This window comes from Ovis aries, chromosome 1 (assembly GCF_016772045.2).
Source record: "Ovis aries strain OAR_USU_Benz2616 breed Rambouillet chromosome 1, ARS-UI_Ramb_v3.0, whole genome shotgun sequence".
NCBI lineage: Eukaryota > Metazoa > Chordata > Mammalia > Artiodactyla > Bovidae > Ovis > Ovis aries.
Window position 1 is genome coordinate 12,586,388 of NC_056054.1, and position 123,236 is coordinate 12,709,623.

Sequence of the window (123,236 nt, forward strand, 5' to 3'; positions counted from 1 at the left end):
GTTGAACCAGAGCATCTGCCCATTCTGCTCTCCTATTGGATTTCCTGCATCGTGAGATGGTATATTTCCACACTGGGTAGGTCAGTTTGATTCAGATGTTTGCTATTGGAGCTGAAATTAAAATTCTACTTGATTCACACCGTTTTCTCTCTTTTTTTTAAATTTATTTTTTATTGACGTTTAGTTGAATGATAATGTTGTGTTAATTACTGCTGTACAGCAAAATGACTCATAGGCACATAGTCTGTACAGCAAAGTATACATAGATACACATTCTATTTCATATCCTTTTCCATTATGGTTTACTACTGGATATTGAATACAGCTCCTATGCTACACAATAGGACCTTGTTGCTTATCCATCCTTTATATACCAGTTTGCATCCACTAATCTCAAAGTCCCAGCCCAGCCCTCTCCCACCCTCCTCTCCCTTGGCAACCACCAGTTTACGTCCCTCATTCCGTTTCTGCTTCATAGGTAGGTTCCTTTGTGTCATATTTTAGATTCTGCATGTAAGTTATATCATATGATATTTCTCTTTCTCTTTCTGACTTACCTCACTTAGTATGATCATCTCTGCTGCTAAGCTGCTTCAGTCGTGTCCGACTCTGTGAGAACCCACAGACGGCAGCCCACCAGGCTCCCCCGTCCCTGGGATTCTCCAGGCAAGAACACTGGAGTGGGTTGCCATTTCCTTCTCCAATATGATAATCTCTAGCTGTATCTATTTGTAAGGCTCCCCAGACAGCCATTTTGCTTTTTTGCATTTCTTTTCCATGGGGATGGTCTTGATTCCTGTCTCCTGTACAATGTCATGAACCTCCATCCATAGTTCATCAGGCACTCTGTCTATCAGATCTAGCATGTTAAATCTAATTCTCACTTCCACTGTACGGTCATAAGGGATTTGATTTAGGTCATACCTGAGTGGTTTTCTCCACTTTCTTCAATTTCAGTCTGAATTTGGCAACAAGGAGTTGATGATCCAAGCCACAGTCAGCTCCCAGTCTTGTTTTTGCTGACTGTATAGAGCACTCAGCAGTGGCCACAGGACTGGAAAAGGTCAGTTTTCATTCCAATCCCAAAGAAAGGCAATGCCAAAGAATGCTCAAACTACCGCACAATTACACTCATCTCACACGCTAGTAAAGGAATGCTTAAAATTCTCCAAGCCAGGCTTCAGCAATACGTGAACCATGAACTTCATGTTCAAGCTGGTTTTAGAAAAAGGCAGAGGAACCAGAGATCAAATTGCCAACGTCTGCTGGATCATCGAAAAAACAAGAGAGTTCCAGAAAAACATCTATTTCTGCTTTACTGACTATGCCAAAGCCTTTGACTGTGTGGATCACAATAAACTGTGGAAAATTCTGAAAGAGATGGGAATACCAGACCACCTGACCTGCCGCTTGAGAAACCTGTATGCAGGTCAGGAAGCAACAGTTAGCACTGGACATGGAACAACAGACTGGTTCCAAATAGGAAAAGGAGTCCGTCAAGGCTGTATATTGTCACCCTGCTTATTTAACTTCTATGCAGAGTACATCATGAGAAATGCTGGACTAGAGGAAGCACAAGGAAGCACAAGCTGGAATCAAGATTGCCAGGAGAAATATCAGTGACCTCAGATATGCAGATGACACCACCCTTATGGCAGAAAGTGAAGAAGAACTAAAGAACCTCTTGAAGAAAGTGAAAGAGGAGAGTGAAAAAGTTGGCTTGAAGCTCAACATTCAGAAAACTAAGATCATAGCATCCGGTCCCATCACTTCATGGCAGATAGATGGGGAAACAGTGGAAACAGTGGCTGGCTTGATTTTTCTGGGCTCCAAAATCACTGCAGATGGCGATTGCAGCAATGAAATTAAAAGACAGTTACTCCTTGGAAGGAAAGTTATGACTAACCTAGACAGCATATTAAAAAGCAGAGACATTAGTTTGTCAACAAAGGTCCATCTAGTCAAGGCTATGGTTTTTCCAGTAGTCATGTATGGATGTGAGAGTTGGACTGTGAAGAAAGCTGAGCACGGAAGAATTGATGCTTTTGAACTGTGGTGTTGGAGAAGACTCTTGAGAGTCCCTTGGACTGCAAGGAGATCCAACCAGTCCATCCTAAAGGAGATCAGCCCTGGGATTTCTTTGGAAGGAATGATGCTGAAACTCCAGTACTTTGGCCACCTCGTGCGAAGAGTTGACTCATTGGAAAAGACTCTGATGCTGGAGGGGATTGAGGGCAGGAGGAGAAGGGGATGACAGAGGATGAGATGGCTGGATGGCATCACCAACTCGATGGACATGAGTTTGGGTGAACTCCGGGAGTTGGTGATGGACAGGGAGGCCTGGATTGCTGCAGTTCATGGGGTCGCAAAGAGTCAGACACGACTGAGCGACTGAACTGAACTGAACTGAACTATAGGAGGTTGTCCAAGGACAGAGTGCTTGGGATAGCTGGGTCGGGAGCATGCAGGGTGGACAAGCGTTCTGGCAAGGAGACAGTCCTGATCCTTGGACTAAGGCCCGGGCCGTGTGACCTTGCGCAAGTCACAGTCTCCCTCGTTCTCCCAGGCTCTCGCCAGGGTCTGCAGTGTTTTCCCTAGGGTTTTCCCGACGCTCCTTTAACTCGGGATTCATATTCTGTCTGGGGTGTTTGAGAAGGGGTCCGAAGGACGCGGGACCTGGGGCAAAGAAGGAAGATCTCTGAGGTAGGCAGAGAAGGTGAAGTCAGTAAAGAGGGTACAGCGGGGAAGGAGGTCACTGGACAGAACCATCATAGACACTGCTTTCTTCCCCACCTTGCCCTCTGCTCCCATGCCCTCCAGAGCCGTCGCTCAGACCTTCTCTTGGGCTGCGGAAGGAGAGCGGTCCTTTTCCCGCAGCGGGTTCCTCCACCGCTGCCCCACGCTGAAAGGCGACAAATCCTCCGCGAGCTGTCCGCTTGACTCAGACCCCGGCTCCTTGGCCCGGGATCTCTCAGCTCGGCCACTCTCAGTCTGGGTCCCCGTCCACTCCCCCCGCGGGTCGCGGCCACTTGGTCTACGCCGCCTGCATTCTCTGTGTGCTGGGCCCGCCCGCACTGCGGGGGAGAGGCGGGGAGCCGCCCACGCCGCTCTCGGCGTCGCCGTCTCCCTGGGACGCGCGCCGGCTGCGCGACGCGCGGGAGCCGGGCGGGCAGCCATGGCGCTGCGCGCGCGGAGGTAGCCCGGCGGGACGCAGGGAGCGCGGGGGCCGCCATGGCCCGGCGGCGGCGCCGCGCCTGCATCGCGCTGTTCTTGGTGCTGCTCTTCGCCTTCGGCACGCTCATGGGCCTCCGCACGCTTAAGGCTCCGGACGGACTCCCGGCGCTGGGCCCGGGCCTGGAGCTGGCGCCCTTTGAGCGACACCCGGAGGGGGCCCCCGCGCCGGCCGCCCGGGCCCCGGCCGCCCCCGCCGCGCCGCCGCCGCCGCCGCCCCGCACCGCTGGCCCGGGCAGCTCCCCAGGGCCGGCCCCAGCGGAGGCCGAACCCGCCCCGGGGCAGAGTCTGCGCGTCTACTCGGACCTGCACGCCTTCTACTACTCGTGGTACGGGAGTCCCGGGCGCGAAGGCCACTACATTCACTGGGACCACGTCATGGTGCCGCACTGGGACCCCAAGATCTCAGCCAGCTACCCCCGCGGCCGCCACAGCCCTCCTGATGACTTGGGCTCCAGCTTCTACCCGGAACTGGGGCCCTACAGCTCCCGGGACCCCGACGTGCTACGGGAGCACATGACCCAGCTGAAGGAAGCCGCCATCGGTGAGCTCCCCCCGCCCCCATCGCTCGGGCCCCAGCCTCGCCCTTCTTCGTTCCCATACCCCAACTTCCACTGCTCCTATCACCGGGCCTTTGGTCCCCCTCTCTCAGCCTGGCTTCTTACCCCTTCTCTTCCAGAACTCTAATTCCATGCTCACCAAGAGGCACCGCCCCCATCTCTTGTGTTCCGACCCCTCCACCTCTGACAACCACCCCTCACCTCCACTTCCCAATTCCAGGGTCCTTTCTGAGGGCGGAGCTGCTGGGAGGGTCAGTAGAAGGCGTTTGCACCAGGGCTGTCCCAGGGACAGTGAGGAGAGGAGGGCAGTCTTCATGTCTGTTGGGCTTCTAGGTTTGGGTAAGTGAGCCCTGGGTATTCTGGCCAGGAAGGAGTCTGGAGTTCAAAGCAGTAGCACCTGGGATGGCCTCTGCTTTCACACCAGGGACAGGGTAGAGCCTCAGCCCTTCCTACTTTTTCTGGCAGCAGAAAGGAAAGTTTGCACATGTATGACCTGTCTGTCTGTATGACAGACCCTGTTCTATTTGCATTAAGGGGCCTGGGGGCTTCTTCATCAGATACTCTGCTTGGATAGAAGTCCATCTGTAGGCAGGCTGGGGTGGGGAAGCTGACATTTCAGATTTTGTCACTGAATTCTGCTGGATTTTACAGTACATTTCAATTTCTCTAGAAACGGTTAATGAGTGTGGAGGAGGGGGGAACTGAATGCCAGAGACAACGGTGGGATGTATTCACAAATAGCACAGAGGCCGTCCCTCAGGACAGACAGAGGGTTGACAATTGAGGCAAATGTTATTTTCACAAGAAGGGTAAAATGACCTCTACTCAGGGCTCCTCTCCCTCAGAGATACTCCTCTCCTCCAGAGACAGGGCTGTGGATTCCTATCTTCCAGGTGGATGAGGCATTGTCCACCCATCCCCCTTTGTTTTACTACTTGCTAATGCAGGCCAAAGGCTGGCTGGGCTCTAAGGCTCCTTCCTGGCCTGGAACATTAGGGTTCCTGCAGCCATAGAGCTTCAGCACCTCAGGCGTGGACAGCTCCAGGGCTCCCTGCTCAGGGATCTGATCTGCAAGAAAAGAACCTGGCAGGAGCATCAGTCAATGGTTCATTCAGAAACCATTTGGCAGTTGGAGATGGTTTGTGAGGAAGCAAATCTCTGTTGTGAGGTATTGTGTGTCTCTGAAACATCCTCTGTGTTGTGTCTCAGGCGTCCTTGTTCTGTCCTGGTACCCACCTGGCATGGCTGATGATAACGGGGAACCCTCAGATGACCTGGTGCCTGCCATTCTGGACACCGCCCATCAGTACAACATCCAGGTGAGTCTCCAAGAAGAGGTCAAATGCTCTCTAGCCCATGCTGGAGATGTCCCTTCCTCCACTACAGGGATGGCGCCTCTTGGCATTAGTCCAGGTATGCATATACATAGTAAGTGTGATGCTGGGAGATAGGGATCTAATAAATACTGCCTGTACCACTCTTTATTTTTTGAGTTCTGGAAAAAATACTTTGGGAAAAATAAATAGAGGATAAATGGGAGACTAAATAAATATCACTTGGAAAAGAAGAGAAAGGCAAGGGAGAAACGGAAAGATATACTCAATTGAATGCAGAGTTCCAGAGAATAGCAAGAAGAGATAAGAAAGCCTTCTTAGGTGAACAATGCAAAGAAATAGAGGAAAGTGGTAGAATGGGAAAGACTAGAGATCTCTTCAAGAAAACGAGATATCAAGAGAACATTTCATGCAAGGATGGGCATGATAAAGGACAGAAATGGTAAGGACCTAACAGAAGCAGAGGAGATTTTAAAAGGTGGCAAGAAAACACAGAAAAACTATGAAAAAGTCTTAATGACTCAGATAATCACGATGATGTGGCCTCTCACGGAGAGCCAGACAGCCTGGAAGGTAAAGTCAAGCGGGCCTTGGGAAGCATCACTACGAACAAAGCTAGTGGAGGTGATGGAATTCCAGCTGAGCTATTTCAGATCGTAAAAGACAATAGTGTCAAAGTGCTGCACTCAAAATGCCAGCAAATTTGGAAAACTCAGCAGTGGCCACAAGACTGGAAAAAGTCAGTTTTCATTCCAATCCCAGAGAAGGGCAATACCAAGAAAATGTTCAAACTACCGCACAATTATGCTCATTTCACAACTGAAGTGACTTAGCAGCAGCAGCAGCAGCACATGCTAGCAAGGTACTTCTCAAAATACTTCAAGCCAGGCTTCAGCAGCACATGAACCGAGAACTTCCAGATGTGCAAGCTGGATTTAGAAAAGGCAGAAGAACCAGAGATCAAATTGCCAACATTCATTGGATCACAGAGAAAGCAAGGAATTCCACAAAAACATCTACTTGTGTTTCATTGACTATGCTAAAACCTTTGACTGTGTGGATCACAACAAACTGGAAAATTCTTAAAGAGATGGGAATACCAGACCGCCTTACCTGTCACCTTGAGAAACCTGTATGCAGATCAAGAAGCAACAGTTAGAAGCATACATGGGACAATGGACTGGTTCAAAATTGGGAAAGGAGTACGTCAAGGCTGTATGTTGTCACCCTGCTTATTTAACTTCATGCAGAGTGCTTCCCTGCTGGCTCAGAGGTTAAAGCGTCTGCCTGCAACGTGGGAGACCTGGTTTCGATCCCTGAGTTGGGAAGATCCCCTGGAGAAGGAAATGGCAACCAACTCCAGTATTCTTGCCTGGAGAATCCCATGGACGGAGGAGCTTGGTGGGCTACAGTCCACGGGTCACAAAGAGTCGGACATGACTGAGCGACTTCACCTCACCTCACCTCAGAGTGCATCATGTGACATGCTGGGCTGGGTGAATCACAAGCTGGAATCAAGTTTGCTGGGAGAAATATCAACAACCTCAGATATACAGATGATATCACTCTAATGGCAGAAAGTGAAGAGGAACTAAAGAGCCTCTTGATGAGAGTGAAAGAGAAGAGTGAAAAGCTGACTTAAACCTCAACATCCAAAAACTAAGATCATGGCATCTGATCCCATCACTTCATGACAAATAGAAGGGGAAAAAGTGAAAGCAGTGATAGATTTTATTTTCTAGGGCTCCAAAATCACTGCAGATGGTGACTGCAGCCATGAAATTAAAAGATGCTCGCTCCTTGGAAGGAAAGCCATGACAAACCTAGACAGAATATTAAAAAGCAGAGATATTACTTTGCCGACAAAGTTCTGGCTGGTCAAAGCTGATTTTTCCCATAGTCATGTACAGATGTGAGTGTCGGACCATAAAGAAGGCTAAGTGCCAAAGAATTGATGCTTTCAAACTGTGGTGCTGGAGAAGACTCTTGAGAGACCCTTAGACTGCAAGATCAAACCAGATCAAACTTCTTTCCGTAGTTTCAGGCAGTTAGTGCTGATCACTGGGAGCTGGCACATTAAGTTGAAATCTATTAGCTTGCAATAGCCCATCGGAATGATTCCTAAGGCTCTGCTGTGGGAGGTGGGGAAACTTCTCACTCCTCTTTTTTGGGCCTGAAGGGCAGTGATTGCTTTTATTTCCATTGTGCCCACCACTGCCAGGTCTCCTGAATGCTGCCTCTTCCTCAGGCCATGGCTGGAGCACAGGCTTCATAGGTTTTGCCCCTGGACAGACGCTCACCTGACCAATGTCCCTTGTGTCTGTGGCAGGTGGCCTTCCACATCCAACCCTACAAGGGCCGAGATGACATCACTCTGCATGACAACATCAAGTACATTATTGACACGTAAGGCTCCAGGGCTTGGATTTGGGTGGGGATCAAAATGGGGGCAGGGATAGGTTTGGAGGTGTAGGCCAAGGGACAAAAGGGCAGAATGCCTGTGTCCCCAGCATCTAAAAAGAGTGAAACCGTACTGGGCTTGGGGACAGCAAGCTGGGATTGAATTCTGGTTCTGTGGTCTCCATTTTGTGATCAGAAGCAAGCCTCTTAACCTTTGAGCCTTGTAAGAGCTGTTTAGTCACTAAGTCGTGTCTGACTCTTTTGTAACCCATGGATCACAGCCTGCCGGGCTCCTGTTCATGGGATTCTCCAGGCAGGGATACTGGAGGGTTGCCATTTCCTTTTCCAGGGGATCTTCCTGACCCAGGGATCGAACCTGCATCTCTTGCATTGGCAGGCGAGTTCTTTACCATGGAGCCACCAGGGAAGCCTTTTGTGAGAGTTACATAAGCTAATATATGTGAAAAGTGGCCTGTAAATGGCTTGCGTCTATCATTCATTCATTCATTCAAAAAATATTTATCGAGTGCCCTCCAAGTGTCCAGGCACTGTCCCAAGTCCCAGTTGTTTAGCAATGTGTAGGGCTAGCAGAGTTTACAACCTAGTGTGTGTTTGGGGTACAGTGGACCAGACAGTAGTTATAGACAACAAAACAAATAGTGACCCATACTGTGAAAAAGTAATAACAGGGTAAAGCAGAGTAATGTGTTAAGAATGTGCTCAAGAAATGGCTTTAGAATGAGTGGTCAACTCACATACATGAAAGCCCCAGGGTTTGAGCTGTAATCTGATGGCAGCAGTCAACTTGGGGCATGGAGCCCCCAAGGACAGTCTGAGGATGACCACCCAGGCTCTGGGGTCCCCCCTCCTGCTAAAAGGCCCTCGACAGATGCCGTCAGATAGACCTGAAGTTGCTGAGTGGCAGCTCACAGAAACCTTGATTTGTTCCAGCTGAGGATTTCAGTTCTGAAGTGATCTAGCCATGTTTAGTAAAGATTTTTTTTTTTTTTTGGTGGGAGTTATTACTCTAAGAAAGCATTATGCAGGGTCATTTCAAGGGCATTCTTTGCAAGTGAGCTGAGCCAGCACTTAAATGAGGAGTCAGCTGTGCAGAGATCTGGGACAGACAGAACACCCCACGAAGAGGGCTGTCAGATGCAAAGGCCATTCGATGGGACAACTCTGACAGCAGCCAGTAGAGCTGGGATGTAGAGCTAGATGGGTCACAGCAGGGTGGAGGTGGGCAGGCCAGACCAAGTGGGTGGGGCTTTGGTGGTCTCAGTAAGGAGCAGTGAGATCTGGTTCACACTTTAAAGAGAGACTGGATTAAGCACAGCCAAAAATAAGAGGCTGGATTACAGGGAGATGGAAGTAGGAGCCTGGAGACCAGTTACGTGGCTGTCCGTATAGTCCAGAAGGAAGATGGTGGATGCTTGGCTTGGGGCAGGGATAAATGGTTGTAATTTGTTGCGTTAATCACTCAGACTCTTGGCAACCCCCATGGACTGTAGCCTGCCAGGCTCCTCCGTCCACAGAATTCTCCAGGCAAGAATACTGGAATGGGTTGCCATTCCCTTCTCCAGGGGATCTTCCCGGCCCAGGGATCAAACCTGGGTTTCCCACATTGCAGGCAGATTCTTTACTGTCTGAGCCACCAGGGAAGTCCTGGGACAGGGAAGTGAGACTTCAATAGAGGAATGACAAAGCTGGGGGGAGGGGAGAACTGGGTTCTTGCTTAGAGGCATGATGAGTCCAACTGTGGAGTCCAGCTGGATCCAAAATTGTGCTTGGGCATCAGGAAAGTTCTCATCTGTGGCCAGTCCTCTGGGTGTGAGGGCTCCTTTCCTGTTAGGCTGCTGCCCCAGCCTTTCCTTCTTCCGCTCCTCAGGTATGGCTCCCATGGCGCATTTTACCGCTACAAGAACAGCATGGGTAAGAGCCTCCCGCTCTTTTATATCTACGACTCCTACCTGACGTCCCCTGAGGCTTGGGCCCACCTCCTGACGCCAAGCGGGCCCCACTCAATCCGCAACACCCCCTACGATGGGGTCTTCATAGCACTGCTGGTGGAGGAGGGCCACACCCACGACATCCTGGCCGCTGGATTTGACGGCATGTACACCTACTTCGCCTCCAACGGCTTCTCCTTCGGCTCCTCCCATCAGAACTGGAAAGCCGTGAAGAACTTTTGCGATGCCAACAACCTCATGTTCATTCCCAGCGTGGGGCCTGGCTACATTGACACCAGCATCAGGCCTTGGAACAACCACAATACGCGGAACAGAGTCAATGGCAAGTACTATGAGACGGCCCTGCAGGCAGCCCTGACTGTGAGGCCTGAGATTGTCTCTATCACCTCTTTCAACGAGTGGCATGAGGGCACCCAGATTGAGAAGGCCATTCCCAAGAAGACGCCGACTCGGCTGTATTTGGACTACCTGCCTCATCAGCCCAGCCTGTACCTGGAGCTGACGCGCCGCTGGGCGGAGCACTTCATCAAAGAGAAGGAGCAGTGGCTGATGTGAGGCGCCTTGAAGCCAGGGCGGGAGGAGCTGAATCCCAGCCTCTCTGGAAGATGGCACCACATGGGGCTCGGCTGAGGTTATAGGCACTTGCTCCCGAGTCAGCAGCTAGGTGCTTCTGGGCCCATCAAGTCAGGGCCCATGGGGAACAGAGCTAGGTGGGTGTCCTGCAGGGATGGGAAAAGTGGGGGGTGTTCCAGAGTGGGAACCCCAGGGGCTGGCCGGGGACTGCACTAGCCCCAGGGAGCTCCACGTCGTCAGTCGGAAACTTTAAACAATTCCTTCTAGCTTGGAACTCAGCTGGTTGGTGTTGTGGAGTCACCAAGTCACTGCTTGTAGAAGGGTGTCAGGGCTCTGGGCCAGCAAGCACCTGCTTCTGCCAGCCTGCATCCTCCCCAGGCCTCCCTCCCTCATCGGCTGTCTTCCCCAAGTTAAGAAACCATACTTAAAGACTTTATAAAAGGGAAAATTCTCGGTTTAAGCTCTTCCCAGTAGATTCCCAGACCTGATTATCAGGATATAATCCTGAGCATTCACACATTTATTCAACACACCCTTGGCAAGCACCTTACCACGTGCCAGCTGCTGGGGGAAAACCTGACCAGGAATGGTTCCTGTCTTCCTAAACCTGCAGGAGCCAGCTTTCCTTATTCCTTATTTGGTGTGGCCTTGTAGCTAGTGCCTAAGCACAGCTATGAGTTTTTCCTTTTTTCAGCTCTGCCCACTGCTGGGAGTTCACTTCATTTTCCTCGAAGAAAACACCTCTGTGCTCCAGAGCTTTCACTTTCCTAGATGAGTATTTAGCTCCAGGAGAGGACTAGGACACCCCCCCTCCCCATTAGCTGCCTGAATTGAATGAGGCCCACTCACTAGAGCCGTTTTCAGTGCTACTGTGATTTGTATTAAATATGACGTGTTGTTCCTATCCTCCAGCCAGCTTTCCTTTTGCTCCCTTCAGGTTAACACACTCTGACCCCTCAGTCAGATTCTGTGATGAACTGACAAGTGGGATGGGCTGGCTACCACATTAACACAATGGAAAAGCCGAGTTTGCTTAAGAAATTAGTAGTTTCAACAGGACTTCTAGAGGGAATATTTAGCAGATCAAGGCTTATTTACAAACTAATATGCTAATTGCAGGGATCCTCAAAGCAGGCCCTGGGATACCCTCTTGGCAAGATTCTTAAGATCTACTTGAAAACATGCATTCGAAACCACTGGATTGAGTTTATGGACTTAAGACTGAATCCTAATTCTGAGAACTGGGATATGAGGGGGGAGGGGAGGAAGCGGGCCCTACTGGTCACCACAAGGATTCCCCAGTACCTGTTTAGTAACAGGTACTAAACTCCACCAATGGATGGGCATTGGGGCAGGCCTGGTCACTTTGCTGTGATTCAGTTGGGGAAAGAAACCAAGGCAGGCAGGGACAGGTGAAAAGGGCTGGATGGTGACCTGGAGTAATTTACAAGGGAGTGACAATGAGGCTTCATCTCACACATACACATTTTTAAAAACACTAAAAGTACAGTCAGACTGGGGGGAAGGGGCAGTAATTCTCACACACTGCTGATGGTAATGCAACTTGATTCAGTTCTTTTGAAGGCTAACCTGTATCAAGAGCCATAAAAATGTCCATATACTTGGACCCAGTAATCCTACACCAAGGAAATAATTCAAAAGAAGAAAAATAAAACATTTACAAAGATGTTTAATAGCATTCTTTTCTATTAAAGAAAAAACAAAGTTCAAATGCCCAACAATAATTATGTTTAATACTTTATATATAAAGGCTGCAGAGTAGACACTGGATTTAAATAAAGGTATTACAGGTATAAGAAATTATAATTTGTATTATGAATAAATAAGAAAAAAGTGGCTAACAAGAACAGCAGAGGTTTTCCAACATTCTTCAATAATTTGGACACCCCTTCCCAACCGAGCTTACTTCCCATCATTAGACAAAAATGATGACTCTGCCAGGCAATTATAGCACAGAACCAGCCCTGGTTCAGAGGAAGTAGTATTTGGCCTATGGCTCCACAGGTTTTATCCTAACCTGGATCCAACTTCAGAAGCACAAAGTGCCTTTGGTCACTTGAGACTCTTAAAAAAGCATCAACTGATGCATTAGCTGATTTGGACCTTAAATGCCACTACCCACCAGAGAAGAGGCTCTCATTAGATTGCAAACTGGTTATTTATTTTTCAAAAATCAAAGGAAGAAGAAACCTGGCCCTCCTAGGAATGGACTTATTATAACCTCCCAAACCAGGTGTGAGGCTTAACCAGCAGCTTCTGAGTTCTGGTCTATACAGTTCAGAAAGAAACTCTGCCTTAAAAGGTCAGACTACTAACACTATAGCCCTAGCAGCCTCTGCAAATGAGGCTTTGCCAACTACCAGCAGTTGGACACATAGTGTCCAGCACCAGTCACTGGGCCTTCCCTCCTCCAGAGTGTCACAAGCAGGATCCATGTGAGGGGAGCAGCCCATACTCCTGGAGGATGGCTGAAGTACTTTCAAGGGCACTGAAGAGGAAATGGAGGACAAGTTAGGGTTTGACTTCTTAAAGCCCCAAGCCCACCAGAGTCTGGAGATCAGGGACCTCTAAACTCTTTGTAATATGCTCTGTTCATCAAACCCATGATGGACCCTTTGAATCCTGCAAAAGCCAGCACACAAACACTAGCAAACTTAGTTCCACTCCACCCACCACCTCTCCAAACTTCCCACCCTACTCAGGGCAAGATAGGAGGGACAACCTTTTTTTTTTTTTCTCTCCTGGTCAAGGCACTTTTGTAAATTGCATTTCACAACCCCCGCTCAAATCCTACCCCTGTGCCACAGGAAAAAAAAAAAAAAGAGACTCACCAACCAGGACGAATGATGCCAAACTTTCCAGGCACAGACAAGTCAACCACAGTTGAGCCTAGTCGACACTCTGGGCTCTGGCCGTCCCCAATTGGTCCCCCATCAATGATCAAGGACAAGTGAGGCCACAGGTCCTGGAATTCCTGAGAAGAGGGAGAGGCATCTGCAATGTCACACCACACACAGGGCATATATGCAGAGGCCACACAGCTCTACAGCAGCAGGCCTCCTCCTCTAAGCAGGGGAAGGAAACTCGGGGTCAGCTGTAACAAAGACACTGCATTTGTACCCAGGATACCGCATCCTATGAGCTTTGGAGCTCCCCACGTTAGCACCCCAAGGAACACCGATTGAGAGCTTAAAGACAATCTTACTATGGCAAGAGGAAATTCCACACACTGCTTCAGTTTGGGAGGGAGGAGTAAAATGACTGGAAACCTTGGTGGGAATCCAAAGCTATAGGCTCTACTGTTGACTTTCCACCAAACTCTGTGTGACTGTATGCAAGTTATTTTATCCAGGGCTATAAAAGGGCTGGACTGGATGGTCACTAAGGGTCCCTCCAGCCCTACCACTCTAATGCTGAATCTCAGCAGAACTCTGGATCAGGGTAGCAAAGAGAAAACAGGTAGACTCAGTAAGTGCATGCCATTGGCACTCAATCCCTGGGCTGTGGAAAGGAGTTTCCCAAACCAGGTGTGAGGCTTAACCAGCAGCTTCTGAGTTCTGGTCTATACAGTTCAGAAAGAAACTCTGCCTTAAAAGGTCAAACTACTAACACTATAGCCCTAGTTAAATGACCTAGCTTGTGGCAGAGCTAAGAGAACAGAAAAAGGAGTCCCTGGGATAAATGACTTAACTTTTCAGTCTTCTGCTGGGGGTGGGGTGGGGGGGGGGGGGCGGTGGAGAAAAAAACATGCTATGATGTCTATTACTGTTAAAAAGACACTATGACAAAAAAAAAAATCAATTCTCCCCCTTGATTCTCCAACTTTAAAACTTTTCTGAGGTTATTCTGGATTTCTCCCACCCCTGCCAAATGGGCACACTTCCTACTATTAAACCAAAAGGGTGGCTTTCCTGCCAGGCAATCCCAGTGAACCATCATCATCCACCCCCACCCGCCCTGCTCAAAGGAAATTGTGGCCTGGCTGATGTTTCTGCAGGGAGGACTGGGTTTACTCTCACCTCAACATTCAGAGGGCTGGACTGGGAGCTGAGGTTGGCACTGGTGAGAGCGAGTGGCCCCCCAAACACCTGGGCCAAGTCCTGCATGAAGGTGTGGTCAGGAATCCGGATGCCTACAAGCTATGAGGCAAGAAGAAAGGGGTCATAAAAAGGTTGGAAGGGGTGGGGAATGGGCCTGGCATGGATCCTAGCAAAAGCCAATGGCAGGACACAAGAGAAAATCTGACTCACAGGAGTGAAAGGATTCAGGTCCTTGTTGAGCTCCTCTGAGCGTTCCATCACCAGGGTCACCGGTCCTGGCAACAGGTCCTTCAGGAGCTCCTCAGGTACTCTCACATGGCAGTACCTGGGAAACAAAGGGGGCGCAAATCCAATTAAGTGAAAGGTACTGCTGGTCCTATTCCAGAACCTAGGAAGATCTAGGAAAGGTGACCTGAGGGACTACAATGGGATCCGCCTGTCTTCCCTTTTCACCCTCAAGAGCTTGAGCAGAAGGCAGGGCTTCAGAGGCGCACCCCAGGCTTGGATCCCACAGGTCTCTGGTCTGGGAGACTACAACAGCTGCACTGCTACCGCGCTCCGAGTTTTATTTTCTTCAAAGTACTCCCTCGGTTAATTTAAGCTACCGTGCTCCCCCTCCTTTTTTCTTAAGCCGCAGGAGTACCCCCACCTCAGTATCACAAAAAACGCCAGGAGAATAGGGCCTTCTGCCTCTTTCAGCGCCGAGTCCCCGATCACGTTCAAGGCCTGGCAGACACTAAGTGCTCCATACACATTTCCAGTTCCGGATTCCTGGGTGAGCCTGGACAAGCCCCTCCCGCTCTCTGCGCCTCAGTCTCCCAAGCCTGTCACCGGAAACCCCTCCCGCGGTGCCGCCCTCAGCGGGGCCGGGTCGGGGCGGCCTCACCTGTAGACGTCGGCCACGCGGCCCAGGCATACGGCCAGCGGCTTGGTCTCGCTGCGGCCCTTGATACGGTACACGGCGCCCAGTGCTTCCGAGCAGCTCGCCGAGCAGGCCAGGCCGTACAGCGTATCGGTGGGGACGGCCACCACGGCGCCTGCGCGCAGCTCGGCCACGGCGGCCCGCAGCGCCTCGGTCCAGCCGCCGCGCTCCGGGTTTGCGGCCCGCACGGCCCCGCTCCCCGGGAGCCGCAACAGCCGGGCCCCCGGCGTCGGACTTGGCGGGCGAAGGAGGCGCCCGCTCCGGGCTGAGCCCGCCGGCCCCTCGCTCAACCCCATGCTGGCAGCCACCGCGGCCCTCAGCGCCCTGCACGGGCGTGCCGGAGACATCCGCCCAGGCCCGCTTCCGGGAGGAAGTGACGCGTCCAGTGATCTTCCGGTCCAGGAGGCTCGGCCCCACCCCCGCGCCGGGCAACTTAAAGGGACCGCGACCCCCAAGAGGATTGAAGGAGACCGGTGGGGACGGGGCGGGGCGCTGCTTTGCGGAGTCCTAGCGCAGCGCTGGGGGCCGGGGGGTGGGGGCTGCCGAAAGGGGGGCGGTGGTCGGGCCGCCCAGGCGGAGATGGAATGGGGCCCGGGTTCAGACTGGTCACGGGGGTGAGAGGGGGCCCGTCGGGGCGGGGGGAAGGGGTTCTGACCCGGCGCAAGCGCCGGCCCTGACCGTCTGTCTCGCTCTCTCCCGGACAGGGAGGCTGCCGGCGTGGACCGTGGGAAGGCGGGGCTGGGGCTCGGCGGGAGGCCACTCCCGCAGCCTCCCCGGGATGAGCGCGCCCAGCAGCTGCTGGACGCCGTGGAGCAGCGGCAGCGGCAGCTCCTGGACACCATCGCCGCCTGCGAGGAGATGCTGCGGCAGCTGGGCCGCCGGCGCCCGGAGCCGGCTGGTAGCGGGGTCAGTGCCCACCCCGGGCTGGGCCTGGGAGGTGGGGACTGCCCACTGGCCGTACTTGCTAAGCCCTGCCTTCCCCTGGAGGGTGGACGAGTGTCCCCACCGCTTTACCCCCTACTGCCTCTCATCTGGACGAGAGGCTTTGAAAAAGTTAAGTGCTATCCATGTGCCAAATGGCCATCTCTTTTGGGGCCTGATCCAAGGCCTTTCCTCCCAACCTCACTTTTTCTTTTTTTTTTTCCCTGTTCCAATCAGAATATCTCAGCCAAACCTGGAGCGCCCTCCCAGCCAGCTGTCTCCTCCAGAGGTGGCTTTCCAAAGGATGCTAGCGATGGAGCTGCGGAGCCCTGACCATCCCTGAGCCTGGCGTCGTATCTTCTCTCCCTCCCCGGGGCTGGTGGCTGGACTTTGAACAACTCCCTTTCAATAAAGGGGCCAGTCTTCACTGGCAATGGCTGGTATTTGGCTGTCAGCCTGGGGAGGCAGCTCTGCTAGCAGCTGGGTTCGCTCCCACTTCATCCTGGCTGAAGGCAGTGCTGAGCTCTGAAATGTAGCCGACAAATATACCCAGTCTGATTACCCAGATTTGGGCAGACCAGCAGTGCTCGCCGGAATTATCTGGCCTGCTTTGGGGGATCCAGGTGGTGTTACATGTCCATTTCATGCTTTGGGGGCTCCTAGCCCCACAAAACACTTCTAGCAGAGCCTTTATTAAAAGGAATCCTGCAGACTCTCCTGGTGACCGACCTTTCCTTTCTGTCCCCTCTAAAAACTCTAATGACTGGCGAGTGGGGAAGTGGTTGAAAACTGTCAGCCATGGGTAGGGTTGGGAAGAAATGCCACAGATACTACCAGATTTAAATAAGCATTTAATTAGGATTTCATTAGTATTTAATATTGCTTTTTTCAATTCCAAAAAGTTAAATTTTCACTTCTTAGCAGATATTTTAAAGTACAATATTAAGTTTATACAAAATGAGCAATTAAGCAAACACCATTATTTCACATTCTTCAAAAATACAAATTCATATTTATTCTTTTTTGGGTTTAGAGGTTTCTTCCTTTGGAAGTACTGAACCTGTAACGTTTTCATATCGCTCAGTGGAAGTCCGTTGTTCCCATGTTTCACAAATAAATTTGGTAGGCTTTTACATAATCCAAATAAAACTATTTGGGATTTTAAAAAACTTTCAACCAAGACCTCTGGCCAATGACTAGTGTGTGTCAAAAAAAGAAGGTTGTCGTGGGTCTTGCTTCTCCTGGCCAGAAAATCTGAGCCAGAGATTCAGCAAAACCCTGTTTCCAGCCACCTTCCCCAAACAGGAACTAGGAGTTTACAGGGAAAAAGAACAGCCACCTTGAATTCCGACCTCCCACCCCCATATTCTCCAAAACACAACAAAGGATGTAGACTGTTGAGTCAAACAGCGCCCTGGGGAGGCCTGAGGACACTGGGGAAAAGGGCAAGAGAGGCCTCTTGGACTTGGCACCACTATGAGGATAACAAGGATATTGCAGAAAACACCCCTGGGTTTGGTGAAGAAAAGATTTTATGAAAAATTTCCCCGTAAGAAAAAGAGTAGAAACTGCATTGAGCTGAGAAAGTGACATGACATCACCCAATTTGGGGCCCAGCAAGCACACCACCAAAAGGGCAGTGTGTGGTTTTAAACTTTGCTTCCAGTAAAAAAAGCTTGTACTATGTACACATTGACATAAAGATCCAGTTGAATTTGCATTTTTCAGTGCCGACTGAGAAGCCCTCTCTTGAACAGGAGTAACAGAAATGCCCAAACAGTGATCATCAGCTTCCCCAAAAGGTGTGAGAAGAAACATGGGACCCCTTCTCTTGCCTCCCAACACACGCAAGAGAAAAGAGGCTAAACTGACGACCAATCAGAAATATGCTTAATTCAGTTTTGTTGCCTCTCCCTTCCCCAATATTTAGGAATGGTCAATTTCTGATCTATGTCATAGCAGAACTATTTGCATATGATCTATGGAAATCTTTCTGCTTTGGCTGAAGTATGTTTTAAAACTTCTCTATTCGTTAGCAGCCTGAAAACTGAAGATAAAATGGGAGGGGAGAGGAGTGAGAGGGAAGGAAGAAAGTTCATAAAGCAGGTTATTAACAGCTTTGTTTACTGGATTCAATGAGGGCTGGAGGCTTTTGCTTAAAGAGCAGACAGGATGGCTAGGGTTGTGACCCCCACCACCTTCCCCAAACATATTTCTGATTGGTGGGGTAGAAAAACTGTAAACTCATCAGCAATACTGTTGCAGTTCCACAATCAATGATTTCAGTGACTCTGGAGAAGCCTTTAGGATTAAGGACAATGGACCTGATTACAAATGTAAAAGTCTAGAAAGCGCCAGGTGTCTACCTAGGAACAACCGGTTTCTTCCTTTCAGGCATCACTGTGTAACGGTGAAGGGGGAAAGATGGCAAAGGGCCAAGCAAAAGTGATGAAAAAGGGCCTCAACAGTCAGCAGAAGAAAACAGGACCCGCAGCAGTTCTTCAGAGGGCCTGAGGGGGTGCCCTTGGGCACACAGGGAAGGCTTGCATAGATTGAGCAGTTGCTGAGAATGCATAATAGTGTTTCCCTATGCATAGTCTCATAGCACAGGGCTGACAGAGTGGAAAAGCGCGGCCAGGCCAGGGTCACATGGGACAAGGACCGTCAAGCTACACATATTGCACCAAGGTAAGTGCTTTTCTTGTCACACCTCAATTTAACTTTTTTTCTGAGCAAAAAATAAAACTTTGTGGAAAGTATATATATGTATATATATACACACACAAAAGAAATTGCAGCAATTGAGTTAAAGATAAAATAACCTAAAGTGCTTTTTTAAAAAATTATTTCTTTAATATACCAATATGAGGTTCTGCAAACCCGTCCCTTTGGACACATTCAGCATTATACAAAATCTCTCAGAAAAACCCACCCGCCCATTATCCCCGTCAGTCTGCTGCCTTGACCCTGAAAGTAAAACTCTCCAGTCTATTAACTCTCCAGAGATGGTGAAAAGAAGTCCCTTTCTTCTACCCAAAGCAGTCTTCACACCTTAAGGCCCCTCCTGGGCTTTGTACCATGATCTCCTTCTAAAGAGGGGATGGGGTGGGGTGGGGTGGGATTCAATGAGTGACACCAATTCCTGTCATCAAACTACTGATGCCCCCAAGAGGCTGGCCAAACTGCCGGGAAAGGTAGGGCCACTTTCCCTCGATGCCTCCCTCACCTACCTGGGAAGGGCCAAATTCACTAAGGCAATTTGGTGGTACTGGCCGAAGTTTGCAGCCACCTGCCAAGCCCACAAACCCCCAAATTCCCCAGGCTGACTAGCACCCTATAAAGGGGCAGTCTAACTGGAGATGCCAGTGGGAGCAGAAAGCCTCAGTCTACGGGGGGCTATGATTAAGGTTACCGTGGGAAGAAAAAAGGCGTGATTTTACCTGCTGGAAGTCTGCACACCTTCCCTAACTTCACCCTAGGATCGTTCCTGGGTTTGAAAACCACTCTTCATGAAGGCTCTTTGTGGCTCCATTTTCAGCGGCCCTCTCTTCTCCAAGGCCCTTGGCACTAGAGACCAGGCTGATAGAAGGGGGGAAGGGTAGGGAAGAGTGCTAGAAGAGGAAGGAAATGAGAGGCTGCCTACCCTGTGGAGTAAACCTGCTCTTCACAACCACTCACTAGCATTTTAAGCACATCCCTGATGTTTTCAAAGCCCCCCTGTAATCAGTTGCCCTCAAAAGGCAGATACTGCAATTAGAAAAATCTGTCAGCCTAAAACTCGGCTTCTTCATCACCCTCAACCTTAGGAGAGAGGAAAAGTCACTGACCTGGGCAGACCCAACACAAGCACAGCAGTGGGGAAGCAATATTTCAACCATGGGCACATCCGACGGCCTTCACCGGGCTCCTGTTTTCCACCTCAGCTCCCAGGAGCCACATCTCAGGTGAGCCTAGGGTGCGAGCATGGGGAGGTCTCTTGGGACCCCACCATGCTGCTCTTTCTCAGAAGGTGTAGAGAAAACAGCCAGGGACCTACCACAAAGCTTCCCATGAGCTCAAGGCTGAGTGACAGCCAAGGACAACCCATACTCAGCAGCTGTTTTCCTGGGAGATGAACCCACTGCGGTAACAGAAGGTTCCTCCTGCCTTATCAACTTCTGCTGACGTCAGTGGTCACCCAGAACCCACCAGTTTTTTGGACAGGAGAATGCAAAGGGTCAGAAAAGAAACAGATTCTCCTGACTAGACCCCAGGAGCGAGAAACCACCAGATGCTTGTAGTAAAGCCCACTTTTCTTCACGGCAGTCACATTTACCACCTATGCCCTCTCGTCTGAATCTGTCCCTGAACATCCTGTTAAAAGTGGGGCCCCTGGCTCCCAGGTAAATGATTACTCTAGATACTGTCTCGGCGGGCCCTGAGGAATGGTGCAGGGAACAGGAGGGTGACAGATGCAGATTTCGTCACCTTAGGGAGTGAAACAGGAAGGCAGAATTACGGCTGCTTTCTGCCTGACATCATTGACTCAGCAGGGCAGCCTTGTGTGTGGCACCCTGCTTCTCACTCATGGCAGGGATGAGGCCCTTGGGAGGCAGAGGCCTCGTCAGACCTTGGGCCACACCTAGTTTCTGAGTTCAGTGAATGTGGGGAGCACTCGTGACTACATTAATATAGCCAGTTAAGAGAAACTTTCCATTTTAGTGTGGATTGTATTTTATGTTTTAAGAGGCAATGACTGACTCGGAGCCAAAGGCAGAGAGATGGATATAATTCTATACACAAATAAAAAAATTTTTTTCCCTATAATACAACTTAATGAAACATTCCAAATGAGATAACTTATTGCAACATTTCAGGCTTTTTGGTGGAAGGGGAATTTTTTGTTTTACCCTGAGTAGAAGATCATCGCTTTTTTTTTTTTTCTTTTTTCTTTTTGTTTAGAAATCATATGACTAAGCCGAGCAAGTCACATCCTTCTTTGCATTGTACTAGGCTGTATGCAAAATCCAGAGGGGTGAGAGGCAGAGATGGGGGGGCGGGTCAGGGGGCAACCAAAAGCCTGGCTGGAACCCAGAACCAGGATACCTGGCCTGCCGATGACAGGCCAACCGAACATCACTCCCATCAAGCCGCACCTTCTCCTGATCAGCAAAATGCAGCTCTTCTGCTCCGAGGAAGAAGATACCATTCAAGGAAGGCAGACCACCAGCCAGCAGCTGGCCATAAACCACATGTCCACTCTAGGACAAACAGTGATGTTCCCCAAGAAAAATTCATCACTGTGATCTGCAAGCCCTGGCAACCAGCAGAGAGAGAAGCAAGAACCCAGAGCAAACAGTATGATCACGTTGATAGAGCCTGCTCTGCACAGGTGTCAGGGACAGTCCCCACAGCCTGGGACCAGGATTTTGGACACCCATTTGTGATGCCGCTGGCTGCAGGGTGACATCAGCCATAGTCACCCTCAGCTCCACCATCACCAAGCACAGACCACAAAACCACCTCGCCTGATCCCTGTCCAGCTCACGGCTGTCTGACCTGCCTCTGCCACTTGACTCTTGGATGGAGGGTCTGGCCTTGCAAGCAAGCTTCAGCCTCAAAAGACACACAGGGCAACACAACATCCGACACACTGAACTCCACTGCCCCGACTACAAAGACCCCAGTGCAAGTGATGGGCAGCATCAGATTGATGGAAACCACACCCTTTCATTTAGAATTTTTATGCATACGAGTAACCTTAATTTCCAAGTTCACATGACAATAAGCAAAAGTGACATACAGTGCAGCCAAACAGTTCATTTATAACTTAGCTTTTTTTTGTGTTTTTGTTTTGTTTCTTCCAAAGATCAGTTCATTAAAAATGGATGCTCCTGGGATACGAATAAAGAAAATACGTCTGAAAGGTGAGGATTTCAAACAGTAGATTTCTTCATCCTTCAAATTGCTGACCCCCACGATGTTAGGCATCACACACCTCCTGCTTCCTGCTCGGCCTGTTCCAGGAGGGGAGCACAAGCGGGCCTTTCACTTGGAGAAACTGCTGGTCAGGCCCATCTCTTCCTCTTCCTGCAGTAGTGCTTCAATGGGAATCAGGTTGGAAGTGGTGTCCAGGCTCTGGAGGGACAGAAACTCTGACATATCTATGGCACGGAGCGGCTCTGTCTGCGGGTCTGAAGGAGTCACCGCCTGTCTGCTTTGCTCGCAGGAAGAGGGGGCAGCGGAGGAGGATGACAGGGGGATCGGGGGTGGGGAGAAAGTCTGTGGTGGCAGCTTCAGGCTGGGCCCGTCAGGAGGCTGGGCGCTCAGCGTGGGAGGGGGCGGGGAAGGACAGCCCTTCCTCCTGCTGGCCGCCCGCTCCTTGGCAGAGTCCCGGCACGCGCACTGACACTGACAGGCCTCCTCTTGTTTGATGATGATCACAGGAACACTGAGGCCAATCTGCTGTACAGCACTCCCTGTGAGAGAGGCGAGAGAGACTGCTCTTCAAGTAGCCGCAGGGCAAGGGCAAGGGCAAGAGGACAGGAGGGTGTGAGACTAGCTGAGCACCGCGGAGGCAGAACGATGGGAAGGGTTGGATGCCATGCTCCGGGTTTTGTTCTGCTTTAAACTGGACTGCGTTATTCCTCAAGTAAGAAGCCTCTGACACTCGCCATCCCCTCCAAGACAGAAAAGCCACACACCATCTAAATGCACCTGATTCTCCTAGCTTCATCTCTGGCCACTCTCCCAGGCACCCACCATGCCAGCCACAGTGGACGCCTCTCTCTCTCTCTGCACGTTCTTCAAAGCTCTGGGCTCAAGAGCTCGTCCTTCTGCCTCAGTTCTTCTGGAGAACTCATGTCTGAGTTCATTCCCCTCCTCTCCCAGCGCCTCCAGGCAGTGTTTGCAGCAGGCTTATACCTTAGGGCTGGCCTGAGGGCACTGCCATGTGCAGAGCTCCACACTGCACCAGCCCTGCCTGCCCCAGAGGCTCCGACCTCCTTTAGGACATCCCGCTCAACTCTGCAGCCGTGATCTCTGACACACTTGTGCACACATTCCTCCTCTTTTGCATGTCTGTTGTGCACAAGCACACTCTGAATTCAGACAAGCTTCGTGTGTCTCAAAAGAGCTAGAGACCACAGGGCAAGAGAACAGGTGGGGGGCGAGGCCTGTCTGAGAACTAGTGCTTTGGCGTTGCTACAAACTCACTGATGCCTTTGGGGGACTCGTTTCATCTTTCAGGGCCTAAGTTTTCTAATGTATAAAAGAAAGAGTTTGAGAAAAAGGACCCTCTAGCTTTATAGGAGTTTCTGACCCAGATGCTATTTCTTCATTACTGTAATTAGAAAAGAGTCCAGTGAATTAATAACTTCTCTCTTTAGCATTAACTATGATTCAGACTTTTTTCTGGCTATATTAAAGGCTACATGTAAAAGGGAAAGAACCATTACCAGTTAAAGAATGTTGTGGTATTTATGCTATAAGTGCAGTAACTTTCAGTAGCTGTAAGAATATGAAATACTCTAATAGAAAAATAATACGTAATAAATGTAATTTAAAAGAAATTAAAATCCAGGGCAAAGCAAGATTAACTAACTGTGCCTCAGGGGGCCCAGAGAGTTGACTTCCACTTACAGCTAACACAGAATTACGTACCTGTGCTACTGGCTACTGGTACTGCAGTGGTAAAAAACACCTTCTCAACTTTAGATGCTTGCTGCTGGGGGGAAAAAAAAATCACATTTATGGCTACTCAAATATGATACATCCCCAAGGACATGAAGCCTCCCCAATTGTAACAGTCATCCATGAGGACAGAAAACCCTCAGTGTTCAGGGATTTTTGCACTAAGCAATGTTTTGTTTGTGCTCTGACATGAGGTCACCACACTGCTGGACATTCAGTGCTAACAATGTAGCCGTCTTTGTCCCCTACTCCTTGGCTGTCTCCCAGCTGCTTAATCCAGTAGGTTCTATGTGCACAAAGGCCCCTCCAAGGTTGCTTTTCTCAAGTGGACAGTCTTCTCAGGGGGAGCCTGAGGGCTAGTTTCCCCTCTAAGTTCTCTACTCCCTGCTGACTCCCAAAGTTCTTTTTATACCCCTTGAGGACTAAGCTGCATGCTAAGGACAGGCCAAGACTTCCTCTCATAGGCAGAAGACCTATGAAGGCCCTAGGCAGTATGGTGTAAGCTGCACCGGATGGTGCTCAAGGGTGAGCCCTGGACTTAGCCTCACCAGGATTCAAGTTCAAGCTTGGTCACTTATTAGTTGTTGATGTCATGTAAGTAATTTAACCTCTTAGTCTTGGTTTCCTCACCCGTAAAAACTAGGATGACAACCCAAAGACTCTCCCAAAGGCCCCAAAAGGATGAAATGAGATGATGCATGTGAAGCCTGAGGCACACCATGGGGATTCAGCAAATACTAGCTGTACATATGATTACTAAGTAGGACCATCAAGTTGTGCCCAGAAATCACTCCTCACTTTAGCACACTTCCTATTCAACTGGCTATAGGGTTTTTGCTTTCTCCAATTCATATTAAAAAGGGGTTTATCTTTCGTCCTTTTAAGGAAAATAAAAAGTGCCTCTCGGATGAGTCTAGGAGGAATATGAACACTCTGGCTAAGTTATAGGGGAGACATTACGAAACAATCATGGAGGAATGAGACTCAGTACAAATACATGAAAATGAGCGTGTGCTTGGTCACTTCAGTCGTGTCCGACTCTTTGCGACCCTATGGACTGTAGCCTCTGTCCATGGGGATTCTCCAGGCAAGAATACTGGAGTGGGTTGCCATGCCTGCCTGCAGGGGATTTTCCCAACCTAGGGATCAAACCCAGGTCTCCCACCTTGCAGGCGGATTCTTTACTGTCTGAGCCACCAGGGAAGCCCACAGGAAAATGAACTGGATGGAAAAAGAATAAGCTGTTTCGTGCAGTTCCCTAGGGCAGCACAGATCCAGAAAGTGGAGATAAAGAAACTGCATGGAGGCATGTGGTTGCCAGAGGGGTGGAGAGACAACAGGCGAGGGGAAGTGAGAACTGTGAAAGGCCAGTTGCAGAACACACACGTCATGGGTGTGAAAGGTACAGTGTGGAGAATATAGGCAACAAGCGTGTGAATCTTTGGATGGTGACGTGTGTGGTAGTGTCACATATAGTGACCAGACGTATCGTGGTGATCACTTTGAAATGTACAGAAATATCACTATGTTGTCTAACCGGAACAGAGGCAGGTCCGTGGTACTTCAAAACAAACAAACAGACTCACTGAAAGATCAGTTTTGTGCTTCCAGGAGGCAGGCCGGGTGGGGAGAGGGGGAGCTGGCTGAAAGCAGTGAAGAGCCAGACCTCCAGTTAAGAGATAAAGTACTAGGGCACAGGCACAATGCGATGGGCACGATTAACACTGCTGTATGTTACACATGAAAGCTCTTTAAGCCGTGAATCCTCAAAGTTCTCTCACACACACATTTTCTTCTGTATCCTTAAGTTTTTATCTATCACGTGATGATGGATGCTCACTAAATGTGTGCCAAATTATTATGCTGTACGCCTCAAACTTATACTCTGCTATCTATCAATTATATCTCAATAAAACTGGAAGAAAATAGAAAAAAAAAGATCATAAATGAGATAGTAGGATCATTTTCTGTATACAGCCATCAGCAAATATTAAGAACAGTAAAAATAATGGGAAAAAAAGTGTTTTTTTGGCCATGTTGTGTAGCATGTGGGATCTTAGTTCCCCAACCAGGGATTGCCCTTTGCAGTGAAAGTGCGGAGCCTTCACCACTGGACTGCCTGAGAAGTCCCTGAAAATAATTTTAAATAATGAAAACAATAGTAACAACCAAAAAACCGAACCACCTGGAGGCAGGTTGGATCACAATGCTGAAGAGGCTGTTCCAGGGACTCTGGCCATCTGAAACTGGAACTAGGGTGCCTCCAGAGGTGGTGGCGCCCATCCCATTTATGGAACTTGAGTGCTCTTGCCATTTAGCTCCAACCTGCCTTTCTGGTTGTTTGGCAGCATCATACATCCACCAGACCTACTCCTGCTCAGTGCAGCCTTTCCTCCACCTAATTCCTGCTCACACCTCAAGAAGGCTCACCTGGCCCATATGGCCACCCAATAAGCCTTTAGTCTCTGAACCCCTCATCTGGCAGCACAATCAGCAGCATGGATTCTGGGACTGGTCTGCCTAGGCTTTGCCATTTATAAGCTGTGTGACCTTGGACTAGTCACCACTTAACTTCTCTGGGTCTCAGCTCTCCATTGATAAAATCATATCTACTTCCTAAGATTGCTGTGATTAAAATACTTAACATGGGGTGGGGGTGACATCTAGAGATACAAACATATACAGATGTTAATAATCATTTATCAATATTAATTCACTTATAATAAATGTATCACATTGATACAAGCTGTTAATAATGAGGGAAACTAGGCTGGGGGTGGGCAGGGAGCAGGAAGTGTATGGAAGTTCTTACTATTTGTTTGATAAAAACTAAAAAATATATATAATCTAAAAATAAGGTCCCTAAGGTAATGACTGGCACGTTAGACCCTCAATTTTAATAAGTGCTTAGTCAGCACAGGAAGCCCATACGTACATGAAGGGCTCAAAAAGTCACAACTATTGTTATTTTTTATTACCATTATTTTTATTATTTGACACTTTATCTACTGGTAGCATTAACTTCCTTCTAGGTATTTTAGCCTCTTTAACTAGAATATAAGTTTTTATCAAAAATAAATGTTTTTTTTTTTTTCATTTTTCCAGATTTCCAAGAGTATCCTGTGTGGTATCTGGTATACAGCAGGTTCTCAAAATATACTCAGTTGAACAACCACGTCATTTCCTTAGCCACTGAGACCATACACTTGGGTAGAAAATGGCTCTATGATGGATTCTGGGAGCACAGATTACTTCTGACTTGGCCACTGTGGTCTGTTTCCATCTGATGAGGTCCCATCAGTCCCTCAGCCCAGGATGGACTCTGCCTTGGAGAACGTTCTCGGACTCTCCTGTCAGAATTGACAGAATCAGACCGCAGCTGAAATACCTAGGTAAATCTGAAAATTGTTTCTCTGGCCCTCTATTATAGGTATTGACCGCAACATTCCGGGACTCACACTGCTTGATTATGGGGGAAATGACTGGTAGAGTGATGTGTTTCGGGGTAGAAACAACAGCCATTTTCCTTTTTTGAAGTAAAGGCCTCTGAACATGTCACCCACAGAAATACACTTCACCCACTGGACCCCTTTCCACATCATACTTACAATTTGCTCTTGAGTTTGCGGTGTGCTGGTGGTACCATTTAGTATCCACTGTAAGTTCTGCTCCCCCATGACTAGGCTGGGCTGCAGGATAGCTGCGCTGGGAGTCGGGGTGATGGTTAGAGTGGGATTACTAGTTAGGACAGAGTTGGCATCCAGGGGCAGAGTCTGGACCATGGCTGGCAGGGGCTCAGTAGTACTTTGTGTTTGGGGTGGTGCTGCCATGGCGGATGCCACTGCCGCTGCTGACGCCAAGGCCCCAGCAACAACAGAGAGTCCTGGTACGATGGGCTGCGGTGCCTGGAGGTGCGGAAGAAACTCTTGATGATTAGCAGCAAACTGCGTGCTGTGGGCAACAGGCACTTCTGGAGGTTGTAAGAGAGCAGGGGGGTTGCCAAATGCAGCTTGCTGGGAACCAGTTCCTAGGGAGGGAGCAGGCAGAGGAGCAGATGGTGCTGAGGCTGGTAGTAGAGGCTGGGGTGGCTCGGAGATGCCAGGCTGCAGTATAAGTGGAAGAGATAAAGATGCTGAATGTCTTGTGGATGGCGGAACATCACTGACTGACTCCGCATCACCATTAAAACTTTCAATCAAGGCAGCTGGCAAGAAAAAGAAATAGAAATATAGATACACATTCCAACCCTTATATAAGCCACAAAAACAGTCTCTATGGGCTACACCAAAGACAGCTGAAGTCTGTTAGAGACGATTCCTTCACTGCAGACAGGCTGGCTCTCTGCTTTTCACGTAATGACCCCTCTGGTCAAAGTACCAGGCTTTACCATCAACCTCACTTTCTAAACTCGAAGACCTAGTATGGATCTAACCATAAAAAATGTGTGTCCCGTGGCTTTTGTGGAAAAGAGGTTAGACATTCTTTTCTGGGCACATGACCACTGAACACACTTTTTAACTACTGTGACGCTTCAGGGACATATTTTCATTCAAACACAATTTGATCTACATATCTAAAGTTTGGTTTGTGGATTCTATCCACTCATGAATGGGGTGTCACATCAGAAGAAAGTGCTCACGACTCCTCTCACTTTTTGAAAGCCAACGAAAGATTCTGGAAAAGGGGACCCTCTTCATTTGAGGGTCCAGGAAAAGTAGATCCTCAAGTAAACCCTTGATGAGGGAAGCAGGGGAAAGAAAAAAATGGAATTGAGCTAAAAAGCCCATCCTTCTCTGATCCCTCAATGAAAGTACACTTCATTCAAAGGACCTGAAATATATCACTGTGCTTGACATCTACTGTGTCAGCAAGTGTGAATTCTCCTTCCCAGTGCGGAGATCTGAGCAGGAAGACAGTCTGTGTAACAAACCTGTCTGTTGAGGATCTTCCTGAATTGCCGGATCATCTGACTTCTGGAACATTGGTCCAAAAATGATTGCTGGTGAGAGAGTGCTGAGATTCTGGCCCTGTGGCAGAGACAGAGACAAACGCATGAGGCGCACCATCCAAAAGCAGGTCTGCACCCCAAGACGGCGCAGAGCAGCAGGATGAGAATGATCTTCGGCTATGCTTCTGGTTTCTAACTTTTCTTTTCCTAAGGTGACATTTATTCCCCTAAGCCTCAGACACTGAAGATCTGGGTCTTCAAACACTCTAAAGCAGGAGTTGGCAAACTGACTTGCTGGCTGAATGCCTGTTTCTGCAAATAAAGCTGTACTGGAAGAGGCACTCTGGTTCACTTTTGAATTCTCTCTATAGCTTCTGCACTGCAATGGCAGAGCTGAGCAGTTGTACAGAGAATGTATGGGCCACAAAGCTGAAATTATCTATCTGGCCCTTTACAAAAAGAAGTTTGCTGATCCCTGCTCTGAAAGATAAAATCCTACAAAAAGTGGGGTTGTATACTATCTATTACTTGGAACTTGCTTTTCTCATGTAATAATAATATACTGTGATATCTTTCAAGGTTATTATATAACATCTATAATATTCTAATATGTACACATGGTGGTGAATGAAACAATATAAAGAAACACAATAACAGACAATAATAATGGCCTTATCCTCACCACTATCATTCCAGTTTCTTTCTAACTTACAGTTAAGAAAAGGTCAGAGGCATTTTGTAAAGCTATGAAAAACCAAAACACCTAGTGCCCTGAGGGCTTGACTCCTGCCAGGCACCTAATAAAATGACCGCCTCTAGGCTTCCCTTTAGTTTAGTTTATTTAAGGGAAGGGAAAAAACAGTAATTCTCTTCTCTGTGGTCCACCTCCACTCCGCATTTTGAAGGGCGAGAGTGACAAAAGCAAGATCCCAAGAAGTTCAGTGAAGCTGACGACCAGCGTGATACAGGGTTGGCCAAAAAGTTTGTTCGTATTATTTGTAACACGAAGGCAGAAACCTAGCAAGGCTTCCAGCCTCTAGTCCAGAGGGAGTTAGGAATCACAGGCCAAGAAAATGCCTTGAAACCTTTCATCATGACACAAAGTAGGAAATTATATAATTTATAATAATTTATGAAAGTGAAAGTCACTCAGTCATATCCGACTCTTTGCCACCCCATGGACTGTAGCCTGCCAGGCTCCTCTGTCCATGGAATTCTCCAGGCTGGAATACTGGAGTGGGTTGCCATTCCCTTCTCCAGGGGGTCTTCCCAAGCCAGGGATTCGAATCCAGGTCTCAGGCATTGCAGGAAGATTCTTTACCATCTGAGCCACCAGGGAAGCCTAAGAATACTAAAGTGGGTATATATAATAATTCATATTATATATAATTTATAAGATATATTACATACATATGAATGTATAACTGAAACAAAAGTCTATGAAACAGAGCCTGTCCTTATGACCTGCAGTGTCTTCTATATTCTCTATCCTATTGCTGTTCTCAGAATGTTGATTATAAACCACTATTTTATAACCCAATAAAGATGCACCACCCAGTTTGAAACACAGTGAGCTAACAACTACCACTAAGCCGCAAGCTTTGCAACGTCTTCATGGTTGTTATTTTTTTTTGTTCTACTTGTTTATGAAGCATTACAGGAATAACACTGTTTAAAAGGAACGAATCTGTGACTTCAGAAGATGATGTATAAGAATTTTCACAGCAGTACTGCTGTAACGGCTCCAAACTAGAAACTTTCCAAATGCCCAAGGGCAGAAGACAGAACATACTCTTATATTCACTTAGTGTAATAACTGTTCAGGCGCTTTGCTGGAGCAGCCGTGCAGAGATACCCCACGTCCAAGGTAAGAGAAACCCAAGTAAGACGGTAGGCACTGAGAGAGGGCATCAGAGGGCAGACACACTGAAACCACAATCACAGACAACTAACCAATCTGATCACACAGACCACAGCTTATGTAACTCAGTGAAACTAAGCCATGCTGTGTGGGGCCACCCAAGACGGATGGGTCATGGTGGAGAGGTCTGACAGAATGTGGTCCACTGCAGAAAGGAATGGCAAACCACGTCAGTATTCTACCTTGAGAACCCCATGAACAGTATGAAAAAGCAAAAAGATAGGACACTGAAAGATGAACTCCCCAGGTTAGTAGGTGCTCAATATGCTGCTGCAGATCAGCAGTATGATCTCCAGAAAGAATGAAGGGATGAATGAAGGGAGGCAGTCAAAGCATGATCTGAGCCTATAAGAGCCTGTCTATAATATTCCAGAAAGAATGAAGGGACGCAGCCAAAGCAAAAACAACACCTACTGTGGATGGGACTGGTGATGGAAGCAAGGTCCGATGCTGTAAAGAGCAGTATTGCATAGGAACCTGGAATGTTAGGTCCATGCTGCTGCTGCTAAGTCGCTTCAGTCATGTCCGACTCTGTGCAACCCCATAGACGGCAGCCCACCAGGCTCCCCCGTCCCTGGGATGAATCAAGGGAAACTGCAAGTGGTCAGACAGGAGATGACAAGAGTGAACATCGATATTCTAGGAATCAGCAAACTAAGATGGACTGGAATGGGTGAATTTTAACTCAGATGACCATTATATCTACTACTGTGGGAAGGAATCCCTTAGCAGAAATGGAGTAGCCATCATAGTCAACAAAAGAGTCCGAAATGCAGTACTTGGATGCAATCTCAAAATGACAGAATGACCTCTGTTCGTTTCCAAGGCAAAGCATTCAATATCATGGTAATCCAAGTCTATGCCCCAACCACTAACGCTGGAAGAAGCTGAAATTGAACAGTTCTAAGATGTCCTTTTCATTATAGGGGACTGGAATGCAAAAGTAGGAAGTCAAGAAACACCTGGAGTAATAGGCAAATTTGGCCTTGGAATATGGAATGAAGCAGGGCAAAGGCTAACAGAATTTTGCCAAGAGAATGCACTGGTCATAGCAAACACCCTCTTCCAACAACACAAGAGAAGACTCTACACATGGACATCACCAGATGGTCAACACTGAAATCAGACTGATTATATTCTTTGCAGCCAAAGATGGAGAAGCTATATATAGTCAGCAAAAACAAGACCGGGAGCTGACTGTGGCTCAGATCATGAGCTCCTTATTGCCAAATTCAGACTCAAATTGAAGAAAGTAGGGAAAACCACTAGACCACTCAGATACGACCTAAATCAAATCCCTTATGATTATACAGTGGAAATGAGAAATAGATTTAAGGGACTAGATCTGATAGATAGAGTGCCTGATGAACTATGGACGGAGGTTTGTGACACTGTACAAGAGACAGGGATCAAGACCATCCCCATGGAAAAGAAATGCAAAAAAGCAAAATGGCTGTCTGGGGAGACCTTACAAATAGCTGTGAAAAGAAGAGAAGCGAAAAGCAAAGGAGAAAAGGAAAGCTATAAACATCTGAATGCAGAGTTCCAAAGAATAGCAAGAAGAGATAAGAAAGCCTTCCTCAGCAATCAATGCAAAGAAATAGAGGAAAACAACAGAATGGGAAAGACTAGAGATCTCTTCAAGAAAATTGGAAAAAAAAAAAAAAAGAAAGAAAATTGGAGATATCAAGGGAACATTTCATGCAAAGAGGGACACAATAAAGGACAGAAATGGTATGGACCTAACAGAAGCAGAAGATATTAAGAAGAGGTGGCAAGAATACACAGAAGAACTGTACAAAAAAGATCTTCACGACCCAGGTAATCACGATGCTGTGATCACTCACCTAGAGCCAGACATCCTGGAATCTGAAGTCAAGTGGGCCTTAGAAAGCATCACTACGAACAAAGATAGTGGAGGTGATGGAATTCCAGTTGAGCTCTTTCAAATCCTGGAAGATGATGCTGTGAAAGTGCTGCACTCAATATGCCAGCAAATTTGGAAAACTCAGCAGTGGCCACAGGACTGAAAAAGGTCAGTTTTCATTCCAATCCCAAAGAAAGGCAATGCCAAAGAATGCTCAAACTACCGCACAATTACACTCATCTCACATGCTAGTAAAGGAATGCTCAAAATTCTCAAAGCCAGGCTTCAGCAATACATGAACCGTGAATTTCCAGATGTTCAAGCTGGTTTTAGAAAAGGCAGAGGAACCAGAGATCAAATTGCCAACATCCACTGGATCATGGAAAAAGCAAGAGAGCTCCAGAAAAACATCTATTTCTGCTTTACTGACTATGCCAAAGCCTTTGACTGCATGGATCACAATAAACTGTGGAAAATTCTGAAAGAGATGGGAATACCAGACCACCTGACCTGCCTTTTGAGAAACCTGTATGCAGGTCAGGAAGCAACAGTTAGCACTGGACATGGAACAACAGACTGGTTCCAAATAGGAAAAGGAGGACATCAAGGCTGTATATTGTCATCCTGCTTATTTAACTTCTATGCAGAGTACATCATGAGAAACGCAGGACTGGAAGAAATACAAGCTGGAATCAAGATTGCCGGAAGAAATATCAATAACCTCAGATATGCAGATGACACCACCCTTATGGCAGAAAGTGAAGAGGAACTAAAAGCCTCTTGATGAAAGTGAAAGAGGAGAGTGAAAAAGTTGGCTTGAAGCTCAACATTCAGAAAACAAAGATCATGGCATCCAGTCCCATCACTTCATGGGAAATAGATGGGGAAACAGTGGAAACAGTGTCAGACTTTATCTTTTTGGGCTCCAAAACCACTGCAAATGGTGACTGCAGCCATGAAATTAAAAGATGCTTACTCCTTGGAAGGAAAGTTATAACCATCCTAGATCGCATATTGAAAAGCAGAGACATTACTTTGTCAACAAAGGTCCATCTTGTCAAGGCTATGGTTTTTCCAGTGGTCATGTATGGATGTGAGATGGATGTGAGAGTTGGACTGTGAAGAAAGCTGAGCACCAAAGAACTGATGTTTTTGAATTGTGGTGTTGGAGAAGACTCTTGAGAGTCCCTTGGACTACACAGAGATCCAACCAGTCCATCCTAAAGGAGATCAGTCCTGGGTGTTCATTGGAAGGACTGATGCTGAGGCTGAAACTCCAATAGTTTGGCCACCTGATGCGAAGAGCTGACTCATTTGAAAAGACCCTGATGCTGGGAAAGATTGAGGGCAGGAGGAGAAGGGGACGACAGAATATGAGATGGTTGGATGGCATCACTGACACAATGGACATGGGTTTGGGTGGACTCCGGGAGTTGGTGATGGACAGGGAGGACTGGCATGCTGCGATTCATGGGGTCGCAGAGTCAGACACGACTGAGCGACTGAACTGAAACTGAATAACTGCTCAACAATGAGAACAAATAATCTATATATTATTTTATGCAACAACATGCATTAATTCCTCAAACAAAATGTTGCAAGAAAGAAGCCAGGACAAATGAGTATAGGCCACATTTGAATTATAGAAAGCATAAAAACAGGCAAAATTCACCTTAGGTTGTGAGAAGCCAGGATAGTGGTTATCCTTAGGAAGAGGTAACGGCTGTTAAGGGACCTGATGGGGGATTCTAGGGTGTTGGAATGTTCTGTTTGTTGATTTGCGTGCTGGTTATGACACCGGAAGGGGCAGGGCACAACCTTTAAAAGAATGGCATGGCCTGTTGTTGTTGTTTAGTTGCTCAGTTGTGTCCGACTCTTTTGCCACCCCATGGACTGTAGCCCACCAGGCTCTTCTGTCCATGGGATTTCCCAGGCAAGAATACTGGAGTGGGTTGCCATTTCCTTCTCCAGAGGATCTTCCTGACCCAGGGATGGAACCTGTGTCTCCTGCATTCCCAGGCAGATTCTTCCGTGCTAAGCCACCAGGGAAGCCCAGTGGCATGGCCTGAGGACACGGCATAAAGTGATTAGAAGCAACTAGGTCCAAAATGGACTTCCCTGGTGGCACAGACGGTAAAGCGTCTGTCTACAGTGTGGGAGACCCAGGTTCGATCCCTGGGTCGGGAAGATTCTCTGGAGAAGGAAATGGCAACTCACTCCAGTACTATTGCCTGGAAAATCTCATGGACAGAGGAGCCTGGTAGGCTATAGTCCATGGGGTCGCAAAGAGTTGGACACGACTGAGCAACTTTACTTACTAGGTCCAAAATGGCCATGAGTTGTCTTCCATAAAGGTCAAACAGTGGGCACTGGCCCAATTCCTGGAAATCCCCACCCTTTCCCCAAGATAGCTGGAATACTCTTCCTACTCATTAGCCTATGTAATTACCCACCCCTATCAATTCTGACAGCCGGATACCCTGCTGCCTCCTGGGCCTCTCTTGCCTTTCGAGATGGTCCACAGTCTTGAGTACTCCCTGAAGAGCCCTTCTTTCCCTCCACTATGGCTCATTCTTGAATTCCTTCCTGCACAAAGCCAAGAACCTACACTTGGTGGCCGTCCGTCCCAGGGACTCAGATATGACCATCCTCTTGTCCCCACACTTCCCCTTCTGCGACAGTTACAGGAATATGGTGAACGGCGATGACTCATCAAGTTGTACATTTATGACAGGTGTACTTTTCTGTATGTATATTATACCGTCATAAACAGGTTGGTTTTTTTTTTTAATTAAAAAAGGTAAGTGCTAAAGCAATAAATGCTGGAGAGGGTGTGGAGAAAAGGGAACCCTCCTACACTGTTGGTGGGAATGCAAACTAGTACAGCCACTATGGAGAACAGTGTGGCGATTCCTTAAAAAATTGCAAATAGAACTACCTTATGACCCAGCAATCCCACTGCTGGGCATACACACCGAGGAAACCAGAATTGAAAGAGACACATGTACCCCAATGTTCATCGCAGCACTGTTTATAATAGCCAGGACATGGAAACAACCTAGACGTCCATCAGCAGATGAATGGATAAGAAAGCTGTGGTACATATACACAATGGAGTATTACTCAGCCGTTAAAAAGAATTCATTTGAATCAGTTCTGATGAGATGGATGAAACTGGAGCCGATTATACAGAGTGAAGTAAGCCAGAAAGAAAAACACCAATACAGTATACTAACACATATATACGGAATTTAGGAAGATGGCAATGACGACCCTGTATGCAAGACAGGGAAAGAGACGCAGATGTGTATAACGGACTTTTGGACTCAGAGGGAGAGGGAGAGGGTGGGATGACTTGGGAGAATGACATTCTAACATGTATACTATCATGTGAATTGAATCCCCAGTCTATGTCTGACGCAGGATGCAGCATGCTTGGGGCTGGTGCATGGGGATGACCCAGAAAGATGTTATGGGGAGGGGAGGTGGGAGGGGGGTTCATGTTTGGGAATGCATGTAAGAATTAAAGATTTTAAAATTTAAAAAATAACAAAAATAAAATAAAAATTTAAAAAAAAAAAAAAAAGATAAGTGCTGAAGGGACTGACTCAGCCACTGCCAGGCTTCAGGGCAATAACCCTGGGGGCAGAGCGAGTGGGAACCACCCCCTCAAGTGAGGAGAGACGAACAGGTTGAGCCTCTGGGGCCTGGAGCAGAGAGACTTGAGAACACTGAGCTGTTTGGGAACATGATGGATCTTGAGGCTCAGAGGCCAACAGGCCCAGTGGGCTGTTCCTCAGAGCTTCAGCCCAAATTCATACCTAGGACACAGAGAAACATGTAGGCTGCCCAGGAACCTGGAAAATGATGATCTCATAAAAATATATCATTTAATTTTAACAACTCATTATCATTTCTTTTAAAGCAAGCAAGGCAAAATCCACCCTATTCAAAGCACTTTGATCTTAGTCTGAAAGACTAAACGCTGGAGGACAAGGACACAACATATAATTTGATCCCAGGGAAGGAAAACAGGCCTCTCTCTTGCTGTTGTAAATTATGGATAGAAAAAGCTTTCCTTTTTCACAAGTACTCAATGTCCCCTCATATGGTTCCTCACCTGGTGACCTTAGGGCTCTAGAAAGCTCCTCAGTCATGTGTCAAGTCCCAGTCAGGGAGTGGATACCTCAACCATTTCCCACGATCTCTGATATTAAGGAGACGTTTACCCAGAAATCTTACCCCGTGTGGTTCAGAGGGCAATCTTGGCCCAGTACTCTTACTTAGAGCATCAGCTCTGAAATATGAGTATGCCAAACAATCATACAAAGTGCTTTTTTTGGGGGGGTGGGCCCTTCAGATTGGTTAATTTCTACTGGTCTCTCTTCAATTCAACTGATTCTTTCATCTGTTATTTCCAGTCTGCTGTTAAGCCCATTTGGTGAATTTTTAAATTTTGATATATTTTCAGTTCCAGAATTCCCATTTGGCACATTTTTTTATAGTTTCTATTTCTCTGCTAAGAGTTCCTATTTATTAAATCATTACAAGTAATCCTTAATATGCTTGAGCATTTTAAGAGCTACTTATAAATGTCTGTCCACTAATTCTATCACCTGGCTCATCTTGGGGTCAGTCTCCGTAGTCCATAAATGACCTTTTCTCTTGAGTAGAGGTAATGTTCTCTTATGTCTTATGTTTACTAATTTTGGATAACCCTGGACATTGCAAATGATATGCTGCAGAGACTCAGGATTCTGTTACACTTCTTGGAAGAGTATTTGGTTGTTTGCTATAACATTCCAGTGACTTGGCTATGCTCTAACTCCAAGCTCTGTCTTCCCTGCAGTGGATGGCAGCTGTCCTCTTCATCCAGCTCTTTAGCCTCAGCTGGACTGCTTGGGGTCTGCCCCACACACCCACAATTCAGGGGTCAACTGGAGGTTTGGACACAGCTCCAAACAGAACTTGGGATTCAACCTCTGTGTTCTCTCCTTTGCAGGTCATTAACTCTCCAGGTGCCGCACTGTTGCCCTGAGCTCTGTCCTCCGGGTAGTCACTCCAGTAAGAGCGAGTGTTTACTGAGCCTGAGCCGTCCTGTTTGGTATCAACTAGGCTTGCTCTGAGACAGATAAGCCATAAAGCCTGCAGACCCATCCAGTGCCACTGCTATCTCCCAAGCGGCCCCGTCATTCAAACGTTGCCTCTGCCTGTTTGGGTTGCTCTCTGGTGCCTTCACGTAGTTGTTTTCATATTTTGCCCAGCATACACAGTTGTTTTCTGTGGGAGGGCTGGTCTGATAAGAGAAATTCTGCCATTACCAGGAGAACCCAGGACCTAGTGTGCTAATATAAAATTGTGCAGGGTCAGGCCCCCCTCCCAGAGGATACTGACTCAGTAGAGTTGGGGGAGGCCCAAGAGCCTACACTGTAGAGAACTGTTCAAATACTTCCTATCACATTGATTCCTCCTTATTTATTATGCATATACTCACAGAAAATCTAACCTAAGCTATACTTATTTACCAGAGAAAAACAACCAAAAATGCATACTTAACCACCAGTGTCAGTGACCCAGTAAAGCTCATGGATCCTCCTGAAGGGGCACAAGCTCAGGATTGATTCAGTGGTCTGCAAGACACAGCATGGAGCCGTGGGAATGGCAGAGCCAAAGCAAGCAGGTCAGGAGACACTGGGTTTGTCCCCTAGCAGTGGGCCTGCAGACATGGTCCCCTTCAGAATCGCCATGCTCAAAGAAAGGAAAGGACTGATTCAGGTCAGACTGGCAGGGCTTAAGAAAAGCCTGCAAACTGGAACCCTGGCTCTCCCTTACAGTGGCTGAATTTTAAGCTACTCAAGAACAGACCACACTTACTTCCTCACTACTACCAGCTCAGTACCAGCACTCTGCCCGACTGGAGTAGACACTCAATAAATATTTGCTAAATAAATAAAGTTATTTTCTGGTGCAGGAGGTTATCAAGTGAGTGATCTGGGCCAAAAGGCACTATGCATCGGAGAGAGCAACCTCTCCAATGAGAGCTCTTATCAGGAAACAGAATCAAAACACCCTAAGTGGCTACTCATTGAACACAGCTCAATCTGAAAGCCTTCCAAGACTGGCCTCACTCAATTTTCCCACCAAAGGGAGGCTCAATTCTTGCACTTATTTTAATAACATCTGTATCACAGGTACACTTACTGTATTGGAATTTTCTTGAAATTCAGAATCTGTGGACAGAAGGCTTAAATTCCTCAGACAAAGTGAGTGATTTGTATCCTGTGAAAGAAAAAAAAATTCTAATTGACAAACAATTGGGATTTACTGTATTCTATTATGTAATAAAACACTTGATTACAGTGTCCCTAAGATTCCAAAAGTCTATAGAATAAAAAAACTATTCAAAACAAAGGCTACTGAATTATTTCAATTTTTAAAATCCTGATATTCTTAAGAAGATATTGTTTATGTTCTTAAACATGGTTAGTAGAGTTTAAGAATTATCTCATGACTCAGGCTCCAGAGTAACAAAAGCTATAATAACATGAAATCAATAATATTTGTGAAATTGGTCTATCATCGACAAAGCAATTTTACATGACTTCATTTACTATTAATATAATCCTCTGTAGTATTATTTCACATTCCCATTCTAAGTATGAGAAAATTAATGCTAAGATTAGCAGTGAACGGTCCAAAAATCACCAATTAACATAACACAGACCCATTGCTTCTGACTGAAAGTCCACCTTCCATTACTTCACTATGTCCCCAGCATGGGCATCTCGGGGACTGTCACTTAGAGTGGTGCTGAGGGGTTACTATTCCTATACGGGTGTCTGGGCTAACTCAGAATTCTGGATTCCTAGGATGCCAGTTGTGATTCAAATACTTTATGCGGTCGCCTCACTTTACCTCATGCATCGTAAGTTCTGATACGTGCATGTATTTAACAAACACTCACTGAGCATCTAATACGTATTAAGCCCTGTTACAGGCCCAGGGATACAATAATAAAGTCCCTGCCACCAGAGAGAGGGGGCCAGACAAAAAACAAATAAATACACAGTATATAAGAGAGTAAGGGGAGTGGAGAAGGCCAGGGGAGGAGACGCTCTTTTATCAGATCAGGAAGGGACTCAGATAAGGTGGCCTTAGAGCAGATACTGGAGAAGGCAAGGGCCATGCACACATGTGGGGACAGTGATTCATGCAGAGGGCACAGCACACACAAAGGCCTGGAGGCAAGGTGGGCTTCCTCAGTTCAAGGAACCACAAGGTGGGTGGTGCAGCTCAAATGAATGCCAACCAGTCCATTCTGAAGGAGATCAGCCCTGGGATTTCTTTGGAAGGAATGATGCTAAAGCTGAAACTCCAGTACTTTGGCCACCTCATGAGAAGAGTTGACTCACTGAAAAAGACTCTGATGCTGGGAGGGATTGGGGGCAGGAGGAGAAGGGGATGACCGAGGATGAGATGGCTGGATGGCATGACGGACTCGATGGACGTGAGTCTGAGTGAACTCCGGGAGATGGTGATGGACAGGGAGGCCTGGCGTGCTGCGATTCATGGGGTCGCAAAGAGTCGGACACAACTGAGCAACTGAACTGAACTGAAATGAAGAGAGAAGTGAGCAAGCCACAATGTCCAGGACTTTCTGGACCACTGTAAAGATTCTAACTTTTACCTTAAATGATATAAGAAGCTACTGAAGGGTTATAAGCAGAGAACAGACATGATTTGCCTCATTGTTTAGGAAGATCAGAGTGGAGTATCAGTGGGGAGAAGTGAGGGGAAAGGTGCTAAGAAAACCACTTAGCAGGTCATTGCAAGAATCCAGGTCAAACAACGACAAGGGCTTGAATGAAGTAATCAGATCAGATTCTAGAAAGATGGAACTGATAGATGCTGGTGGGTGTGTGGAATGAGGGGAAAAAAAAAAGAGGAGTCAAGAATGACTCCAGTGTTTTTGGCCTGCACCACTAGAGACACAGAGGTGCCATTTACTAAGATGTGGGAGACTGCAGGAGGAACAGGTTGGACGCGTCAAGACTGGGAAACGTAGGTGACAGCTGGGTGGAGACATTGAGTAGGAGGCTGAATACATGTCTAAAGCTCAGGAAGAAATCTGGGCTAGAGATATTAAGACTCAAAGGCAATCCTGATAGCTTTGAAAGCCTAAGACCAGAGCAGATTCGCTCCAATGGGGAGCTAACAGTCAGCCAAGAGATGTGAAGTCTGGACCCTGTGCACTGAGGCCTCCAATGAGCAGGAGCTACTGGTGAGAAACTGTGATTGTTGCAAAACGAGAAAACGGATCATGCCTTCATAAATGCAGCTTTATGGACAAAGACTCTCACATCTTAGTGTTTTTATCTGGTTTTACAGACAGTGAGACTGAGGCACAAAGAAGCCATTTGCCTAAGGTCATGTGTCTAGTGGTGGCGCTTGGATGTGAATTCAGACTCTTCGCAACCAATGCCGTTTTGCCTACTATGATGTGGGGGCGGGGCGGGTGGTCAAGAACCAGGCTCTGGAATCAGATGGTCTGCCTAAAGGGTGCTAATCACAAGCTCTGGATACTTAGGCAAGTTATTTAATTTCTCCTTACCTCAGGTTTCTCTGTCAGTGGTATGGGAATAAGAATACTGACCTCTTGTAAGCAGGGTAATTCACTTAAGAAAACTTAGCATAGTACTTGGCATACAGTAAACATTCAGTAAATATTAGTTATTATTACCAATAAGACACAGAAGGAAGAGTCCTTTTAAAGGGATCCTTTTCTGTTTAAAAATCAGAAACCACAGAATCATGCTGTCTCTGCCCAAATCAAAACCATATTACATACTTTAAGAACCTTGTTATTCTAAAGGGGGTCAGTGAGCTTCCACTTTATTTATAAAATAGTAAAATAATAACAGTTCTCACTTTTGGGGTGCAAAAGACATAAGGTAAGTGCCCAATACCATATCAGAAGTAGTAACAGTAAATTTATCCCAGGATCTCTCTGGAAAGAAGCCACAGAGGAGAGGGCTTGGTGAAGAAAAACAGACAAAACCACCTAAACCTCTGCAGAGGCTTGTCTGTGGTTCAGTGCCTTAAAGGCAGTGGCTATCTAACCATTAGGTCTGCAGACAATTCTAAAGGGCAGGGGACCGCCCCCCCACCCCACCCCTAGACTCCACCTGGTTCTCCAGTGATGGATTAATGGAAGGGTAAAGCAAATCATTAAATAGCGTCCAAAACTCAAGTTCAAATGTACCATTTTACACGACATGAATGGGAAAATAACACCCTTTGAGAGCACCTGGACGACCCTTTGGTAGCCATTCTGAGACCTCTGGTTCCAAGACACCTCTTCCACCAGAGGCGGAGCCGAATCAGGGGCTGACGCACAGGGAGCCTGGTGAGATTTCTGGCTTCTGCCACCCCCTCACAAAGACATAGATCTTGACACTGATTCCTTTTCTTTCGCTAACAGATTTAGAGAGAAGGCATTTTAACCGGAGGCACAAACAACTGTCGCTGTTCTACGCTGCCCAGATCAAAACGAGAGACAAAACACTCCACACCTCTGATCCGTTGTGATTTAGAAGTGCACTGTATGAGTTTCCTTTGTTATCGTGACCTTTCATGTGACTTTTGAGACTGTACTGAGTGCTGAATGTTTTCTCACAGCCATTACTGGGGCAGAAAAAGGGCCTTTCACCTGCAAGAATGCAAAGAGGTGTTAATTTCACCATAAAACCATTTCACTGGATGGAGACATCTACTTCCCCTAACATAGGGAAGTAAATATGCTAATGAGGGTTCAGGTAATACACTGGATCAATTATCCACAAGTTAATCAACCCAGTCCTAAAATTTAATGCAGAGCAAAGCACTGAGAATGGCCTGCTCCTAGGAAGTTAAAAGAGAAGCTAGTTTCTTCCCCCCCTCTCAGATTCTTTATTGAGTATCTCTGAATTGGCTTTATTTCTTAAGGTTAAGCTCCTGAGTCCAGTCTTTAGATCCTTTTTAACATCTGAGAGGAACTCGAACATTATAGGTGAAGGCCAACTGATTAGACTTGCTCTCTCCACAAAGCTGTACAGGTTTCAATGGAAACACACGTTATTTATTGGCTCAACGAAGGTTAAAAGATAAAAATTAGCCTAAACTCACCAGTATGTGTACGGACGTGAGTTTTAAGGTGGTGGCTTGCTGCAAATGCTTTTCCACAGCCATCATGATCACACCTAAGGAAGTTGTTTAAGCAGAAAGGAAAGCAGTCATTAGCTAATCGACCTTTATCTTCAATATCTCCTGTAAATACAAACTTAAATTAAAGCTGCTCAGAACACTATGATCAGATCGACAAAATGGGTTTTACAGATGGGAATGATGACAGGTCCCTGGAAAATAAGGTGACAAATCTGGGATGAGAGGGAGAGGTTGGCCCAGGAAACGTGTTTCTTGTCCTACAGGTAAGGTACATGCTGACGGCCCTAACAATAAGAGCCTTCTGATGAGTGACGCAACAGAATTCTACTGACAATGAGAACGCATATGGAAAATCTACTGCGGCAAATGAAACACAAGGAGTATCAGTGATGGGTACAGAGGCTTTCACATAGGCACAGGCCCGAAATACAACACTAGCGCAAAATCAGGTAGAATACACTGGCTACAACGTGATTATCTGTCATCTTCAGAGAACTTTTCTCTTTTACTTTCTTGATAACTAAAACCAGAGGTAATATTTCCCTCCTTAGGACTCCAAGGGCATTTATCTACATGCTACTTTTATGGCACCTGTCATTCCCAATCTTATTTTATCTCTGTGTGCATACATTTGTTATCTCTTCTCCTAGATTGCAATTCCTTTGAGGGCAGGGTCCATGTAGTTCTTCACATCTGCTGTAGTTCTTGCACACGGCAGGCATTCAGTCACTATTTACATGAATGAATGCATATACTTATAAGCCAAAATATTTTATTTCTTTAAATAGAAAGCTTCTCTAAATCATTTTACTTTTTAAGTACATAAAATCATTGCATCTAAAGCCCCATCTAACATTCAAGAAAAATTAGCAGTTTTAATCATGACAAAAACACGTATAATTGAATAGAAATTAGAATCCCCTTGATAGCCCTATGGGGAAAAAAGCAACCCAAGCTTCACAGCAGCTGGAGAGTAACCAACTAGGTTCCAAATATTCTTGCCTTTAGAGGGGCCATGACTCAGAAATGTATCTGTAATTCTTAAAAAACACACTTCCATTTAATTGGTGTTTAAGAGTTGACTGTCCCTGAAGACTGTCTGATTTTCAGGTGTCCTAATGAGATGAGTGATTTGAGAATAAAAGGCAGCATATTTAATGCCATGAATGTAACAGCAATCCCTCCTGCCTAAATTCAGAGACATGTTTATAGGCAGTTTTCAGTAATATATCTATGTTATATTTAGGACGGATCCTTACAAACTGATTACCTCATTAAAAATATCATATAGTCACTCCAAAGTTGTTTTTCAATTCCTGCTGAATGCCCAGAACCACACTATATGCTGTGAGCACAGGAGAAATTAGATGGTTCAACTCCTTCCTTCAAGCTTATATTTATACATGTATCAATTCAATATGTAAGTGTGTTCACATATATATATATATATATATATATATATATATATATATATATATATATATATAAATGGAAATCTATAGATAAAAATGGATGCTCCTAGCACTGTTTACAATAGCCAGGACATAGAAGCAACCTAGATGTCCATCAGCAGACAAATGGATAAGAAAGCTGTGGTACATATACACAATGGAATATTAAAAGCTATTAAAAAGAATGCATTTGAATCAGTTCTAATGAGGTGGATGAAACTGGAGCCTATTATACAGAGTGATGTAAGTCAGAAAGAAAAACACCAATACAGTATATTAATGCATATATATGGAATTTAGAAAGATGGTAATGATGACCCTATATGCGAGACAGCAAAAGAGACACAGATGTAAAGAACAGACTTTTGGACTCTGTGGGAGAAGGCGAGGGTGGGGTGATTTGAGAGAATGGCATTGAAACATGTATATTACCATATGTGAAACAGACCATCAGTCCAGGTTTGGTGCATGAGACAGGGCGCTCAGGGCTGGTGCACTGGGATGACCCTGAGGGATGGGATGGGGAGGGAGGTGGGAGGGGGGTTCAGGATGGGGGACACACATACTCCCATGGCTGATTCATGTCAATGCATGGCATAAACCACTACAATGCTGTAAAGTAATTAGCCTCCAATTAACATAAATTAATTTTTTAAAAAAGACGCTCCTGTAATGTTTGTATGTACACATGACATATTACAAAGCAACAGCCAAACAAGTGACTAAAAAAACACAAAACAATACTTGCACCACTAGCTTAAGTATCTTTACCCCTCCTCCCCTCCCCTCCTCCTCCCCTCTTCCTAGGTAGGTATCCTTGCCCCTGTGCTCAGCATCTCATTCTCAGACTGTCTGGTTACTTGTTCGTTTCCACCAGAGCAGACTAAGGTTCTCAGGAGGAGAGCCTGCATCTTAGCATTCCTCTAGTACGGATGAGGGAGTCGCAGTAAACGCTTCGTGAAAGTAAAGGGAAAGAGTAAGGCAGAGAAGCCATCCCCCACAGAGCAGGTGGAGACACTCGTGGGCCCCATCGCCCCTCCTTCAGTCTGCAGTGGTTTACAGCTATCCTGGGGAGAGCAAGCACTGCCCAAAGAGCTAGCACAGGGAATTCCCTCCCCATTTTGAAAAATATTAGAGTACATCAAGACACCCCCCTGAAACCTAGTCAGTGATAAATAGAAAACAGCAAGACCCACCGAAATGGCTTTTCTCCTGTATGGGTTCGAATGTGCTTCCTCAGATCACTGAGTGTGGTGAAGTACTTGCTGCAGCCTTCAGATTCACAGTTAAACGTCTTCCCTGTGTGAAGCCTCTGATGTGCTTTCAGCCTGCAAGATACCCCCAGAGAAGTCCCCTTTGTCATAATGCACGCCAGAGCTTTCCCACATCAGCTTAATGGGCATCAAGGTCAAGTACATGAGAATTCTACAGTCATAATACCCTAATATCAACATTTTGTACTCAAAGAGAAATTCAAAGAATTATACAGCAGAGTGCGGTGAGTGTGACCCTGAAGCCAGGCTGCCTGGAACTCAAATTCTGGTCTCCTCGACCAGAAGGGGATCTCGACCCAGTTACAAAACCTCTCTGCTTCCATTCCCTTCGCAGCGCACAGGACACTGCCTGCCACGCAGTGAGTGCTTTTTAGGTACGTATGCTCAGCTGTGTCCACCTCTTCGCGATCCTATGGACTAGAGCCCACCAGTGTTAGCTATTACTGTGTTTGCTATGTGATAGCCAATGCTGAAGACTAATGTAAGTCTCCTGATATAAACGGTAGAAAAGAGAAATGGCTGATGAGCAGACCACTCCCCACTTCTTGAGGGAAGAAAAAAGTTAATCTTCAAGCTGAGGCTGGGAAGGAAATCAAAGAATCCTTAATACCAAGCTCCTGAGCCAACAGGAGATATTATTCCATACCAACTACTAAAATCCTCAGGCCGGGATGTCATTCTGGGAGATACAGATCCAGACACAAAGCTTTTCTGACTGTAACCGATCCAGGATGTGTCCATGTTTAAGTAACAACTCCTCTGAGGAACTGTCGGCAGCTGAGCGCAGCTGCCCTCTTTCAAGCCCCGCATGTGAGCGTCTGCCCGGTATAGGGGGAGCGCCGTGGGCGCGGCAGAGCCGGGCTCGGGGGCTGGGCGCTGACCTGTAGAGCGTGTTGAACGCCTTCTCACAGCCCTGCACGTCGCACTCGAACGGCTTCTCCTTGGTGTGCACCCGCACGTGGATCCTGAGGCTGTAGGAGGTGAGGAAGGCCTTGCCGCAGCCCTCCTGGTTGCAGACGAAGGTGTACTCCCCTCGGTGGGTCTTCTGGTGGGTGCGCAGGTTGCCCGCCGTGCTGTAGGTGCGGGGACAGCCCTCAAAGGTGCACTGGTACCGCTTTACCTGGCAGATGGAGGACACCTCGTCAGTGGCACAACAGAGCTGCCCAGCGCCTAACTCCCCCAGAGCTTGGCTCTCGGGAGAGACAGGTGAGATACACAGGCTTCTGTCGCCGACACAGAAAGCACCTCTAACACAAGGGGGAAATCTTCCCGCTGAGCAGATTACACCAGGGCAACAAATGATGAGCGCGATGGACGAGAGACAAGGCAGAGGCAGTTCAATACTCTACGTGAATATAAGACTGGTGTCCACTCAACACCCACGCCCTAAAGCGGGCACATACTACTACACTCACCCCTGCTCACATACGACTCTAAGGCTCGACTCAACATCCTGTCCTCTGGGCCTGTAACCTGATGAGAACCAACCAACATAAAACTGAGTTTAAAACATTCTGAAATTTATATACTCAGTCACAGGTGTACTAGTTCAGTTATATACCAGCACAGTCTCTTCTGTAACTTCAGATCTACAAAATGAAAAACGTGTATCACAGATTTCTGGGAATATCTGGTAGTACGGCGCTTCTCAAACTGCTCCTCCTGGTCCCCTTCCCTCACCACTCTTCCTGGAAAGCGTGCCATCTGCAGGAGCCTCCACTTCCTGCAGTGCCTGTTGGAACCACTCAGCAAGCTGCCTTCACCGGACAAAACCATGCCCTTGAGCTTGCTGGTGCTCAAACTCTTTCCTCCTTCCCAATTTTCCTTTAGTATTGGAAAAAAATTTCTCACCGATGCCCTCTCCTTCTGAAAACGTGTCCTACACCACAAAGCAACTCCGTGGGGCTCTTTGTCTTCTTCCCTGAGTCACTCACTCCTTTTCTTTAACTTCCACATACAGGTTCAGCCCAAAGCTTCCCTCTCATCTTCCGAACCTTCCCCATCTCTCTCCTGGGAAAGGGGAAGCAATACAGCCTTGGCTGGAGAAAAATGACCACCGGCGCTTAGGTTCAGGACTTTGGGCAGGTCTTTCCACATCTCGGAACTAAAGGTTCTTTATTTCTACACAGCAGAACTGAAATGTCCTGCTGTCTCATGGTGCTTGTGAGTAGAACAAAATGAGACAAAGCCTCTGTGAAAAGACTCTGTCAATGTCCTGATGCTATACATATCAAGGCCCTGCTGCTGCTGCTGCTGCTGCTAAGTCGCTTCAGTCGTGTCCGACTCTGTGTGACCCCATAGACGGCAGCCCACCAGGCTCCCCCGTCCCTGGGATTCTCCAGGCAAGAACACTGGAGTGGGTTGCCATTTCCTTCCCCAATGGGTGAAAGTGAAAAGAGAAAGAGTTCTGCCTAGTCTTCAGCTTTAGCAGACACCTTCCCCCTTTACTCCTCATTGCTCTCCACGCTTCAGTCTGCTCTCGCCACACTACTGGTATCCATCTGACAGTTACTGAGCTCCTATACCCCAGGCAACAAGCTAGACACCACAGAGAAAAGGTGAACAAGGCAAAAAGCTCTCCTTTTACGGAGCATCATTTTAAGGAGGCACATGTGCACGAATGATTATAGACTGTGCTGAGCCGGGCAATGCACACACCCGCGGTGCCTGGGAAGCATACAAAGAGGGAAACCTAATCCTTCTCGGAAAGACTGGACTCAGTGAAGGCTTGGAGACTGAGCCATTCCGTCTGAACTGAGGATGTGTTTTTGTTTGCCTATTGGTCTATTTTTTAGGGATAAACTGAAAGAGCGTTCCTTAGACAAACTGGAGGAGATGGGCATTCCAGAAAGAGGTAACGCCTTGAGAACTACATGCAGAGATGAATGAGAACACTGGTCCAAGAGACCACAAACACACCTCGGTAGGTGAGAGGCTGGAAACAGAATCTAGAAAAATGAGTGAACCCTCCTCAGTTAAGCTGGGAAGTAGAGGAAGAGGACAACAGGGAGCCAAGATATCTTGGTTTTAGCCAAGATAGCAACACAACCAGATGAGGGGTTTAAAAGAGATCATTCTGGAAGCCTATGGAAGATAGACTGGAAGGGTAAGCGAACAGAAGAAGAGGTAGCAGAGGAGAAGAGAAGGGGGACAACTGTCCAAGACAGAGGTGAGAAGAATCCAAACTAGGGAAGTGACAGGGCTTCCCTGGCAGTCCAGGGGTTAAGACTCTGTGCTCCCAATTATAGGGGGCATGGGTTCAATCCCCGGTCAGGGAACTAAGATCCTGCATGCCACACAGCATAAGTAAATAAACTGACAGTGGACATTATGAGAGATGAATTCAGGAGAAAATAAAAGGGGGGAAATGAGTGGCTCTAGTGACAACAGTGTGCTGAGGTGTGGTAGCAATGGGGAATGGCAAAGTCAAGACCAACTCCCAAGATTAGGGCCTGCATGACAAAACAGATGGTCACACACCAATTTTGGACTGGACAGAGGGTGGGGAGAGGTGATAAGTTGGGTTTGAGGTACTTCCAGGTAGCAATGTCTAGCAGGCACACATACAGGCTGGAAGCTAAAAAATACAGTCTAGTGCAGAAGTTTCTGGTACACAGATAACAGCTGCCTTTACTATATGCTAAAGCAGGCTGGTTCAAGGCCCAACCCTGCTACTTACTGTGTAACTTTGGGAAAATTACTTAAGCTAAGTCTCCAGCTCCTGTTTACAACATGGAGGAAAGAAAAATCAATCTTTTTAGGGTTGTTATAAAGATTAGGGATAATTCGTGTAAAGTATTTCAACACAGGGACTGGCATATGGTAGATGCTCAATAAAATCTTGGCCACGAGGCCAAAGGACAGGCTCCTGAACGTCACCAACGTTTAGGGAACTGGTAAAAAGAAGAGACGCCACTGCTGGGTGAATGGGTGGCAGGGCTGCGGAACTGGGGAGAGAATGCAAAGGAGATGGGCGCCACAGAAGCCAAGAGATAAAGGGTCTTGAGGAAAGAGAATGGTCAGGATGTTTTCAGAGAGAACAAGGAAGACAGGAAGGACTAGGGAAAGTATAGGATCCAGCAGCTAGGAATTCACCAAGGACTCAGCAAGACTAGTTTTAATGGACTGATGAAGCCAGAAGTCTGGCTTAAGGTGAATCATGAGAGGCAGGGATAGAGACTGGAGGTGCAGACTGGCAGAAGCGGACTTCTGAGTTGATGAAATCTTGTTTGTTAGAAGTAAGATAGGTTTTGAGCATATTTGGGAGGAAAAAGGTCCTGGATGAAAGAAGCTGAGGATCTGGGAGGAACATAAAGATGACAAGGATATTTAAAAGCCCGGGTGGAGGGAAAGGCCTGAGGTAGGGAGAAGGACACCCAGTTTCAGAGAGGGAGGATCTGATATGAGGGCGCGGGGACTCCAGGGCCTTTTGGGCCACGTGGTCCCGCTTACAGCCACTCAACTCCACTGCTGTATGCACGTGGACGCAACCATTTCTTGTTGTCTAGACACTAAGTTGTGTCTGACTCTTCTGCAACCCCGTGGACTGTGGCCTGCCAGGCTCCTCTGTCCATGGGATTCTCTAGGCAAGAATACTGGAGTGGGCTGTCATTTCCTTTTCCAGGGGATCTTCCCGACCCAGGGTTTAGGCAGACTCTTTACCACTGAGCCATCCGGGGAGCACCGAAAGTAACCACAGACAGTACATAAATGGACAAGCAAGGCTGTGCTCCAAATAAACTTTATTTATGGACAATGAAATCTGAATTTTATCATTTTCATATATCATGAAATACTGTTCTTTAGATTAAAAATGATTTTTAACTGTGAAAACCATTCTACACAAACAGGCATCTGTTTGCCAAACCCTGAAAACCTGTGGGGGTGGGGAGGGAGGGGCCCGGAGTCCTCCCATCTCCCCTGGGCTCCAGGTCCTTCTCTCAAAAGCCCAATTTTGCACAGGATTTTAAGTTCCCCAGACAAGGGTTCTCCTGCTCATTCACCTCTTTCCCTTCCCTAGGCCACACCGGAGGTGATCCATAAATACCCGCTGAATGGAACTATTGACTAGGCATTCTCATGTCTCAGGGCCTAGTTTTAAAGCCAATCGCCACCAGATTTATTCTAAACCAGTGCACACACGTGCCATTTCCCTGCTCAAATGATACAGCCCCAATTCCCTAGCCTTGTGTTCAAACTCCTTCAAGGCGCTCTTCAGGCCAGCAGCAGAGAACTGTCAAGGCCCAAGGCCCACAGGGGACAGCGCCTCTTCCCTAACTGCAGCACTGGAGTCCCATCTGCCTGCCTTTGGACTCTCTGTTCTCTTACTGGAAACGTCCAGCTCCTTTCTTCTCTGCTTTTCCCAATCTCTTCCACTCAAGCTTCACCACCTCCAAGGCCCTCCACTACCATTCCATACCTACGTGACAGTGCCCGTCTCTGAATTCCAATAGTATTTAACTATACCACTCACTTGACACTTAGCTTACGCAGCTAATTATCCTCTCATGCACACGTCCTGATTTCTCAAGACGGAAAACCTCTCTGGTACTTCGAGATAGAGATTTCAAAATGATCCCTGACCTGGGAGGAGAACCATGACTGTGAGTGCTCCACTTAAGGAGTCTGCGAGTCTCAGGCATAGAGCTCATGACACGGTGAATGGCGAGCAGAATTTCGTTTTTAAGATGCTACAGCAGTTGGTATCTTCCTAAGTAACAAGTGAAATTAACCACCCATTCCTGTCTCTCTGCCCTGCCAACCGCTCCTCTCATCTAGGGTTTCTTACTTGGCCAATTAAAGCTTCCATTGTGTTCCTTCCTCAGGAACTTGTTCCCTGACCCATTCCTACCCCCTCCCCGAATGAGAAGAGGTATCCTTATTCAGGGGCTTCCCAGTGGGCTCAGCGGTAAAGAATCTGCCTTCCAAGCAGGAGACGCAAGTTCGATCCTTGGGTTGGGAAGATCCCTCAGAGAAGGAAATAGCAACCCACTCCAGTACTCTTGCCTGGGAAATCCCATGAACAGAGGAGGCTGGTGGGCGACAGTCCATGGGGTCACAAGAGTTGAACTCGACTTAGAGACTAAACAACAATTGTTATTACAGGTTTTCATGGCATCCTGGGCTTCCCTGGTGGCTCAGACAGTAAAGAATCCGCCTGCAGTGCGGGAGACCTGGGTTCAATCCCGGGGTTGGGAAGATCCCCTGGAAGAGGGCAGGGCACAGCCACCCACTCCAGCATTCTTGCCTGGAGAATCTCCATGGACAGAGGAGCCTGGTGGACTACCGTCCATGGAGTTGCAAAGAGTCAGACACGACTGCGCGCCTAGGCACAGCACATGGCGTCCTGTATGTCTTTAAAGTACAGAATACCAGTAAGATTGAATAATTACATAATTAGATAATTTACATAATTATCTATGTAGATGCTAGCTAGGCACAGCAGTAGCTGGAGAACAGAAAGCACCAAGTAGATACCTGTCAAGTTAAACAATGAACCGCTACTCTGCAGCGCGACTGCAGCAGGCTCCAGGAGAGCAAGGGCCACATCCGGCTCGACCAGTTCACTGCCACAGCCTCAGGCACCGGCCTCTGGAGAAGGGGCTGAGACTTGCTGAGTGAACGGACAGATGACTAAACAAACGAAACTAAACCAACAGGACTCCCTGTTGAGGAAAGTAAGGGCAAGGGCTCTAAGTGACAGAGGGACAGTTTCAAGGAGGAGGGCCAACCAGGTCAAACATGGCAGAGGTGACTGAGGAAGCGTTTCTTAAGACTCAGCTCACAAGGTCAGAACTCGGCCAGCAAGACTAGTGTCACTGGGAGGGTGAGAGCAGAAGCCAGGACCTACCAGGCTGAGAAGCTGGGAAAAGGGAGGACATGGAGATACTGAATAAAAACTACTCTTACACAAAACAGCAGAGGGGAGAGGACACAGCCTGAGCAAGGTGTGTGGATTTAGCGGTGGGACACACGGCTGTCAAAGCAAGTGCTCCCCAATACTACAATGAATACATGTGTGACCTCACCCTGTCTGGAAGAAGGCAGGAGACGCAAGTGCCAATACTGTCTTTCAGAATCGTTTTTAAACAGCATCAAATATCAGAAGAAGGGAAAACAAACCACCACAAACTGGATCAGAGCAGGAAGTTGCAAAGAACCTCCTTACTCAGCAGAGGTATTGCAACATTTGGTACATTTAAATACAATTAAAGTTTATCACGCATGTACGCATTCAAAAAAAGTTCTGTTCCAGGGATTATATTGTCCCAGGAGATAGGAATACAGAAAAAATGGCTCCTGCTCTCTAGACGCTCAAAGTCGAGAAGAGATCCAAACAGACAAGAACAATAGGGTATGAGGAAATGTACAGATGCTAGAATATAGGGAAATACAGAGAGAAAGGCTAAGAAAAACTCAGGAGGCAGGAGGAGAAGGGGGCAACAGAGGATGAGGTGGCTGGATGGCATCACCAACTAGACGGACATGAATTTGAACAAGCTCCGGGAGTTGGTGATGGACAGAGAAGCCTGGCGTGCTGCAGTCCATGGGGTCGCCAAGAGTCAGACACGACTGAGCGACTGAACTGACTGAAGAAAGTCAAGCTTGGGGATGACTAAGAACAACTTCTCAAAGGAGGTGATGCCCAACCTGAATTTAAAGAACTTGAGGGACACATAATTAATTGGCCTGTTGAAATTAACCAGAGTAGGGGACTTCCCTGGTGGTGCAGTGGATAAGAATCTGCCTGCCAATGCAGGGGACACAGGTTCGATCGCTGCTGGTCTGGGAAGGTTCCACATTCGGCAGAGCAACTAAGCCCGAGCGTCTAGAGTCCGTGCTTCACAAGAGGAGCCGCTGCAGTGAGAAGCCTGGGCACCGCAACTAAAGAGGAGCCCCCACTCTCCGAAACTAGAGAAAAGCCCACGTACAGCAAAGACGACCCAGTGCAGCCAAAAATAAACAAATAATTTTTAAAATTAAAAAAAAATTTTTTTAAGAAATTAACTGGAGTACCTATAATATGAACACGTCACCAAAGATTCCATCAGAAAATACGTTTCTCCAAAAGAGCTTAAGTACTACATCACTTACACAGCTGCTGATTAGGGAGCTAGGGAGCTCAGATACAGCACAGGCTGGGATCACTGAGGATGGGGTCTAATGTTTCATAAAGGGCAGGAGGCATAAAAGTTTTCAGATGTTGATTTATAAAGTGTCCTGAGTAGTTCTAGAATAGAGAAATAATTAACAAAGGTGACTGCCCTTGTAAGTTAATAGAAGCAGAGAAGGAAAGGTGAAATGAGATAAGCAAAAATAAGAAAATTAAACACTGGAATTCTAGGAGACAACAGCTTCAAAAGAAATGCAGAAGTGGGACTTCCCTAGTGTCTAGCGGTTAAGATGCCACTTCAGGGGGCACAGGTTCAATCCCTCGTCAGGGAACTAAGCTCCCCATGTGGTGCACGGGAGGGGGGAAAAAATCAAGAAGAGAAAAAAAAGCTGAGTTTCTGCTGGAGGAAAAAGAAATGAGGCCAGCAGAATTAGATCCCACACACACTAACAGCGCCATTGTCAGTAAGGAAAGGGAGTCTCTGATTCTGAACACCGAGCATCTGAACATACTTATAAATCAATGCTCAGCCTGGCTCTGCCCCTTCCTTCCCATCCCTCTCCCCAGCACCAACTCTCTCCCCACACTGTCAGTGATCTCTCTCCCACTCCATCATATGCAACCAAAGAGCTCGGAGGAGAAATGGAAGAGCTCTGCACTGCCTACCACAGAGCTGAATTCACACACTGTCTCCACGCCTCAACACTGTTCCTTTAGGGAACCAGAGCCACCCTGCTGCTCTTCACGTCTCAGCCCTTCTCATAGCTAATGGGCTTCAGTGTACGATTCTTGCCTCAGATTATTACGAAAATACAAAACTATCAGAATCCTGAACACAGTGCCTGGTACATAGCAGGCACTCAAAAGATGCCAGCCACCTAACCCTCTTGCCACTGCCAGCAAAACAGGAGTCCTCATTCTTTAGCTGTAAGAGCCCTCAGCTTATGAAATAAGTAAGTCATGGGGATGTAGTGCACAGCATGGTAACCACAGTTAATAGATATGTATTGTCTATCTGAAAGTTGCTGACAGGGTAGATTTTAAAAGTTCTCATCACGAGAAAAAAAATGGTTAACTAGACTTATTATGGTGATCATTTTGTAATATATGCAAATACGGAATCATTATGTTGCATGTCAATTTTATCTCAATTGTAAAACGTTAAAAACAATATTTAAAAAGAGTCCCAGCTTTGCCTGGTACCCCAATTGCTCACCACGGAAGGAAGTTTTGGGGGCCTGCCCTCAGGAAGCCCAAGAAGTCCAAGGGAGGAGGGTGAGTGTCTGGAAGGTTACCTGTGGCAAGGGCTGTACCCAGAGCCCCTGCAGAGGGACTACGAACATGTTCTCCTTGTATAACATGGTTCTAAACGGTGGGTCACGTTCCACAACCGTATTAATAAGACAGTTCAGCAAGTCAAGGGTGACTGGGCTCCAGGGTACCTAAACACACAATCTATAACCCTGTTTCAGGAGAAAACACTTCCCAAAGAGTTCCAAACAAAGACAGTTCAACCTTTTCTTTAACAGGAGGATATGCCCTTCCATACCTCCTTCAAGACCATGTAGGGGACTTCCCTGGTGGTACAATGAACAAGATTCCACTCGCAGATGCAGGGGACACAGGTTCAGTCCCTGGTCCGGGGAGGTCCCACATGCCGCTGAGCAACCGAGCCCGTGTGCCAAAACCACTAAGGTCACACGCTACAGCCTGGGAACCGCAACGGCTCAAGCCTGCACGCCCTAGAGCCCACGCTCCACAAGAAGAGAAGGTCCCACAAGGACAAGCCGTGCACTGCAACAAAGAGGAGCCCTCTCAACTCCAAAACCAGAGAAAGCCTGAGCGCAGCAACAAAGAGGAGTGCTGCCAGAAGTAAATTAAAAAAAAAGAAACAAGAAAGAACCACGTGGGCCTTCAAGGAAGAGAGGACATTCACCAAACAGGCACCAGGCACGATCCTGAACGTTTTATGCATCCCCTGTTGTGCATATATAAATGAATAAATCTTATTTCACCTTCACAAAAAGTGACAGGATATTTTTATTTCAGTTTTAAAAAAGAAGAAATGGAGCAGCTTGCCCAAGGCCACTCAGTATATACCAGAACAAAGATGGAACCTAGGTCTAACTTATCCCTGTGCACATCACAGAGGAAACAATTTTAAGAATAAGCTAGATTTAAATAAGAGAAAAACATGAACACTCAGATTCTTTCTCCAATGTCCTACATCGAAATATTAGCAATACTCAACAGGTACAGCCTACATACAATGTAAATCTGAGAACTGTTATTCCTGCAGCATTATGCTGGAAAACCAGTTGGAATGTAAAGTCACCCTGGTCTCTCTTCCAAGCCAGTGGGCCTCAGTGATGGCTGAAAAGAAGTATGTGACACGCATGCTGGCATGCGGGAGATAGCGCTCAACTGGCTCATCTGCTGGCAAGGGAAAATGCTTCCAACCCTGGTTCCCTACCGAACCCTGCGCCTTCGGCCTCAGCGGTCTTCCTTCTGGACTCCCCAGAGTCCCTCAGGGCAGGGATTATTTCTTTGTCCTTCCTGATATCTGACAAACGCTGGTGATACTCAATAAGTAAAAGCTTGTGGAAAGAATGAACAGATCCTCAACACTAGCATTTCAAGCAGAAACTGTCTCTGTCCTAGTTCTGCAGGGCAATTCTGTGAGAGTTTACAAGGGAACCTGTAAAGGAAGATAATCACGGTGTGCAAAGACTGAAAGTGGGCGGATCCCCTCTGCAGAGTCAGCAACAACCTGGTTTGTCTGAGAGGATCCTCACACTGCCTTAGGGATTGATAATGAGCAATGAGATTGGAACTGGGTCCCCAAGGTAAAGGGCACGTTGCAAAAAGGCTTTGAAACACTAGAGTCAAATTTTCCCCCTTATTCTATATCTTAAAATTTGTCACACTAAAAAAAAAAAAAAATCCCTTGGAATGTCACTGACCAACATAGCAAGCAACCCAATTCATTAAGCATCCCTGTAGCTGTGCTTCTCGGCAGAAAAATATTTTCTCCCAATCAATGCTCTGGGACACTCGGGTGCATCATAAAGAGCATATTTAGTATGTGACTCCTGGGTTTCTTCACCCTTCTTGGCCGACCATGCAGCAGAGAAGTGCAAGGTCAGTTCGGGGGTGTGGGGAGACACATTCACTGATGTGGTTCAGAGGAAGTAACCCGATAGTCTTGAAATGGTCTTGGGAAGGGCACAGATGCAAAAAAGTTTAGGAAACCAGTGACTGCATGAACTGACGAAAGGAAACATAGCTGCTTAGAAACCTGGAGTAAAAAGGTATTAAAGGAGCAATTCTTAAGAATGCTGACCCTGAGAATGATAGGTTCTCATTCTGACAGGTCAGAGTGACAATGTCTTGATTTGAGAGCTTCTAAATCATTGACTTGATTAACTTAAGTCTTAGCAAACTCTGGGAGATAGGGAAGGACAGGGAAGCCTGGTGCACTGCCATCCATGGGGTCGCAAAGAGTTGGACACAACTTAGCAACTAAACAACAATACCAAGTCAACAGGCAGACAGCAGTCAAGTAGCAAGTACAAGAATAAGACAGGTGCACTTTGGATGGGAATGACCAGTGGCCCTGTGGGAAAAGGTAGGATCTGTAGCAAGGTTCTGGCTGGTTTATTTTTGCACAAAACAAGCACAAGTGAGAAAAAAATGAAGTAATAGGTAAGCCAACCACACACTACAGCAAACAATGGAACAATCTAAGGTAAACAGGAAAATCAAGCCAGAATCTGACTCAGAAAATAAGCTGCTTAGGAAGCCAAGACGACTAGCTATCAAATGATTTCATTTCTTAAGAATAACACCTGGGCATAGAGATACAGAAAAAGACCACAGTTTTTTGTCGGTTTTCTTTTTTTTAAAGGTGGAGGTGGGGAGAATGTAAAGAAATCATGAAGAGTGTTATCAGACAGTCATAAACACTGGCCTCTTCATACCAATTAAATGGATTTAAATGCCAAGAAATAAAATAACATCGCCGTTACAACAAAAGCTACAGTTATGATGGTGCTCCAGGAAGGCGAGTCTACTGAATGTCTGGTCATTTAGCACAATTTTCAAAGACTGAAAGCCACTGGGGCTTCTCCCTCAACCTCCAGACAACCCCACACCTAATGATTTCAATGAGTTTCTAGAACCTTCCATGTAGGTCTCATGGATAGAATGGGAAAACATGGTGGGAGGAAAAGAAAGCACAATGGGTTAAATCCATGGTGGACTGAACAAGGTACTTGTCTTATTCAACATGATTATCAAGGATCAAAAGACATGAATGGTAAACCAGGCTTGCAAGTAGGACGGAGTGACAGCTCATATCACTGGTTGCATAATCCTCCCTTCCCCACCATCTCCTCCTTTGCTGCCTAGATCAGCGTTTCCCAAAACGTGTTCCACAGAACACTGACCATGGAAATAAGACCTGAAAAAATGGTTTCCCAAGTTCAAAATATTTGGAGAATTCTGCATTTCCTTCCTTCTTGGGTATTATCAAAAGCTCTTGAGAAATCCCATATTAATAAACAAATCTCTGTCTTGATTTAACTTAAATGTTTCCCAAACATCTGCTCTTGAAAAACTCTCACATAGTAATCATTAACTGAGGATGGCCCAAAGTTTAAGCCCTAAGCCATGTTCAGATTTCCTCTGCTAAAAAAATGATCCAATCCTGTTACTTACTACTGCCTCATCACTTTTCTTCCTCCAACTACCCTATTTAAAAAAAAGAGAGAGAGAGAAACCTTGATGCTTCCTGCCTCCTGTTTCCTCACCACCCACTCATTTCTCCATCATCTGAAATCTGGCCTCAACCTCCAGTGAACGTCTTCCCAACAGGTGATCAACTGCACAAGCAGCTGAGCTAATGGCTCATCTTCAGCCCCTCGATCCCTCTTCAGGATCACAAAAGAATATTCATATTTCTTAAATCCCTCTTCCCTCAGCTTCCACAACATCGTGTTCCACCCATCTCTGGGACTATGTGATCTCTGGTTCCTCTTTCTCTTTCTAACCCTTAAATTCTCAGAACAAGTCTTATTTCCTCGCCCTTAGGTTATTTGCCCACAGTTTGAATGACTGCACTTTCAAGGATCCACAATTCTCATCCCAAACCCCTTCCTTGACTTCAGATCCGCATTTCCAAACAGCTTCTCAACTTGTTCACTTTATTTTTCTCCAAGGACTATACATTCAATATACTCCAACCAGTTCACCAGTTTCCCCACCAAATATTCTCCTCTTCCTCTCGATTCCTGTTAATGGAATCGCCATTCTTGGAGGGCAAGCGGGACAGGAGAGTCAGCTGCTTTCTCCCCAGCCTGCATAGAGCACTCTGAAGAGGCCTCAAAGTACCTATCACAGTGGACGTGAACTAAACTCACTACTGAGATCTGAAGCTCCGTGAGTCATCTGTGTGGCCTCTGTGCTGAGAGAGAAGACACTCAACACGCTTAGAAAAACAGATAAATCCTTTGAATCAAACTCAATTTACCACTCATTCTCCAAACTTTAATAATAAACCACATTCTCTTATACATCAACAAAAGCTCTGGATTCTTTCCACGTTAACCTTCATCAGACTCAAAGGAAACCCCAAACCTAACCTGAAACCATCTTCTAGCCAGGCAATCAAGCTGCCACGGCTACCAGAGCAACACTTCTGAAATGCTGCTCTAACCACATCACTCCTTGGCTCAGACGCCTTCAGTGTACTTCCAGAACGCAGCCCAGACCCGCTGCATGCTATCACTGCCTTCCACGTCTGGGTGTCTGCTATCTTTTCATCCTTCTCTTCTACAGCGCCCCGTGTTCTAGTCTAGGGGCAGTCCAGGAAACCCAACGCCTGTTTTCTCCTGTAAGGAAAATTTTACTGGAATACAGCTAATTGACATTTAGGGCCAGACAATTAATTATTTGTTGGTAGGGGGCTCTCCTGTGTACTAGAATGTTTAACAGGATCTTTGGACTCTACCCAATAGGTTCCAGTAACATTTCCCCAAGGTGACAACCAAAAATGTCCTCAGACATTGCTAAATGTCTCCTGGGGGACAAAACCATCCCCAGCTAAGAAACAACAGTCTAGAGATTTTCAAGTGTCAGCTAACAGTAAGATGTCATTGATAATAAAATATAGACCATATAGTAATTGTAGTACAGTGTCCAGATGAAGAGATAAGAGTTGCATGGTATTCGGTGCCAGCTGACTCACACTTCTGAGACTGTTCAATTACAAATTTTAAGGACTCTGGAAAATTGGAACTTATACAATCAAAAGTGACCAGGATGCTGAGAAACTAGGGGAAGGTGTCATAAGAGGGACACGAAAGTCAGCGGAGAAGGTGTAGAGAAACCCATGATCTTTAACTACCTTGATGGATGCCCTCTGTGGGAGACGGTTTAGCTCACTGCTCAGAAAGGAAGATCTAGAACCAGCGGCAGCAGCTGCAGGAAGGCAGATTCTTGGCTTCATGTAAGCCAAAGCTTTCTAACAATCAGAGCTGGCCAACAAACTCTGCATTAAGCTCAACGGTGGAACAGGGTGCTCTCATCACCCTGGAGGTATTCAAGCAGAGACCAGAGGAACTGCTGCAGAGAGACTTCTGCATGAGGTGGGAGGTACGACACGATGGTCTCACTAGGTCTCCCTTCCAGCTCTGAGATTCTAAGCCTAGCAAAGGAAAACCATATGCCACGAATCAAACTCTCCAGTTTCAAGACCTGAATTACAGTAAAAGAGAAAAACATTTTGCGAAATGATTTACCCAACAGCTGTTTAGCAACATCTGACGGTTAGTCCCTGGCATTGTGACTACAGGGATCTACGAGCTGACCTGCAGTTCGTTCCTGGAAAATGTATATCACTACCTTTAAACCGCATCTTTTACTCTGCTAATTATCACCACTTTGTATCACGCTTCACAGTTTTCAAAGCATTGTAATAATGAGTTACCTTATGCGCACTAGCTAAATATGAGCATGAAAACTTTTAGATAAACTGCCTCTTGCTCGAGTTTCTTACAAAAGAAAGCTAGCCTTTATTGTCTACTACATGTTCACTACTAAAGCATACTTCAGCAAACACTCATTTCTCCAGAACAAAGCATTTTTACACAACGAAGTTATTTCCGTATCAGAGACATGGATTTACCTCTGTGAAATGTCTATTTTATTTATGATCTAAGGAGGAAATCTGGAAAAGTAGCAATTTAGCTTTCCCACATTTCAACATAGCCATACACACTGAAAGTTTCAGAAAAGAGTCACAACAAAACATGAAGCATATACTGGTAAGGAAAGCCACTGGAGGTCCTAATTCCAGGGGCTCGGATACTCCCTGGCTGAAACTGCCATCTCGTGTGGTTTAAGAACCCTCCCCAAAGCCAAACCAGGCCCTCACCCACTGCTTTACTTACTTCTTTACGTTTTGTTTCTGGACATTCCGACTGTAGAGTGAGGGTTGCACCTTCAATATTTCTTGGCATGGGCGTGGAACCAGGGTTTATTGTTAAATGGATCTGATCTGGTGAGATAATGTGTTGCACGTAACCCTGGGACATTGCTTCATGATCTATTAGATGAAAGCCCTCTTCACCCCCTACTAGAAAAGGCAAGTGTTCTCCGCACTGTCCATCGTCATCTTCATCCTCCAAAGTGCCAGGGTCCTGCTCGATAAGAACAGTCGTCCTATCGTAAACAGTTCCAGATGAGGAAGGCACCAGTCCGTTCTTATCCACAAACCTGAGCATCTTGTCATCGGGGGTCAGCTCATCTTCCTCTACCTCAAAGTAGCTGATGCTGTCGTCTGGACTGTGGTCCCCCATGGTTCAGTTGTGCTCAGCCCAATTGTGAGAAATGGAAAGGCAGTGACCTGTCTACAAGAGAACAAAGCCAGAGTCAAAGTCATAAACCACAGGACCCAGAGACCTCACCTATACAGCAGTCACAAGACTTTTTCCTCTCCATATAAGAGCAGGCCAGAGTAATGAAAAACATCTTGTTTGGGAATTTCAAGTTGAAAACTATTTTGAAGGAAAAACAACGCCTTTTTTAAAAAAATGGAAGTAATGGGAATTCCCAGTGGTTAGGACTGCAGAGCGCCCAGGTTCAATCTGTGGTCTGAGAACTAAGATCCTAAAAGCCACTTAGTGTGGCCAAAGAAATTTTTTTAATAAATATATAAAATAAAAATTTTTAATGGAAGTAATAAGTAGCAGCTCATAAGACCTTCCAAATGTCCCTTACTGCCAAACACTGTGAAGGTGAGTCAAAATACTTTAGGGGAAACAGGGACAAACTGTTTCAGGGCTGGATTGTTATAAATCTTAAAGAAAGGAAACTCCAAATGAAACAGTGAGGCAGTAAGTTTATGGTGGAAGAAGCAGGGTTTTGAAGGTAGGGTCACCTAGCCACAAATCCTGGCTTTCCTACTTACTGCCTGGGTAACTTTCTGTGCCTTACTTTTCACTTATGTAGGGTGGGACTGGTAATTCCTGTTCTCACAAAACTGTTATGCGGAGTAAAAGACATAATATATGTTAAAACGCAATGTCTGACCACAGCAGAGGAATCAAGGGTGAATCTGTTCTCTCCATCCCAAAATAGATGTTTCAGTTTCTGGCTAGTGGCTGCTAAGTCACTTCAGTCGTGTCTGACTCTGCAACCCCATAGACGGCAGCCCATCAGGCTCCCCCGTCCCTGGGATTCTCCAGGCAAGAACACTGGAGTAGGTTGCCATTTCCTTCTCCAATGTACAAAAGTGAAAAGTGAAAGTGAAGTCGCTCAGTCCTGTCAGACCCTCAGCGACCCCATGGACTGCAGCCTACCAGGCTTCTCCATCCATGGGATTTTCCAGAGAAGAGTACTGGAGTGGGGTGCCATTGCCTTCTCCGTTCTGGGTAGTGGAGCTGACCCCTAATCAGGTATATCTAATGAAGATCACTTTATCTATTAATCTCCTAAAACAATCTGGTGTTCACTAGAAGTTTTATAGGGTGCTCTCTGAAATGAGGGAATGATGAGTCTTATTTTAGTCCCTAGGCATGAGGAGTTCAGGAGATGTCAGTTAATGAGAGACTTGCAGATATACCCTCTTGGAAGGATATATATACTCTCTTGGGGAAAATATCAAACTTGAAGTTTTCCTGTTCTGGAATAGTGATTCTTCTTTTACCTGCAAACACACCGGTTCCACAAACGCGGGTTTGGCAGACAGACTAGAGAATTTACAAATAATTAGTACATCACTTTTAATTTTCAGTCTGGCTTTGCACTTTATCTTTCTCTTCTGCTTCGGATCAGAAAGTGAACCTTTACTCGGTAGGGCGGCTAGACACAGTGGTAGTTACCAGAGACAGGCCAGGGGATCTGATCCGGGAGGAACCGGCCCGACCCCTTGCTCTGGCTTACGCAACCCGGTGGATGCACATTTCGCTGCATCTGAGAGGAGAGATAAGAGCACCGGGGGCCCCACTGGGCTGCCCCAGCACCACAGGCGGCAACGCGGAGACCAACTGTCCGGAACAAACCAGACCAGGAGCTCTGAGGGTGGCAAACAAGAAGTACAAACGGAGCACCCTAAAGAGGAGACTGGGAAAAGGAACCTGTCTGGGATAGTCCCCCGTCAAGGGCTACACGAAAAAACCCGAAGTCAGGCTGGGGGGCTCCAGGCCAGGAGAAGAGGGGCAGGGTCCGGATCTCCATGGAAACAGGGGAGGGGGGCTGGATACTCATCCCCATGGAAACGGAGGAGGGGTGGGGTCCCTATGGTAACCGGTCTGGGGTTCCTACTGGAAAATGCTTCAGGAGGAAGCCTAAGTCCCGTGCCTCCCGGGAAGTCCCCAGCCCAGGCCGCGTCTAGTTTCGCCTTTTACCTCCGCGGCTCCCGGCAACGGCGGCGGCGGCAGCAGCTTCTCCCCTCCCCAGCGGCACCATGATTGCCCCCACCTTCCCCGAACGTCACTTCCGCTTCCGCTTTCCGGAGGAAAGAGAAGATACGGGCTCCGCCTCCCATTGAAGCTTCTGGTTGGATTAGTCAGTGCGGGGTCTGAGCTCGAGCCTCCAATTAGCGAGCGCGAAAGGGGCGAGGCGGGGCGGGCACCGCGGAGACTTCGCTGGGCGGCGAATTCCGCCCGCGCGGTGAAGAACCTGCCTCGTATTCTGCTTGCGGGGTTCAGAGTTCCGCTCTAGAGGCACCAGAGGCGAGGAAGATGGGTCAGACCCGCTAATCACTAACCCAGAGTCGCCTCAGCGGGGCTTGCGCTGCCGTCCCCTTGGCAGCCGCAAGCACGACGGGAAGGACCACAGTTAGCCGCTGAATTCCGGCCAGGACCGCAAGGGGGAAACCTGGAAAGCTGTGGCATTCCCGCGTTTCTCCTGTAGCTCCAGCTTCCCCTCCTCACCCAACAAAGTTAGTAGGCCAGGAGGGCTCCAGAAAGGAATCCTGGACCCAAACGGCAGAGATGGAGAGTATTCCAAGCCTGGCTAGAGGGCGCCGCCACCTCTTTCCCCTCTCACAGGCTCTTTTAAGACGCCCAACTCCCTCGTCACTCGCCTGCCCAGGCCGTGTCTCCCAAGTTTTTCCCCTCCAGAAGACTGCCGGCTTCCTCCGGACACGCACCCGGGCCAGGTAACGCCACCTACTGGCCATTCCCTTTCTTTAACCGTTCATATTGTCATACAGCCTGCCTGTATCTAAATCACTACACTGCCAAGGAGTGGTGGTGTTCCAAGAAACTATTTTGAACGTGCTTTCATTCTGCTCCAGACTTATAAATGCCTGTTAGATCTAGCTGTCAGAACTCCTTATCAGCCACAACCGTCTTCCCTGTAAGCTACTTCTCTTAGAATATTCAGAGTGGGACAACTCTCAGAAATTAGATCGGGGGTCAAGGGGTTGGGCCAGGCCTGTACTAGCTCTTCCTTGAAAAATGTAAATAGTGGTTGTTATCACCAGACTACCAGGCAAATATCTGTCTGGCCCCTGACCAGCTGTCCCCAGTGCTTACGCCACAAATGTCCAGCTGCTGAGACCTGCCATCTCTAAAAAGATAAAAGCAAGCAACCACTGTTAAAAATACATTTATCATTAAAATATATTACACAAGAGGGAATGCATTATATACAGTTGGGAGGATTCGTTGGCCTGGTAAACTCCACTTGTTTCACCAGAACACCCAGTTTCTTCAGCATTTTTATTTTCAAGCCACTGTATTGCCCTTGGAGGCTAAGTGGCCAGTTCCAGAGTTGTTGAGCCATATTTATGAGTGGGAAGCGGGGCAGGGTTTGCATATGTGTACACACATGTCCTTGGACAGAGCGCTGAAAGCACCTGGAGAAGCTGTGTGGCCTGTTTATCCAGCAGCTTCCATTTACATTCTTTGTATTTGCATCCTCATTCATCCTTCAGGACTCCAAAGTCTGTTCAAATATCTGATTGTGGGGAGCTCGGCTCAAGCTACAGGGAAGGCACTGTATGTCTTGGAAGCAGGTTGAGCACAAGGAGTATGGCTGTTTAAACGTTTAAAAAAAAAAAATCTGTTAAAAAACTAAAGTTGAACGCTGCATGTCAGTTTTACTGTGGTGGACTTCCCCTCAATGTCTTCACAATGTCTTCACTCTTCGCAGCAGCACTGAGTGTGATGGTCATGGTGGAGAGGGCAGTCTGGGCTCAAGAAACAGGCAGCTGCCACTCAGGCTTCCCTGTGGGCTCATATCCTCTTAGGGCAGCTCTGGAGCTGAAACAGGTGGGGCGGGTAACTGGCTGTCTCAGGCAGAATAGGAGAGGAGAGAAAGAGGCTCGGGGTGAGTGAGGAACTGGTGAACAAATTCTTGAGCCTTCTTCTTTTCTGCCATTTCAAGCTTTTGGTGACCAGCTGGGTTTCGAAGCAGCAGGCTACCAAATATGCTGGCTGCATGAAAAACAGAAAACACAGAATTCAGCAGAAGTACTACTTATTCTCGTGTTCTAAAGAGTGGGGAGGGGTGCCCCCATGGCAATAGTTTCTGCTTTAAAATAACTATCTGAGGGTAAACTTTGCCCAGAGCTTGAGGTTTTAGTTCCACTGCAGTGGACTTGGGACCTTCCTCAACCACACTTCTCGTAATGAATCAGTTTGCAGAGTGCTTTCCACACATCCTTGGCTTACCTAGAATATTATCATCCAAATGGTTTTTTGCTGAATTTTTCAGCAATTCTTGCAAAAACGCCATCAAATAGGTGAAGACATTTCTGTGGCACGCAGGAAGGGTAGTAATGACCTGAGAGAGGGAGAATTGATATTTGTCTTTTTGTTCATTCAATCATTTCTCCAGTGCCTGTTATATTCCAGGAATTGAGTATACACGATCCAGGTACATGAGAAAGACTGTGTGTAGAAAACCCTGATCATTCGTCACGGGTGCCAAAAGAGAAGCATAGATCAAGGGCTACGTGAATTTAGAGGTCAAATTTCTGACTGCATGTTCTCAAAAGTCAAAAACATCTCAGCTGGGCCTTGAATATAAGTGAAGATGCAGAGGTAAAGGACTAGAGCATTTAGGGCAAAAGAAAGTGCAGAAAAAGGCAATGTAAGGAAAACAGTGAGACAAGAAGAGAAAGCCCATTGTGAGAAGTCAGTTTGGGTAAGAGCACTACTGTTTGAAGCCTACCGTTCCCTAAGCCTAGAAGGGTTGATCAGGCTAGAATTCAAAAAGTACTCTGGCTGTCTGCATTTCAGAATTGGTAGTGAAGCTTGCACAAAATATATTTCAAAAGAGATTCTGATTCAGAGGAGGTGGGGTAAGGCTCGGGAACCTGTATCGTTAGCATATTTTCTAGATTATTCTGCTCTGGCAGGTTACTTATGTGTATGACTAGGTGAGATCATAAAAAGTCCCAAATACCGGTTTAAGAAGATCCTTATTTGGTAATGGAGAGCCTTTCTGACTAACGGGGACCTGATGAGAACTTTTGAACACCAAATCGAATGGCAGTTCGCAAAACCAGTTGGCAGAAGCAGAGCATGAATGCAGGGTCCTGACCCAAGGAAAGTGGAACTAGAATGGAAGAAAGAAGGGTGACAGAGTAAGGGGATCGTGCATGTGGGAGCTGAGAGGAGGAGGAAGGAGAAGCGGCTCTGTTCTGGGCCGAGTCAGTGGGATTATGGTAGTGCCATTAAGAGGAAGAGGGACACGAGAGGAAGAATGGGTTTGGGACGGAAAGACCTGGAGTTGAGTTTCTAAGACGCTGCATTTGGGGGATGGCAGCCACTTTGTTCTGTAGGCCCCATGAGAGCCAGGGTTACAACGTGAACACGGCAATGCTCCACGCTTGCGCTCACCTGTTTACTTGCTGTGAGGTTGCCGGAACACTCCAAGCAGTTGCGGTAGGCGCTGAAACAGATGACAGGCTCTGGCAGGCTCTCCAAGAAGAGCAGCAGGGCTTCGGCCACAGAATGATTGCTGGCAGCTTTGGGCCCACCGTTAAGGAACAGATGACGCTGCTGCCCATGGTCACTGTTAGGAAAAGGCCCGGGGGCCAGCACACGCCAGAGCCGGCGTGCCCAGCCAGGCGCTCCGCTCAGCGCTCAGACGCCGGGCTGACATCGTGGAGGGGCCAAGCTGTTAGCTTGGCTGCGCTCTCCTAAATTCTGGTGTATTGGTTGCTTAAGGTTGTAAAGTCTTCTCTATGCAAACTTTAAATAAGTAAAACATGACAGCTGAGTTCACAATGTCTGATTTTGAGCCTTAAAATATCACCCCTTCCTTTTGCTCACTTCTCTTACTCCTATGCATACACACATATATACACATGGGCACACGAACATCTGAAAGGATACAGAGGTTATCAATCGTCCCAGTATCTAAACAGTCCCTGATATGATCAAATTCTGACCTCAGGCCTGGCTGCTGAAACAGATCTTCCTGAAAAAAGGAAGAGAGTCACAAAATAATTCTATTCTCAGAAAGGCAGCAATGATTACCTGGCCTAGAAACATAATCACCAGCAGGGTACAGAAAGGGAGAGTGTGCTGAGGCTTTCGAATCACCCCAGTAGACAATGTGAAGTAGGCTGATGTGGCTGATTCGTCTCAGGCCTTCCCAGTCATGCTCCCACAACAGGTCTTGAGCACAATAATATATCTGTTATGAGAATTCCCTGGAGTCCAGTGATTAGGATGCTGTGATTCCATTGCAGGGGGTGCAAATTTGATCCCTGGAGATCTGAGACCAAAGGGAAAACTTTAAAGTAGCTATGGTCCCTGCAGTGTTAAGAGGGATTAACCAGAAAAAAAAAAGAAGATATATCATTTATAAGATGGAGAAAGTTAAAAGGTATCTCAGTGCTTTGAGAAAATGAATGAGATTATGGCAATAAAGGTATTTCCATGAGTCCTAGGATCCCGTATATTCATTTGTTTTACAAAATGACTCAATGCCCAATAACTGAACAATAACAATATTATATGTATTGCTCAAAAGTTACACCTGAAAGGAGCTCTATAGAGAAGGTAGACTAGCACAGTCCTTAAGAAGGTGACTTCTAGAGATTCCCTGGGTTCAAATCCCGATCCTGCCCATCTGTCAGCTCTGAGACCCTGGCCAAATTATTTCACATTTCTGAGCATCTGTTTCCTCCTTTGAGAACTACTATGAGAACTAAATGAGGTTGTGCTGCAAAACACTTAGAGTTTGGGACACTGTAATGCTCAATAAATCTGAGGGGAAAAGCAGAGAGCATTATGCTAAGATCAGAGTTTCTATGGGTCTCCCTGGGCCCCAGACAAACCAGTCAGTGAAACTAACCAATCTGATGGCAGGAAGCTTGCCCAACCCACTTTGGAAATCAGGCTTCCTGACTCACGGCCTGAGGGTTCCACGGGTCCCCCTGCCCATCTGGCTTGTCAACAAGTGAGCCCCTCCCATTCCTAGAAGCTGGCAAAAGTTCCTGCAAAGGAGAGCTGGCTGACATGCTGAGAAGGTTTCAGATGCCTTTCTACCTGGGGGACCCCAGAGGCCCGGGGAGGGAGTATGCTCTGCCGGGAAGGCCCTCCCAGGCTGCTTCCCCTAGGAAGAATCGGGTGCTGTGTGTCATAGCGGGGCCCCATGGGAGTGTGGCACGTGAACCTGTCAACCTTCACTCCACGGTGGAAGAGCAGCATTCCACAGGTTCTTCAGGGGAAAAGTGTTTTCTGCCCAAAGTTCTCAGGGCTGATGCTCTTTCTCAAGGCAGCATGGCCTCGGTCAGATGTGACTACCTCAGCACCACCTACCTGCTGGATGGCATTTCGGTACAGGTAATCAACCAATATCCAGAGCTCCTTGGGGATGTCCATGGGTTTCTCCAATTGGCTCCCATTATCTTCAGTCTGGAGTCGCATCAGAGTCTGAAAAGAAATAAAAAGCATGATCAGAAGGTCCATCAATGGAGCTTCCACCAGGCTGGCTTCAGGAGAACGCAGGATATAGGGACAGCAAACCCATGGAAGAAGAGAAGTGTTTTGATGTCCCTAAGCAAACGCTCATCAGGCAAAAATGAAATCAGGTGGCATGACCAAGGTATGAAAAGTGACTCCTGAGAATTGGGAGTGGCTTATGGCAAGTAGTTTCAGTGAATCAGGTGAAATATGTGCCATCTTAGAAGCAAACATCCTGCCTGTAGTACTTTCACTGTCAGAACCAGAGAAATGGTGTGGTCTGGTGAAAAAAGAGCACAGACTTGGGAATCCCAAAACCCAAAGGCAAGGTTGAGGTCCAGGGTTAACTCACTACACAGATCCATGACAAAAATCACTCCCCTTCTTAGGCCTCTGTTTTCAGGAGTCCCTAAATTAAAAATGAAATGGAGGAAAAAGAAAAGCAGATCTATTGCCAAAAATCTGTTCCAGACTGGCTCCCCTGTATTAGAATTATCTCCACAGGAGCTGTTTACTTATTAATTTTATTGGACTATAGTTGATTAAGATGAGCGCCAGAGAATGGATGGTTTTGAACTGTGATGTTGGAGAACACTCTTGAAAGTCCCTTGGACAGCAAGGAGATCCAACCAATCCATCCTAAAGGAAATCAACCCTGAATATTCACTGGAAGGACTGATGCTAAAGCTGAAGTTCCAATACTCTGGCCACCTGATGCAAAGAACTGACTCATTAGAAAAGACCCTGATGCTGGGAAAGATTGAAGGCAGAAGAAGGGTATGACAGAGGACAAGATGGTTGAATTGCATCACCAACTTGACAGGCATGAGTTTGACCAAGCTCCGGGAGTTGGTGATGGACAGGGAAGCCTGGCATGCTGCAGTCTATGGGATTGCAAAGAGTCAGACACGACTGAGTGACTGAACCGAAATGCTAGTTGATTTACAATTTTGTGTTTGTTTCAGGTATACAGCAAAATGATTCAGTTATACATATATTTATTCTTTTTCAGGTTCTTTTCTCGTACCGGTTATCACAGAATATTGAGCAGACTTCCCTGTGCTATACAGTAGGTCCTTGTTGGTTATCCATCTTATATATAGAAGTATGTATATGTTAATCCCAAGCTCTTGATTTCTCTCTCCCCACATTTCCCCTTTGGTAACCATAAGTTTGTGTTTAATATCTGTAAGTCTGCATATGAATCTTTTTAGATCTCAGAAAATTATTTTAGGATAATACACCAAGTGATGATTAAAACAGGAAATTCCCTGGTGGTCCAGTGGCTGGGACTCCAAGCTCTCTCTGTCTAGGGTCCAGGTTCAGTCCCTGGTTGGGGAACTAGGGTCCCACAGGCTACACAGCACAGCCAACAAAAAAAGCAAAACAACAACAAAAAAAGTGATGAATAAAACAGGAAAATAAATAACTATCATGGGGCAGGGACATGCATTATCTGGGTATCTGTGTCTGAATTTCTTTACTATTATTATGAAGGATCAAAAAACACAGCAAAACATTTCAGTTTTTCCATCAGGAGGTAGAGTCTTGCCCCGTCCCTAGAATCTGGACTGACCTCACAACTTGTTCTGATCAATAAAATGTGGCAGACGTGGTACCATGTGAGTTTAGAGCCTCGGCCACTAGGGGCCTTACAGTTTCTGTGCTCAAACTCTTGCCACTACCTAGGGAAGCTCAGGCCAACCTACTGAATGCCAAGAGCCCATAGCGAGGGAGAGGCCAAGCGAGCAGCCAACATCAAGGAAGTAAGGGAGGGGCCTCCCCGGTGGCTCAGTGGTAAAGAGTCCACCTGCCGATGCAGGAGACACAGCTTCCAGCCCTGGTCCGTGAGGATCCACATGCCAGGGAGCAGCGGAGCCCACGTGCCACAACTCATGAGCCTGCAAATGGCAATCGTTGAGCCTACATGCCGCAGCTGCTGGCGCCCGCATGCCCTAGAGCCCAAGCACCACAGCTAGAGAGTAGGCCCCGCTCACAACCAGAGGAAAGCCCGTGCAGCGACCAAGACCCAGAACAGCCAAAAATAAAATGAACAAAAATTATTTTAAAAAGAAAGAGAGAGAGGCCTCCTTGAACCCACAGGCCAGCACAGCTGCCATTGACCACAAACATGAGCCTGGGTGAGACCAGCAAAAGAGCCACAATGGAAACTCACATGAGAAGCAACAACTTGCTGTTGTTTCAAACCACAAAAAAATGTCAGGGTGTCTGATAAACAGCAGTACATATCTGACAGCACAGGCAAACACTATGGAGGCTAGAGAATCCTCAGGTCCCTGGGAAGGTAGGCATGAGAACCTCTCACTTGACTGGCTTGGCTGCTACATCCTTCTAGATGTTTTCTTGTGGCAAGTAACTCACCAGCTCTCTAATGGTTTCTAGTGGCAAGTCCAAAATTGGCTCCTTCATGTAGCACAACGTGTGAATGGGCGATCCGAAGCAGCTTGGCATGTAGTTCCCAGACACAGACAAGAAGTAATCCTTTCCTCTGTCCAAGTGCAAAACCAGAATGTCCTCGATTTTGTCTTCACCCGAGTTGAGCTTTGTAGCTGTGGTCTTATTTACAAATAGCTCTAATTCAATCTCAACGGAAGAATCTGAAAAAAAGAGTAAAAAGAAATGCTGGTTGGTGGGAAGCCAAGAGGAAATGGGGAGAGAAGACGGGCTGGCAGAGGGTCGGGCATACAGAGTTAGGGGAAGGAAATAAGAGGTATCAGCCAACCAGCAAGAATTTACATGCTCAGCACTCAAGAGACTCCTCCGGAGGAGGGCTTGGCGACCACTCCGGTATCTTGCCTGGAGAAACTCATGGACAGAAAAGCCTGGCAGGCTATACAGTCCATAGCATCACGAAGAGTTGGGCCCGACTGAAGAGACTCAGCATGCACACACACACATACTTGAGAGACACGTGAACAAGGAGTTTACGGTCCAAAGGGGAACTGAACGCAGTAAACAAAAACATGAATAGGTAACTGCTATTAAATTCACGTTCTAGGTAGCACTGCTCAAGCTAGGTTCCACTTCCCTGGTGGCTCAGACGATTAAGCGTCTGCCTACAATGTGAGAGACCGGGGTTCGATCCCTGGGTCGGGAGGATCCTCTGGAGAAGGAAATGGCAACCCACTCCTGTATTCTTGCCTGGAAAATCCCATGGACGGAGGAGCCTCGTAGGCTACAGTCCATAGAGTCGCAAAGAGTTGGACACTACTGAGCAACTTCACTTCTCTTCACGCTCAAGTTACAAACAATAAGAAGGTGTGGATCCAGTAGAAAATATAACATGTTATTAGACTGTGAACTGTCTGCTTGCTTTTGTTCAGTCACTAAATCGTGTCTGACTCTTGGTGACCCCGTGGATTGTAGCACGCCAGGCTCCTCTGTCCTCCATTATCTCCCAGAGTTTGCTCAAATTCATGTCCATTGAGTTGGTGATGCTATCTAACCATCTCATCCTCTGCTATCCCCTTCTATTCCTTCAATCTTTCCCATCATCAGGTCTCCAAGGAATCAGCTCTTCACATCAGGTGGCCAAAGTACTGGAGCTTCAGCTTCAGCATCAGTCCTTCCAATGAATATTTAAGAGTTGCTTTCTTTTAGGATTGACTGTTTTGATCTCCTTATTGTCCAAAAGACTCTCAAGAGTCTTCTCCAGCATCACAATTTGAAAGCATCAATTCTTCAGCACTCAGCCTTCTTTACGGTCCAGCTCTCACATCTGTATATGACATGTGAACTGACCACAAAACAGGCTAACCCCTTTGTCTCACAGCATAACACAGTGCCAAGGAGAAGATGGGAGAGAGATACGGGTGGTCGGGCTGGACATAATTTCTGGATGACCACCCTATTATCTTCGCTACAAGAGCAGACAATTAGGAGTTGACTGTAGTGAGACAGAAAGTGAAAGGGTTCTTGTTACAGCCACACCTGCTTCACAGAACTGTTGTTTTCTCTGTGTGAAATTATAGAACATCCACATGACTGAGAATACTTTTGACATCGAACTCGCACCCTTTACTATTTTACATCTTATCTACGGATGGATCTCCATCTTGAGAGTCCCTTGGACAGCAAGGAGATCCAACCAGTCCATCAGGAAATCAGTCCTGAATATTCATTGGAAAGACTGATGCTGAAGCTGAAACTCCAATACTCTGGCCACCTGATGTGAAGAACTGACTCACTGGAAAAGACCCTGATGCTGGGAAAGATTGAAGGCAGGAGGAGAAGGGAACGAAAGAGGATGAGATGGTTAGATGGCATCTCAATGGACGTGAGTCTGAATAAACTCCAGGAGTTGGTGATGGACAGGTAGGCCTGACACACTGCACTCCATGGGATCACAAAGAGTCGGACATGACTGAGTAACTGAACTGAACATCCACAGGGCTTTGAAAAAGTTTCAAGCAAACAACAAAACATTCGGAAATAAAAAGTTTATTCTAGGAGAATGGGCAAAAGACAGGGTAGGGTGTTCCCCAAACCAGCCACCAGGAAGCCAGGGACAGAGGCCTTACCTGGCAGGAGGAACCCTCTGCTGGGGCTGGCGCGAAGCCACTGCTTACAGTAGGACTCTTCGTTAGGCTTGCTGATGAACTCAAACTGACACGGCACCTGCCCATTCCGAATGGTGAAGGACTCTACCTGCAGATGCATGTACTTCACATTCTGAAAGCAGAACTGGGGACAAGCCCGGGGCCAGTCAGGCCAGTGCCCTCTCCGCGGCAACCTGCCCGACCTCCCCAACTGGGCCAACCTTGCCCTTCCTGGGAAGGAAATGAAGGCCCATCTCTTTCGAATCATGCTTTTGTTTTCTAAGTATTTACCTGGGAGACCACAGCTGCTACTACTAAAGACCAGTTGTTAGTGTTTAACTCAGAAATCCTAAACTCGAAAAACACAAAAAAATTCCCTAACAGAATCCAAGTTTAAATCTCCTATACCCAAAGACCATACCCAAAATATCCTTCACACATTCCACTCCCAAATGTGAAAATGAAGCTCCTCCTTCCCTGCAGCTGGACATTTAGGACACTGAAAATACCCTCACCGTAAATCCTCATTTAATTGACTTTTTACTGTCAGTTCTGAATGATCTATGCTGTGGCACTTCTCTGAAAAATCTTTAGCCCTAAATTGACTTCTCCCAATGCCTATTACTTCTCAACTCATAGGTACCCCACGTTTTGGACTCAATCTCAAAGCAAAGCATCAGTAGGAAGACAAACCCAGGGCAAGAATGCACACAGCTATACTAAGATCAAGTGAAACACATTTTGGATCCTCTGTGACTTATTTAACTCATGGAGGGCCCATGTATGGGTAAAATATAGGAGCCACAAAAGGTTACAGGCTTTTGGTTTAAAAGATCAAGAGGTGAACCAAATCTAAACCAACACCCCCTCTCCTGTCAGCTGGCATCATCAGCCTCACTTTGTCTAGAAGCAGCCGATCAAGGAAGACTACAGAGTCCAGGAGCCTGACAGGTGCCCCTTGGAGTTCTGAGACCTAGCAGATGAGATTTATGTTCTACAAAGAGAAGAGCCAGATGCGTTATCACATCCTTTCTACCTCTCGCTTGGAGAGGGACACGGAAGGGATATTGGCGTTTTCCATCTTATCCAGGGAGCGAACAATCTCCTCCAGAGTTTTCCGATACAGCTCTTCATTGATGACCCTCACCTGGAAGGGAAACAACAGAGACTCAGTGCCTTGGCTTCCACCCACTTTTTCTTTTTCAGGGTCCCCAATCTCCAGAATCTAATGCCTAACAGTCTGAGGTGGAGCTGATGTAATAATAATAGAAATAAAGTACACAGTGAATGTAACGTGTTTGAATCATCCCCAAACCATTCCCACTCTTCCCTATCCATGGAAAAATTATCTTCCATGAAACCGGTCCCTGGTGCCTTAGAGGACATTCACAGCCTTGGGAAATAGCAGTTGATAGCAACGCAGAAAGTGAATACTAAACAGATTTAATTAATGAACAAAGAAGCCAATTAACAATAGACGTAGAAGGGTCCCCCAGAGGCAAAGCCTCTTGTTAAATCAACTGCTTCCCGATTAGCAGAAAAAAATGATACGGGAGTGAAAGCTGGGTGAGCAGTTCTGCAGTCTGAGGTCAGGGCAGAGAGACACCCCTGCCTGTCTCTGCTATGCTTGCTGCTGCTGACAGGCTGGCAAGCAGGAGCTTCTCTAGGGCTTTGAGTCAAAGCAGCATTTCACAGGCTTTTTAAACCTGTGTTCCATCAGCCAAGAAGCTTTTGTCAGGCTTTCCCTTCTATATTTTGAATTACAATTCTTGTCATCTTCCAACAATAAAACCTTAGTTATAACACTCATTAGGCTTTTTTCAAACCACCCACACTCTTGTGGATTCTGAGGCACCTCTGCCTGCACCCTCGAGAACTGATAATATACAAAGAAACACAGAAGTCACTGAAGAGGAGATACAAGTGGAGAATACATAAATAAAAAGATTTTTTTTTAAGATATTATAAGTCAACAATACTTCGACAAAAAAAAAGGTGTTCAGCTTCACTAGTAATCAGGGAAGTATAATCTAAAAGAATGAAGTATCTTTCTCATTTGGCTCACTGGATTGGTAGAAATTTAAAAGATTGCTAAAACCCAGTATTAGCCAGACTCTGGGAAAAGAAGCTCATTCATGGTTGGCAGAAGAGTAAAATGGTAGGGATGCCGGGAGGACAATTTTGCAGGCTCAAATACAAATAAAATACATTTTTCTCTGAACCATTCATTTCACCTCTAGTAATTTCATTCTACAGAAATGTTCACATTGACACACAAAGATATATGTGAAGGCTGGTCACTATAGCAATGTGTATCATAGCACCATTTTGGAAACAAATTATCAATACAAACATGGTTCATCCATACTATGAAATATGTTACAGCCCTTAAAAATAATGAGGAGGGAGCTCTACCCTTACCAACATGAAAAGATCTCCTAAAAAATAGCCAGTGGGGGAAAAAGATGTTCTCAGAACCATGGGTGTGATAGATTTCTTTTACAAAAAGGGAGAAACTTCCTCTATGTTATATATAGAATACTGACACACTGCATAGAAAAAGGTCTGGAAAGAAACAGTCCAAAGAGCAAAGGGGAACTTCCATGTACATAGAGACATAAAGTAGGAGTCTACAAAACATTTATGAATTAAATTTAAATTAAAACCATTTTTAAAAGGAGCCTCCTCTCATTCAAGGTGGGAGGAGACCAGAAAGACAAAAGTGGTCTCAGCTGTGGGGACCAATTCCCTAGAGGACGATGGCAACTTGCTCCCAGCTGCCCACCTACCCCAATGTCAAACACTGAGCTGACAGGCTTGTGGTCACTGGTCTTCAGGGCCATGTGGCTCTGGTAGCTCAGCTGAGTGATGTTCTTCCCTTTCCAGAGGACCCGGTCACACCAGGCAGGAGCACGACACTTCTCGCTGAAATGCAAAGCCCACACTGAAAGCCCTCAGAGGCTCAGTGACGCCTGACGCCTAGGGTGGCGTGTATCCTGCAGGTGTCACCCCAAACAGCTGCAAGCACTCAAAGCCAAAACGCTGTTCAGGATGATTTCTGCTCTCCACGTTCCTATGGGGATCAGGCCAGAGGCACAACCATCTGAGGGTAAGCATTCTGTGGGCCTCAAAAGATGCTGGTTAAAACAGGTTGTGAATTCCTACTGCTTGGCTTCAATTTCTGCTTCGATGCTTGCCTGCTTGGGAAGATCCTGAATTTGGGGGTGCGGGGCTTTTGTTCCCTGGTCTATAAAATGAGGATAATAAATTATACCTACTTCAATGGGTTGTTGAGAAGATTACATGAGATAACACAAGTACTGAACAGCTTCCCATAGGCCCTCATAAAAATATGAACTACCACGTAATGACCAAGTACAAGCTCAGTCTGTTGGAATCATCACCCTAAGCATAGCTGGAAGGGAAACGAGTCTTAAGAATTATTGTGGGGACTTGCCTTGGGGTGCCCAGGGATTAGGACTCCAGGCTCTCAATGCAGAGCGCCCAGGTTCGATCCCTGGTCAGGGAACCAGACTGCACATGCCTCGCAGGGCAACTAAGCCCTGAGCCACAGCTAGAGAGTTCACTAGAGGTCTGTCACAACGAAGGTCTTGCGTGGTGCAACTAAGACCCAGACCAGCCAAATAAATAAGTATTAAAAAAAAAAAAAAAAAGTGTAGGAAGGCAGTCTACTTAATGAGCAGACACTGAGAGAAAATGTTTGACCTGAGGAAGAAGTGACAGGAGACCCATCTTCTTCTGTAGGTCTACGAGGGAAAGTACTTCCCTAACTTTCTGAGTTTCTATTTGCTCAGCCTCCGAAGCAACCTCTGACCTACCTGGTATCCCAGTCATCGGAGCCAGTATCATACTTATAGGTAGGCTGGAACGTGAGCTCACCCTCACTGAAGCCCTCGAAGACAGCCTTTGCAGCCACCTGAGCTCTCAGCTACACAAAGGATGGAAGAAAAAAAAAAAACATCTCAGCATAAAAAGGTCAAACCTTGAATTAGCAGAAGAAAGGAAACCAATCTGGAATCTAAACCCTAACCCCAAAGGAAAGGCCCAGGAGAAAACTATTCTGTGGGAATTCTCTGGTGGTTAGGACTCCATGCTTTCACTGCAAGGGATATGGGTTTGACACCTGGTTGGGGAACTCAGACCCCACATGCTGCACAGTGTCCAAAAAAAAAAAAAATACAGAACAGAAAGAAAGTTACTCTGTAAGACCTTGAGTTAATTAACTCCCAGGAAGAGGAGCATGCTGACTATTCTGCCTGCTGTACAATTTTTAAGGCTCTTTTATAAAACCGTATCCACGTCTGAGGGGCCTGAGCTCCATCGTACTGAGATGCCCCTAGGAGGATTAGTTTATGGATTAGTTTTATTAGTTTCTCTTCCAGGTATCAAACACATCATCTGTGTAGCACAGGTGTTCCAATATACAGAGAGATAAAACTGCATTAAAAAAAGGTCTGTAAAGACACAATCCAAAAAACAAAAGGGAACTTCCAAGTATGTATAAATATATGGTAGAGGTATAACCAAACCATTATGAATTAAGTTTAAACTAAAACAGTTCTTTAAAGAGTTTTGTCAAATCAGTTATATGAACTGGGGGGAGCTCTATGCTTTGGTTTCCCCATCTGTAAATTCTGGATTTATAATAGAATCTGCCTCACAGGATTGTTGCAAAGATAAGCTGTCAACTTAGAACAGTGCCTGACACATTACAATAATAACTGGCCTCCTTGCCACTGCACTGGTTCTAAGAGCTCCTTCTCAGCAAGAGAGAAAAACCACAGGTGTTCCTGCCCCCTCCCTGGAGCACCAAGCTTGGTGCTGTGTGGCCTGGTGAAGAACTGTAAGCTCTAACTTTGGTGAAAGGGTCAGCTATCCAGGGGACAACAGTTGACAAACCCCAAAATAGGAATTCCTTAAAAAAAAAAAAAAAAAACTATTACGGAAAAAGCAACAGGAAATTAAAATAGTGTAAGATGATTCTTTTCCTTTTGCTTTTTTCTGGATGTACTGCATGGCATACGGAACTTCCCAGACCAGGGATTGAACCCACAGCCCTACAACAGAAGCACAGTCTTAACTCCTGGACCACCAGGGAAGTCCAAGATGACTATTAAATGGGTAAATATGAGGACTTTCTTGATGGTCTGGTGGCTGAGAATCTACCCTCCAATACCGAGGACTTGGCTTTGACCCCTGGTTGGGGGATCTAAGATCCTGCATACCTCGGAGCAACTAAGCCCTCATGTGGCAACTACGGAGCCTGCATGCCCTGGAGCCCGCAAACCACAAAAAAGACTGAGCACAGCGAAAATAAGAATAGCAAAAAATAAATTTTAAAAAAAAGGGTAAATATAAATCTTGAAACCATATGGAAAGCAAGGAAACACACAAACTGGTTGCTATTACTTAAGGAGAGACCAGAAAAGAAGGGAAGAAGAGATAGTATTGAACTCCCAGGGAAATAAGAATGCTGTAGTCTAGAAAACAGACAGACAAGGGATAATGCTGGGGAAAAGGGGAATAAAGAGACTAATTTACCAAGGAAAAGAATGAGAGAGAAAAATGGGTCACTAAAGAGTATTCTAAAAAGAAAGACGTAACAGACTTGGGATTTTTTTCCCCTTAATGGATCTCACTGGGAGAAAAATAAAGGTAACGGAAAGATTTAGACTAACGACAATACAAAGATGATTGAAAGGGAGATACAGGCTAGAAAGAGGACTGTGGCATCCCAAACAACTCTGACCGCTTGAACAGTTTCAGAATCTCTTGAGAGGACTACCCTGAAGAACGTCTGAGAGAAACAGGTTTCTCTCATCCTGGGAAAGAGCTAATGCTCTGAAAGGAATGATAACCCAAACAACGGTAGAGGCTAGCAGGAGACGGAACGGATTCTTTCTGGAAGTGAAGACAGCCCTTCAGAAAAAGAGTGGTCCCGCACACGGCACAGGTCTGCTGAGGGGCAGGGGCAGGGGGCAAGGGGGCCCATTTGAAACATCAGTAAATCATTTGAAATATACAAAGGACTAATATTGTCTTGATGAGAAGCTTGGCTCCCTTTTGGCCCCAACTTGAATGACTGAATGAATGGGCGCAAACGAGACAGAGAGAAAGAATAGCTCTTGCCTCCAGGGGAGACAAACCTCAAGGGCAGGACCAGTGGGGCAGACAGCTGTAGGAGAGGGAGCACAGATGGAGGAAAGAAAGGAACGGCGGGCACCAGCCCCCCAGACGAGGAAGAAGAGGCGCAGCTTGGGAGCCAGGCTTTCTGCGCCCTCCCGTGTGCCCGGGTGGCCGCTGGTACCTGGTCATATGCATACAGCGTTTGAAAGGCCTTCTCTTCGATGAGTTTTTTCACTTTTTCCACATCTGGATCTTCTATCCTGTAGTTGAGGTCCCCCAGCCACAAGATCACACTGCGGGGACAGAGCACAAAGGGCACAGGGATTAGGAGGGGCTTCGCCCACCCTATCCGGCGTGCTTCTGACAGAAGGCCCCGGAGGCTACGTCTTTTGGGAGCTGCGTGGGGAAGGAACTTGGCTGCTCAGGGTCTCTTTTCCTCTTGCCATCCCATTTAACATCGTGTCTAGCATGCCGCTTACTCAGTTATCTTGGTCCAAGTTCACCGGCAACAGCCTTGTGTTCTCCTTGACTATTTTATTCCCATACAGCTGGAAAGGGAGGAGGGCATGGCAACCCACTCCAGTATTCTTGCCTGGAGAATCCCATGGACAGAGGAGCCTGGCAGGCTACAGTCCATAGGGTCACAAAGAGTCAGACATGACTGAAGCGACCAAGCACAGCTGGCAAGATAGTCTAATAAGATCTAAAAGCAAGACAATAATTTACCTCTCTTGGGAAGAGGGGGAAAGATCAAGTATTGGGAGTCCTGTCAATCACTCAGGGACCCCAAGCCAGATGATGCCACGATGCTGCCTCTGCCTCCATGCATACTCCAGCCCCCAAAGCACACTCTTAGCCTTTGTTTCTGGAGCAGAGTTCCTCTGAAACAAAGCCTGACCTGTCCAGTGGCGTCTCGGTTTAACCACCACTGTGTTACCAGCCAGCTCCTTCTGCAGAACGCAACAGGTGTTTTCTTACACCTGCTGCTTTGGGAACACGATCACTGGATGCTCCCAGGTGACACTGCACATCCCGTGAAGACCAATACTGCTCTACGTGAAGCCAAGAGCCAGGTTATGAGAGAAGCCGCATGGCAGCACACAAACACCAAAATGAATGCGCCCACGAGCTAAATTCAGACAAGCTGACATGCAGCCTCACACATTGGGTCAGCAGAATGGAAGACCCAGTCCCTGCTAGGTCCCCTGGAGACGGAAAGCCATTCTGGCAACTTCCAGCACACCAATCAAGATGGTCCTATGGACGCAGCAGGCGGATGAGAGGTTGGGCTCTGTGTACTCCCTGGCAGACACCACAGCCCCAGTGGCTTCTTCCTTGTTATAAGAAGAAGGAGCGTAAGTTTCAAGTGTTACTGTAAAGTCTGAAATTCCAATATGCCCTGAGTTTAGACAAAGAGCAAGTACTGGAGATAAATGAAATAAAGAGAACGAACATTAGCACAAGACACCCCAAGCAGCTGCAACCACAGCTCCAAAATGTTGAATCGAGAGGTAAAAAAGACGGTGTGAAGACTGGGAAATGCAGCCCCATCCTCAACCGCACATGCTTCTGGAGACAACAGGCAGACAGAGCCCTGAACCATGCTTCTAAAACCTGCGCTCAAGACGCCCACTCTGGCGAGGCTTTTCTCACAATGCTGCATCAAGGCGGACTGTGTTAAAAAAATCTTACACATTTTCCAGGAACAAATGGCGTCTGAGAAAATTCGAGAGGTTGGCCAGATGGTAAGTGGGGAAACTAAAAATTTCCAAGAGGTGTAATCCCTGTATAACCGAGAGTTGGCTGAGAGTTCCCGCTCAGGTGGTGGGAAGCCTCCCCCGGTCCCCTCCCTAATGAAACAGAGAGCCCTTGGCTTGGACTGTGCAGCCCGGCACACTACTTGGGGTGGAAGGCCAGACTCACTCGTGCTTGCTGATGGTGAGAGGGGGCAGGCTTGGGTCGACCTGACAGAACTGCATTCGAGAACAAATGTCTTTGTAGTCCTGGTTCCTCCTCTCGTACTCCTCCGTGTGGGCTGCCAGGTGGGAATTGACCACGCAGATGCTGGTGTTGTGAAACCGGAACCGGATGGCCACGCCCCCTTTGTTACCCTGTGAAAGGGAGCCCAGAAAAGGCACAGTTCCCAACTTCACTGTGATAGTCATTCAAACCCGTGGGCTTTCAAAATGTTCTCTTTTAGTCAGTCTGTGTCACAATCCCGGGAGATGAGTAAAGCAGGGCTACATATTTATAGGTGGGAAAACAAATGCAAGAAGACAGAAGGACCAGGCAGCCAGCGGCGAAGGCGAGTCCACTCTGCAATGGATTGCAGGCAAGCCACACACTCTCCCTCACCCCCCGGGAAGCTAAGCTCACAACCTAAAAGGAGGACTGTAACAGCTTCGAGAAGAAAAACAGTAAACCTATTATTAGCATTCTTTCTTTCTTTCCCTTGGTGATTCAATAAAGCTTCTGCGACATGGGTCATACATTAAATGGAAGGACCCACTTGGAGGCTCCAGAGTGGAGCGGCCGTGAGGATGAGGGCTAACTGGGCAAGTCAGCCAGCAAGTCACCAAAATACAATTTCAGAATGGCCTCCTCCATCAGTTCCTGCTAGATCATGAGGGAACAGTTCATTTCATGATGCCAGTACCCTCAAGCTGGGACACAGGTAGTTGTGGTATCATGAGAAGCAGGCTCGAGACCTTAGGGACCAAGGCCCTCCCTGTACCAACCAGGAACTCACCATTCTCCCCATGATTCCTGTCCCTACTGTCTCAGCTTCCACTTCTGAGATGTACGCGGCATGCTCCTGTTTGACATATAGCAGCAGCATAATCCCAACCAGTCGGATGAGCTTCACCTGGAAGAGAAGCATGCATTCAAGTCACGGTATTAATGGGGAGTTGAAAGGAAAAGTGGACGGGAAGCTGGCTGTGAGGACTCCTATATCTCCTGCTCCACACCAGGAAACAGGGTAATTACCCGACTCACTGACCACATCCTGTGATAACCTCAGCAGCCTACAGGTGCCGAGACCTGAGAAGCCTCTCCTGGAACTGAACATCACACCATCAATAGGACTTCCTTCCTCCCTTCCTTTCTAGCTGGCTGTGTCATCACTGCTGTGAAGGGGCCTTCTCTAGTTGCTGCGAGGTGGGGGCTACTCATTGTTGCAGTGTGCGGGCTTCTCATTGCGGTGGTTCTATGGAGCACAGGCTCGAGAAATGCAGGCTTCCGTAGTTGTAGTGTGTGGGCTTGGCAGTTGCTGCCCGTGGGCTTACTTGCCCTGAGGCACGTGGGATCTTCCCGGACCAGGGATCGAACCCATGTCCTCTGCACTGGCAGGCAGAGTCTCAAGCTCTGGACCACCAGCGAAGGGACCACCACCCATTAGGGCTGGCTTTTGATGAAAGTCGCAGCAGAAGTGAAAAGTTGTCTTAGCATTTCCCTGCATGGCAACACAAAGTCAGAAGGTCCTGGACTCTTCTCATACCTTTGCATATTTGGCGTCTGGATGAAGACCCTCTGATACAGCTTTAAACCACTCTTCCTCCTTTGGGGTATCGTGGAAGAAAAAGGCTTCCTTACTCAGATCAAGCTCCTGGAACCTATTAGGAGAAGCAACCAGTCAGGGAGTGGAGAAGGGTAATGTGGGAGATGGCACGTTCTCAGATTGGTTAAGCTGTGTAAGGCCTGCCTTTCTAGCTAAACTGCAAGACCCTCAAAGAGGAAGAAAAACAAACACTTAGAGACAAAGGACTAAAGGCCCAGGAACGTACCAGGTGCTTTCCCAAGCAGTGGCCCTTTTCATCTTCATAACGAGCCTGAAGTACTTGGAAGAGTCTCCAGTCTTTACATCCGAGATCACTAGCTCACATAAGCACCAGGCGGCAAACAGATTGAAACCTGCTGCTGCTGCTAAGTCGCTTCAGTCATGTCTGACCTGTGCGACCCCATAGATGGCAGCCTACCAGGCTCCGCCGTCCCTGGGACTTTCCAGGCAAGAACACTGGAGTGAGTTACCATTTCCTTCTCCAATGCATGAAAGTGAAAACTGAAAGTGAAGTCGCTCAGTCGTGTCTGACTCTTCGCGACCCCATGGACTGCAGCCTACCAGGCGCCTCCATCCACGGGATTTTTCAGGCAAGAGTACTGGAGTGGGTTACCACTGCCTTCTCCAAGACTGAAACCTGCTACTGCTGCAAGTCACATCAGTCGTGTCCGTCTCTGTGCGACCCCATAGACAGAAGCCCACCAGGCTCCTCTGTCCCTGGGATTCTCCAGGCAAGAACACTGGAGTGGGTTGCCATTTCCTTCTCCAATGCATGAAAGTGAAAAGTGAAAGTGAAGTCACTCAGTCGTGTCTGACTCTTAGCAACCTCATGGACTGCAGCCTACGAGGCTCCTCTGTCCACGGGATTTCCCAGGCAAGAGTACTGGAGTGGGGTGCCATTGCCTTCTTCAGATTGAAACCTAGCTCTCTATAAATTCCAAACTCTAGTTGCTTTATACGTTACCACCCAGGCTTCTTTGCTGCTCCCTCCCCAACAACAATATTTGGTACAGTGGTAAGAAGATAGTAGGTGTGGGGAAAAAAAAAAAAAGACTGATGGATGGGGCCCTCCCTTTTAAAATATTTGATTATTTGGCTGTGCCAGGTCTTAGTTGGGCTTCCCCTGTGGCTCAGCTGGTAAAGAATCTGCCTGCAGTGTGGGAGACCTGGGTTCAATCCCTGGGTTGGGAAGATCCCCTGGAGAAGGGAAAGACTACCCACTCCAGTATTCTGGCCTGGAGAATTCCATGGACTGTATAGTCCATGGGGGTCACAGAGAGTCAGACACGACTGAGTGACTTTCCCTTTCAATTTCAGGTCTTAGTTGTGGCACGAAGGATCTTCAAGGTGGCCTGTAGGATCCAGTCCCTTCACCAGGGATTGAACCTAGGTCCCCTGCATCAGGAGCACAGAGTCTTAGCCACTGGACCACCAAGGAAGTCCTTGGATGGGGCCTTTTTTTCTTTTAACCTTCTTTCCCTCACAAAAGATATTTTTGCTTTGTAACCAACAAAGCTTTGAATGTCTAAGTAATAAAATTCAGTTCAAGGTGTATGCTTTTAACAGAGGGTTGCACTCAGAATTAAATATTAGCATTCCAGTACCAAGCACATCACTTTAATAGTGCCGGAAATTTGTTTACTATGAGGAAGCATAGGAATAGAGGAGCAGCTGTTATTAAGCATATGCTCGTTTTTCAATCCCTTCACCTGCTGTGAAGTCTCAGTTACAGATTCATGCCCCCATCCCTTCAACCACAGCTACACATTCTGAAAAATGCAGAGACAACTAAAAGACACTCACCCCACACAGTACACATCTGGGGCCTGGGTATCGTGGCTGAGCCAGGGCCGGAGGCACTCCTTGGGGGACTGTCCGTTCACATTGTACGTTCCTACAAAAAATCTGTTGCCAAAGACAATCAGCTGGTCACTTGGGAGGACTATGGACACGACGGGGAGAGCACTGGATGCTGATTCTGGCTGGTTTCAGTCTCTCTGGGCTGGAATTTGAAGACTTAAGAAACGTCACGGCCATCCTAGACAAGTGACTGCGGCACCAAGGGGTGACCTGCAGTCTGCCAGGACATCTGTTGCTTTTGTGATAACTTCAGACAGTAGAGACCCACTTTGAACATTTCTACTTAGCTTTAATAGCCATTAGATAGTCACAATCCACAAAATGACTATGTCCTGTGTGTGCTACTGAAATGAAAAGAGAAAAAAGTACCCTGGCAACTACTTTTGGAAAGAAAGCAATACCAGTGTTCACATCATTCACTAGGGTTTTTTTCTGTTCGATTTCGGGTTTTTTTTGGAAACTTTTTATTTTGTATTGGGGTATAGTCGATTAACAATGTTGTGATAGTTTCAGGTAAGCAGCAAGGGAACTCAGTCATACATATACATGCATCCATTCTCCCCCAAACTCCCCTCCCATCCAGGCTGCCACATAGCACTGAGCAGAGTTCCACATGCTCTACAGCAGGTCCTTGTTGGTTATCCGTTTTAAATATAACAGTGTGTACATGTCCATCCCAAACTCCCTAAGACAATTCACTATCTAGAACCCTAGAAGCAACATGACTTTGTTTTATAGTCCCAATGCAGTGATTTAAAAAGACCTGGCAAGAAAAAAAATAAAAATAAAAATAAAAAGACCTGGCAAACCTGCACCCTTTATTCATGTAATTTTCAATCATTTTGTCTAAAAAGATTACCAATCACTAACTTCATGTGATTGATTTCAATTCAAACAACTTTCTTTAAAGGCCCCAAATGACCTAGAGATACACAGAGGCATAACCAAAAATCAAGATCCCTCTCCTCCTTCCACACAGGGGTATCTTCAAATATTTCTGCAACTGTTTGTTGCAAGTTGTGTCATTCCCACCATACCACACCTCCCACGATGCCTGGCCGGAAAAGGCACAGAATAAATGCCTGCCAAGGAAGAGTGAAAGGAATCACTCATTCAGAAAATGATGGGAGTGATTCTGTAGGGTCAGAGAGCTGAGCGATCACTTGGCTGTGGAAACAGTCTAAGATCCAGCGAGCTACCTGAAGTTCTGGATGTAGGTATAATCCTCTTCTTTCTGTATTAGATGTGATTTCACAATTGTATCTCGCAGTCCAAACTTCTGCATGGATAAAATGTGAGCCTTGTCTGATACTGTGATAGTAGAGGAGCGAACCATGTTGCTTATTTCAGATTTGGACTTGTTCTGTCTAGAAAAACAAACAAACAAAAATGTTTCTATTGAAAGTTTTTATCAGGGCTTGAGCCTGGTGGCTCAGTGGCAAAAGAATCTGTCTGCCAATGCAAGAGACCCTGATTTGATCCCTGATCTGGGAAGAGCCTACATGCTGTGGAGCAACTAAGCCCATGTGCCTAAAAAAAAGGGGGGGGGGGTAAAAAAACAGAGAGAAAAAGTTATCGTATTTTTTTTGGCCACACCACACGACATACAGGATCTTAGTTCCCCGAGGGAATCGAACCCAAGCCCCCTGCAGTGAAAATGCAGAGCATTAATCACTGGACCACCAGGGAAGCCCCCTTATATGTTGTTGACTGTATAGTACATTGATCCAGAGATGTTAAGTTTTATAGAATCTCAGACCACAAGGAAACCTGGAAGATAATCTAATCTAACCCTTCATTTTTCAAATGAGAAAAATGAGACCCAGCATCATGAATGATCCATGAGGCTGGAAGGCAGGAGACTATGAATTAGAACTCGGCTTAGACAGTATTCTTTCTGGACTCTGGGTCTCATGTAATAAGACTATACAACTGTCTAGATCTTTTGACTTGATAATTCTACTGGATCTCTATTCCACAGGAATAATCTGTAATAACAAAGAAAAGCAGTAAAATTTATATTTTATTATTATTTGGGTAGTTTTCATAGCCATACTAAAAATTATTCAAATGCCAACATTTAAGGTTAAAGAAAAATAAATATAAAGTTAAGGGAAATTTGACATATAACAGAATCCTAATAAATGCTCAAAAACCTTTTGTTGAAATTACTTAATGAACTAAGATATATTCTATAAAACATTTGAGACAACTTCTGACATTTATTCATAAATGCCATTTAAGTACTTAATATTAGATGGTCATATATTAATACATACTAATGAAGGCTACATAAAAATGCATCTGTGTGTATCAGGAAGGCTCAAAAGTGAGTTGAGAATGATAGGTTTAGCTACATTTAAAGCGCAGGGATTGTTCGTCGCTATTTAGGTGCATAATTTAAAGTGAAAGTGTTAATAGCTCAGCTGTGTCCGACTCCTTGTGGCCCCATGTACTGTAGTGCACCAGGCTCCTTTGTCCATGGACTTCTCCAGGCAAGAGTACTGGAGTGGGTTGCCATTCCTTTCTCCAGAGGATCTTCCCAACCCAGGGATGGAACCCAGGTCGCCTGCATTGCAGGCAGATTCTTCACCGTCTGAGCCAGCTGGGAAGCCAGACACATGGAAGCTTTTATCTTGACCAGATGATTCCAGCTATGATCAGTCGGGGGAACTGGAGTATACACTAAATATAATGGCATTAGAAAAGAGAAAGGAGTAAATAAAAACGAGGGGAAAGGTATCTTCAGAGTGAAGACGCTTCTAAAAGAACGAGGGGGAGAAATCGAATGTTTCTGATCTACATTTCCAAGGTAGGGTTAGACTTCAGTTTCGGATCCTAGATCTGCCAGCTGCTAGTTCTGGATCTTGGGTGAGCTATAAAACGTCTCTTCTTCATCTGTTTCCCTACTTGTGGAACAGAGAAAATAATGGTACCTACCTCTTAGGTTAAGGGAAGATAATTCGTGTTAAGTGTATGATGTGTGGCACATTACATAGTAAATGCTCAATAAAAGTCTAACATGCCCGAGGCCAGTGACTGTGGGACAGCATACGTTATGCACCGTAGTGGCCTCAGCTCTTCAGCGAGGAAAACCTCGGCCCCAAGAGGCACAAGTGCAGGGAAAGCTGCGTTACCTTGAGAGCGAGTTTTCTGGTTTATTCTGACCCCAGGAGCTTTGGTCCACAGGCAGGCCCTTCCCATTTGGTCTCAGCTCGTCAGAGGAAGAACCACCTGTGGGGAGAGGGAAGGAATGAAAACACATATATGTTTTAATGTAGAGGTCCCCAACCTCTGGCGTCTAATGCCTGATGATGTGAAGTGGAGCTGATGTAACAATAATAAAAAGAAAGTGCACAATAAATGTAATGTATTTGAATCATCAGGGGGCGGGGAGAAACCATCTCCCCACCCCCTGGCCCTTGGAAAAATTGTCTTCCATGAAATTGCTCCCTGGTGCCAAAAGGTTAGGGACTGCTGCTCTACCATACAGACCACAGCTTCTCAAACTTCGGTCTGGGAATTAATGGTGGTTTACATATTGCTTGAAGGCATAGGAAAGGCCTAAACTAGTGTCTGTATGAAGTTCCCACAGAGCAGGTCCAGGATGGGGGTGGGGGGTGGGAGCGGTGGTGGAGGGAGGTATTTCATCCAGACGTCTTTACTGCTGAAAACACGACTCTCCCAACTAGTCTGACCCGCTTTTCTTGGAGATGGAATGCATTACAGAAGGAACAAAGCTAAGAAATCTGCAGACCTAAGATGTATCATCAGCTCTGCTGGTTTTTCATCTTTTGACTTTGGGCAACCATCTAATGTCCCCTGATCTCAGTAACCTGACCTGTCTTGCCTTCCTCACAGGTTTATTGTGGGGCTCAAATAGCTGGCATGTGAGTAAGCACTTTGAAAGCCACACAATATATTATGAAATATAATGTAGTCATGTTATTACCATTTGCTGCGAGTGAGACTTCAGCTTCAAGGACAAAGAAGGCAAAGGTGAGAGAAGTAAAACCGGGAAGGCCTAGAACATGAGACGCCCTTGTCGTTGTCAACAAACTGCCCTGAAAACCAAGGAGCCCGAGGACTTGCAACAAAGAAATATTCGGGGAAATCTGACAAACCAAGAGAAACCAGAAAAGGAAAATTAATCTGCCAATTTATTGCTTCTTTGCTCCTTAAAAGCCAGATTCCTTGTTAACAGGGAACTGCGTGAAGAAGTCATAGAGAGATGCTGCTTCGATATACAAGGTATATGGAGCACTATGGGCGTGAAGCATCACTAAGGAATTCTGCTCTGAAGACTATTACTAAACATGGATTTGTCAACCATGCGTTCACAGCAATGGGAGGGTAAAAAAAACCAACAACTTTGGAGTTGAGAAAGAAAACAGTCATTCACAACATGGAAATAATTACATTTCAATGCCTCTAAATCAATCACCAAGGGCTTTCAACTCTGCTTCCTAAATTGCATCTCAAGTCAATATATTCTCCAATATCTTTCTACTAGTTTAAGTTACCAACAATTCCTTGGAACTAGCTAAAAGAGACCTCAATTAATTTCCCTGCCTCCTCTCTCACCCCACCCTCTCTAATCTAATCTCCACACTGTGGCCAGAGGATTTTTTGAAAATCTGATAATATAACACCTTTACAAAGCTCCCCACTGGATAAATCCAAACCCCTTAATATAGCTGCCAAGTGTCTTCTCAGTCTGGCTCCTGCCCATCTCTCCAGCCACATCACTATCTCCTATCTCCTTGAAAGCTCTAGTCCAAGTACACTAAAGTTACTGCAGTTCTACAACGATCCCATCGGAAGCAGACTTCCTTCTTCCTCACTCTGCTTTACACGGCTAACTCCTACCCATCCTGTGGCCAGGAGCTAGCAAACAACTGTTTCTGTAAACGGCCAGAGGGTTAACGTCCTAGCTTTTCAGGCCTCATAGTCTGCCACTATTCAACTCTGCCATTAGAGTGTTAAAGCAACCATAAGCATGGCAGTATTCCAAAAAAACTTTATGGTCACTGATGTTTACATACTGCATAATTTCCACATGTCACAAAATATTATTTTCTTTTAGTTCTTTCCAAACGTTTAAAAATGTAGAAACTATTCTTAGTTCATGGGCTGTACCCAAAGCAGGCAGCAGGCAGCTCTGGCCCAGGGGACTGTAGTTAGCCAACCCCCGGCGTACGGCACATCTTAGAGGCCATTTCTTCTAAGAAGCCTTCTCTGACTCCTCCCGGACCGGTTCAGAGGCTCTAACAGGGACGTTCCCATAGCTCCCTGTATTTCTCCTATCACAGCCTTGACGGCTGTGTGTTGTCTACCCATTAGCCTGTAAGCTTCCAGAAGACAAGGCTATGCCTCAGTACTAATCCCACTTGATATCGAATCTTATACATCTGTATTCATTTTTTTTTTCATTGGATGCTATTTCCACTAAAATGTAAGCTGTATGAGATGAGGACTTTGTCATCTGTATGCCACTTTCCAGGGACTTGGAGCAGTAACGGTATTCAATGTATTAAATGTAACCAATAGGAAACTTAAGTCGAAGTCGAGCTCTACCATCATCTTCCTGTGTTACTTCCTCTCTTTGGGTCTACTTCATCTATCAAGTTAAAAAAAGAAAAACTCATAGAGCTTCACAACACGCAAAGGCAAACTCAGGAATAACGCTTAGGCTCTTTCTGCACATCAGTGCTTTCTGAGGACTCCGTCAGGCTATGTCTCGGGGAACAAGTGGTTTGTCCCTGTGGACTTTGCTTCCATCCAGAGCGGGCAGTGTACAGACTGGGAAACCACCTTGCTGACCTGTATCTTGTCGATCCCTCCACCCCATATCTCTCTCAGGACTCAGTCCAGCAAGAACTGGAACGTCGTCATTCATGACTTCATGTATGGAAACTTTAAGGCACCGTTGGGGGAATTTCCAGCCACAGGGCAGCCTTCTCGGAATTTCTTCTCTCCTGAATCTGGCACGGAAGTTGGCTGTCAGCAGCTCTTTACCAAGCTCACCATCACACAGCCCATGGTTCCCTCTCTGGCCACAGCTTCCTGCCCTTCCTCTTCTCCCACTTCCCGACTCCCTCTCTGCTCTTTTTCCAACCTCAGACCTCCAATCCCTTGTCACTCAACCTTACAGGTGACATCTGTATTGTTTTCTGTTTTCCCATGTTCCCAAAGTCCTATAAATCCTCTCTCCTAAATATTTTTATACCCGACCGTCTCCCCATCCCTACTGCCATGTCTTAGTTTAGGCCCTTAATATGCCTGGAAAGCACACTCAGGGATTTCCCTGCCGCCATTCTCATCCCCTCCAGTGTATTCTGCCAGCTGCTAGAAGAAAACGCAGATCTGAGCAGGTCTTTATTAAGCAGGGCTTAATAACTTCTAACACCTTCGTAACAAAACCCAAACCTCTAAGTACTACATACAGGAACCTTTATAATTAGCCCCAGACTACCTCTCCAGACCCATCTTCCACACCCCCTGACTCAAACCATTCCTCTCGGGACTTCCCTGGTGGTCTAGTGGTTAAAATCCATCCTCCAATGAAGGGGACAGAGGTTCAGTCTCTGGTCTGGGAAGATTCTACGTGCTGCGGGGCAGCAAGGCCCGTGTGCCACAACTGCTGAAGCCTGTGTGCCTAAAGCCTGTGCTCGGCAACGAGAGAAGCCACTGCAGTGAGAAGGCAGACTTACACCCGCTCGCCTCGGCTGGGAAAAGCCTGTGCTCAGCAACAAAGATGCAGCACAACCAGAAATAAACAAATAATAAAAAAAAAAAAGATTTGTGAATAAACAGAGATTTTAAAACAAACACTCCTTTCTCACCCCTAATCCAGTCACACCAAAACCATTTACCTTTTTAAGGGTAACCCAGTGGTTAGGACTCTGCGCTTTCACTGCCGAGGGTGGTGGGTGACATTTATCTTTTTAAATGTTGCCTCCAACCCACCCCTGATCCTCAGTATAGCTTAACCACCCCTCAAATACACCTTCATGTGAAGGTGAAGTCGCTCAGTCGTGTCCGACTCTTTGTGACCCCGTGGACTGTAGCCTACCAGGCTTCTCCATCCATGGGATTCTCCAGGCAAGAATACTGGAGTGGGTTACCATTTCCTTCTCCAGGGGATCTTCCCGACCCAGGGACCGAACCCAGATCTCCCGCATTGGAGGCAGATGCTTTAACCTCTGGGCCACTAGGGAAGCCCATTACACCTTCAGGTAGGAAACTTCAAACTCAGCTCAGGAGTTATCTCCTTTGAAAAGCCCTCTGGGGCCCTCTCCTCCTTCTTACATACCTAGTGCTCACCTCTAAGGCATGTATTTATCACAAAGGAATTGTAACCACCTTTAACTCTTTTCATCCATCTTTTTTCTTTAGCTAGACCTCCGCTTCTGGGGGAGAGGGCAATGGCAACCCACTCCAGTACTTGTGCCTGGAAAATCCCATGGATGGAGGAGCCTAGGAGGCTGCAGTCTATGGGGTTGTGAAGAGTCAGACACGATTGAGCGACTTCACTTTCACTTTCATGCATTGGAGAAGGAAATAGCAACTCACTTCAGTGTTCTTGCCTGGAGAATCCCAGGGACGGTGGAGCCTGGTGGGCTGCCATCTATGAGGTCACACAGAGTCAGACACAACTGAAGCGACTTAGCAGCAGCAACAGCAGCAGCTTCTGGGAGCAGGGACTGATGTTTTTCCTCTGTGGCCCCGAGCCTACCGTGCATGCATGCTATGCATGCTAAGTCACTTTAGTAATGTCTTTGTGACCCCATGGAATGCAGCCTGCCAGGCTTCCCTGTCCATCGCCAACACCTGGAGCTTACTCAAACTCATGTCCACTGAGTCCATGATGCCATCCAACCATCTCATCCTCTGTTGTCCCCTTCTCCTCCCACCTTCAACTTTCCCAGCACCAGGGTCTTTTCTAGTGAGTCAGTTCTTCACATCAGGTGGCCAAAGTATTAGAATTTCAGCTTCAGCATCAATCCTTCCAATGAATATTCAGGAGTGATTTCCTTTAGGATGGACTGACTGGATCTCCTTGCAGTCCAAGGGACTCTCAAGAGTCTTCTCCAACACCACAGTTCAGAACCATCAGTTCTTCAGTGCTCAGCTTTCTTTATGGTTCAATTGTCACATCCATATGTGACTACTGGAAAAACCACAGCTTTGACTATATAGACCTTTGTTGGCAAAGTAATGTCTCTGCTGTTTAATAGGCTGTCTAGGTCGGTCATAGCTTTTCTTCCAAGGAGCAAGTGTCTTTTAATTTCAAGTCTGCAGTCACCATCTGCAGTGATTTTGGAGCCCCCCCAAAATAAAGTCCCTCACTGTTTCCATCGTTTCCCCATCTATTTGCTATGAAGTGATTGGACTGGATGCCATGATCTTAGTTTTCTGAATGCTGAGCTTTAAGCCAACTTTTTCACAATCCTCGTTCACTTTCATCAAGAGGCTCTTTAGTTTCATCACTCACCTAGAGCCAGACATCCTGGACTGCAAAGTCAAGTGGGCCTTAAGAAGCACCACTAAGAACAAGCTAGTGGAGGTGATGGAATTCCAGTTGAGCTATTTCAAACCCTGAAAGATGATGCTGTGAAAGTGCTGCCCTCAATATGCCAGCAAATTTGGAAAACTCAGCAGTGGCCACAGGGCTGGAAAAGGTCAGTTTTCATTCCAATTCCAAAGAAAGGCAATGCCAAAGAATGCTCAAACTACTGCACAACTGCACTCATCTCACAGGCTAGCAAAGCAATGCTCAAAATTCTCCAAGCCAGGCTTCAACAGTACATGAACCTGAACTTCCAGATGTTCAAGCTGGATTTAGAAAAGGCAGAGGAACCAGAGATCAAATTGCCAACATCTGCTGGATCATCGAAAAAGCAAGAGAGTTCCAGAAAAACATCTGCTTTATTGACTATGCCAAAGCCTTTGACTGTGTGGGGTCACAACAAACTATGGAAAATTCTTAAAGCAGCAGTATAACCTAATACAGATCCACAATCCCTTATCTGAAACCCTTGGGGCCAAGTGTATCTTGGAATTCAAAATTTGGGGATTTTAGAAAGGTAACACATAATATGTGTTGTATGCTATACAGCACCCCACAGAGTCAAGGGAACATCCAGAAATCAATCACTTCAATATCTCCTTAGTGCAACTTATGAGTAGTAATGCTTAGTGGGATAAATAAAGCCTATAAATAGTCTCCTTCTCAGTTCAGACAAGTCTTAACTGCCAAATTGAGCTTGAGCCAAACTTGGGGAAAAAAAATTTTTTTCCCATCTTCAGAGCTTTTAGGACTTCAGAAATGCTGATAAAGGATTAAGGGTGGTAGTTAAGAGCATGGCCTACAAGCATCAGAAAAGATTGGAATATGTCTATGTACATATATACCACATGTTTATAAATATACATATATATATATATATATATTTAGACACACACATATACTCATGGGAAAGTCAGAAAAGCATACACTAAAGGTCAATAGTAGTTATTTCACAGTGGTAATTTTTTTTTTTCCGTTTTGCTTATAGGTACTTTCAAAGTTAGATATAATAAGATGTATTTTTTGGTGTATATATATATTCAGTTCAGTTCAGTTCAGTCGCTCAGTCGTGTCCAACTCTTTGCGACCCCATGAACCGCAGCACGCCAGGCCTCCCTGTCCATCACCAACTCCTGGAGTTCACTCAGATTCACGTCCATCGAGTCAGTGATGCCATTCAGCCATCTCATCCTCTGTTGTCCCCTTCTCCTCCTGCCCCCAATCCCTCCCAGCATCAGAGTCTTTTCCAGTGAGTCAACTCTTTGCATGAGGTGGTCAAAGTACTGGAGTTTCAGCTTTAGCATCATTCCTTCCAAAGAAATCCCAGGGTTGATCTCCTTCAGAATGGACTGGTTGGATCTCCTTGCAGTCCAAGGGACTCTCAAGAGTCTTCTCCAACACCACAGTTCAAAACCATCAATTCTTCGGCACTCAGCCTTCTTCACAGTCCAACTCTCACATCCATACATGACCACAGGAAAAACCATAGCCTTGACTAGATGGACCTTTGTTGACAAAGTAATGTCTCTGCTTTTGAATATGCTATCTAGGTTGGTCATAACTTTTCTTCTAAGGAGTAAGTGTCTTTTAATTTCATGGCTGCAATCACCATCTGCAGTGATTTTGGAGCCCCAAAAAATAAAGTGTGACACTGTTTCCACTGTTTCCCCATCTATTTCCCATGAAGTGATGGGACCGGATGCCATGATCTTTGTTTTCTGAATATTGAGCTTTAAGCCAACTTTTTCACTCTCCTCTTTCACTTTCATCAAGAGGCTCTTTAGTTCCTCTTCACTTTCTGCCATAAGGGTGGTGTCATCTGCATATCTGAGGTTATTGATATTTCTCCTGGCAATCTTGATTCCAGCTTGTGCTTCTTCCAATCCAGCATTTGTTAAATAAGCAGGATGACAATATACAGCCTTGACGTCCTCCTTTTCCTATTTGGAACCAGTCTGTTGTTCCATGTCCAGTTCTAACTGTTGCTTCCTGACCTGCATACACATTTCTCAAGAGGCAGGTTAGGTAGTCTGGTATTCCCATCTCTTTCAGAATTTTCCACAGTTGATTGTGATCCACACTGTCAAAGGCTTTGGCATAGTCAATAAAGCAGAAATAGATGTTTTTCTGGAACTCTCTTGCTTTCCCCATGATCCAGCATACACACACACACACACACACACACACACACACACACACACACACACACACACACACACACACACACACACACACACACACACACACACACACACACACACACACACACACACACACACACACACACACGGGCTTCCTTTGTGGCTCAGGTGGTAAAGAATCTATCCGCAATGCGGGAGACCTGGGTTCAATCCCTGGGTTGGGAAGATCCCCTGGAGAAGGGAAAGGCTACCCACTCCAATAAATTCTGGCCTGGAGAATTCCATCGACGGTGCACCATGGGGTTGCAAAGAATCGGACACGACTGAGGGACTTACTGTCACTTCACTTCATACTATAAATATATAAGTACTATATACACACATCCTGGAGTATGAAACGGCTACCCACTCCAGTATTCTTGCTTGGAAGGTCCCATGGACAGAGGAACCTGGCAGGATACAGTCCACAGGGTTGCACAGAATCAAGTACAACTGAGTACATACACACAAACATGTTCAGTTCAGTTGCTCAGCCGTGTCCGACTCTCTGTGACCCCATGGACTGTATGCAGCCCTCCAGGCTCCTCTGTCCATGGGATTTTGCAGGCATGAATACTGGAGTGGGTTGCCATTTCCTTCTCCAGGGGATCATCCCAACCTAGGGATCAAACCAGCATCTCTTACATCACCTGCATTAACCGACAGGTTCTTTACCACTAGCACCACCTGGGAAGTATATATGTACATCAGTTCAGTTCAATTCAGTCACTGAGTCATGTCCGACTCTTTGCGACCCCATGGACTTCAGTGCGCCAGGCTTTCCTGTACATCACCAACTCGTGAAGCTTGCTTAAACTCATGTCTGAGCTGGTGATGCCACCTAACCATCTCATCCTCCTGCCTTCAATCTTTCCCAGAATCAGAGTCTTTTCCAATGAGTCAGTTCTTTGCATCACGTAACCAGTGATTGATTTCTGTACTGGAGGTTCAATTTCAGCATCAGTCCTTCCAATGAATATTCAGGACTAATTTCCCTTAGGATAGACTGCTTGGATCTCCTTACAGTCCAACAGACTCTCAAGAATCTTCTCCAATACCACAGTTCAAAAGCATCAATTCTTCAGTGCTCAGCTTTCTTTACAGTTCAACTCTCACATTCATACATGACTGCTAGAAAAACCATAGCTTTGACTAGACAGAGCTTTGTCGGCAAAGTAATGTCCCTGCTTTTTAATATGCTGTCTAGGCTATTCTTCCAAGGAGCAAGCATCTTTTAATTTCATGGCTGCAGTCACAATCTGCCGTGAAAAAAATTAACGTCTCTCAGTGTTTCCCTTGTTTCCCCACCTAGGATGGGACTGGATGCCATGATCTTAGTTTTCTGAATGTTGAGTTTTAAGCCAGCTTTTTCACTCTCCTCTTTCACTTTCATCAAGACGCTCTTTAGTTCCTCTTCGCTTTCTGCCATAAGGGTGGTGTCATCTGTGTATCTGAGGTTACTAATATTTCTCTTGGCAATTTTGATTTCAGCTTGTGCTTCATCCACCCTGGCATTTCACATGATGTACTCTGCATATAAATTAAATAAGCAGGGTAACAATATACAACCTTGATGTACTCCTTTCCCGATTTGGAACCAGTTTGTTGTTCCACGTCCAGCTGGAACTGTTGCTTCTTGATCTGCATACACATTTCTCAGAACCAGATAAAGCGGTCTGGTAGTCCCATTTCTTTAAGAATTTTCCAGTTTGTTGTGATCCACACAGTCAGAGGCTTTGTTGTACATAGCATGTACATATATGTACACAGCACTATATATATATATGTACACACACACATATATATATATATAGAGAGAGAAAGAGGCTGTGGAGTCAGACTTGGTTCCATTTCTGGCCCTGCTACTTACCAGCTCTATGACCCTGAAGAAGTTATCTCACTTCTCTAAGTTTCTGCTTCCTGAACTAAACAAAGATAGCAGTATCTGCCTATGACTGCTGTCTTCTTTTCCTGTGATTAATCGAGGCTACCCCTCACTGCGTGACCAGAAGGGGCTCTAGAAGTCAAGCCAGCAAATTCAAATCAAAATTCAAGTACTCTATTTATTTTGAGCTCCTCTTGCCCTGGTTTCCCCTTGCGTGTCCCCCAGTTTTTCACAGGTTTTCCCAAGATCCAGACCAGTGCAATTCAACAGATGATGGAAATGGTCTATAACTACACCACCCCAAAGAGTAGCTACTAGCTACCCTTGAACAGTTAAAATGCGGCAAGAGTGAGTGAGAAATTGAATTGTTAATTTTGAATACCTAGAGTAAATTTAAATAGCCGCATTGACTAGGGTCTACCACACTGGCTGCTGCAGTTCTAGGTCTGGCTCTTCTCTTCTCCGAGAATCATGGGCCATCACAGTCAGTTCCAAACAGAGCTACCCAGCTGTAACTGGGATCAGGCCCTCCACTGCTCACGTCTCTGCGCATGGATGGGTCCCAGGTAAAGCTGAGCTTTGACTTCTGGGCTTCCGCTGGGCTCTCCCTTCCGTCACAGCCCTGTCATCTCCCTGTCACCCTGGTTTGCCAACCCGCCCTTCACTCACCACTCTCCTTGGGCCGCCAGGACCGGTCAGCCACCCGCCTCTTCATTCTCACCGCTGCCTTCCCCCAGGCCTCCTCTCCTGGCCTATTACATCAAAAGCCTCCCAACGAGAGAGGTTCCTGCTTCTCCTGACACCATCTGCTAATTTTGTCTCTGGACTTGGCCAGGTTAAACTCTGATTTCATCTCTCCCTGCTCTAAAACTTCCAGTATTATACCACTGCCTGCAGGTGAAGGTCCAAAACTGGTTGGACTGGCACAGGAAAGGCCCTTTGCAAACTGGTCCTGCGTTCTCTCCCCATCTGCCACCTGAAGACAGCCGACTGAATCAAGAGACAGGTTCCCCGTGCACGTTGCCCTCACTCTGACTTCTGGACCCCTCTCCTCAAAGTCCAGCCTCAACTCCTCCCCCACCAAGCCCTCCACGACCACACCAGCCCTCGGCAGTCATTTCTCTCAATTCTGAAGGCCTTCCAGTCTGTATGACTTGTCTAGCATTTTAAGGGTCATTTGAGTGTTTCTGGAAAAGCCATGGGGCTTTGGAATAAAACGGCCTGGCCATTTTACCGGCTGCATCCACAACCTCACAGGAAACTTCAAGCAAACTACTTCATTTGTTTCCTCATTTGTAAAATGATGATAACACTACTACACTTGAAGAGAGGCCAAAAGAATAAACAAATGAAATTCTAAACAGGTCAAGAACCTCGCACAATGCCAGGTACGCAGCACACATGCACGAATGGTTAGTTCCCTTCCCTCTGCCTTGCCACTCCTCATCCACCTCGGCCTTGATATAATGATGATGGTCATTTGCCGAGTCCCCTCTAATATGAATAGCTAGGCTTGCGCTACGTGCTTCATGTGTTATTCCTGATTATTGGCCTCATTTTACAAATAAGGAGACTGAGGTCCAGAAGAGGGAGCAGACATGCCCAGCAACACAGAGCTAGCCCAGTAAACGGCACAGTTGACATTAACAGTCCGAACTCCACAGCCTCCCTTTTGCCAACATGAGCACAACATCTTCAAGGAAACTATGAACTCTTAGGAGTAAGTACTACATGGAGAGAAGGATTAAGTCGGTCTGGATAACAAAGCAAAAGTACCACCCTGGTCTGCACAGGCTGTGTGGGTGTGTGGCTGTTGCTACTGGGTGACAATCATATCCTGCCCCTTTCTGAGCATCTACTAGACAAGCCTAGGAGGTGGTGTCCCTATTTCCTCAGTCACCGGCCCTGGCATTCCATTTCCAGCACACTAGAAGAACCTGCAAAACCACGCGAGCAAATTACTCGGCAGTTCCAATAGGCAGGATTAACGCTTCTTGATGCTGGGTACACACCACCAGGGGGCGGTCCCACGGCCTCTCTGAGTCAAGACAAGGCAACACATACTAGCAAGAGACTCATTGACTTTACAAGGAATCAGACCGATCCCGATCTAGTTACCCAGACCCAAAGTCAGACTGTGTTAACGATGACAACGATAGTAATATTATCATGAATAATATTAATCGCAAATACTTAAGGCTTACTGCATGTCAGGCATGGTTTTAACCTCCATATGTATACTTAATCTTCACAACGCCTCCATGAGGGTACAGAGAGGGTAAGTAACCTGCCCAAGAACGCACAGCTAATAAACAGTACAAAAGTGAAGTCGCTCAGTCGTGTCCAACTCTTTGCGACCCCGTGGACTGCAGCCCACTGGCTCCTCTGTGCATGGGATTTTCCAGGCAAGAATACTGGAGTGGGTTGCCATTTCCTTCTCCAGGGGATCTTCCCGACCCAGGAATCGAACCCAGGTCTCCCGCATTGCGGGCAGGCGCAGGCAGACGCTTTAACCTCTGAGCCATCAGGAAGCCCTTTAAACAGTACAGACAAGATTCAAACCCAGGGAATATGGGTCAAGAGTCTGTGCAGTTAATCAAAAACTATACTATCAGAAAAAGGTGACATGCAGAAAGCATTTCTGGCAGAGGAAATAATTCCAGTGCAGAGACTCGGCATCATGATATGCTCAGAAATGAGTCATAACAAGTAGTATAAATAAGTAGACACACAAAGTTTTGCTTGAGAAGCGTCAAGGGATACAAAAGAAGAGTGTTAGGGTTAGGGCTCAAGCATTAGATTCAAACAGATGACATGAATTCTATTCTCAGTTATTTACCCTCTCTGAGCCTTAGTCTCTCCCTGTGAAAAATGGACATCCTCTTACAGAGCTTTTCTGTGCACTGGGTGAGGCCCATAGTGTTTACTAAATGTTAACTGCCAGTGATAATAACAGTTATAATAGTAATCGATTTTTATGTATAACTATAATTTTATTGTTTTAATTTATTAGGCATAGGTTTTTATTATGTGTATTAAGGCCAAACTGTGAGACTTTGAATGCCATGTGGAGTTTGGATTTGACTCTTATGACCAAAGGGAACTAAATACAAAGTGCACATGGGGCAAAGAGCTCTTGAGAGAAGCCCATAGCCCAGGGCACCCAGCATTAAACAGACTGGAAAGAGTCGATGATTCCTAGCCCAACATGGTGACCAACCCAAACAGTGCCGTTACTTTTTTGAAAATCAAATAACCGTGCTTCTTAGTCCTTTCTTTTTGCCTTCCTTTCTTAAAAAAAAAAAATTTCCCACCATCTCATGGCTTTAGAAAAAAGCACCATAGACTTTAACAATTCACGTGAGCAGAGGCATCTCTAAAGACACATCCCAGGCCCCGCAAACCTGAAAGCCCTGGTCTCAAAATGCAATTTGCCCCCTGTGCAAATCCAACTTGAGCTCTTGTTGTTGTTTAGTCACTCAGTAGTGTCCGCCTCTTTGAGGCCCCATGGACCGTAGCCCGCCAGGCTCCTCTGTCCATGAGATTTCCCAGGCAAGAATACTGAAGTGAGCTGCCATCTCCTTCTCCAGGGGATCTTCCTGATCCAGGCATAGAACCTGCATCTCTACACTGGCAGGTGGATTCTTTACCCCTGTGCCACCAGGGAAGCCCCCAATTTAGGTTAGCAAGGACTAAATAAATATCACTAGCTTAGCTTCTGGGGAAAGACTATGACCGTGCAATTACTTTTCAGCCACAGGTTATAATGGTCACAGGCTACTGGAGAGATGACTTGACTTTTTCCTTCAGGCTCTCTCTTTGCTGGCCTTCTGTGAACTGTCTGTGGTCTGGTGATAAAACTGAAAGAGAAGTGGGCAAAAGCAAACCAGGAAGGGGTTGAGGGGTGGAAAGAAGGGCAGAAACTGCTTAAAGAGGAAGGGGGCAGGCATCCTTCAGGCAACAAAGCACTGGAACTAGGACTGGTTCAGGTCTCGAAGACAACGGACATTTTTTGAGCATCTACTGATATACAAGGCTTTGGGCTGGCATTTGGGGAGGAGACAGGATACAAAATGCTAAGAGGAGCACGTTCGAGCTTGTACAAATGCAGATGAATGAACAGCCGACAAAGATGAAAAAACAGAAATAATAAGCAATCAGGTCTGAAGTAAGAGGAAATGAAGGTGAGTTGGGGACGATAAGGCTCAACAGAGGGGCTGAGGCCAGGCCTGCAGGACTTAGACGTCCCACTAAAGAATCTGAACTTTATTCCGCAGGCTATAGGGAGTGGTGCAGCATTCAAGTTCACAAACAAAACAGCAGGGCGTGATAAATGTTACCCTCTAAGGCAAGCCCCAAGGGAGGAGGACACCTAGGGGAAGCCTTGCAGAGTCAGCACTGCACTACTCAAGTGAGAGGACGCCAACGTGAACCACTGGGACTTAATCTCTTTACTTTTCAAAAGATTTTTAAATTGCGGGAAAAAATGGACCAAATGTGGTTATTAGACATGGGGAGGGGAGAGTCAAGGATGACTGATGTTTTTAGCGATTGTATTGACAGAAAAGAAACTGGAGGAAGGAAAGGAGTAAAGAAGAGAATGAATGTTGTAACTTGGAACAAACCAGCCTAAGAAAGGCCAGCAGGAGCGCAGCCAGTTTCTAAGCTCTTGGAGGTGGGCATCTGCAAATCCTAACCAGGTTTCCCAGAGGAAGCGCCCCCTCCTCCAAATCTGAATTTCTTCACTTCTATGAGACCTTCCAGGAGGCAAACTTTCACTCCTATCTTGCAGACGGAAGAGAGGAAAGTCAAGAGGTATGTCCAGTGTGATATTAACATGCAGTAGTAAAAATAAAAATTAAAGTAGGCCACATAGACATATACTTTGCTCAAATCCTCAGCCTTCATACTTGGAGCTTCAGTTCGCATATGCACCACTGGTAAAATCTACAAGTTTGTTACAGTAGATTTTAAGCAGCAAACAAAACAAGCAAGCTAGTGAGCGTCTCTGTCTCCAGACTCTCTTTCCTCTAGTAAATATTGATGCCTCCCTCTTCCTGAACCTTCTGTCCCTGAGGACTTTCCTGTGCAAAGCGCCCCTTCTAAGGGAATGTTTGTGGGTCATCTCACTTGCTCCACGCTCCCACTGTAAAATTCCACGACAGCCTGTTTTTTCTGAAGGAGAGAAAAGTCTTCAGGGGGTTCTCCTGTTCAAGAAACAAACACAAGGGGAATGGAGAAGGGAACAACACAAGAAGGAAGAAAAAGGAACACAGTTCTCTTTTGTTTAAAGAAACAAAGTGAGCCCAGTTAATTTGCTTAGGAGCCAGCAGAGCTTCCCACAAAGGTGGAGATGATGGGCGAGAGTTCTACGTGTAAGATAAACATCTAGGAAAATTCATTTTCTGTGCTAAAAGGGTATGTCAGTCACATAGATTTTATTTATTAAGAGGAGGAGGAGGAGCAAGGAGACTGACTGACCCCAGGGGCTGTTTTCCCAACATTCTCACTGGCTTCTACCCTAGTAATCTAGGTTACCCTTTATGCTACCCTGAGTTATAAATAACGTTCATTTCCTTTCTCAGGCCACACAGACTTCAATGCTTTATTTCCTGGGTCCAAGAGAAAAAATACCCATAGCGCATCTCATTCTGAATTTGAGTTACTACAAAGCCATCTCGTTTTCAATCAATCATGGAATCAGAAAACCACTTCAGAACACTGCAATGAGTCTGTTGTTACCATTTCGTTAAATTAGCCCAGAACAACCCCAGTGGGACTTCTGAGTGGCTGCTTCCTCTCTAGCCCATAGCTAAGAGTCCTCCAGAACACAGCTCCAGGTCTTTGAGTACGTGTGGGATGAGGCAGGTAAATATTTTACACAATGACAGGGTGAGCACTGAGTCAGAGGCAGATTCCCCAAGGGATTTTCTGGATAAAAGCACCTTCAGTTGGCTAAACAGAAACAGGAAGGTATTTCTCTTTATTTCTTTTTAAGAAAAGAAAAAGCTATACCACAGAGCAGTTAACTAAGAGAAGAAGCAGAAAGATCCCCTACTCAAAAAAGCTACTTGTCTGGGACCTACGTGAGGTCTTGGCACCTGAAGAGGCCAAGAGAATCAGATGAACAGGCTGTCACTCAACAAGGCTTATATCTCACTTCCACATCACAACTTAGCTCAAAGATCCTGGTCTGAACCTGAGAACAGACCCTAGATGAAAATTAGCTGCATTTCACCTTTCTGCAACCTCTACCAAGTTTGGCCTGACACTCCTGAATGCAGGAAAGACAAGTCAAGGGGAAGAAATGGGCATTTTGGAGAGATGCATCCAAGTGAGATGTTTCCTTTCTCTACCAAAACAAAGGCAGGGAGTGAAAACCAGACTCTCTTTGCCCCCCAAATAGCTAGACCTTGACTAGCCCCACAAGGTCGCCCTCCTGCTGAGCCGACCCCACACTCACTCACCTCTGTGAATCATCAAATCCCTCTGTCACTGTCAGCTCCTTGGAGAAGCCCTGTTTCTCCTGATGCATATCACACACAGCATTTTAAAGCAGTGCTTGGGTTGGTTCCCCAAGCCATCAGGAAGTGGGTATTTTGATTACACGCATATAGGAAGCACCAAATTCCCTATCTGTTTCCCGCTGGGTCTGGACTGTCTGGGACATTCAGAGGAGGCCCCAAGGGTTCCCCCTACTTGTTGTAGATGACATGACTCTCCTCTGAGACCAAAGAACTCTGCAAACACAGCTACCCAAACAGAACTAGAGGTCTGCTGCCATTTCTTACCAATTGTAACATAAGCATCCATTTGATAGTGTAATCCCATTTATTGTAGGGATTACGAGAAGGACAAATAATTTCAAATTAAAAATGAAACCAGCACCTTGACAGTAACTCTTCACCAGCATGCAGCTAGTTTGGGACTTTTGAAAGATCACAACAGAGTCTGAGATCCCTTTGCATTCATGACCCCGCGGCTTCAGAGCCATCCCAACTCCTCACAGAAGACCTCCCTCTATTCAAGAGATGAAGAGCTTCTACAGGATCCGGCGTGCGGGCGAAAAGCCAGAACCCACCTCTTTCTGCTGCCATCATGCCTGTCTTCTGTCTGGATGCTGGCAGCCTCTTTCCAAGGGGGCAGGGAAGGGTATGTTCTTAATCTTAAATTCTCACCTGTCCCAGTACCAGAGCCCAGAATGTCATGGAAACTGATGCAAAAGCTGTCTCAAGATCAGCACTTCATAACTGAGATAAGCCCATGAGACGCAAACTATCAGCACCATCGGGTGCTGTGACCGCGTCTTGCGGCGGCTGCAGAGAAGGTGAAGCACAAGCACGGAGGAAGTCCTTTGCTCGCTTCGTTTCCTCTCATTTTACAAACTTGTGCAATGTGTTATCCCCCCCCCCCCGCCCCTCACAGTTTCCAAGCGCGGTAAGAGCAAGTGGAGTGCCGGCCCACACTTGCACAGGCACTTGACAGTTCTCTAGCAAGTGGCTGAGAAATGGGACACAAGTGGGTACTCACAGTCATGCCAAAGCCTGGACGTAACAGGAGCTGCACGGGCACACCCAGGAATAAAAAACACCAGGGAGCCCCGGACCGAAAATCCAGGAGCTGGACAAAAAATACCTCCTCCCAAAGCACTAGACTGACCCAAATTTCAGCCAGGGGCCTCTCACTCTCCAAAAGACAATCTCCTGCTCAACAATTGGCATTTTGTGCTGCACAGCCTTATCCAGCAAGGGCTGGGTGGGAAAAAACAAACAAACCTAGTCTCTTTTACCTGTAACCTCACTGTGGCCTCCAGGCCCAGGGTGGACAGGGCTCTCCTGGACTCCCGGTCTGCGCAGAGTCCAGTCTCTCAGAGGGGCTGAGGACCGACAGGAGAGCCAGGCAGCCCCAGTACATACACCAGCCCTCACCCAAAGGAACGCTCTGTGATGGGGAGTGCATCCCCAACACAAGTCAGACTCGAACGTCAGGATGGAGAAACTGAAGCTCAGAGAGGGGCAGCCACCTGCCCCGGGTCACACAGCGAAGCAAGAACAGAGCTTTACTACAACCACAATCCCGACCTCGGGATTCCTGAATACCCCCACTGGCCCGCGCCTGCCCTCATCACAGCGGGCTGAGAACTAACATCCCCAGAGCCCTTCAGACCCAATGTCCCCGCCTCCGTAGGGCCAGGACCTTGGTCTTCGCCCCAGGCGTCCGCCGGACAACCCCGCAGACCCCGCCCGCCCGAGGGCCAGGCCCGCCACCGCCCCCGGCTCAAAGCCCCAGCCCCGCTTCCCACCTCCCGCCAGACCTGCAGAGTCGCGCTCCCGAGAGCCGTCGGCGGCGGACATTTCCCTGCCAGCTTCCTCAAGCTCTTCATCTCGCTGCCCGAGCCGCTCCGCCCCCAGCTCCGCCCCCCAAAGGAGCCCGCCCCCGCGTGCCACCCCCGCCAATCGAAGGCCTGTCTGCTTTGTAGCCCCGCCCCCAAACAGAACGGGGCCCGTCCCGAGGCGAGGTCTCCTCCAATCCCTTTCGCGCCTTCCAAGACCGATACCTGCCTCCGCCAATTCTGGCACGCCCCGGCCAGGTGCCTGGGGCCGAATTCCAGCTTCGCGGCGTGGGCGGCTCGGGCTCCGGCTCAGTGCACCTGTATCGAGACAGCCACAGGAACTCAGGATCTGGGATCGCTGGGACGAAGCCTGTGGAAGGAAAAAGGAGGGAATACTGAGCCACGGGCTTGAAGAGCCGGTTCCACCTCGGCACGGTTGTCCGTCCGTGAGCAAATCGATCAGCCTCTCGGGGAGGCTCCAAGTCTGTTTCCCTCTCGCACAGGGTGCACCTGAGACTCAAATACAATAATAAATATGAAAACAAAGTGCTGGACCAAGATAGACCAGCGCCACCTCCTCCGACCTGGTGGTAATTATGTGCCTAGGTCTGTGCTTCACAAGTATATTACGTCCCTAAATCTCACAACTAATTTAAGGAGAAAGGAAACTGTTATTCCGTGGCAATGATTATCCCATGGCAACTCAGCTCAGGTGCAGTCTAAGGTGGAAGAGTGAGTGGCAGAGTGGGAATTCAAATAGATGTCAGTGCTAGAGAACCGGTTGGAGGCTTTAACTATCCATGATCTCCATCAGCAACTCTCAGGCCTCTCCAAAACAACACACTCTCTAAGTAAAAGCAGTGTGCTTGCTATGAAATACACCTTCAAGAGAAGCTCCATGGTTCCCTTTTAACCAGATTGCCATTCCTCTTTCCTAGAAATTCTTGAGTCCTCTCTGCCTCTCACTCAAACCCAGGTATGCCTGACTCCCAAACACTTGCTGTTTCCTATGCTATCCTCCCTGTCCTCCTTGTAGAACTGCATGAGCCTGACCAAACTGAACTGGATTTGTAAGAACATCATAAATGAAAAGACTTGGGTTGCAAGACTGATTATGGCACTGCCAGACATGGCTTTTAGATTATTTTCAGCATTTACATGCTATTAACCCATACTGTACCTCATCTGATCCTCACAAAACCCTTGGAATAGTAAGTAAGGCAAGTTCATATTTCCACTGTACAAATAATAAAGCCAAGGCTTGGGAATTCCCTAGTGGTCCAGTGGTTAGGGCGCTGCACTTTCACTGCATGGGTTCAATCCCTGGTAGGGGAACTAAGATTACACAAGCCACTCAGTGCAGCCAAAAACAAAACACACACACACACACACATACTCACACACAGCAATAAAGCCAAGGCTCAAAGAGATTAAATATATTGTTCACAACTAGGAAGTGGCAGAGCTGGGATCTGAACCAAAACCTCTGGACTCCATGGACTTTGCAGGTATAGCTTGGGGTTCCAAACCTGGTTGCATTACTTCAGTTGATGAATGATTTCTGGTAAGGCACCGTGTGTCAGTTTACTCTATCATATATAAAACAGATACTTATACTTTAGTATTGCTCACAAGACTCAACAGAAGAACATGGTGGTTGTATGTTGTCTGACTATCTAAAAAACGTTTATGGCACACAGTAGGTACTCAACTCATGTTGGCTAATTCTTTTCTCTAACTGCAATCTCTTGACCAAGGCACTTCCACTCCCTGACCTTTTGTGCTGCACATTATTCACCAAGGACTGAGTGGGGAAAACCTAGTTACTTTCATCTATAACCTCTTCTTGGACTCTGGTCCCTTTATCTATAAAATGCAAGGGTTGGGCAGATGGATTCCCAAGAGCCTGTTGGCTCTGAGAGTCCCCTTTCACCCAATTCCTTCCTGAGGAAGTCCATCTCGACAGCTACTCAGAGAACTTGAGTTAGTATAGTTTCCTTGCTGGTTACCTCACATGTAGACCCCAGGAGTAGGGAAGAGGAGTAAGCCTAAAAGAGGACAATCATCAGCTCTTCTCTCTCTCTCATTCTCACAGACAGACATCAAGTTCCGTTTCTCCATTCAACAAATATTTATTGAGTGCCTACCAGGTGGTGCTAATGGTAAAGAGTCCATCTGCCAAAGCAGGAGACAAATAGACTTGGGTTCGATCCCTGAGTTGGGGAGATCCCCTGAAGTAGGAAATGGCTACCCTCTCTAGTATTCTTGCCTGGAAAATTCCATGCACAGAGGAGCCTGGCAGGCTACAATCATGGGGCCACACAGAGTTGGACACGACAGAGCATACGCACACATCTAGGCACTGTTGTAACCGCAGAAGGTCAAGTTGTGAACATAACCCAAACTCACTGTTTCCATGGCACCTTCATTCTCATCAGTTTGATCTCTCCAGTCCATCCTCCCCTCCCCATCCCCATGATGGCCCCTAGTCCAAGTCTCATTTTTTATGCCTGAATCACTGCAAATACATCCCCACTGATCTCCCTGTTTGATGTCCCCCACTTCTGCACCGGTTGCCAGAGGAATTTTCCTAACATGCAAATCCTGCCTTGTCATTGCTCATTTGAAAACTCCATCAGCTGTCCACAGGCTATAGAAAAGTCCAAGCTCTTTGTTGGTTGTTTAAGGCCCTTCATGTACTATCTCTGTGGGCCTCTCCTGGCTCAGCTCACCCCACAGCATCCTCCCACCCCAACTTCAGTCCCACCCAGTGACTTGCTCTTAACTCCAAATGTCTCTTTTCCTCCTTGTTGCCTGCTTGGTAAAAAACCTCACTTGTCCTTCAAGTCTCTGTTTAAACATCACTGCCTACGTGAAATCTTCCCTGAGCAGTTTAGATGGGATGGGTTGGCATGAGTTTAGGATGCATTAGAGCGAAACTCAAGAGGTCAGGTTCTGGAGGAGACTCTCTAATCCAGTCTGATGTTGCCTCTATTGTTTATAGCAGCTATGTATTTGGGCAAGGCACTTACCTTCCCTGAACCTCAGTTTTCTCATCTGTAAGATGGAGATATAATACCTGCCCTGAAGGGTTGTGGTAAGGAAAATGAGATAATGTGCTGAAAGTTCTTCAGTGTCTAATACACAACAAGTCCATGATGAGTGTTAGCTGAGGAAATAGTCTCTGAGTTCCTACTATGTGCTGGGCATTTTCATATGTATTATCTCATTTAATTCTCACAATTCCCTGAGGAACATATTCTCTCTTTTTTTTCCTCCCAAATATGTGTTTATTTTTGGCTGTGTTGAGTCTTTGTCCCTGCACTCAGGCCTTCTCTAGGTACGGAGAGCAGGAACTACTCTAGTTGCGGTGTGCAGCCTTCTCCTTGCGGTGGTTTCTCTTGTTGCAGAACACAGGCTTTAGGGCACTCAGCCTTCAGTAGGTGGAGCAGGCAGGCCCAGTAGTAGTTGTGGTGCCAGGCTTAGTTGCCCTAAGGCATGTGGGATTGAATCAGTGTCCCTTGCATTGCAAGGCAGATCCTTAACCATTGAACCACCAGGGAAGCCCCAGGATATTCCCTTTTTTTTTTTTTTTGCCTTGCTGTGCAGCCTGTGGGATTAAACCCCAGGCCCTCTGCAGTGGACCTCAGAGTCTTAACTACTGAATCACCAGGGAATTCCCTGGAAGATATTCTTTACATATAGAAATCTACAATCAAGCAAACTCAAAATGAGGTCAGATTTGTGGTTACCAGAGGGAGGGGTAACATAGCGGGGAGGAAGGATTACATGAAGGTAGTCAAAAAGTCTAAAGCTTCAGTTATAGGATAATTAAGTACTAGGAATATGATGGGGCTTCCCTGGTGACTCAGCGGTAAAGAATCTACCTGGCAATGCAGAAGACATCGGTCTGATCCCTGGGGTCGGGAAGATCCCCTAGAAAAGAAAATGGCAACCCACTCAAGTATTCTTGCCTGGGAAATCCCATAGACAGGACTTTGGTAGGCTGCAGTCCATGGGGTTGCAAAGAGTTGGACGTGACTTAGTGATTGAGCACACGCAGAAATATGATTTGCAACACAATACATCTAACTAACACTGCTGTACGTTATATATGAAAGTTGTTAAGAGAGTAAATCATGAGGTCTCATCACGAGGGAAAAATATTTTTTTCTATGTCTTTAATTTTATATCTATATGAGATGATAGATGTTCACTAAACTTATTGTGGAAATCATTTCATGAGGTATTAAGTCAAATCATTATGCTGTGGACCTTAAACTTAGACAATGCTGTATGTTAACTAGAGTTCAATAAAACTGGAAGAAAGGGAGGGACCTCCCTGGTGGTCCAGTGGCTAGGACTCAGTGCTCCCAGTGCAGGGCCCCCAGGTTCGATCCCTGTTAAGGGAACTAGATCCCACATGCAGCAATGAAGATGATCAATCCAGGGTGTCACAACTAAGACCAGTGCGGCCAAATAAATATTTTTTCAAAGAACTGTAAGAAAAAAAAACAAATCTACAAAACCAAGGTTCAGAGAGGTGATACCCAAAGTCACACAGTTAAGGAACAGCAAAGACAAGTTTCAAATGCAAGAGGTCATATAGCTTCAAAGTCCATACTCTTGGCTGTTACGACTATTACTACTTTTGTTAAAAAACCTTATCAAATACTTTTTCTTTTTCTTCAAGATATTGTTCATTTGTATTATTTTGTGCACTATCCATCTCCTTTGGTCAATTTTCTATCAAAGTATTTATCTTCTAAAGAATTCATTTTTGATGCAGATATACTGAAGGCTTTTTTTTTGTTTATGCAGGCAAAATTATCAATCAAGGACTATAAACTATTATTGCTCCTCATACAACTACCAATGGTATTCATAAAACAAGTTATCCTTATTAGTTGAAGGTTTGGAGATGAATTTCCCCCTGCTTAGAGAATCAATCCTTTAACTCAGCATTCAAGGCTCTATAATTTTGTTTCCTTTTAGCACACTCCCCTGTTTGCATCCAGTCAGTCCACTTCCTGCACACCAGGCAAATGAAGCTGGAGTGGCCAGACATTCAGGCTCCATGATGAGACCACAATAGAAAGGGAGCCCGCCCCTTCTCCCCCACCCCACCCCCGCCATTTCTGCAGAACAAAGATGCTGGCTAGGAAAGAAAGAAGTAACAGTGCTGGGTAAACAGCCAAGCTCCAGCACCTGGTGGCTCGAATTTGCATATTCTCTGTCTGATCTTCTGATCTGAACAACTCTCCTTTACCTGCCTAGCTAATCTCCTAGTCTAAACAGATTCTGCCATAGAGGCCACTAACCTCTCTCTGCTAGTGCAAAGCTAGACCATTTTCTCAGTTGCAGTGGGGCACAGGGTTCAAGGGCAGACTTGCCTTGGTTCTAGTTGTCATTGGCAGAGAGAGGGAAGATGGGCCTCTAGAAGCTGCTGATCTTGCTAATCTACAGAAGACTCTGTATTAGAATCACACCTCACCCCGTTCAGCCCTGCTCAGAGCAAGGAGGCCAAAGGGGCCCTGCTGGAGTTAAAACTCAGATCCAGAAATGGGAAAACAGAAATACAAACACCGTGGCCAGCTGGTGACCTGGGGGCACTGTGGCCTCATGCCAATAGCTTTAAGAGGGCACAGAAACTGCAGTGTGAGTTCAAAGTGTGCAAAGTCAACTGGTGGTGGGGAGGTCAATGCCCAGCACACCTTCCCTGCCCCCTGCCACAGGGAGCCTGAGGTCTCACCTACCTGGACAGGCCCTGGCAACTTCCTGGAGGAACGTTCTGGTGTGTGAACCAAAGGGGAGCTGGAAAAGGAGGCTGAGCTCTGCTGTGTCCAGCTGGACGGTGACATCTGAGCCTGTGCAGGGGAAGCAGGACATGAGCTCTTGGCCTCTGAGATGCTAAGGTGCATCTTCAAGCCGGAGCCCCCAGAATGGAGTGTCAGCAGCGCAAGCTCCCAAAGCCCTTTTGACCCTTAAGCAATTGACTTACAGGTCAACTTAATGACTGTTGCTGGGACAATAGGGAGCCTTGTACCCCCAGCTCCAAATTAACATCGCCCTCAGTCTACAAGAGGGGGTGGACCTAGGCTCTGAAAAGCCACTAAGCCTTGCCATAGCCTCCTGGATGGAGACAGAAGAGACCAAGTTCCCTAACTATAGTCTACCCGCTCCCCCTCCCACCCCTCCCCCACCCAAGCGGAGTGAAAAGCACACAGAGGTGGGCAGAGGGGATGTCTGGCAGTCAGTCTCCCCGGCTGTGCCGGGACGTGCTAGGCACTGGGAATACCATGCTGAAGAGATCAGCCTGTGGACGGTATCTGGCTTACAGTGTAACCTGAGTACCCAAAACATGTGCTGAGCTAGTGAATAAGTAGGAGCAATGTAGCAGACTGATCAAGAGCGTGGGCTCCAGGGTCTGTAGTCTGAGTTTGAATCCTGGTCCCACCACTTACTGAATTACTTAATTTCTCTGGGTCTCCATTACCTCATCCATAAAATAGGAATGAAAGCAGTGATGACCTCACAGAATTGTGAGGAAAGCAGCACCTGATGTGTGTAAAGCTCTTAGCACAGTACCTGGCCAAGATCATCTTTGACCAAATATTCATTCCTATTATCAATATTTTTATAACAACTACTACTTCACTACTGTGACTATAGTCCAGCAAAAAAAAAAAAAAAGCGAAGAGGAACTAAAGAGCCTCTTGATGAAAGTGAAAGAGAAGTGTGAAAGAGCTGACTTAAAACTACTAAGATCATGGGATCCAGTCATCACTTCATGGCAAGTAGATGGGGAAACAATGGGAACAGTGAGAGACTATTTTCTTGGGCTCCAAAACCACTGCATATGGTGACTACAGCCATGAAATTAAAAGATGCTTGCTCCTTGGGAGAAAAGCTATGACCAACCTAGGTAGCATATTAAAAAGCAGACACTGCTTTGCTGACAAAGGTCCATCTAGTCAAAGCTGTGGTTTTTTTCAGTAGTCATGTTTGGATGTGAGAGTTGGACCATAAAGAAAGTTGAGTGCTGAAGAATTGATGCCTTTGAACTGTGGTGTTGGAGAAGACTCTTGAGAGTCCCTTGGACTGCAAGGAGATTCAACCAGTCCACCCTAAAGGAAATCAGTCCTGGGTGTTCACTGGAAGGACAGATGCTGAAACTGAAGCTTCAATATATTGGCTACCTGATACAAAGGACTATCTCACTGGAAAAGGCTTTGAGGCTGGGAAAAATTGAAGGCAGGAGAAGGGGACAACAGAGGATGAAATGGTTGGATGGCATCACCAACCTGACGGATGTGAGTTTGAGCAAGCTCCAGGAGTTGGTGATGGACAGGGAAGCCTGGCGTGCTGCAGTCCATGGGGTAGCAAAAAGTTGGACATGACTGAGCAACTGAACTGAACTAGACAGTCTAGCAAAGAAGATAGATATTAAACAGGTCACTAGATAATTAGGGGCTTCCCAGGTGGCGCTAGTGGTAAAGAACCCGTCTGCCAATGCAGGAGACTTAAGTGGCACAGGTTTGATCCCTGGGTCAGGAAGATCCCCTGGAGGAGGGCATGGCAACCCACTCCAGTATTCTTGCCTGGAGAATCCTATGGACAGAGGAGCCTGGCAGGCTACATAGTAAAGAGTCCAACATGACTGAAGTGACTTGGCACAGAACATAAGCAATTAAATCACTGTGAATGACAGAGAGGTGGCAAGGATGAGAAAAAGGAATGTGTGTGAGGTACAAACACTTTCAGGATACAGACAATCTCAGGAGCTCAACAAAGGCTTTCTGGGGAAACTGAGTGTGCAGTGAAGCCCTGAAGGAGTGAGGGCTTTGAGGAAGAGGGAGCTGCGTGGGCAGGGGCTCTGTGGTGAAAACTTGTCACGTGTGAGGTGCTTGGAAAGGCAGAGGGTTCCAAGTTCAGCAAGTAGGAAAGAGAGTGACTGGATTGATGAGCGGGGCTAATCCAACAGGGTCTTGTGTGCCACAGTGAGGTGATCAGAGGGTACTCTTCACCCCACTCCTCTCTCTGCAGATCCTGTGCTCAAGGACCCAACTCAGACTGAAAGGACCACTCACCAAGAATGTAGAGCTCACCATCCGGGGACACTGCAGGGAGGGAAAGGAAAAGGCCCTTAGCCATTGAGCATCATCCTTGCTCCTACCACCCCACCCCCAATAAGGGCAGAAATGACCTGGGAGCCCTGAGGAGAGGGATCATCCCATCCCGCCCACTGTGGCACCTTCTTCCAGTGTGAAATCCCGAGAGACTGGCACGATCTGGTCCAAGGAGACATCGTCCCCGGTAATGGCCATCCTCCGGTGCGTATACAGGAAGAGACTGAGGGCAGGAAGCATCGTAAGGCCAGGGTGCACGCGGCCATTCCTCAGTCCACCGTGGAAGCCTCAGGGTGCTCGGCTCGCATTCCCTCCTTGGTCCCTGGGGGGTGTGCTCGTGCCTCTCTGCACAATGGTGCCCATCAGAGACTGATGGGTCATCAAGGCTGGACTTGCCTCACTTTGGGGACTAACCCCGCTTTGTTAGTAAAACCCATGCATAATCTCCCCCTTGTGCATTCTAGGACTGTGTGTGACAAGAACAGGGCAATCCTCACCTCCTCCTCTCCCTCCCTGAACCTCAGTTTTTCCATCTGTAAAGGAAGAGTGATGGGTTCAAAAATGTCTAAGGCTCCTCCTTCCCAGATCTGAGACCCTGAGGGTCATTTTTCAGCTGTGAGAACTTTGATCATTATTCTTGCTCTGTTTCTAGAGCAAGGTGGGTGGGTGGGTGTTACTAGCAACATTTATGCAGCCCTTTTAAAGTGCTTCACAGCATTTTAACTACTTTATATGCAGAAACTCATTTTAATCTTTAGTTTGGACACATTGAGGTTTGCTCAAGATGTAACAAAGCCTAGGTTGGAATCCAAGACAGTTAGGCCATGGGGTTTCTCATCAGATTTTGAGGACTATATGAGCTATTAATACATAGGGCTGGGCATATAGTGTTCAGAAACTATTAACCATCATTATTATAATTATTCTAGAAGCCTCAGACTCTGTTCTAGAAGGTGTGAAATCCAGCTGGAGGGACGATGGAAACAATAAACCCAAACAGGCAAGGCCCAATTCCATCACTTACGCGTGTTCCTGGCCACCTCGCTCCGGACAGCAGCGCACGAGTCCCAGGAGGCGGCTCTGCCTGCTGTCGCCCTCGCACAGCACACCTTGCACCGCCTGCCGCTCAGGGTCAAGGCAAAGGGAAAGGAAGCCTGCATCCAGGCCTTGCCCAACCCGGCCCGCCCCACCAGACTTGCCCTGGCTTGCTCTGCCCTCACCCATGCGGGTTTACTGTGTGACCCTGGGCAGGTCCCTTCACCTCTCTGACACTTTCTCATCTGTGAAATAGGGATATCAACCCCCAACTTCACAGGGGGTGGGAGGATAACTGAGTATTTAAAGCATAAGGCAGAGAGTCCAGAACTGAGTACTTAGTAAGTACTGGTTTCCTTCCCTCCACCCCCGGGTCCCCCCTCCCCCCATGGCACAGAGAGAGGGAGGCAACCAGAGAGACACGTAGACACCTGCCATTCCACTTCCCAAGCCCAGGCAGGGAGGCCCTGGGGCTGGGAGCTGCAGGCTGCAGGGAAGGATATGATGACGCAATAGTCCCCATCAGCCAGGGTCTCCTGGATGGCCACAGACTGGTCCATGCCGGCCCCTGCACACCCTGGGGAAGGGCAGAAGGGAGGCCCTTTATGTCAACACGTCACCCAGGATGTGATGGAGTTGCCTCTGAGGACCGCTGGCAGGGAGGCGGGGCTCTGCTGGGAGAAGGTGGAGGAGGCCCCATCGTCTCCCTCCTCCTCCCCCTTTGCCATCCTTTGCCTCTGATGGGAGGTACAATTTGCTATGCCACCCTCTGTCCTGAAGGGCATCCAGTCGCTCCTTAGTGGGATCCAGTCTACTTGCTGGCCGTGCGGTGCCCTGTCCCATTACCGGAGAGGAGGATATGGTCTTAATTGCTCAGGGATGGGGGCTCTGCCTCCCTTTTGGGGGAGCAGTGTTAGTTCTGCTAATAGCTGTCTGGGAGGTGTCAGGGGTGTATCTGCATGTATCTTGGGAAGGGAGTGTCTCATTCTGGACCAGGACTCCAGTCCTGTCCCTCTTGCCTTGGAGATGGGCAAGTGTCCCGTTACTCCTTGGCCCTCCCCCAGCCCAGCAGGCCACATTGCATCAGCCAAAGGCTACGGGTGTCCAGTTCTGACAGCCTCAGGACAGGGTACCCAGCCCTCAGCTTGCCCAGTCCCTCCTGCCCAGCCCTGCCCTGGCTTCCCCGCTCCGCACTCACTCCTGGCCCCCTGTTATTGCTGCCTACCTCCTGAGCTGTCACCGCTGCTGGGTGTGCGGAACCTCGGCCGGGACCCGGTCAATGACTACATTTCCCAGCAGCCCCTATGCCACACGATGGTCAGCCAGCCTGCAAGTCCCAGCATGCTGTGCCAATGTGGGGGTTGGGGGGGCTCCCCCCCCCTGCCCGTTAACTCCTTAAGTCCTGTGGTACCCTCGGCTCCCTATTCTGGAAAGCTTTTCCTAAGGACTCCCCTCGACATCCTCAGCCCTCGAGCGGCCAGAGTTCCTTATCCAGGCCCTGGAAGGAAGATGGTCACTTTAAGGGAAAACGTTTTCTCAGTTTCATCCTCAGCTCCTCGCACTTCCACGCAGGCCAACACTGGCCTCTACTGGAACACTTCCTCCCCAGGTACCTATCCTGTCCTAGCTTCAGAGAGAACAACACTATGAAGAACCGCATACCCCCATTTTCCAGGTGGAGAAACTGAGACTCAGAGAGGTTAAGCGTCCTGACCAAGGTCTCACAACTGAAACGTGTGACTCCAACTTCCATGCCACGGACACTGCCACCCACGGCCACATTTCCTTCCTTAGCCTCAGCAGGGGTGTGTGACGGGAGGACACTGCCACCCACGGCCCCATTTCCTCCCTTAGCCTCAGCAGGGGTGTGTGACCAGCCGTCCTGCCTGCCTCACAGGGCTGTGTGAGGAAAAGGGAGGCTAACACGTGTTGTCAGGGGTGTGACTGTGTGTCATACGCAGTGTCTGTGCTGAGGCCCCATCCTCTCTCCTCAGGAGGAGAGACAGCAAGGGAGGGGGTCCCCGCTCAGCACTCACGACAGCCCGAGCCTGCACTTCGGTATTCTCCAGCCCTTTCCCCTGATTCACTGGCCACTGGGCAAGGCTTTCCTCCTTTGGGGCCTGCCCTTCTCCACCTAAGATAAGGAGGCTGCTCCAGATGGACAGAAGGGCCAGCTCAGATTAGGGTGTCGAGGACCAGTCTCTCCCAGTCTATTGGCCTTTTCACGAAGCTGTAAGCTCCCTGAGGACAGGCTGTATCTTTTCCTTATCACTCCAGTGTTGTTTCTGGCATACAAACTGACCCTGAGAACATGTTTATTGAGTTAGTGAGTCATCTTAATGAGTACTTTTTCTCTTAAGCTCTGACCCAAACTGAAGGGTCAGTGCTGGAGAAGGAGTGACCGTGTGACTTCTAGTCCATTCCCCGTCCTTTTCCCCTAAGCTCAGAGTTGCTGCCCTAGCGACCAGTTTGAATAAGCAAATCTCTTCCAGAAAAAGTAACTTCTTCCCAATTTTCTTTTCCTGGAAATATCCATAGCACAAATGGAGCTCAAGTTTATTTGAATTTGGTTTCAGAGCTGAGTTGAGGATGAGGGTAAAGGGGATTGATTCACACCCTTCGAGATAAAGAGGGCTGAGGTCACTTCAGGAAATCCGGGGAACCCCAATTCCAGCCCCCTCTTTGTGTCAAAGTCTGGGGAGGGTCAGGGAAAAGTGGACAGGGACGAGCATTTCGTTTTTGGCTTCTGCTGTTTTTTTTTGGCCACACAGAGGCATAGGGAATCTTAGTTTCCCAACCACGGATCACACTTGCACCCCCTGCACTGGAAGGACAGAGTCTTAACCATTGGACTATCAGTGAAGTCCCAGGACTGGGCACATTTTACAGATAAAGAAACTGCTCCTGCAGGACTTTGGGGTCCTTGTACTTGATGGGGATCAGATAGGAGATTGTTCTGTTTTATCAGACAAAACTCCAGCCTGCCCCCTTGGAGGGCATCATGTTCAGGCCTAGGCCCTGGGAACATCTAGCACAGAGCTGCAGTCTTGATAAATCCCTTTCACTAAAGATACAGTCACAGGAATCAGAGCTGGCAGTGGGCCTGGCAACTTCCAGGGCCTAAAGGGTCTTCCTGCCTGCTGCTACCTGACTCAGCCTGGCCTAGCTAGGTGAGCAGGACCAAGAGCAGGGCAGAGTGGAGGAGAAGCAGCCCCAGCCAGGGTCCCGTGCAGGGGGCTCCTGGTGGCCCCTGGTGCTGCCCTGTTGAAATGGAGGTTCCCATCCAGCTGGAGGCAGCTGTCAGGGGCCGAGGCTTGGCAGCACTCTTGGTAGCGGGGCTGACCCACAGCCCCATGACACCTGGGGGTCCCTGCCAGACAGGCCTGGCTGCACCCTGCAGAGTGGCCTGAGCTGGATTGTTTCAGCTACAAGAAGAGATGGGACTATTCATTCTCCCCTTGCCTTCGTTCCCCATTCATGGAGGCAAAAAGTGTTAAGTGGGGGACGTCCCTGGTTGTCCAGTGGCTAAGACTCCATGCTCCCAATGCAGGGGGCCAGGATTCAACCCCTAGTCAAGGAACTAGATGCCACAGTCCACAACTAAGGCCAGATGCAGCCATAACTAAATATTGGGGAAAAAAAAAAAGTGAAGTGGAGCTATGGGCTGAGTCGGACTTCACTGGGCCGCTGGTTCCCAGCCAGCTAGTTCCCAGAGAACATACAAGGCGATCAGAAACAAGGGGCATGTCACGGGGACTTGGAGAATTCCAGCTGCCATCCTGGATTTCAGCATTATGTGGAGCTAAGAGGGGTCCAGCAGCCTGGGCCCTAGCAGGTCTAGCTCCAGCCAGATTCAGCTGCCGACCCCGCTCTGTCCAGGCAGGAGGAGGCCTGCAGTTCTAAGGGAGGGCAGCGCTGGACCTTGGAGCACTCCAGGGCCCCACCTCACAGAAGTGCAGGCCCTCAGTCACTTTGAAGCAGTCACTGCCTTGGCAGGAGAAGGTGAGACAGGGTTTCCTCTGGAAGAGAAAGTGAAAGAAGAATGAGGGATGGGGAGCCCTGTGAATTCTGGACTCAGGTGGGGGCTGGCTGCCTGTCTCACTGGCCTCAGCCACCACCCGGAGCAGGCAGGTGTGGGCACACACTCACGTTTTTTTGGGGGGTGGCTGGAGGGGTGATGATCACCAGGAGTGGAGTGGGAAGCAGCTTGTCCTCTGGCATGGTCAGGTGGCCTAGGCCTGGGAGCAGAGCAGGCCTGTCCGGGGAAGTGTGGTGATACACGTGCTGGGGGACAGGTCCTCTGTGAAGTCCCCGCTCCTGCCCCAAGGGAAGAGCATCCTGTGTGTGGATGTCATGACCTGAAACTCCCCCATCTCTGCCGCCTGGAGAGGCACAGGAACTGCTTTACAGTGGGGGTGGGGGTGGGGAGTTAGGGTTAGCGGAAATCCCGACAGGGTGGGGCACGGGGAAGGAGGGTAGACCTCAAAGCTAAGGGTCAGCCTGACAAGGTTGAGAGGTTGGGGCGTTGATAGAGGTTGGGAAGGTTGGTGAAAACAGCTCAGCTTTGGAGGCCTGTCAAAGGGTGGGGCTCAGAGCTGGGCATTAGTGAGTGGGCAAGGCTCAGGGCTAGGGGGGAGGTGGAGTGGGGCTCTGAACTTATGGGGCCAATGGGAGGAAGGGCTTGGAGTTGAAGGAGCACAGAGGAGGGGTTCAGAGCTGCAGGCTGGGGGTCACTGCCTCACCTGAGACCAACTGGCTGAGTGCCAGGCAGAGAAGCCACCGCTACAGCCTTGCAGAGAGCAGGGTCGGGGCTGGAGTTTGTTGGCCTGCAGACAAGGCCTGGGACTGGTTTCATGTCTCCCCTCACAACCAGGCTGCACTGAGCCGTGTGGTGCAAAGTGTTGAGTAGGATCAGTTGGGTGAAGAGAGAGCCGGCAAGTTCAGGACCAGCCAGTTCAGGAGGGGCCAGCCGGTCCTGGACTGTAACTCAGCTTCTCAGGGCAATCTGAACAGTGACTCCTCTCTCTCTCCGGCTTTGGTGTCTCCCTCCCCGCACCTACTGGAGGCACCTGGATGTCAGCACCCCTCCAGCCCTGCAGCAGCTGCTGGCAGCATCCTGCCCAGACCCTACAGCAGCCCCGCCCCATACCTTGCAGTAGTTCTCCCCTGGGCTGCACTGTTGCTGTTCTGTTGGAGAGCAATGCCTCCTGGTAGCACGCCTCTCTTAAGCAGTGGAAGCTGTGGCATGTCTGTGGGAGGGTTTCAACGCTGTGGCCCTGTTTCCACAGAAGGCATCCAGGAGGCTCTCTCCTCCTTTGTCCGCTGCTTTGTTGCTTACTTGGACAGAAGGCGGCGGGATGTGGGGGTGCGGGGACCTAGCTTCTCACCGGGTGGTGGTTCTGGGCTACTAGGCAGACCTGCAGGAGGACTAGTAGGAAGGAAAGGAGAGAAGACCACTGCAGGAAGTAACCAGCTCTAGAGTCAAGATTAAGGGAAGGTCACTCCATGGTTAAGTCAAAAAAGGTCATGACATAGGGGAAAAAGAAGGGACAGTGTCAGGGCACAGCAGTACTGACAGGTTAGGGTCGGTCACAGGGACCAGGAAAGGCTGGTGTCCCTGGGCTGTGGACAGTTACCTCTGAGCAAAGCAGCCTGATGGCTACTCCTGGTCGCAGACATCTATGATTATGTACTCCAGGAGCCTGAGAGAGTGAAGGACCGGTCCTGGGTGACCCGGGGGGAGGGCTGCAAACAGAGGTTCCCGTATTGGACCATGCAGATGCATAAACTAAGGCTGGGAGCAGCGGGGAGAATCTTACATGGAATACGGTGTCCTGGGGGCTGGGCTTTCGCTTTTTGCAAGTCATACTGTTGGTGATATTGAGGTTGGCACAAAGGGGCCTGCAGCCCAAGTAACGGCCCCTCTGAGAGTGAATGTTGTTGTTGGCATGGCAACAGCAACATCCCAAGCCTGAGGGGACACAGAGCTGGAGCAGGTGCAGTGACAGGAATTAGACACCCGGTGCCTCTGACCTGGCCTCACTTGCCTCTGACATCAGAAGGTGCTAGGGTGGGGAGTAGAGGGCGATAGGCTTCCTCAGAACCCAGGGCAGGAAAATGCTGGGTCACAGAGAGAGTCGAAAGTCAGGGTTCCTTTGTCTAGATTCTTCAGGGTTCTAATCAGAGCTGAGCCAAGGACAGGAGGTAGCTCTCAGACCCTGGGTAGCTGGATCCCAGCTCTGCCTCTCCCAGTATGAAGGGATCAGTTCTGTAAGGGTCTGCTAAGCCCAGGTTCAAGTTTCTCCATGTGAGGCAGAAAACTGCTGGAGAGGGGAGAGGGGGCCATTATTCCCATCTTCCTGCCCAACCCTGGGAGGCTGAGTATTATCCAGCCCCCAAAGTTCCTGGAGTTAACAGGGCATATTTCCCTGTCCTCATGGGTTGGTCCTCTATCAGCACTTGGACCTCTTAGGTGATGGTTGCCATGGTGATGTGATATGGAAGGGAGACTGGATCCTGTCTGGGCTGGGCCCCTTTTGGCAGTGGTCTTCAATGCATGAGTGGGGCAGTACTCAGAATCCCAGATACAGAGGTGAGGTAGGATAGGACCCTTTGGCAACAGGGGCCACTTATCACCAGGAGCCTCTTCCTCTATGGCTCCCTCTCCTCCAAGGCTATATTCAAGAAGTGTTCTCATCCAGTCAACACCTCTCAAGGGGACTTCAGTCTCCAAAGGCAGACAGGTCAAGAGGGGAGCCCAAAGTTCTCCCCAGCCCCTGTGTCCTTGTGAAATAAAGGGCCCAGGCCTCCCACACAGCCCCTTCCTTTCCCCCTCCTTGGTTGGGAACAGCTGAGGCTGGAGGCACAGCTCAGGAGTGTGAGGGAAGCAGACCTTCGACCAAGTTGGAAAGCTGGGCCAGGCCTAGAGGGTTACAGCTCGTCTGTGTCAGTTCTGGCTCCTTGCCCATCTGCTTTAGACTGTGCACTCCTCAATGACTAGAGTCCCAATACTCCCTGAGCCCCAGCTCATTCCAGCGGTAGATTAACCTGCGTGCCTGAATGTGTGGAGGGCAACCAGCATGTGTCCCTGAGTCAGGAGGCTGCAAGTGCAGTCCTTGGAAGCTGGGGGCTGCCCTTCATCCCCTCCTGTCATCTGTCAGCCCTGGGAGTTCCCGCTGACACTGCTGCCACCCCTGGGGACACAAGCAAAAGAAGGAAGCTGATGTTCAGACTGGAAGCAGGAGAATATAAAGCCAACTGGCAGATAGAAGGGGCCCACTGGGATGTGTCTTTTTTGTGTAGATGAAAAAGCCTGCAGGCACCTTATTTGTGTAGATGAGAAAGCCAGCAAGTGGAGCAGGCTCCCAGAAGAGGGGAGGCCAGGGCCAATTTGCAATGAAAGTCCGTCTGGCTGATCGAGGGAAGGGGAGTGGGTGAGGAGAGGTCATAGGCCCATTCCTACCAAGAGAATGTTGAGGTGAGGCTGCTGCCAGGCAAGACTGGAAGAATGAAGGGAAAGAGTTATCTCAAGGATTAAAAAAAAAAGTAAACAAATGCAGAGGGAAGATGAAAACCTCACCTTCGTCTGCCCTTCACTTTCCAACACATGGGTTACCTTTAGGGTGCTCCCTGCATGGAGCCTTCCAGCACAAGCTGACCCAGCGAGGGGACCAGAGGGAAGTGGAGGAAATAGATGATAGGTGAGGCTGGACACAGACTTATTTATTGGCTTTCCTTTCAGAAGTAGGGACTTGCTTTCAGAAGTCTTCTTGCTTCTGGGAGGTTCATCCCATCAGCCTCAGGGGTCAGCAGCGCCAATCCGGAGGTCAATCCCAGATTCCTGCCCAGGGCTGGAAGGGGCAGGTAGAGACCTGCAGCCTCTCTGATGGAGGAGCTTTCCTCCTTGAAGAGTGAGCTGAGTCATCTGTTCCTGGCAAGGCAGTGCCCTGGCAGAGGCTCAGACTCCAGGTTTAAGGGAGAGATTCTCAAAAGACTCAGGAACCAAGGATGCACTTCTGGGGATTAACTATACAAGATGTTTATGCAGGGACTTCCCTGGCAGTTTAGTGGTTAAGACTCTGAGCTTCCACTGTTTTTGTAATGCTGACTTGAAAAAAATGCATAATG

At 47.3% G+C, this 123,236-nt stretch overlaps 5 protein-coding genes and 1 long non-coding RNA gene across 10 annotated transcripts; 3 read left to right on the forward strand and 3 right to left on the reverse strand.

Annotated features, from left to right (window-relative positions):
• Nucleotides 1-3,141: 3,141 nt before the first annotated feature.
• Nucleotides 3,142-11,755, forward strand: MANEAL (mannosidase endo-alpha like). Of its 2 annotated transcripts, XM_027968103.3 has the most exons (4): nucleotides 3,142-3,775; nucleotides 5,001-5,110; nucleotides 7,455-7,531; nucleotides 9,414-11,755. In XM_027968103.3, exons 1-4 carry the CDS (start codon nucleotides 3,232-3,234, stop codon nucleotides 10,048-10,050), a joined length of 1,368 nt encoding a protein of 455 aa, XP_027823904.1. In that variant the 5' UTR covers nucleotides 3,142-3,231; the 3' UTR covers nucleotides 10,051-11,755. The 2 variants fall into 2 exon arrangements, with proteins under 2 accessions (XP_027823904.1, XP_004001864.1); XM_004001815.4 differs by lacking the exons at nucleotides 3,142-3,775; nucleotides 7,455-7,531 and having other exon boundaries at nucleotides 5,040-5,110.
• Nucleotides 11,741-15,426, reverse strand: YRDC (yrdC N6-threonylcarbamoyltransferase domain containing). Its single transcript, XM_015091872.3, has 5 exons — nucleotides 15,016-15,426; nucleotides 14,340-14,454; nucleotides 14,109-14,228; nucleotides 12,921-13,063; nucleotides 11,741-12,577 (listed from the first exon to the last, which is right to left on the reverse strand). The coding sequence occupies exons 1-5, from the start codon at nucleotides 15,396-15,398 to the stop codon at nucleotides 12,508-12,510; spliced, it is 831 nt and encodes a 276-aa protein (XP_014947358.3). The 5' UTR covers nucleotides 15,399-15,426; the 3' UTR covers nucleotides 11,741-12,507.
• A 60-nt stretch (nucleotides 15,427-15,486) lies between these two features.
• On the forward strand, nucleotides 15,487-16,684 carry C1H1orf122 (chromosome 1 C1orf122 homolog). 2 transcript variants are annotated; one of them, XM_027968119.2, is made up of 3 exons: nucleotides 15,487-15,665; nucleotides 15,756-15,957; nucleotides 16,210-16,684. In XM_027968119.2, the coding sequence occupies exons 1-3, from the start codon at nucleotides 15,631-15,633 to the stop codon at nucleotides 16,303-16,305; spliced, it is 333 nt and encodes a 110-aa protein (XP_027823920.1). In that variant the 5' UTR covers nucleotides 15,487-15,630; the 3' UTR covers nucleotides 16,306-16,684. The 2 variants fall into 2 exon arrangements, with proteins under 2 accessions (XP_027823920.1, XP_027823928.1); XM_027968127.2 differs by having other exon boundaries at nucleotides 15,487-15,524.
• Nucleotides 16,685-16,810: 126 nt separating this feature from the next.
• Nucleotides 16,811-63,415, reverse strand: MTF1 (metal regulatory transcription factor 1). 3 transcript variants are annotated; one of them, XM_012100061.4, is made up of 11 exons: nucleotides 63,329-63,415; nucleotides 60,872-61,330; nucleotides 46,189-46,427; nucleotides 45,230-45,361; nucleotides 42,544-42,617; nucleotides 41,952-42,088; nucleotides 38,581-38,658; nucleotides 28,574-28,670; nucleotides 27,252-27,847; nucleotides 23,614-23,674; nucleotides 16,811-22,430 (listed from the first exon to the last, which is right to left on the reverse strand). In XM_012100061.4, the coding sequence occupies exons 2-11, from the start codon at nucleotides 61,277-61,279 to the stop codon at nucleotides 22,000-22,002; spliced, it is 2,253 nt and encodes a 750-aa protein (XP_011955451.2). In that variant the 5' UTR covers nucleotides 61,280-61,330; nucleotides 63,329-63,415; the 3' UTR covers nucleotides 16,811-21,999. The 3 variants fall into 3 exon arrangements, with proteins under 3 accessions (XP_011955451.2, XP_011955401.2, XP_042101726.1); XM_012100011.4 differs by having other exon boundaries at nucleotides 23,614-23,677; XM_042245792.2 differs by lacking the exon at nucleotides 38,581-38,658 and having other exon boundaries at nucleotides 23,614-23,677.
• A 129-nt stretch (nucleotides 63,416-63,544) lies between these two features.
• LOC132657827 (uncharacterized) lies at nucleotides 63,545-74,703 on the forward strand. Its single transcript, XR_009596537.1, has 2 exons — nucleotides 63,545-64,083; nucleotides 69,864-74,703. It is a non-coding gene; the product is annotated as an uncharacterized LOC132657827 (long non-coding RNA).
• Nucleotides 64,520-115,313, reverse strand: INPP5B (inositol polyphosphate-5-phosphatase B). Its single transcript, XM_015091873.4, is given in 23 exon segments — nucleotides 64,520-65,365; nucleotides 65,603-65,714; nucleotides 66,776-66,903; nucleotides 67,274-67,358; nucleotides 68,708-68,821; nucleotides 71,234-71,469; nucleotides 73,393-73,555; nucleotides 74,447-74,557; nucleotides 76,200-76,335; nucleotides 77,250-77,359; nucleotides 79,739-79,850; nucleotides 81,481-81,668; nucleotides 82,307-82,423; nucleotides 83,057-83,171; nucleotides 84,920-85,021; nucleotides 86,176-86,343; nucleotides 88,114-88,210; nucleotides 105,928-106,124; nucleotides 106,126-106,315; nucleotides 111,702-111,812; nucleotides 114,036-114,065; nucleotides 114,200-114,297; nucleotides 115,099-115,313. Coding segments are annotated over 23 exon segments (3,063 nt in total). The 5' UTR covers nucleotides 115,299-115,313; the 3' UTR covers nucleotides 64,520-65,222.
• Between the last annotated feature and the right edge of the window lie 7,923 nt (nucleotides 115,314-123,236).

What these genes read in the sequence shown, in the direction of transcription:
- MANEAL (XM_027968103.3), top strand. Translation starts at nt 3,232, where the DNA reads ATGGCCCGGCGGCGGCGCCGCGCCTGCATCGCGCTGTTCTTGGTGCTG. An exon ending in GCTGAAGGAAGCCGCCATCG is followed by an intron (nt 3,776 to 5,000) that starts GTGAGCTCCCCC and finishes GTTGTGTCTCAG; the next exon opens with GCGTCCTTGTTCTGTCCTGG. An exon ending in CCCATCAGTACAACATCCAG is followed by an intron (nt 5,111 to 7,454) that starts GTGAGTCTCCAA and finishes TGTCTGTGGCAG; the next exon opens with GTGGCCTTCCACATCCAACC.
- YRDC (XM_015091872.3), bottom strand. Translation starts at nt 15,398, where the DNA reads ATGTCTCCGGCACGCCCGTGCAGGGCGCTGAGGGCCGCGGTGGCTGCC. An exon ending in ACCTGAATCCTTTCACTCCT is followed by an intron (nt 14,229 to 14,339) that starts GTGAGTCAGATT and finishes CTTGCCTCATAG; the next exon opens with CTTGTAGGCATCCGGATTCC. An exon ending in GGCATCATTCGTCCTGGTTG is followed by an intron (nt 12,578 to 12,920) that starts GTGAGTCTCTTT and finishes TTTCCTCTTCAG; the next exon opens with TGCCCTTGAAAGTACTTCAG.
- C1H1orf122 (XM_027968119.2), top strand. Translation starts at nt 15,631, where the DNA reads ATGGAATGGGGCCCGGGTTCAGACTGGTCACGGGG. An exon ending in GGTTCAGACTGGTCACGGGG is followed by an intron (nt 15,666 to 15,755) that starts GTGAGAGGGGGC and finishes TCTCCCGGACAG; the next exon opens with GGAGGCTGCCGGCGTGGACC. An exon ending in CGGAGCCGGCTGGTAGCGGG is followed by an intron (nt 15,958 to 16,209) that starts GTCAGTGCCCAC and finishes TGTTCCAATCAG; the next exon opens with AATATCTCAGCCAAACCTGG.
- MTF1 (XM_012100011.4), bottom strand. Translation starts at nt 61,279, where the DNA reads ATGGGGGACCACAGTCCAGACGACAGCATCAGCTACTTTGAGGTAGAG. An exon ending in GCGTTCAACACGCTCTACAG is followed by an intron (nt 45,362 to 46,188) that starts GTCAGCGCCCAG and finishes GGTATCTTGCAG; the next exon opens with GCTGAAAGCACATCAGAGGC. An exon ending in ACAGGAGAAAAGCCATTTCG is followed by an intron (nt 42,618 to 45,229) that starts GTGGGTCTTGCT and finishes CAACTTCCTTAG; the next exon opens with GTGTGATCATGATGGCTGTG.